Source organism: Chenopodium album, chromosome 3 (genome assembly GCF_948465745.1).
Source record: "Chenopodium album chromosome 3, dcCheAlbu1.1, whole genome shotgun sequence".
NCBI lineage: Eukaryota > Viridiplantae > Streptophyta > Magnoliopsida > Caryophyllales > Amaranthaceae > Chenopodium > Chenopodium album.
In genome coordinates, this window is record NC_137836.1 from 1,557,059 (window position 1) to 1,686,400 (window position 129,342).

A 129,342-nucleotide genomic window follows, 5' to 3' on the forward strand; every position below is an offset into this window, starting at 1 on the left:
TTAATAATATCGACAAAAGACGAGGTAGTAATTGTATTATTAGTACTTTTGTTGGGATGAATTATGGATTTATGGATATAATGTTGCCAAGTTTTCAACCCATTTAAGGGTAGCAGAAAATTTTGGTACGAGAAGAAGAAAATGGAGGAAATTAGCCACTTAGATATAAGAGAAAGAGATAGATAGATATAGAGAGGGGAAAACTTTGTTAAAAGAATTTTTAGGGTGGGACTAAACACTTGATACTACTAGTATGTGTTGCGGCAAACAAAGGTTTCAATGTATATATATTAATGTATAGAGTGCTTTTATATAAAGTTTATATACTATGATTCCACTCTTTGTTTTTTTTTTTTAAATGTAAATAAATGATTTGAGGTAGGTTTTGATACTAGCTTCTGCTATAATATATCCTTTACCAAGAATACTTAAAAATTTACCAAACGATAAATTATTTTAATGTTTATATCGGCCATTTCATTCAATAATATCTATCAATAAACAATAATATATCGAGTACTTTTACTATTCGAGCTATAATGTTTTTATATTAGGTCAATTTAGTCAATATAAATTCATCATAAATTGCTAAATCATTATTGATCTAGCTTAAGAAAATATTTTGTAACTTGTATACAACTTTTTTTTTTCCTTTCTAAAAAGACATATAATAAGGAGCAATACAATAAATGAGAGAAAACAATTTGGTTTATTCAATTGTTGTAATGTATTTCCTCAAAAACAATTTATAAAAATTTATTATATGGAGAAAAGTATTAAAAAAAATTATTCTAATTCATAGAAAAGAGAATTGTCATATATAAATTTGGGTTTATATATGAGATTTTATGTTAAAGATAAACAAAAAATTAATAAAATTAAACAGATAAATAATAAATGGGTTTTTAGAGGGAAAAATTCCCTCCAAATAAATTTCACTTTGGTAATTGTTATAGATAGTTAACTAGTCAATTCAATATTACAATCATCTAATTAGAAAAAACAATACAACTTGTGAACTAGCTACATCCTCTGCTTTTTTTAAGTGTCTCGGCTTGACTTTTGCACTATTCACATACAACACTTTAACCAATGTTAATATTTATAAATAAACATACTAGTAATTATTGACATATTCAATTTAATTGGGGCACTTAAAAAAACAGAGAAAGTAAAAATTATCGAATAATTGTCAATCAGGATCTATTGGTCTATTATTGAGTTGTCTAGCCTACTTTGTGTCCCTCTTCCATCCTTTCTCTCAACTAACCCCACGATAAACAAATGTATATGTCTTGAGCTTTAATAGAAAGAAGAAGTGTTAAAATTGGGGGGGGGGGGGGGGGGGGGGGGGGGGGGAGAGAGGTAAGAGGATAAATATTGAACCTCTGCTTGTACGTAATTAGCTATTTTCAGTGGCTATATTCAAATAGTTTGAGAGGAGTTACTGTTAATAGCAAAAAACTTTGTAATATTACTTTAAATATAAAATATATATATATATATATATATATATATATATATATATATATATATATATATATATATATATATATATATATATATATATATATATATATTTCTTTATCATGTTGTGTGTGAATGTGTCATTCTCCATACCTCAAATTATATTTGAACCACGTTGATTTTGAAAATTTTGACAACTGTAATTGATAAAATGTGAATTTACTAATTGTGGATGAAATCAAAAGACCATGAAAGATGGTTTGTTACATTAAACATATAGTGTTGCATACATTCATTCCAATATTATAATAAGAGCTCATCAAGTTCAAACAAAAACAAGTACTCGTATGAGTAATATACTTCTAAATATTTGTTTGCTGATCAGCTTACTAAACAAGTAATATACTTCTATATTGAAAAAAAATATATGTATGTATTTTTGCTGATCAGCTTACTAAACAATACCATCCATGAGCATAGATATATACGAATTAATATACTATTCATGTGAATTTTATGTCATCAGTTGATTATGTATTGTACAATATTGGAATTTGAGGCCATTTCCTAGATAACTTAGACAATTCAAACACCTAACTTGGGAGCTTGAAATGGAATCTCAATACTCACCTAAAAGGCTAAAACCAACACAACCATGATACAATTAACATCATGGATAGCTACATTTAATAGATATAACTAAAACTAAGCGGGGAGGTCATGATCAACCTCCAACCTCCGTGATTCTGCCACTGTAAATCAAAAGTATAAGCCACTAACATTGATCAAAGTAGAGTTACTAGAATACATAGGGCCTGTTTACTTCAGCTTAATTTCAGTTCGGTTTAGTTTAGTTCAGTTCAGCTCCAATCAGTTCAGTTCAGCTTTTAATTTCCTTCTCTCATAAGATATTCATTTCAGTTTAGTTCAGTTCAGTTCAGCTCCAATCAGTTCAGTTCAATTCAGCTTCCAATTTCCTTCTTTCATAAAATATTCATTTCAGCTTAGTTTAGTTCGATTCAGCTCCAACCAGTTCAGTTCAATTCAGGTTTTAATTTCCTTCTCTCATAAAATATTCATTTCAGCTCAGTTCAGTAAATGTGAACATGCCCATAATTTTGATAAATATCATAGTAATAAAAGATGTTTTTTAAAGGTGGGGTTTGAAAGTCTTTTTGGCAAGGCTAAAATAAGCTAGAGGGAGATTTTTACCATTCATAAACACACGGGCACACATGTACACAATTTGATATGCACACTTTTGGGCATTCTCCAATCCGCATCTTCTCATAGTTGCCTTTTCTTTTTTGCTTTGCCCACGTGAGTTCCATGCCCCAATAGTATCACTTAAGGCCATGTTTAGTTGATTTTAATTTTACTTATTTCAGGGAAAAAAAAAATTCATATCAGATTAGATAAAGAAAAAATAAGTTCAGATCTGTAAAAATAAATTTAAATCAGATCATCATTTTATGTGCGGTTTTTTATCGCTAAATATCTTTAATTTTATAATGAAAAAATTATGAAAAATATTAATAAAATATACATTATTACGAATCTAACATGACCCCACTTGATATATTTTTCCTACATCGATTATCATACACATAAGGTCTAAGTTGCTCAAATCAGACAATCAGATCATATCAGACCAGTTCAGATCAAATCATACTAGATCAAATAAGCAAAAACAAGGTGAACTGAACAAGCTTTAAATGGGAGAAACAACGTCCACTCTTTCAAAACAAGTAATATAAGAAGTTTAAGTGCAAAAGACTTATTTTTAGAAAATTATATACGTATAATAATATTTGTTTAGGAAAACGAAATACTTGTAGTTTTAATGAAATGGTTTAGAAATTTTGATAATTTCTTTTTTGCAAATTCATTTGTTACAATTAAATTACATGACATGAACTTATGTCCAAGGATTACCGCTACTTTCTCTTCCTCTCTTTCACTTTTAACAACTTCATTGTTACATATAATTGATGATAAGTTGATAACAATTAAGAGAGAATAGTGAAAGATATGCAAAAGTTTTAACAAGCTTACATGGACATAAGTTCACATTTAAAAGATTCATATGTTACATATGTTATTTATGGTATTAAAGAGAGAACAGTGAACGTTTTAATAAGCTTACATGACACATATGTATATAAGTTCACATTTAACATGTGATGATGTGAATGTTTTACCAATTTCAACATGTAAAAGTTTTATATATAATCTGAATTCATATGCATATAAGTTCACACTTAACATTTAAATGCAAACTAAGAAATGAACACACATCAAATAACTACTCCCAGTTATATTATTCCTTGATTAACTTTAGTCGTAGTCTTAGTGTTAAAGGACCAACAATTCAACAAAAAATTTTAACTAATGGTTGAAAAACTTTAGTCGTAGTCTTAGTGATTTATATAGTCTATCATGCTCCATCACATAAAAGTCAATGAGTTTGAAGAGTGGATGCGACTTGAGCCTCCCCATGTCAAAGAGCCAACACAACAAAAAGATTAAACTGATGGTTAAAGTTTAGGATTGATTTATGCACCCTATCACTTAACTTAGTTTTAATTTTAACTTATGTTAAATCTTGAACTTACTAAACTAGGAGCACGAAGTTCAACTATTATCTCATAATCTACAGCATACATGATTTGCATGGAACAAGTTAACGGGCACTAACATATAGTAGCTAGTGTACTACTCTGTAGTATTAAGGGCCTGTTCCGATTAACTGAACTCAGCTGGACTGAACTGAACTGAACTGAACTTATTAATTAGTGATTTTTAACTACGGATTAGTGATCTTTGATTATTTATTGATTATTTATTACTATACATATGTGTATATACAAATGTACATATTATTATTATTATTATTATTATTATTATTATTAATTATTGATGATTATTATTATTATTTATTGATTATTATTATTATTATTATTATTATTATTATTATTATTATTATTATTATTATTATTATTATTATTTATTGATTATTATTATTAGTATTATTATTTCAATTATTATTGTTATTATTATTATTATTTATTGATGATTATTATTATTATTATTATTATTGTTGTTGTTGTTGTTGTTGTTGTTGTTGTTGTTGTTGTTGTTGTTGTTGTTGTTGTTGTTGTTGTTGTTGTTGTTGTTGTTGTTGTTGTTGTTGTTGTTGTTGTTGTTGTTGTTGTTGTTGTTGTTGTTGTTGTTGTTGTTGTTGTTGTTGTTGTTGTTGTTGTTGTCATTGTAATAAGAACTTAAAAGAATGAAATTTGGCTTTATATCATTAGCAATAGCAATATCATTAGACGTAAATTAAGAGCTGAACTGAACTGAACTGAACTGAATTTCAACGGAAGAGAACAGGCCCTAAGGTTCCTTCATTGTTTCAGACACCAGAAATATGTTTCTGTTTTTTTTTTTAATATTTTTTTCCCCTTGAATTCAACTCTTTTATTTGTGGCAATTGACTAATGTACCACTTAGCATTAGGCTTTTGTAGATAGACAAGATAGTATTAGATACCAACATGAAATGTCATTTTCTAGTCTTGATGATGGCAAATAGCAATAGCAATATGGAAAAGTCAACATCATCTATATATGGTTAATTCTCTATTTGAGAATACTTCATCCATTTAATTTTTGACACGTTTTGCATTTTACTCTATTCAAATAATTTATTTGACTAGTTTTGATGATCTATAATCTAGGGATAAAAAATATTAAGTGATGAGATCATATTAAACTCGCCTAAAATTAATTTGAGTGATTCTGGTCAACTTCTAGGGTTGTAGATTAAATACGTGATTCCGCCCCCTTATTATTCAAAATTAAAATTGCAATGCAAATTTCATATTATTCTAATAAATGAATTGTTTTCTTTCCATCAATCAGTTAATCGTATCATATCATACAACAATTTTAATCAAGCTTTATCATGATTAATTAATGATAACATCTAAGTATAATTATTCACATAAATTAATTAGCAAAGCTAGGAGTACAAATATGTAATTTTAAAATCAATTATGTTGTAGACAAGCTAATAAACACGATATATATATAACTCTCATAATAAGGAGAGTAGCTAAATCCATCTTGACTATGGAAGAAAAAACCATTGCAAAATGAGCTAAGAGATATTATTGCAATATAAATTTATAAAAAAGGAAAAATGGAAAAGAAAAATCCAACCTTTCAACTTTTTCTTTACAAAAATCCAACCTTTTGATTATTCCTCAAAAATCCAACCTTTATACCCCTCCTTCTTCAACAGGTCCATTACCTGTTGATGACCCATTTTTGTAAGTCATATTCCACGTGTCAGCTATTAATAGGTTAATTATTTTTTTAATTATTAAAAAACAAAAATAATTAAAAGAAAAAGGAAAAAAAAATCAGAAAACCAGCCCCACCCTCTCCCTTCCCTGACCACCCCAACCCACCGCCACCGAAACCCAACGCACAGCCACCAACACTCACACCCAGCTACCAACTCCACCGCCCAGCCACCAACACACACGCCCAGCCACTCCAAAAATTTTTTAAAAAAAACTCACTCATCTCCTCCACCAGCCACCAGCACCACCAGCGCAGCCTTCCTCCCAACCCCCGGCGCCGGCCGCGCCCAGATCCCCCTCCCCTGGCGCCGTCGCCGACCCCTCTCCCTCACCGCCATCCCCTTCCCTCTTCCTCGGCAACCAGCGCGAACCCCCTTCCCCAAAACCATCCCTCCCACGCAAAACCACCAAAAACCCATCTCCCACGCTCGATCTGCCCTAATCAGCCCCGCAACTCCAAACGCTCAGCCACCACCTTCCATCACTCTAACTGCATTCTCCGGCGCGACAACGGGGCATTTCGCGGTTTTCATCTTCCTCAATTGCTCTCCTCATTGCACTATCCAAGTCCACCCCATCCTCTGTTCATCGCTGTCTTCGTTGTCGTCGAGGGTTGGTAGAAATCGGCGATTTCTGCGGTGTTGAGTGGTGGTGACGGAGGTGGGGTTGGTGGTTGAGGTGAGAGGAGTGAGAAAGAATAGGAGTGAAAAGGGAAAATGCAAAAAATAAAAAAATAATAAAAAAAATAAAAAACTTTTTTAACCTGTTTATCAGGTTATAGGTAAAATGGACCTGTTGGAGAAGGAGGGGTATAAAGGTTGGATTTTTGAGGAATAATCAAAATGTTGGATTTTTGTAAAGAAAAAGTTGAAAGGTTGGATTTTTCTTTTCCATTTTTCCTATAAAAAAAACTTATAAAATTATAACTTTATCAATAAAAGTAACAACAATTGGGACTTATTACTAACTAATTAAATCCGTAAAACCCCAACAAAAACATTCAACGGAGGATTATACGTATATGTTAGATTTTGTAAAACTTCTCAACCTCAAATGTTTTCCATTGATTTATATATACAGGGTTACAAAGATGAGTCTTAATCGTGTTAGAAATTTCACAAGATAATTATACAATATTCACAAAATATATATTTCTGAATATCTATCATATATTCTATCCCACCTCCGCAGTCATAGCGGGAGGAGGAGTAACGCTAAGACTGGATATGCATGAAATCCAAGAATGGTTGTCTAAGTAGACCTTTCATGAAGATGTCTGCAAATTGATATCGAGTAGGAACGTGCAAGACTCGGATATGACCCAGTGCCACCTTCTCTCGGACAGAATGAATATCCACATCGACGTGCTTGATGCGTTGGTGTTGTATAGACAAATAAAGTGCACCGACATTATCACAATAAACAATAGTAGCCTACCAACAAGCAGGCAATGTAATTCTAGAAGTAGATTACGAAGCCAACAAGCCTCCGCAACAACATTTGCGATGCCCCTATATTCTGCCTCTGCACTTGATCTAGATAGAGTAGGTTGACGCTTAAAAGACCAGGAAATGAGATTGTCTCCTAGAAATAAAGCAACAATATTTAAAAGTTGAATGACGAGTGTTAGGACACCCGCCCCAGTTTGTGACAATATAAGTGATCAAGTTCATAGGAGCTGAACGATATAAATGTAGACCTTGATCAATGGAGCCCTAAATGTACCACATGATGCATTTCAATGCATCGTAATGTGCCTCTCTAGAGTCATGCATGAATAAACAAATCTACTGAACGACATAAGCAATATCAGCGCGAGTAAAGGTGAGGTTTATAGCTGGACCTACTCAACTAAAACTTAAGCTAATGATTGAAGCATAGGAATATGTTTTATACTCTATGATGCCCTCTCACAAGAGCGCCCGTTAGGCTTGAATTGTAGTGCAACATGGGCCCTCCATATGCCCTGCACTTTTTTTATTCAACTTTGAAAGGATGAAGGGTGGATGAAATTTAATTGGAACCCGAGATCGTTGTGTCACATGGCTGATTTGATACATATTAATGGATCAACTCAACTAAAAGTTTAAGCTGATGGTTAAGGTCAAGGAATATCTATTATATATTCTATGAATATACATACATTAGGTAGTAGGGTTTGAATACATAAAAGAGAGGAACATATCAAAAGAAGTGATATGTTCTCCATTACAAATCTCGTCTACATCTATCACAGTCTTTTACAGTAATTAATTATTAATGTCCTTTACATTCTATGCACCAAAAAAAAAGACTACCAACATAAATGGTATGTAGATAAGTTTTATACCATATAAAAATAAGGGTTGAGGGGCCTTTCCTCTTTGACTTGGAGTAGAATACTTAATGCCCATTAAATTTTGTCAAGTAAAAAATCTATTAGGATTTCACTAGCATGTTACTTTTTCTTTATTAATGCCTTCGATTCTCCATAACCAAACTTTTGAGGGTCCATTATCAATTGTTCATGCATTATCTTGCTCTTATTTTGTGTGGAATCGCACACATACTAAGTAAGAAGAGAATAAATCATCACCAAAATACTAAATTTACCGATATTTTATTTTTAATAAACTTTAGTTATTTTTTATTAATTATATTATGTTTATTATTTTTGAGAGAATTAAGGCGCAATCTCATATTGTCTTTAGGAGTTCATTATGAGTTGTGGAATGTGGTCAATGCATTATATAATGCAAGGTTTGTTCATTGTGTTGTCTTCTCAAAGATTTCTCGTATGAATTCTTTAAGATTACGTACCTTCATTTCATTTTAATTTTCTTGGTTTTAATTATTCATATTTATATTATTTATACTTCTAGAGTTCTAGGTGTTCTCATATTTGTTTTTAAGAAGGTAACATTAAGATTGCATTCTACGTTTGATCATGTTGTCCCGTGATACATTGCCATCGTGGCATAGTTGGTTGAGCATAGCATTTTCAAACAACACACGACAATGTTCTATGATGGAAAAAAAAAAAAAAAAGTTAAACACTTATTAAAATTAAGAGGCTAATTCTCTTGTTGTTATTTGAGTTTAGAATTTTAAAATGTAACTTCATTTGGTGTTATAAAGTGGAATCTCTTTATATGACAAGTGTGACCCAAATTTATATTTAACATTATTAGATGATATAAATAACTAGAAGTATAAGAAAATGCATGTGCTAATAATGCAAGAGGATATATCACCTGAGAAAGATACTCTGAATTCTTTGGGAAGTTAGTGGGTGCATATTAAAAATTTTAAGAATAAACCTTCTACTACTACTATATATATATTGTACAAAGTAATAGATAAATGCATGTATATATATATTTTTTTCTTCTTTTTTTAACATTCAACTCATAGTGTGTAGATAAAAGAAATAACTACTTTATATCCCATCTTAAATGAAAATTATACAAAGTATTAATCTACGCCTTACTTAATAATATCTATTTTATATCTACTGATCTAGGAAATATACTTAATTCTGTATAGTATAATCATTCCATTTTTTTTTCTCCATTCTAACAAATCCCACTTTGAACTATGATGCAAAGAATTATACTACATTTACAAATAGAATTAAAAGTTATCAAATACAAAGTACTTATAATTTGGATATATAAAAAAATATTATAGTTTAACGAGGGAGCTCTAGTTTATCTTCATGATAAACAAAAATCGTTTATCTAGTGGCATTTTTGTAAATCAATCAACAAAATATCCCAGTCAGTATGACATTTTCGTCAATAAATCAACATTAGTAGGACTCTCGCATTTAATAAAAGTTGTTGATTTATTTATAGAATTGCCAATAGATAAACACTTTTTTGTTTATTAAGAAGATATATAAACTTGTATTTTCTCTAGTTTGACTAAGGGTCTGTTTTCATTAACTGAACTGAACTGAACTGAATTGAGCTGAACTGAACTGAACTGAACTGAATTGAGCTGAACTGAACTGAACTGAATTGAGCTGAACTGAACTGAACTGAATTGAACTAAACTGAACTAAACTAAACTGAAATGAATATTTTATAAGAGAAGGAAATTAGAAGCTGAACTGAAGTGAACTGAATTTCAACGTAAGAGAACAGACCCTAAGTCACAATTACTGTAAATGCAATCAAACAATTCAATAAGGAGGCATTCCTTGTCTCCGTGAAATGTTTTCAACTTGTCATTGTAAACTTCCTCAATTTTTTTTAGTTGCAAATTTGCAATGCTTTGACTTAATTACATTTTTGCTGATTTATAACAATTCAGTCATAAATATATACGTGTAATCTATCAATGAGTAACAATCATATAAGTTATAATTTATTAAATAACATTAAAACGAATCTAACAAAATATCCCAGGTGGTACAATATGTCAATAGCTTAGTTTAAAACATTACAACTATAAAACAAGAAAAGTGTTCCATTTCATATGTACTTTTCCCCCTTTGTTTAAGTTTAACGATAAGCATCATATCAAAAATTGATTTACCATTTGGCCCAACATCACACTAGTGATATATACATGTAGTTTTCATAAATTTCATCTCTTAACTGCTTGGCCAAAAGCAAGTTGACTAATGTAAGAAGGCCCATTGGTACTATCTTTAGTTCTTTTATCTTATCTTGTCTATTTTTTGACAACACTTTACTTGGCAGTTGGCTCTTAATAATATTTTTATGGCCTTTTAGACCACCTTTTCATCTTTTTCAGTAAAAAAATGTGGGTGATATAGTGATACTTATGATTTGAACTTCTTCTCCAATAGAAAAATTGCACTTTATATACAAAGTTGGTGTTTAGGGGAGGAGGAGACATTAATGAACTATGAATGGATAGGAAACTAGTAACATGATATCTTCTCCATTTTCTCCATTTCCTTTAGAAAATGGATGGTTAGTTTTCTAATGAAGGGTTTGAATGGACATGATGAAATGCAAAAGTAAGGGTTTTTTATACCTCAGGTGTCATAATATGAATAAAGACAGGTAAAAAAACCGGCAAAAAAAATGAAGTTAAATAAAGCAATAAAATATCGACTATATAGAAAATTAAAAAAAGAAATCAAGGTTAGTATGAGAACATGTCAAGATCATGTAAAATCCACACGAAGAAATTAAAGAGGTCACTACAAAGTATCACCATTCTTTCACGAACCCTTTTGAATAAACCCTTGCACCTTAAGAATAATGTCACATAATACGTGACATACTTGTCAATTTGTTTGTTAGTTTTACTTTCTTTTCAAAAGAAAATAGAATTAGTTACCATTCCTCAAGCGAGCAATAAATCTCCAAACTCACAAAATATTTTGATCCCTTACCCAATTGGTGATGCTTTTATTTGGAGTATATCAACATCAATAAGTACATTACAACCAACATAAAAAGTACACAAATGTTGTGAAAGAGAACAAAAGTCTTAATCTAGACATTGTTCCTTCTAGTCTTTTACAACTAATACGAGTCTTGAACATATTTTAAAAAGCCCTATCTTTGAATTACCTAACCTTCAATTTTACCTCCTCTCTCTGTTCATTTTAATCCTTAATATGTACACATACAAAATGTTAAATAATGATAATTTAAATTAAATTTATGAGAGTAGATCACAATGGCATTCATTTTGAGGAAGCTTTCAATGTAACATAATTAATAAATTCAATGTATTTCATCATTTTATTATAAGGAAATGTGTCTAACTGGTCTAGAATCTGTTAAGATTATTCAACCCACCTCAGTTTAGTAGGCAACACCTCTTGTGAGTTAGGATTGATAAGGAAAGAGCAAGTAAGACATTTCTCAGTTTCTCACCCCCAAAGTATCGACAGATCCTGTATGAAGTTTGATTCTATAACTTATTTTTAAGGCTGTTTTTGTCTGGATCCGATTACCCGAGAACCTGAGTCCGAGATCCTGATACTCTTATCGGCAAGCTGAGAACCTACACAATGAACAGAGGTTAGCTAGCCCCGGGGTGATCCGGGGATAACCACTCCGATGATAAAGTTAGAATGTGTTTAAGAAGAGAAGTAAGAGAGAGAAAGTTGAAGAGAGAGAGAGAGAGAGAGAGAGAGAGAGAGTAATAAATGCTAACCTCATTAATGAAGCTTAACCTACTATTTATAATAATCCTCGTGACAGGTGGCTGCATGGCATGCAGACCACCTTGCGCCAAGTGTCAAATTACTGATGACACGTGCCACTTGCTGACAAGCTGATATGTATGCCGATTTCACAAATACCAGTATGTCCAAGAGTAGCTAATAATCCGAACCCGGCTAAGAAACCGGCCCATAAACCCCTTATCGGCCTAATATCAGTATCCTCCCATACAAAGGCTATGAGATACAAATCTTACCGTTAATTAGACCAAGTAATTCTTGGTATATATTCATTAAAATGATAAGATCAAAGTGCTTATCTTATCTTTGCCAACCTAAACGTTATTGTATGCATTGTGGTTACAATTATGGGCACATTTGAGACACTGTAGTAAAAGTATATTAGCTGAATTTATTTATTAGTTAGTGGGCAAACTTTTCTTGCTTGTACAATCAATAGTAAAGTAAAAGCTACTGATGGATCAAAGTTAAATTATTTGTTAGTATTTGTTAATACAATCTCATATTCTCTTTGTCACAAAAAGAAGCTAAATATATTTATTACACTTGTTAATACTAAATAATTTAATATACAACCACATGAGATGTACGTGTCTTAACTCCTTGTGACGAATATAGTTTATAATCCTGGCCTTTGGAGTATTTCAGCTTAGGGTTGGTTACACAGGATTGTCCGGAGCTCCGGATCGGACTAGGTTCATATGAGGTCCGATCAAACGATGAACAACAAAGGCACATAACAATCGGACTAGGTTCATATGATGTCCAATCAAACGATGAACAACAAAGGCGTATAACAAAAATTTGCTTGAATTGAGAAACATACATACACCGCGTATATGAATAGTTGTGAGGTTATTTGAGTGCGTGACAAAATCATTGGTGTATTCACCGTTTTATTTTATCGCTCTCTTTCTAAATTTTGTGAGACCATCTTACCCTAGAATTGGAATTTCTTATCTAAGGCTTCATTTGTTTTGAAGGAAAACAATTGTCATGGAAAATCACTTTTCAAGGAAAACAATTTTCAATAGAAACCATGATTTTGAAGAAAGTTTTTCTTTGTTTGTTTGATTAGAGGAAACCTTATTAGGTGATTTTAAGATGATAAGACAGTCTTATTTATAAATTTGTACGTTTGGAGAAACGTGTTTCATCACGAGTATTGGAATCTTTATCTTCTTATTATGAGTAATGTTGTCTCAAAATAGGAGATTGCATTGTGCGGAAGTTAGGAGACCAGCTTATATATAACGCTATTGTGCTATCATATTGATACGGATTATATATAAGATATGCTAAGGATGTTATAATTTCCAAATATGTCACAGTCACAAGCATTATATGTATATAGTTACATACTGTTAATTCATGCTCTTCATATCAAAAATGCTTCCAGATTTTCTTCACTGTTGTTGATAATGGCGGACCAAATTAGTGAGTACCATGATATTTGATTAGTATCTCCAATATCTATCTCACTATGACGGACATTATTCGACATTGACTCGATCTGTTGTAAATTTCCTAATTTGTGCATGTCGTTTGTACCTATTTTTAAGTAGTCGCATCCTTGTGGGTACATTAGATCGTGGTTTTTATCTATATCACTCAAACGCCTTTAAAATGACCTATATTGATTACCTTATTTGAATTACACCATTTAAATTTTAAGAATATCGGGAATTATAAGGTGATTAATGGCTTTATTATATTATGAATTTAACTAACAAACTCATCCTAGAAATTACTTCTACATGTCAACTACGTACACCAACAATTGCATTATGCCATTATTTACTCCTGGAACAATTATAAGTCAATAGAGTATGGACTACTTGCTCGATTATGTGTGATCCAAACTAACACGAAACCAAATTGAGCAACATACTAAGCTACTCAAATATGAAGTATGAGTCAATGTCTAAAATACATGACCCAATTTATAAGACATGTTTTCAACCTTCTACACCTATTGTCAAGCATAGTATGAAAAGCCTTAGCTTCTCACCCTTTTTATACTTGAAACCAAAATCTTACGCGTACTATTTTTACCATTAATATCTTCTAATTGTATTTTAATTTTTAGATTATGTGTTTGATAAGGGCATTATATAGACAACATCATATAAAATGTAAAATTGAGAAACAGCGTATAAAAATAGATGAGATGGATACTCAGATATATACGTGATTCGGTCAACATGACTTATGTCCACAGAGTAAGGGATAATATTTTCTTAATAACTTTCATGGAGGATAAACAAGAGAGATAACAAAGGAGATACTACACTCTCCATCTCACAAAATCTTTAAAGTGGAGTTACATATAGGTTTAAATTGGCTAAACTAATATATATGAGCACTTAAGCGCTTAATAATTGTCCACCTAGTGGTTGCTTATATAATATAAGGAAACCCTAAATTATTTCCCAATGCTATTGTCATAAGATACCTAAAAATATTTTGTAAAAATGTCTTTAATTTACTCAACTAGGCACGGACGTGCTATGTAGGGCACGTCCATGTCCCTTCCCCATGCAGCTTCGACAATCTTTCGTAAAACGGTTATAACTTTCTCGTATCTTATCAAAATTGGGCATATGACCTACCGTTGAAAAGCTCTTGAAACAAGCTATCACCTCCAACTAGAATCATCTTAAGATTACTTTTGGATTAAGAGATATGTGCATTTGAGTTGGCCTTTTGCCATTTCACTAGATTTCAAGTACAATTAACACATATCATACATAACTTTGAAAATAAAGTTTGTAATAATCAAATTAAATTCTGAAATGTAATTCTATCACTTAATTAAGATCAATATAATTTTTATAAATTATCGCCATTTAATCAAAAACACCTATTTTCCCCTCTTCTAAATCAAAGTTAGCAAATGTTGTACTCCTATCCACTACTAGAAAACATGCAAATAACGACGGAATTTTTCCGTCAGAAACACCCTAAATTCCGTCGGAAATAGGGTTTACGACGGAATTTTCGTCGTAACGGGTCGTCGGAATACATGTTGTAGGAAAATCGGCTTTTCCGACGGAATTTCCGCCGAAAACACTATTCCGACGGAAATTCCGACGGAATTCAATCTGTCGGCAACAAACGATTTTCAGAGAAAATCCGTCGGAATAATGTAATTCGCCGGAATTTTTCGACGGAAATTCCGTCGAAAAATTCTTTAAAAAAAACAAAAAAAAGCCTCCCACCACCCCACACCACTAGTCCCCCCCCCATCCAGACCCAACCACAACCACACACCACCAGCCCCCCCCCCATCTAGACCCAACCACAACCACACACCACCATCGACCCTATCCCACCACCATACACCACCACCAACACCAACACAACAAAAAATTAGCCCAAAAAACCGTAAATTAACCCCAAAAAACCATAAATTAACCTAAAAAACAAAAATTTACACGACAAAAGCAAGAAATAACACACAAAAACTCAAAACCAGTAGATCTACATATTTAATCAAAATTTCATAAAATAAAACGATGATAAATCAACAAAAATTAAATCAAATATATAAATATACAATTATCTATTTAAATTTACAATATATCATTACAATTACATATAAAATTAACTAGATCTACGAATCTACCCTAAATTAAAACAAGATCTACCAAAAAAAGACGGTGGTTGTTGGGTTTGATGTTGATGCCCGGTTGTTGGTGGTGTTGCGTCGCTGTTGCGGTTGATGTTGGTGGTGGTTGAAGGAGCTTCATGTTGCGGTTGGTGTTGTAACGCTGTTGTTGTCGGTGTTTGATATAGGTGAAGAGAAAAGAAACGAAGGAGAGAGAAAGGGCGGTGAAGAGAAGAAGAAAGGAAAGAGAAGGAGAAGAGAACGAAGAGGGGAGAACGGAGGAGAAGAGGGAAGGAGGAGAAGGAGAACGAAGGAGGAAGGAGGAATGAGAAAGGGAGAACGAAGGAGGGGAGAGAGAGAAAGAGAGAGCAGAAACATAAGAGAGAGAAAGATAGGCGGAAATAAGAAAGGGGGAAGGGGCTGCTTTAGGGTTTAGGAAATTTATTTTAATTTTTTTTAATTACTTTCCGACGGATATAAATTCCGTTGGAAATTTCCGACGGATATAAATTCCGTCGGAAATATTAAATTCGTCGGAAATTTTCGACGGAATTTATATCCGTCGGAAATTTCACTTTTTTCGACGGAATTTCGGGTCCATCGGAACCAGTCCGTCGTAATTTGCTTGTTTTCTAGTAGTAATATTTTTACACAAGGATAGAACTCTGAATTTAATTTGAGACCTATCATCATAGCCTTAAGATAACTAACTAACTACACGATTACTCATATACGTGTATTACATAATTAATTTTATTTTTTCATTATTTAATTTGTCATGTTAAAGAAAGAATATACTCTTAAGTATATTACATTACAAAAACACCTAAAAATAAACCTGAAGGTACCATATATGTACGGCGTGCAAATTAAAAACAAAATTGGAGCTTTCCACTCTAAGTGTGCATGTCCAATAAATAGCTCTTAACATGATAAAACAAGAACAATAGGACAAGAATTTATTCTTTTTTTTTGGAATTTATTTTTTTTCAAAAGTGAACAGTAGAAAGTAATTTTCTTTATTTATATTCTTTTATTTATTTATATTCTTTTATTTATTTATATAGTTATTTATTGTTAAAACAGTACAAATTACTATTGTGGTTTATGAAGAAAAGGAAAATGAATCACATAATATGAATTTGATGTGATCGTTTAACGATATGATGCAAAGTGATCAAAGCTACACTAATACTAATAGAAACTAGCTAGGCCACTATTTAAGAACAATTTAGCTCTCCCTTTTAGAGCTTATTCTGCCATGTACATGAATTATTGTACGTCCATGCAATGCGTGCATCTTGACCAGTAATAAGGGTATGTTTATCCCAGGACCGAGACTCTTAACTCAGGCTCTACCACGTCAGCTTTTCACTAAAGTTAAATTATTTTTTTAATTATAAGACTCATACCAGACTTTCTCTACTTTTAACACATTATCCCAAGACTCACTCCAGATTCACTATTTACATATCTATTTCTTTTATAAAAAGCAACAACTTTTTTGAGCTGATGAGTTGGCAGCTCTTTATTGGCCAACAAAAAAAATCAGATTGCTTTTTGTAAATTTGTAGAGTCTTAAGATGAGTTTTAGAATCCAAAACTCATCTCAAGACTCCCTATAGTCTTGCACCACTTTATTGCAAAAATTATATAGTCTTGTATGTGAGTCTTGAGTTTAGACTCTACTCAAGACTCACCAATAAACTCACCCTAAGCATTGTAAAATTTGAATAATAAACTATATATGATGTATACGGTACGGATTTACATTAGTTTAAAATGGATTTTCAATTCTGTACACTTAGGATTTGTTCTGATTTACTGAATTGAGTTGAACTGAATTAAACTGATTGGAGCTGAACTGAACTGAATTGAAATCCATATCTTGGTTCTGCATTTAACATATACTTGTATTATACAAAATATTTCAATGATTATGAACAATACACAACACATAGCTAGATTTTATTTATTTATCTATTTTAAAATTCATTCAACTACAAAAATGACCTTACATTAATGTATGATTGGAGGTATGCTTGCAATCTTATACTACGTATTTTACATAAGTTTTGATCTATTTATAATTCTATATATATTCAAGGTCAGGATTTGCATTATGCATGATGCCCAATATCTTGGGGGGGGGGGGGGGGGGGAATGTGTAGGAATAAAAAAGATATATAGGACTAAAAAAAATAACCCCTCCGTCCGATGTTATAGTTCTTGTTTTCCTATTTTGGACTTTGGAAACCTAAAATATTATTCTTGTTTCTATTTATGCATGGATAGTAGGTAAAGACTATTATACCTTCATTTTTTTTTTTTTTTAACTTTATTCATTGTAATTCTTAAATTACCCTTAAATTTTCCACATGCTTTGTACTTTTTTCCATTTTCTATTTTTCTCTTTCTAAGTTTTGTCTATAATTGTACTTTTCACCTATTTATGAAATTCATTCACTTTCCCCTATCTAACTTTTGTCTATAATTATACTTTTCACCTTTTTTTTTTTAAATACTTCATTTACTTTCGGAAAATTTGTGAAGAAGAACCTTTTAAGTAGACCTTTTTGCGACAAAGGCTCTTTTATAAAAACGTGGCACAAAAGGTCCTTATATCATGTTTGGGTTGTGAGGAAGGTCCTTTGACCATTTTCCAGCGTTGACTTTTTTATTTTTTGGCCAAAAAAAGCCACGTGTAAAGCACGTGACTTATTAAGTTCCCTTTTTTCTTTCATTGTGGGGAGAATTAGCCTTGAATTACTTTCAATAGCCTTCAATTTTAATTTATGGGATTACAATTGAAGTTTTAGTGTAATTGTTTTCAGAAATTAGGGTTTAATAGGCGAATAAAAAGGGAAAAACAAGGGGAAAAAGGAGGGAGAAAAAGGGAACTTAGACGTGACTTTTTTTGGCCGGAAAATAAAAAAAGTCAACGTCGGAAAATGGTCAAAGGACCTTCCTCACAACCTAAACATGATATAAGGACCTTTTGTGCCACATTTTTTTAATAAAAGGGTCTTTGTCACAAAAAGGTCTACTTAAAAGGACCTTCCTCACAAATTTTCCTTTACTTTTTCCTCCCGTTTCTTAAATACCAGTGAGAAAACATACTAAAGAGGAACTATATAACTGTATATTATTCTTAAAAAAAAAAACTATACTTCCTCCGTTTTTATTTTATTGCACTATTAGGACTTTTACACTATTCACTTAATCTTCTTTTACCATCATTTGTGATTTATACATTAGGAAAAATATAATCATGTGGGATCTAGATAGATTCGTATCGAACTCTACTTTTCAAATATCAAATTTTTATAATTTTTACAAAAGTATAATTGAAGATATTAATAGCTAAAGTAATACATTGACAAGCATAAAATCCCTTATGATGCAATAAAAAAAAGAAATATATTGGGAATATGGCACTGAGGGAGTATATTGATTTTTTGTGTAAATGCGATTTTGTGTAGCATATAGGATATACAACTGTTATACACAATCCGAAATTTATTACTTCGTAATAATTTATGTCCTAGAAAATGGTATACTACTTGCCACATATATAATATATTACATGATTGTCAACTTCAGTATGGGCAGTTCACTTCACGTGGATGAAAATATTATATAGTCTACAAAAAACTTTATAACTTGTGTAATGAAAAGTAGAAATTTTGAATGATATAGTTCGTATATAGGATGTCACTTGCTACCTTTTTAAGTGCTTCCTATAGAGGTGCAAGTGTGTTTTTGGGTCAATTTCATGCTCATCACCCATCGTGGCTTTGACATGTTTATTTGGTTGTCCAGAATCTCGGCGAAAAGGTGAGGCTTCAAAGAAGAGATAATCCCCATTTCTAAAAGTTTTCTTTATTTTAATATTTTTTAATGACAAGCGACAATAATATACGGTTTTAATACAGTAAAATACTTCTTCCTTTTTAAATTTACTTGCAACACACCACTTCGCCATGAATTTTAAGGAGACCTATTTCCATTCTCTTATTGAATGGCAATACCATTTCCATTCTCTTATTGAATGGCTTAGCTCACCTATTTTGCAATAATAATGCATGTTTGGGTCATTTTGAAATTTGCTACAGTATAATATATACAGTAACTAACCGTAGTTAACAAGCGTTATATGGCAACTAACGACTATTCTACTTGGCACAAACTTGGCGTCCAAAATTTTGGTCTAACAGAGCAATTGCAAGTTGTAGTGAGCTGTCAAAATACTTGAACTAAGGGGCACGCTCTTCTCACTATTTTACAATTCATGCCATCAAATAAACGAACTTCGCAAATCTAGGGCATGAACCTGTATTTCTCACTTTAAGGAAGATATAAGATCAGGTAACGGATAAATTAATTGATATAGTTTGGCACATAATAATTAATAAAGTGTTAAGCTCTTATATTATATATAATTTTATTTAAGTTTTATACAATAGCTTAATTCGTCCATTTACCTTTTCAAATTACTTTTTTAAATAGTGCATTAAAAAGGTGTGTTGTAAATATAAGAAATAGAGGAAGTATTTCACTTTTTATTTTGACTTTAGCTAAAAACTCATTGTCAATGATATAATATTATTTAATTAGGAATGAGCTGAGGAATTTATAGTCATTGCAAAAAAAGCTAAGTGTGTTTGTTACATTCTTGATTTTCTTAGGGAAAAGTGGTCGCCATTATTATTGCTAGCTAATTAAGAAATTCAACTTTTCATCCAACATAATAGAGGCACTTGTTTACTTAGCCTCTTTCATATTAGTGGAGATTTGCTCGTGGAAGTTCTACTTAATTAACGTGATCAACAAATTATGATTAACATTTCCATTATCGTGAAAGCTCTAGAAATTACTACTTCATAAGTTATAAATGTGATACTATAAGTTCCAATTTATGACTAATGGAGTAATGGGTGCGTACTATGAATGTTTTCGTGCGTGTTTGTTCATAGTGTTTCAAATGACAATTACACATACAAAAAATTCGATCAACTTTTCATATTCATTATGCTCCGTAATATTTTTCTTCTAGACGAAAATTGATTACCAAATCTCCTTCGAAATCTTAATAATAATAATAAGTGGGTAGAAGTTTCTACACATACAAAAAAAATGTATTTTTTTGTTGATTTTAAAAAGGGTTTTACCTTGTAACTTCAAATGAAATCAAGGTTCAATCCCTACCAATTATGATTTCAAGGAGCGGAAAAAAAAAATTAGGATTCTTTTATCCTCCCCTCTAATTCCCACCAGACAAAGACTACTTAGGGCATGTTCACATTTACTTAATTTCAGTTCAGCTCCAATCAGTTCAGTTCAGTTCAGTTCAGCTCCAATCAGTTCAGTTCAGTTCAATTTAGCTTCTAATTTTCCTCTCTCATAAAATATTCATTTCAATTCAGTTCAGTTCTATTCAATTCAGTCCAGCTCCAATCAGTTCAGTTCAGTTCAGTAAATATGAACAGACCCTTAGTATAAAACACCAAGAGGCCGGATTTATAATACAGTATCAGTAGATTCGACAAATCAAGCTTCCACCATTAGTTGTTTTTGTCGTGATCCATGATTACGTTATTAATTTTGATTAATTAAGTAATTAAAGTCTATTTTTAGAGGAATCTGCAGGAAAAAGTCCGTACATACAGTTACATATACACTAGAGCTCTAAAGTCTAAAGAGTCACCAGCAAATAATACGATGATTAAAAGGGTTGGATCGTCTGTAAGCTCATGGAGAGTATGAAGAGTCAAGTAATTAATTATTTCTTGACCTCAAAATTAAGAACAATGAAGATCCACTATTCCACCCTTCCATTTTTAATTCATGGAATTGAAGGTAATATAATTATTATCATAATTGAATAACTACCTACACTTTAATAATTAAAGATACCATGATATAAATGTTTTTAAATTTAAATCAATTAAGTATAATACTGTTATACCAAGTACATTTGTTGCTCTATTAGTGGACTGGCTAGTAACCAAGACCTTAAATTGAATTCCGTCTGATACAATTTCCCTACATGTCAATCTATATACCAAATAAAAACAATACTATAAATATACATGTCATACCTAAATACAATACAATTTTGCTCAACATTATAATCATCCTTACAACAGTTATATAGCTATTCCAATCCATCATCATCAATCATTCAATCTTAGTAATGTAACTAGTACTACGTACGAAGTATGTTATATACTTATATATGCTTATACTTTCACGGATAAATGAAAAGATGATTAAGGAAGACATGATATATGGTACGTGTATGTGTTTGATTCAATTTATATTTTGCCTTTGCCCCATGAAAAATGTTGTTGCAGTTTCACATGTTTCTGCTCACCTATAGCTAAAACGGACAAGTAACTCATTTCGACCATGTCAATTCGATCTGGTATTGTTGTTGAGTCAATCAAGTTAAGTTCCCATCTAATTCTAATCAGATACAAACTATTGTTCATTCATATGTTTATGAAAACAACTACGAAGTACAAATCTCAGTCTTACAATTTTCAAACGAGGTTGATTTAACCTTAGTCTTACAAATTTCAATCGAGGTTCCCACAAGTCGTGTCAATTTTGTTAATTCTACCTATTTCTTACGAGTAGGGCTGTACATCAGTTCGAAACCAGATTAGACCGGGATCAGAATCTTTGAGGAGCGGAAATCAGACCAAAATTGTCCACTCCGGTTCCGGTCTAAACCTAAAAAGTAGGTCTGGTTCGGTTTTGGACTGAACAAACAGGATCTGAAACTAGAAATCCCCTACTTTTAAAAATCGGGAGCTGCACCTGAATCTACGGGACCGGTCTGGTCCAGTTCAAACAAGTTCGGTTTAAGTCGGGTTTCAGGTCCGGGTCTAGAGGTGAACACCCCTACGAAATAACGAAACCATAAATGCAAAAGCTAATCCAATTTTTACCACTACTCTCACAAATTTACAAACTGGGCTTAATTAGCCCAGCCCAAAACATTCGTAACCCAATCTCCAAAATCCAATCCACCACTTCATCATAAAACACAACCTCTTCCCATATTCCTTCTTCATTCAAAAACCCTAAATAAATTTGCTCAGCCGTTGAGTATTCAGATCGCCATTGTTAGGGTTTTGAAGCTTTCATCGCCATGGTTCGTCATTTTTCCATTTTCTCTCTCCTAATTTTCTGTTGATTTTAATCGTCGTTTGTATTTTCATTGATTTCTTTCTCAATTGTTTTTTCTGTGATTCAGACGTTCAAGAGGAGAAATGGAGGTCGCAACAAACACGGCCGTGGTCATGTCAATTTCATTCGCTGCTCCAACTGCGGCAAATGCTGCCCTAAGGTCTTCTTCTTTTATAATTTCACTAATTTTGTTCTTAATTTTGATGTTAATTATACTACTTTCAGTTGTTATTTTATTTTTATTTTTTTGTATAAAAGCTCTCCAATTTTATGTGTTATTATATAATGCTGAGATTTAGTTCGATATTGTGCTTTTTTAGATGATTTAATTATTGAAATTTTGGCTTGTTTGATCCAAAGATTATATTTTTTGGGCATGTTAATTTAATTTTATTCATGTTAGTAAGTTGCATTAGTTATGAAACTGTTTCGATTTCATTGATAATATTTTGAGATTTTATAATGATTATATGGACATCTTGAACTAGTTAAGCAATTTTTTATTTTAGTTTTTACATTCTTGCGGATGTTTCCTTGTGACGATTCATGTTAGCCGACCCCAAATCATGTTAGCCGACCCCAAATCATGTTAGGACTAAGTCTCTGTTGTTGTTGTATTGCGAATTTAAGTAATGGTCATGATTTTGAAGTTAATGTCTTTTTGAAATTCTGTTTTTTGTTGTTAAAGGACAAGGCAATCAAGAGATTCCTTGTGAGGAACATTGTGGAGCAAGCTGCTGTTAGGGATGTCCAGGAAGCTTGTGTTTATGATGGTAATAATTTTGTGTTGATGTCGTACATATGTGCCGGTTTTTCATCTTTTTGCTGGTACTTCCCCTTCTGAGGAATGGACTAAATGTGAATTTTGATGTATGTATTTTAGGTTACACTCTTCCTAAGCTCTACACCAAGATGCAATACTGTGTCTCCTGTGCTATTCACTCACATGTTGTCAGAGTTCGATCACGTGAGAAGAGAAGAGTCCGTGAGCCACCACAGCGTTACAGACGCAAGGTATTGTCTCTAGTCGACTGAGTATTTAACCCTGAATAGTTTAGTCACTGCAAACTGCTTGAATCTTGTTGATGTACTGAATTGTTCTACACTACATGACCCTATTCTGAAATTCCTTGTTCATAGTGTTTATGTTAGTGCTTGAATCCTAATTCTTACATGTTCGGTCATATTTTGCGCCCTGCATGTAAGATATGACTGTTCTAATTTGACTGTATTAATCAAGTCCTGAACCATCACTTGCTCTTCTTTAGGCTGTATAGCTTGTGTTGATGTGGCTGTTAGAATTTAGATAAATAGGTTTAATGCTTCCTTGCTTTCCTAGTGCAGTCGCAGTCCAATTTTATACGAATATTGTTTTAGGAGCTAGGAGGGTTGATATGTTTGTGTAACTTTTCAGTTTGTTATATTGGTTTTATCCCCCTATCTGATGGGTGCTGGGCAATTGTAGAAACAGGATGGATTATATGTTTTTTTTTTTTTAAAAAAAAACCTTAAATCTGTTCTTTAATAAACATGCCTTAGCTGGTGAACTCCTGTTTTATTACTGTATAACGTAAATTGATATAACTTGAAACCTCATTCCCCTGCGGTCTGCCGCCAAAGTTTTATGGTGGTGTTTGCCCATGTCTTTTTTTAATGGTAGTAGTTTTGTAGAATTTGGAAGATGAATAACATATGTTTCTTTTCATTGATCAGGAGGATACACCTAAGCCTGGTCAAGCACCAGCTCGCCCTGGTGCACCACCTGCTAGAACTTGAGCAATGTTTGTCTCATGAGGTCTTGTGTGAACAGTTGATTCTAGAAATTCATGTCTAATGCTTTCAGCTGACAGTTTTGCAATGAGTTCAGCATTACGTTACTTGTTTTGTTGTTAGTTTTAAACTAGTTCCCGGTTTTGGGCTTTTTTTGTACTTCTGAAAGACTAATTTTCATTCATAATTTTTGCTGGCTCTTTGGCCTATTTTGTTTATCATTCCTTTTTAGAAACTTACATCAAATATAGAGGCCTATTGGCGTATTTCATTGCAGTAGTCTTATGAAAACAATGCCTATCTTTGACAAATACAGAGGCCTATATAGAGCTAATGTGAAATTCATAATTGAAACTTTAAGCTCTCAATTATCGGAAATGACCTCAATTAATTATTGTCTACTATTTAGAAAACATATAGTTATACTACATGAACGTGTAATGCTTATGCATAAGTACATTTATTCGGCTATTCCTTGACGCAGTGATGAAATGATAATTCATATTAGCAAGGCTGTTAGGGATAGTGGCGTTCTTCTAATTCGACGCTTTAAGCTTCTAATGCTATAACCCTCCTAATTCGGCCTTTTTATAAGATTTCCGAATTTCAGGTAAAATTCTAATTAGGATTATTAACCCTCCTGCAATTTAACCTTATTTCTCCATTGTTCCTAGTCAAGGGGTTGATATTGCCCATCTTGATCATTGAGCGGACGAATTGGTCGAAGAACATGCTTAGGTTACGACTATAATTATTGACAAGATCTACAGTAGTGGGTGATCCAGAAGTTGAATATAGATCTTGATCTGTGATTAGGAGGCCTACATTAATCTGAAGATTGACGAAATAGCTATTGTCAAATATTCTAGGGCTTCCAAGATCAAGATCTGTCTCAGGATCCCTATCTCCATTTTGGGGACAAGTTTCTTGCAACTTCGCCAAGTACGATGGATTTAAACCTGGGTTTCCTGGAGGAGCTGATTTATATAGCCAAGGATTTCATTATCGAGCAGTGAACACGTCCAATCGTATGAGCACCTACACACTCAATACTAGTTAATGACCTTACTAAAAAATGTTGATGTATAACTTAGACCGGAATATATATTGGTGCAAGTGTGCAATAAGCAACACAACCTCTTATAAGATGTCTTAAGACGATGATAAAAGTTCTACGTATAACAAATAGCATAAGGGGGAAGTCATAAAATTTACACAAATTATAGGTCTGATGTAACGAGTAACAAAGACTTGTACGCGCTATGATCCTTGTCAGAAGGCTAATATTAGCAGAGGTGCATACAGTGACAAACTTACCAGATAATGCAACAAGGTCAGTGAGATCGAGGCCAAATTGTTATGGAATTGAATGATCTCATTTTTATTGACCTATATCTTAGATTGTGTATATGTTGATATATTTTTAGGACATTGAATAATTCTGGCTGTTCATGCAAATATTAACAATTTAAGTGCAACACAATGCTTGGTTTGGTGTTTCAATTGGCATGTTGATGTTGGACCCAAAACAAGTGTATGTCCAAATGTCCAATGTATTAGGCATGTTAATGAAATGGCATGAGTTGATATCTAGGTGAGGATTTTGGCTTTATTTGTTAGAACAGTAAACTTGTACGAGTACATAGATGGAAGAATTTGTTTTTTGTTTGTTTGTCGTTAAGCAAAACAAGTGAATTTCCATTGTACAAAGTATTCGTAGAACTACCTCCGTTTCATATTAGTTGTAATTTTGGGGTATTATTTTATTTGTGAAATATATAAAATATTTCATTTTGCAACTAATTTAAAACGAAGGTAGTATTATAGATAATACTCCGTACAAGAGAAATTTCTACTACTCGATACTAATTATCTAATTTCTCAACACACGATCACGTTTTAAATACGTCCCATCAAATACCATAGATATCTCTCAAAATTTAAAATAAAGGAAAAATCAATCAATAGGATTTAGGAATATTAGTGGTCATTTTTAGGATGACCATGATTGAAACATCCCACTAATTGTATATTAGGAAAAAATAAATAAAAAAAGACCTTGATACTCTGTACTATTCAGTTATTCACCCATTTTTATTTAACCATCATTTGATGATTATGCATAATGATAACATATTAGAGTTATTAGCTATCAGTCTATCACCGAGGTAAAACTTCAAGTCTAAGTACGTTTATTTCAAAAGATCAAGTACAAATTTGCTTGATTAATGATTAATATCAATTAGTTGACTTTTGGCCATTATAATATTCTTTGTGCCATTATCTATATATTGCTACTTTTTTTTTTTAGCTTAGCCGTTTGCTTCTTGATTAAAAGCTAAATTAATCTTATTTTGATTGATTCTTTTGCACATCATATATGATATATGTTTGTACTTTGTATGCAAAATCAAGCCTCCTCCTCTTCATTGTCACACAGATACACAAAATACAGTTCTTCCTCTTCATCTCCAAAAATATTACACAAAAAAATACAGTCTCTTGTTTTTGGACATTGATCAACGTGTTTTCAATTGGTCTCTTTATACTACACCAACGAGACAATAGTCGTGTTATGTAACCATAAAGGTTGGTTACCAATAGGTCGTGTGTATTAAAAATACATATAACTTTTTTTAAATTGGAATCTAAGAAATTTATGATTTATTAATTATTGTTTTGTATTAAATATTCCTCATATATTATTAGGGCCTGTTCATATTTACTGAACTGAACTGAACTGAACTGATTGGAGCTGAACTGAACTGAACTGAACTGAAAATAAGTAAATATGAACAGGCCCTTAGTAATTTAGTAGTGATAAAATGGACAAAGAATAAATTTTAAAGATATAAAGCCGAAACCCAACAAAAAAAGGTAATATTATATGTTCATTATTATTTAGTATTAAAATTACTCGGTATTTATCAAGACTAGCTTTTCTAGCTTTAGAATTACAAATTTTCTCAAAATCTAATTTAATAAGAACCCATATTAAATATGCCACTATAGGTTGAAATAATATCTTCTTTGACTGTGTAATTGACAAAGGTGAAGACATCACCGAACCTATAGAGAGCCTTTGCTACACGAGCTAAACTAAGGATCCAATTGTAGACAAGCTTGGACAAGTGATCATAGTTGTTAGGGCATGGGTTGATTAGCGGCCCTTCATTTACAATATCCTTCCCATTCATCATCAATAATTTTTTTAAATACTTGCAACACTTCTTCTTTACTCATATTATAATCCTTCATGAAGCATTCCACCCTTGTCACAAGGCACACTCTTCTAGCTACCTCTGCCTATTATTAGTGCATGTTAAAGGTAACCAAAGTTAGTAGAAACACCTCTGCCTCTTATCAGGTGTTGGTTAATGGAGATCCGTCGTCCACTTTTCATCCACAATGTGGGCTTAGGCAGGGTGATCCACTTTCTTCGTATTTGTTTGTTCTTTGCCTGGAGGTTCTTTCAGCCATGTTGCGTAAAGCAGAAGAGAGCGATATTTATTTAAAGGAGTCAGGTTTCTCTCGGGGAACCCTTTCGATTTCGCATATGTTCTTTGCTGATGATTCTCTCCTGTTCTTCCAGGTCTTTCCTTCTGCTTATGATTATTTGATGAGTTTGTTGTCGGAAATCTGTAGCATGTCTGGTTAGATGTTTAATTTACAGAAATCCTTTGTTAAGTTTAGCCCAAATACACCTTCATATTATCGAGATTATCTGGCCAATTCCCTCCGCCTTTAGTGTAGAGACTCTTTGGACTCTTATTTAGGTCTGTCGATTGACTTGGGAAGAAGTAAAGTTTCGACCTTCCGTTTCTTAATTGATAAAGTTTCGAAACGTTTCTCCGATCTTGTCTCTCTCCGGCTCTCTTCTGCTGCCAAATTAGTAATAATCAACTCGGTCCTTGTTGCTTCTTTCAATCATATTTTATCTGTTTTCAAGGTCCTAGTTTCCATTTGTCAATAGGTGGATAGGATGTTGGCTCGCTTTTGGTGGCGTTCCTCTCCCTCTTCTCGAGGAATAGCTTTTCGCTCCTCTTCCTTACTTCAGCTTCCTAAGGGGTTAGGCAGTTTGGGGCTTAGAAGTTTACAATGTTTTAATTCCTCCCTGTTGGCTAAACAACGTTGGCGACTCTTCACACATCCTCAGCTTTTGGTCTCTAGGGTTTTATCTGCAAAATACCATGTGTTTCGGTCTTTTCACTTAGCTCGGGTTTCTCGGCCTTCTTGGGGTTGTCGGGGTCTGTTAGAAGCTCAGGCTACCTTGGAGCGGGGAATTGGCTGGAAAGTGGGATCGGGGTCTCAAGTTTATATTCTCGACGATGTTTTGGGCTCCTGGGGGCCTGTGTCTTTTAGGCCAGATTTAAGTGAGTCGGAGGTCTCGACTCATGTTTCTTCTATCGTTAATCTGCGTTCTTACGCGTGGGACACTCTTAAGATTCATTAGTTTTTTTTTTTATAATGTCACTGCTACTAGGATTTTATCGACTGATCGTCCGCAAAAAATGATGGATGATTTTGTTTATTGGAAGTTTACGCGCGATGGTCGATTCTCTACCAAATCAGCTTATGCTTTGTTAATCCGCTAATCAATGCACTCTATAATCAGTGCTCCAGCTCCTACTCTTTGGTGGAAGCACATTTGGGGCATGCCTCTCCTTCCCAAGTTCCGGATGTTTTGCTGGAAGTTGCTTCATGATGCGTTACCTCTTTGCGGTATTTTGCATGCTCGGGAAATCCCGGTTAATCCAGTAATAAGTGTCTTTTGTCGGTATCAGTTGGAAACTACTTCTCATCTATTTTGAGACTACTGTACGATTGTTTCTCAGCTTTTGACTTCTTCTTCTCTGGGTCTCCAGCCTTTTCTCTTACAAGATCAATCGTTTGCTCTTTGGTTTACTACGTTGGTTTTTTATATGGGAGGTCTCGAAGTTGGAATTCTCTTGGTAAGTTGGTTTCCTTTCTCTAGGCTATTTGGTTAACTCGCAATGCAATTATTTTCAGACAGGCAGTCTGCTCTCCAGCTTCAATTCTGCAGATTTTCACTGAATGGGTTGTGAGGCACTCTGATGCTCTTGCGTCGGAAATTCCACTTCTTGTTCCCAGCATCTCAGTTTACCTCCTTTTCCTCCAGTTTTGTTTAGTCATTTACAGGTCTTGGATTCTGCTCCTGCCAATTCGGATTGTTATATTATTTTTTATGGTGCTTGGCTTAGGGCTGATCAAATGGCAGGTGCAGGTTGGGTATTTTGACAGTTCTTTTCTCCCTTGGTTCTAGGTGGAGGAGCCAGAGCTTGTCGAACTTCTTCAGCTTTGCATTCGGAATTACAGCCTTGTCTTTGGGTTCTTCAGGCTGCTAGGCGGAGGGTTTTTTAAAATCCTATCCTTTACCCTGACAGTGCAGTCCTTGCTTCCGTGCAGCGTCGCTCTTATTCTGATGATATTTCCTATTTTTGGTTGATTGATGTGATCAGGGACATATTTCTTGCTTTAGTTCATGTTAGATTCACAAGGTTTCTCGCCTTGAGGTAGCCCCTGTCCACTGGTTGGCTGTCCGTGCTCGTCGTCGTCAGCTCCTTTTATCGTCTTTTTAGCGAGTATTTTCCTTTTGTCTTGTCTTCTTTAGTTCCTTTTGATTGTTTTTTTTGGTTATAAGAAGTCTTTGTCAAAAAAAAAGAGAAAAGGTTAGTAGACAGAAAACAAAGGACACAATATTTCATCAATACTCTATACTAGTTGTGTGTAATGAGTTGTGTATTAGAAAAAAAAAGGTAAAATTAGCCTTAATTTACATCAAATTGTCAAATTATTACTAAGCCTATCTGGACCGGTTACTTTGGCGGTTCTTCAATGAATGAGAATTAAAAAAAAAAAAAAAAAAAAAGACTCAACAAAGCTACCATCATTCCTACGTGGACAATATAATAGAAATTAGTTTTAAAATCGACGCAAATAGGGAATTATTTATTCTTTAAGCAATTTTGAGGGAAATTATTCATTTATAAGGATATAATTTTATATTCATTGACTAAGACCATTAGTCTGATTTCTTTAAATTGTACAGATCTTTCATTTTAAATCAAAATTAGGTAGGCTTAATAACTCTTTAAAAAGTTTTTCTGTAGTTTGATTATATTCCATGATTGTTCTCTTCAACTTAATTTCAGTTCAGTTCAGTTCATTTCCTGATTTCAATCTCTCATAAACAATTCAGTTTAGCTTATTTTAGTAAATCAAAATAGCTAGACCCTTAGGCTATTAGTCTGAAGTTTGATTATATATATTTAAATTTTTTTTGGCAGCATCAAATCTCAATTTGATTTTTTTTTTTGGTTTTTTTTGGTAACTTCAAATCTTAAGTTTGATTATATTTAAAAGTTTGAAAAGTTTGGCAATTTCAAATTTTAATGTGATTTGAAAAGTTTGGCAACATCAAATCTAAAGTTTGAAGTTTGAAGTTTCAAATTTGAAGTTTATTGAAAAGTTTGAATTCAACTTTAAAGTCTGAAGTTTGAAATGTTAGGCAACTTCAAAATTGAAGTTTGATTATATTTAAAAGTTTGAAAAGCTTTTTCTAAGTTTGATTATATTTAAATTTGTCTGAAGTTTAATTTGATCAACTTCAATTTTTTTTTGACAACTTCAAATCTTAATGTAATTTTTTTTCCTTTTCTTTTCGTTTTTGTATGACAACATATTTCCGACATTGAACAACATATTTCCGATGTTCACGCGTAACAGGATATGGAGTAAAAAAAAAAATGCAAGCAATAGCAATCAAAGTTCTTATGGTTACAATTATAGTGACGGGGGACTAAGTATCAAAAAAATCGATGCAATGTTTGATGTGGAGCCATTGATTACAATTACCTAAATAAAGAAATGTCAAATTAAACAAATCTTTGATGTGGAGTCATTGATATCTTGAAGATTGCTCATTGTGAGTCTGTAACAATATGTCAAAAAGTCTTCATTGACACATTATTCTAATTATCTGTGCTTTGATCAATTTTTTGACATAGATAGATTGGAAAAATATCATTTCACGATTCATGATTCATGTTGTCAATTATTATTAGTTGGATATCTAACGCAAGAAAAAAATATCTCACCTCCCCACACCTCTTCTCTCCTCCTCTCTTCTAGGATTTCTCCCAAATCTTGGTCGTTTAGGTCGAAAATAGTTTAATTTCTTCGGAATTAAGACTTTTTCTGACCATTTTCCCTTATTTTTTTTAGCTTTGCAATTTAGGTCTCAATAAATCTACATGAGTAATGTAGATATTCGTCTGCCTCCCTATGGTGGAGTCTTTAGTTCATTTTTGTTAGTTTAGTTGTTTGTTTATGTTTAAGGTTTATTTATATGTAAGAGTTTATAAAAAAAGGTAACATCTTTTTCTCTATTGTTAATTCGTTGGTAAAGATTTGTTCGAGATCCCAACGGTTGTCAAATTTATTTTCAAATACGTTCAAGCGAATCAAATGAAAGTCATCCTTACGGCAACAACAAATCATTAGACCGTCTCTCCAAAATGGAGGTATATTGTAGCGAAGTGTGCGAAGAGATGTACTACATTGCAAGATCTTTTCAACGATCGTAGCTTTGATGAAGGAAACCCTAATTTGATTCAATTTTTTTATTTGCTAATTTATATTTCACCTGTAGGTGTCGTATGGGTTTTTATCAATGAATTGATTTGTTTAAAAAAAAAAGTTATCATTATTATCTGTAGCTACATAATTTTACTAATATTTTTAACATTTTCATATAAAATACTACCTCCGATTGTTATTATTTGCAACTTTGGAGTATTTTATATCTCACAAATAATACCCCATAGTTGCAAATAATTAAAAAAAAAAGAGGCAGTACAAAAATTTAATTTAAAAATATAATCTTTTGTCTATTTTTTTTTATTATTAATCCAACTTTTTGATTAATTTTTTTTTTAATAATCCAACCTTATACACCCATGTCTTCAAACGATCCCAAGTAAGCGTTCCACAATCAAGTTTCGACTAATGAACCTCATGGATATAAAATCACATTTCTTACCATCTTAGCCAATAACAAGTTAGGTTAATTATATACACATAATTAAATATATCTTTGAGTAAGCATAGCCTGAAAAAAAAAAAAAAAAGAGGAATAATAGTCTCTTTATTATTAAATATATCTTTGGTCAAGACACTAGAAAGTGATATTATTAAAATTCTCTTTATTTTTATACTAACATTGTGTCATTGTGTCTTAAAGTAGCAATTCAGTATAGGCCACACACTAGTTTAATTTTAAATACTTTAGTCACCTGAGATTGAGGGATAGCTCAAGTTGTTAGAGATCCCCTCTCGGTTTCAAGAGATCTTGGGATCAATTCTCATTATCCGCTCTTGTGGCTAAAAAAAAAAAAGAAAAAAAAACCTTAGTCAATTAAATAGCTTATAAATCTATTAATTATTACTAAAAAAAAACATGGCTTGCATATCTTTCCTCAAAACTGTATACATGTCGCTTCCTTATAAATTAAAATTCCCGTCTAGAACCATTGATGATGTCAATTTTGTGATACTTTTTGTGTGTGTATGAGAGAGAGAGAGATACTTTGTAAACAAGCTAAGTAATTATTTCAACAACTCCAATCTAGAAAATTAGAGTACACTAAGGACGTGTTCGGCACTAGCTTTTGAGTAGCTTTTAGGTAAAATTAAATAGCAACTGCATTCCTTCCAATAAATTTATGACAAAATTATAAGATTCATTTTATATACAAGTTCTACGCTATAACTTTTTTTTGTTAAAATCGTGCATCGCACGGGATACTCTAGTGTTCTCTATTTTAGACTCTTTTTCTCAAACTCACTACCTTCCAACATCGGAGGCCACACACTAGATTATTACTTAGTCAACTAAATAGCTTATAAATGTTCTCTATTTTAGACTCTGTCTCAAACTCTCTACTTACCTTAGCTTCGTTCTAGTGCAAATTCACCCGGCCCCTGAGCTTCACAAATTTTCATAGCCAAGTCTTTCCCTCTTGCACTACTCACACCACCGTGCTCATACCATTGTGCGACACCCCTTGCCGCCCCTCAATGCTATGGTGCTCCCTTACTAAAATACCAGACTTTTGTGGCCAAATGTGATTACCGACGACAAAGTTCTTACTCCTCAACCTACACGTCGAATGGAGAAACATCTTCTCAAGAAGAGGCAGATATGCATAGACCTCTTGCTCATTTCCCCCCAGACATATGGGGTGATCGCTTCGACAACTTCACTCTTGAACACTTATCGGTATTACTTAACTTTTTACGGTATCAGTAGTAATTGAGTAATATGGGTAACTTTTTAAGAATAAAAGTAACTGAGTAATATGGGTAACTTTTTAAGAATAAAAGTAACTGAATAACTAATATGGGTAATTTTTTAAGAATAAAAGTAACTGAGTAACTAATATGGGTAATTTTTTAAGAATAAAAGTAACTGAGTAATTAATATGGGTAATTTTTTGAGAATAAAAGTAACTAGTATTTTGATAGGTTAAAGGTAATTATGTGAGAATAAAAGTAATTGTGTAATAAGGGTAATTTTTGTTGGACTAAGGATCTATTCACATTTACTTAATTTCAGTTCAATTTAGTTCAGTTCAGCTCCAATCAGTTCAGTTCAGCTCTTAATTTCGCTCTCTTATAAAATATTCATTTCAGCTCCTATCAGTTCAGTTCAGCTCTTAATTTCCCTCTCTCATAAAACATTCATTTCAGCTCACTTCAGTTCAGTTCAGCTCCAATCAATTCAGTACAGCTCCAATCAATTGAGTTCAGTTCAGTCCAGATCAATTTAGTAAATATAAACAAGCCTGAAGGGTAACTTTTATGATAAAATGGACAACTTTTGATTTACAATAACCTAATGTATATTAAATTTATTATTGTACATCCGATGCATACAAAAAATTTTGATCATTGATTATTTGATTAGGCACCCTCCATGCCCTACGCGTAAGTAGGGTACACGAGTATCTTATTACATAATAGTTTTTCTTAAAATATGGAGCACATAGTCAATATGATTCTAACGATTTTTTAATTTTTTTCATACGTATTTTAAGAGGATGGATGAATATGCAAAAGAAATCAAGCCGCTGAAGAATGAAGTGCGGTTAATGCTAATGGATGATTCTACGGATTTGCGCCAGAAGATGCGTTTGATTGATGTCGTGGAACGTTCAGGGTTTCCTTATTACTTTGAGAACGAAATAAAAGAATTATTAGAAAAGTTTTATACAAAACTTAAGAAAAGTAATTTTGTTATGGACTATGATTTATCTGATACCTCATCGTTTTTTCGAATATTCAGGCAACATGGATATAATATGCCTTGTGGTAAGTCTACGTTGTTTTTACCTTAATGTAAAATTAATTGTTTTTATCATCTTATCTAATAATGCTTTTTTTTTTTTTTTTTTTTTTTTTTTTTTTTTTTTTTTTGACAAGATCTAATAACAAAAAATACTAGTTAATCAATTCAATTTGATAAACAAAATTTGTTTTATGTACCATTTTACCATTTGATAAACAAATTTTATTTATTAAATTGATTAACTGGGACTATCTCGTTAGAATAATATATACATTAGATTAAATAGGAACATATGGTTACTTAGCTAATAAATTCACAATCTAACAATTAAACTTATGCATGCATGCATATCTGGAATAAACTTCTAAGAGTTAAATTTATTTATTTTTATTCTTCTTAAATGAACAAATAATGTATCAGCAAACTAAAAGAATTATTGCAACATAAATCCAGATGTATTCATTGCAAAACTGTCCATTTTTTAAAGAGGAAATATTATATCATCCAACTAAAAGAATTGGAACATTGCAGATGTATTCTACAAGTTTACAAATAATAAAGGCAAGTTTAAAGAATCATCAAGGAGCGATGAAAGGGGCATGCTAAGCTTGTATGAGGCTGCCCATTTAAGGATACATGATGAACACATTCTTGAGGAAGCCCTTACTTTCACCACCGATTTTCTTAACTCCATTTCAACATTCTCTGAGCAAGCTCGCCTCGCATTGAAGCAGCCCTTGCACCGTGGAAATCAAAGGTTACAATCACAACGATTCATTAACTTTTACGAGCAAGATTTTGAGTCTTGCGATGAAAAGCTTCTTCAACTCGCAAAGCTTGAATTCAACCGATTGCAATTGTTACATTGCCAAGAGTTGAGCCAAATCCAGGAGTTAGTAGCTAATCCATTTGAATTAAAACACTTTAGGGGTGTTTAGTAAAAAGATTGAGTTTTTGAAAAAAAAAATAAAAATTGAGTGCTTATTAAAACATTTGATCAAAAATAGATGGTTAATTGGACTACTTAGAATTTATCTTTTTCGGTTTTTTTTTTTTTTTTTTTTTTTGTCAGAAACTACCTAATTAAACCTAATTTTAATGAAAAACTACCTAATAAAAAGTAACATGTTGTAAACTACTACCTTTGACCGAATTGCCACCGTTAACCTAATTTTATGGCGTTGACCACCTCAAAACACCATCGAAACCGCCGCGAGGTTGGTTTTTAACGTGGTAAGGTTATTTTCGAGGTGAGTTGGTGAGGGTATCGTTTCGAGAGGGTGCTTTTTGGGTTTATAAGTGGTGGTTTTGGGGTTAGAGGGTAGTTTCGGCATGGTGGAGGCTATTTCAAGTAGGTTGTATGGGTTTTGGGGATGAGAGCAGTAGTTTTGGGAGGTGTTTAAGATTGGTCAACGGTGGAAATCCAACATATGTAGTATTGTACAACATTCGACCTTTTATTAGGTAATTTCTTACAAAACTTTACTTTTTATTAGACAATTTATTACAATTTTTTTATTAGGTCGTTTCTCACAAAATCTGAGTTTTATTAGCTAATATCTCACAAAATATTCTTTTTAAATTTTTTTTTTTTTTTTCAAAAGAGCTTCTTTTAAGCTCATAATTTATTATAACTTGTTCTATTAATCTCCAAAAAGCTAAGTTTGTGAGCTAAGCTATTTCAAAGAGACGATTCTAAAAGTTATTGATATTTATATCCTTGTTGGATAGTCTATTCTAATATCTAGACTTTCTCAAATCCTAACTATTTTGATGCTTTTGCCTATTTCACAGGTGGTGCAAAAACTTAGAATTGGCAAGGAAATTTCCTCATTTAAGGCAGAGACAAGTTGAATATCACTACTTGTCAATTATTATGTATTATGTACCTCAATATTCTTTTGCTAGAATATTATTTTCCAAACTTTTAGTTCTTCTATCGTTTTTAGATGATACATATGATGCATATGGAACTTTTGAGGAACTCGAGTGTCTCGCCAATGCATTTGAGAGGTACTATATGTCTATATGTGATATATATACTCCATCTATTTGCAATTAATTGTATTGTTTGTCAATTCCTAACTAAATTTAATACAACTTTAATTAATTACATGTGTCATTCCAGGTGGGACTTAAGTTCAATGGAGAAGTTTTCGGCTAATTATATGAAAATCTTGTACGAATTTGTCATTACAACTCTTGACGATGTTGCCAAGGAGATGACAAAAATCGGAAAGCCATATGCTGGTTTTTTTGCAAAAGAACAAGTAAGGCCTTGAAGTTTTATATATAAACTCATTTTGGCACGCCTTTGATTAATATTGACACACCTCTATGTGAAAAAAGAGCTTAGAAAATTGTATATGTTGTCATAAACAGATGTGTCAAAATCAATTTTTGGTATGCCAAAATCATTTCCACGTTATTGTAAATGTGAAAATATTGTCCAATATAGATCCATTTCCGGGATTGTAAATGTGAAAATGTTGTTGTCCTGGCCTATAGGTGAAAAGATCAATAAGAAACTACTATACTGAGATAAAGTGGGTGAAATCAAAATATGTGCCAACATTTGAGGAATACATGTTCAATGGAAGAAATACAGCCGGTATGCAAATCATAGGGACTATATTGTTGATGGGTATGGAAGAGATTGCAGAAGCAAAACCATATATCCAGTTGATGCAATACACTACGGCGATTACAGCTAGCTCGAACATTTGCCGGCTCATGGATGACATGACTACCGGCAAGGTAAGACCACAAGATCTAGCAAATTAAATGTTCCTTTTTTTTTGGGCAACTAGCATATGTAGGGCATGTTCTCGTTGACTGAACTCAGCTGAACTGAACTGATCTGAACTGAGCTGAGCTGAACTGAACTGAAGTGAAATAAATATTTTATAAGAGAAGGAAATTAGGAGATGAACTGAACTGAACTGAGTTGAACTGAACTGAGCTGAACTGAATTTCAACGTATGAGAACAGGCCCGTAGTAAATTGATGAAAATTTCTTTTATGTTTTCTTCTAATATATGATCGTTGTGTTTAATAAATGTATGTGACAATATTTGATGTCGCGTTCACATTGATTATATAGGCCGAGCTAGCAAGAGGTGTACGCCTTGCTTCAAGTGTGGAATGCTACATGAATGATTATAGTATGAGTCACGAAGAAGTGTTGCAAGTATTTAAAAAAATTATTGACGATGCATGGAAGGATCTCGTAAATGAGGGGTTGCTAATCAACCCATGTCCTCATGACTATGATCACTTGTCCAAGCCTGTTTATGATCGGATGCTTAACCTTGCTCGTGCAGCGGAGTCCTTCTATAAGTTTGGAGATGGCCTCACTTTTGTGAAAACCACAATCAAAGAAGATATTGTTGCAATTTATGCTCAACCCTTTTCTATTTGAGTTTTTGATTTTCTCCACATTTCATACTTGTGTTTTTTTGTTTAGGCCTACATTCGTGGCCTGTATTTTTTTTTTTGGTTTTAAAAGTACTTTTTAAAGTCCTTACATGATACCCCTACTGTTTTTTTAATTTAAAATGATTTGATGTACTCTATATATAAACTAGTTGTGTGCGCGCTATCCCAAGTTATCGTAATTTCTTTATAGCAATTAATAATAAAGTTGATTAAATTTAAATATCTTGATTATAGTAAGATAGATTCAAGACTTTGTATTTGTAACATATGTTTATTTCAATCTCCTTTCCTTCATCTCCCTTTCCCTTAGCTTCGTAGAGTTATGGAAAGTTGGGGTGAAAACTTATGACTTACATGGTCGATCACCAAAACTTGAAAAATAAATTGTATCATCTCAAAGACTGATAAAAGGGAAACTGTAACAAATCACCAAAGGTCATCACTCATCACAAGTAATAATGAAATTAGTACAATTATCATAACTCTTAATAATACTCCTTCTGTCCCTTATTTTTTGCCTCAATTTCCTTTTTAGTCCATCCCTTTTATTTTGCCCCGGCCCATTCTATTTTAAGATATATATGGGACCATACCTTTACTCTCACAATCACCCCATTAACCCCCACTACTTTTCTCTCTCTTCAATATTTTCCAACCAAATATTAATAAAGCAACATTACCCTTATGGAGCAAAAATTAAGGGACAGAAGGAATATATATAGAGGTTTAAAATCTCCAAAAAATCAAGATATAATAAAATAAAAAAGATAATGGAATAATATTCGATTACTGATATTAAACATGAATTTAGAAAACTGTTTTCTCACCCAACCGGGCTAAGCATGGAGGAGCACCCAGGCAATCAGGTTGATGTGCTTCATTTTGTCAATCAGTCAGTTTAGTGGGCCATACCTTGTACCAGATATTATTATCATATTCATGTGTACGGCTATTATTAACTGATGGAATTTTGCCGTTGTGGTGGGCCTGTTGGTAAAATACCTGTTGATTCCAATGAAAAAATAGAGAAGATGAAAGGAAAAAAAAAAACTTGATCGAAGATCTCAAACTCACAGTCGCGCCGTGGAACATAATCCACTGCCTTAGAAGCGAAATACGCCACCACCGGTACAGGTTTCCTGATGACGCACGCCCCCCAAGTTTAACGCAACTCTCCTTCGTAATTCGTGTACCCGAACCCGAAGCGTGGAATTACTCAAGAACTGTTCAGATCTCAAGGGTAGGTTTTTGTTTTTGTGTTTAGGTTTCCAGAGATAACAAAACTATATATCACTCTTTGAGGGCTTAGGAGAGTATATATATATGTGTACAAGGAAAGGATATGAATGAAGCAAACAAGGCCTCCACGATAAGCCCACGAGCGGCCGAGCTCTCGCTCTTATATGAGCGAGCTATCGCTCGGCCCTGCCGCAAGCAACAATCCTAGTGAGCTAGCACGCGAGCTATAGCTCGCACCTACCGCAAGCAACAAGCGCAGCGAGCTAGCACGCGAGCTATAGCTCGCACCTGCCATAAGCAAAGCGACCATACGAGCTACCATCCGAGCTATAGCTCGGACTTGCAGTAGCTCATATGCCATGTGAGCTACAGCTCTAACGCTAGCTCGACCTTGCGTAGTCTACTTGCCATGCCATCTATAGCTCTCTCGCTAGCTCCATTGCTAGCTCGGTCTCGCGCAACTCACTAACTTGCTTGACACACTACTCCATCATCAACTCCTTGCACACTCACTTGGTAAATCTCCGATTTGCATTACTTGAATTGTAAACTCTAACAATCCCCCACTAATGCAAAACGGACATGAGATCATGAAATCTGAACAGTAAAATGAAAGGTTAGGTACTTAAGCACTAGTATCCATAAGGTTTGAACTAATGCCTTAGTAACACAAGTATTCAACACTCTTCTGATGAGTATCCAAAGGTTTGAACTCCCAGGAGCGAGGAAGGAACATGTATCACATACTTCACCTTTTGAACTTGAGCAACTCCGCCACTCTTGGCCAACACCTTGGGCTCTCATGAGTACTTCAGGAAAATTACACCACAATTTTCCCTTGAAGGAGGCCACCCCTTGTACTCACGTAGGTGTTCGGTCTGTGCAATACTTACACATTCCCAGCATATCTAGGGTCTTTCCCTGCAGGCTTAAAACACATTCAAGCACCTTGCAAACCCAAGATTATCTATGCAATGGAATAAGAACATTAAGAACGTAAAGTTCAACCCTATCAACTCGACGGTGCATCTATCAATCCACTGCTCAATGAGCTCTTAGGCTAGATGCATTAAGGGATACTCCCAACCTCAGTAATTCGGTACCACTATCGTTCCCTACTCGAGTAGTAACTGGGCTAGTAGTATTAAGAGCAAGCAATGCTCAACCTTCCACCTTCGGTGTCATTTTCAATCCTACTCTAAGAGCCACTGGGCTAACGGCCTTAAATTCACTTAAGAACCATTATCAATCCCTGCTCAAAGAATAACTGGACAAATGACATTAAGAGCCACGCTCAACCTTACTGAATCTATCTACCTGGTCAACAAACCGCAAAAAGGAGTTATAGATTCAATAAACATATATGGTGTAAATCCAGCAATGAGTCAACCAAAACAAGGCTCCAGACCCATTCAGAACAAGAGTTCAAGAAATTAAAACATTTTGGTGTGTCCATGTAAGCTGTCTCAATTGACCACCCAACCTGGGTTATGGACATATTAAGAACACTTAAAGCTCAACCTGCAAACGTCAAGCAACAAGTCTACCAAAGCATCTCATAACCATATAAATTAGAGGGTTATCAAACCAGATCACTTCAGGACGTAGACTCAATTTTTAAACTTCGTCACTAGAATAATTTGAAATACCCCACAGGATCTTAAATATATTCTCTTAGACAATCAAGCACTTACCTGTGCTTCATCCTTGTATAAGGACCTGCTTGATTCTTTTTTGCTTTCACGTACTCTAACATGAGTATCACCTCCACAAGATTTGTCTAAATTTGTCACTACATCTGTAGTTCCTGACAACATACATAGACAATTGTGAAAAATAATGTAGAGAACATGAGGATTAATTTACCCCCACAATGGAAAAAAATTCTAGAGATTAATTTTTTCAACAATCATCATCTTGACCACGTCATCCAATCTAATGAACCTTTGCTTCATAATGGATAGTGTACAACAATTTGTTTTGCAGCGCACTCGAAATAGAGCACCACCCTTCATCATGTAAAAACCATACACTGAAGAGGTTCAACTAATCATCGTTGTTCATTCAATCATTGTCTCTTAGAATTTACTGGATAGGTACTTGAGAAACTTTCTCACTTTAACCTTCATCCCTGTACTATATGAAACTCAAACAATAATTGAGTAATTCTCTCTTGACAAACAGAATGAACAATATAATTCACAACAAAACCACTACACGTCAAGAATAGTTTTTCATCATTTAGATTGCGAAACATTAGCACATTTGAATCAAACATCAAGGCCAAATTATAAAAATAACTCTGGCTCAAGCATGATAAATATAATTTACCAAACCATTTTCTCTACATCACAATAATGAGATTGATGCGTACCTTCATTAGTTCATTGGCATACTGCCTAAAACTATTTTGCTTATCTCATTATCTTGTACTTGTTTCTTAGTTTAGAGACACATATACATCTTTATCTCAATAAACAACATGCATGTGAAGTTAACAACTTATGATCATTATAGCATATGAACTCTATCAATGCGAACCATAGTAACATCACACATACATCAAGAAGTTCAACACACATGCCAAGGAAAAACTTAACATAACAAGTTAGGGTACTCAAATCTAACCCCCACTCACCATACATATCACAAAGGATATAACCTCATGAGCAAAAATACCTCATCTTCTAAGTTGTCATCTGTGCATGCGTTTTAAATACACACCCTTGATTTACAATCAAACATGCTAGGAAGCTTAAGCAACCATACTGCAAAACAGACAAACTTAGAACAAACCAGGTGAGTAAAAAAAGTGGGTCAGCACCAAACTTACAGAATAAATCCTGACATCACAATATCTCACCTTCAGCTCATTTCCAATCAACCTTCTTTCAACTCACCTTGAAAGTTACTTACAACAGATGGATTTTTAATAGCAAGGCAAGATATACTCTTCTCAAACATATCAGACTCAAAGGAGCGCACACTCGCATTAACATGCTTCTTTCCACAACTAGTTAATCAAGGTTTATCCATATGGTTCAGGATTTTTTCATCCACCACTACTTGAATACATACCACACAACAAACCATCTACATACAACTTTCGATCAAGAAAGTAAAATCAAGATAATACACAACTAGTTCAAGCTTTAATCAAATACACCTTAGCTGATGAACTCATCAATTTCAGAATAAAGCTTAGGAAACAGGAACAAATTCTATGAACGTGCAAAACTAACATGCTATGTCATAGGAAATCATATACTTGAGACATTTCACAGGATTTAGCATATCCAGGTCATGCATGATAAACGTAGCAGATATTCAGTATACATATCACCACAGTCCCACAAGCCTTCATGCTTTACGTGAAACATAAATATAGAAATCAATTCTTCATTATTGGAAACCCCCACATCACAGATACCACTTGAAAATAATCATGAATCAGGTAACAAATAAATTAGGGAGTATCAACCAAATTCTTGGGTGAAATACTTACTAAACAAGTAAACAACTGATACACATCTGCAACCCCCACAATACTAACATTCACAGAATATTAATAGTTTTTTTTTTTTTTTAAAGACATATGGAATGTTAATCCTCATCCTTACCTCATGTGGGGCACTACACTTCAAACTTGCACGACCATTCTAGCTTTGTTAAGTCAAGCCTTTTTATTCTGCTAATAAGCACGAAAATCAACCCGGTCTCATCTAGACCATCAACAAAAAAAATAATTGCTACACCTCTAGCCAATTACACACATTTCAAGTTCGTGAACAAAGCTGATTAAGATCACAAGAATTAAAGAAACAATAATTCTAAATCCCTTTTTAATCTATAAAAAGGGACACTTACAAGCTTATCACATACTCCGTGCTCAACAAAACATTGTCCATAATTAGGAAAAATAACAATAAAAACACTATCATAAGATAGAACACGTATATATATCATCCCTAATCTACTAGGACAAATCACATTAAAGTCCATGAACATAAATAAATTACCATTGGACGAAACATACATTAGCAGAAATAAATTACTTGCCAACCAACAAATAAATAGCCACATATAAACGTCTCTTACGGAGACCTTCCTCCTCAATACCACTCATCAACAAGAGTACAACTAACTTACTAGTTAGTCAAAAATCTAACTCAACTTACCCCCACATTGCAAAGCAATACTTCATAAGTATAAATTATGCATACTTGGGACTCATATAATAAACATATTATATAAAGTAGAGTTAGAAATAACTTAAATAAATTGAGAAGGGACTTATCTGGAATCGTGCAAATATTTTGGTCAAGATTGGCAACATATGTCAATAATCAACGTGATTTCCTCGGCTTGATCATCACTGACTACTTTTTAGGGACTTTAAGCTAAAAGGCACTATTGATCTCCATAAAATAACTTCCTTTGCCTTGCATTGGTTGTTATCTATAATAAATTTCACACCAACTTGTAGAATATCCGACTTGACAAAGGAACCTCCAACACACAATACGGATCACTCGTCAATCTTGGAGTACAATTTTGACGCCCATCGTCAAACAATAAGAACCCAGTTGATCGCACTCCATGACCGTTAATATAATTGCATTACTCAAAAAATTGCAGCAAGCCTTTATACACAATAAAGTTCCCCAATATTGATGTAGGATTTCACTATGAAATTCCACTAGATGTGATCATAGGAGTTGAATGCTTGCAATATTAGTTTCCAGCAAGTGGAATACTCACAAAACCAAATTAAAGTCACCGACTTCAATCCAATTAATAAAGTCCAACACATATGGAAAAATCGAATTCGATCGTGCAAGAAACTCACAAAGGCTCTAACAATCAAACCCTCAAAATAAAAATAAAGGGATCACAGCATGACCGATCTTGATTTCCGAAAAAGATTATTGATCGATTTATTCAACATTATTCCATCAAATATACAGAACCCAATAAATCTCCAAAGTGTTTTGGGTGTTTTTGTCCCTCAGGAGAGTTACAACACGAAGTCTGATCCGGCTGAGCTGTACCTGCAAAATAACAGAGACTCCGGGTGGTTGGAGCTCCGCCTCCGACGGTCAAGTTAGTAACTTGAAACGGAATAAAGAGAACGGAAATTAAGGTGGGTATCTGCTCGGATTCCAAGCTTAGGTGTTTCTCTGATGTAAGAGAATGCAAGTGTAATAAATGGTAAAACGTGCCCTCAAAATGAGGGACATCTCCCTATTTATAGGGTCTTTGGAAATTGTGCCCTTGATTAGGTCACTGAACCCTAATCATTGGTGGGCTGTGCGCTTTGCGGCGTTCTCGGGATTTGGGCCTGAAGGCCGCCTTTTTCCCTTTATTTCTGGAGTGACACGTGTCAAGCAGGGATTGGTCCACTCTGGACCATTCTGAGGCTGACACGTGTCATCCTCTGATTGGGCCACGTGGCAGGGTAAAATTACCCTAAACATTTGCCCCTCACAGATGTGACGTGGCACGCCACGTGGCATCTGTGACACATGTCACGCTCTTGTTGGCGGTAATTTTACCGTAAAGAAGTAACCGTTCACCTTTCGAGTAAATTACGGAGATGCCCTCATATTTACCCTCTATATATAGCCGTTTTACCCTCATAATTTTGTACGTTTACAAAAATTTTCTAGAGAGAAAAACTTTGAGAGAGCAGAAGTCATCCGTTTGAGTCAGACGCGAGTAAGAAAGTTTGTTCTTCAACGACCCAGCCGGACCCGCCTACCTTCAGATATCAAATCCAAAGGTACCGTCTCTGTCTCTCTCAGCTCTTTTTCTTTTTTCATCGCTTGTACGTATTTCTTGCAATAAATGGATGCATCACCAACACACACGACACAGCCTAGGTTAGAGTCCAGCCGGTCACCAGGGACGGCTGAGTCTAGGACTGGGAGTGCCGTCTCGGGGTGTTGGGAACACCCTTTGCCTTGGATTCCGACCAGTTATGTGTCTATGCAGGACACCATGGCTCGGACAATGTAGACGGCAACTGACCCAAATTACAAGAGCGAAGGCTCAGGCGGCCAAACGCCTGAGAGAGAAACGTCCGGTCAGGGTGACCAGACGGCTCTGGAGAGATCCCCTCCGTGCGCCCCTTCAACCCCTGCTGACTCTTTTTTGGAAGAGTGCGACCAAGGCGGCGACGAGGCCGTCTCTGCCCCCTTGGGTCAAAGTGAGGAGGAGACGGAGAGCGACAGCTCCGCCTCTACCTCTGAGAGTAGTGACGATTTACCCCCGCTTCCGGATAGCGAGGAGGAAGAAAGGAAGAAGTGGAACGAGAAGGATGATCCCTTCAGCATCCACGTCTCCTCCAAGGACCGGATCCAAATGGAGGAGAACTTAAAGAATTTTACCCAACTACACCCGCTAGGAGACGGGTATAGAATCAGGGTGCCGCCTGAGAATGGCACCATCGCCTGGGGGAACGATCAACAGAACGCCAACAGCTATTTCGGCTGTTATGAGGCGGCATTCAAAGCTGGCCTTCGCTTTCCCCTTCACCAGGCGGTGAATGCAATTTTAAGAGGCTACGACCTTGGAGTCTGGCAACTTACCCCCAACTCTTGGACAAACATTCTGGGGTATGTTGCCGCCTGCGAGTTCCAGGGGCTTAACCCCGGATGGGAGGCTTTTGCTAGTATGCACTATCTTAGCAGAAGCCCAGGCGGCTGGAGGGCGTGGTACACTCTAACCACGCAGCCTCAGTATATGATGACCTTGGACAAGGTCTCAAAGTTCGATGGCTGGAAGCACAGGTTCTACCTGATGTCAGCCCCAACCAGACGGGAGAATTATGAATTCCTTCTGTACAATAAGAAGCCCGACTTGTTGGGCAGGAAGTGCGCTCTTCCCCGGATCCCAGAGGAAGATTTTGACAAGATAATTGAGGCAGACTTTTTCGGCCTCACAGACACAACTCTGTCAACCGGGGAAACAATAAAAGTCCCCAAGAACTGGATCCCCAAGAGCGCCTGGTTCAGGGATGAGTGTTTCCTAGCCGCTTGCGGGCTAAGGCACATGTTTACAAAACGTATGCGCCTGAGTTTATATCCGTCTGTAGTAGTTTTCTATCGAAATTGATTTATGATATTGACCAATTTCTTTCTTTTTGCAGAAGAAGCTTTAAACATGTTGCAGTCAGAGAAAACTCCCAAGCGGTCTTCTGCAACCATCCGCAAAGATCTTGCGGAGAAAGCTGCGGCTGAGGTCAAGGCCAAGGTATCAAACGCCTGACCCTTTCATAAGTTGATCCTTTAAAATCATTTTTCCCGGATGCTAACCTTAACTTCGGTTATTTTTGCAGGGAGGAGAGGTTGGAAAGTCGTTTGAGAAACAACTCAAACGGGCTAGGGAGGAGAACCCCGCCGTTCTCAACAAGATCAAAAAGTCCACCTCTGCGTCAACTCCTGGCGCCTTAGCCGGGCATCAAAAGATGCGGATAGCGGGGCGTAACGAGAAGATAGGCGGCAGCTTGTGCCTTGATCTCGTCAACCCCTTATCAGCAGCCGCGGGGTTTACCACGCCCGCAAGAAGTTCCCGCTTGGCCGGCTCTGAAGGTAAGAACCCTTTTGAATCCCCGCTTGAGTTGGGGTGGCCTTTACGGGTGAAATCCTACTCTCAACAGACGTCATCTTCAGACGACCGACAACAAATAGGTGCTGCCTTAGTTTTGCACTCATCACGTATTGATTGTGGTGCAGATCAATCTCCCCGCTGGCCAGACGTCCAGAAGCATGCCAAGGCCATGCTGGAAGCCGTCCGGAAGAGGGATAAGGACAATATCCCTGGGATAGAGACGTTCAATCTTGAACGCATTCTATCCCTTCTGGCTGAGGTAAGAAACTTGTCAATTCAATTTTATTTTTTCCAAGTGTTTTATCCCGCCTGCAATACTTATGCCGCCTGACTTTTTGCAGGCCATGCTGCGGGTGGACGGGCTCAAACGTCCTTATTCCCGCAAACGGGAAGAGGTAAAAAGGGCCAAGAAGTCCGCCATAGACGCTGATAATATTGCTTTACACTCGACTATCGTAAATGAACTTGAAACTAAAGCAATAATTATGACACAGGCGTCTAGAATCCAGCAGCTGGAGTCAGATCTGGAGACGACCAAACAGCGGGCGACGGATGCTGAGACGGCTAAGAAGGCGGCGGAGGAGGCCTAGAAGAAGTCGGATGAGAGCGCCAAAAAGGCTGATGAGGCGCTCAAGAAGGCCCAGACAGACCTTGGGACACTTAAAGGTGTTTTCGAAGAGAACACCAAACTGAAGACCAAGGTTCAAAGGCTGGAGAAGGAGGTTGCTCAGGCTCAGACAAACTTTGCAGCAACCTTGGAGGCGAAGCAAAACCGCCTTGTTGCTGAGAGTGACGCTGACAATGACGCCCGTATGAAGATTGCCTGGGCTGCCTTGTACCCAGACGCGGATTATAGCATCTGGGCATTGGCGCACAGCTATGCCGAGTACGTGGTGTACTTGAGAGAACAAGGCGAGCCAGAGCCTGCCTCTTTCAAAGCCTGGGTCAACTCCAACAACGAGCCGTCCGCGCCTGAGCTTCCTGGTCCTGGTGAAGCACAGGAGATACCCTCAGATGACGAGGAGAAGGAGGACCAGGGGGCACCGTCTGCAGGCCAGAAGTGACCCTTCAGCGGCAGTATGCCAATCTCAGCTTTTTATTTTTTCTCTTATTCAGCGGCTGTATGCCAAGACTTGCTTTTTCCGGCCTGCGTGCCGAGTATCCTTGTATTTATCGGCTAAGGAGCCGAGTTAATTAACAATTTCTTTCTCCCGGACGGGGTCCGGTTAACATTTGATCCACTACAACCGTTTGGTTGGGTGGACTTTTATGAAGTGCACCGACTGAGTCGGTTTTTATCATTTTGCATTTGAATTTTCATTTTGTGCAAATTTTAATTTTTCATTTTTGCCTAACTTATCAAAAGCATGCGGCGATTTTTTTCCTAACTAACCAATGGTCTAGCTGTCCTTGCCCCTGGACGGCTGTGTGATTGGTTTCAAGTGGAGTTGGTTGATTGACTTGAAAACGTCTGATGCTGCAAAGAGCATGATATGTTTGTAACTCAATCAATCACAGTAGTGATTTCCCCAAACCAAGTGCATAGCCGTACACTAACAGGCATTCCAGTCACTACCCAGACGGCGTTTGTCCGTCTAGGTAGAGATTTCATAGCCATTGAACAACTCTTTTGCCCCAATTGGGGTGGGAAGTGCAATTTTGGAATAGATAACCTAAGTGAGACCTTCAGCCGGTGACCGACTGATGCCCCATGGCATCCAGTATTCGGCAACTTGATCATTTTTCACAGGTCATTGTGGTCAGACGGCTATGAGTTGACCAATTAGGTCGTTCAATCTTTGCCGTCTGCATGGGTACGTAGAACTGACAAATAGTCTGTTCTCTGCGACGATTGCACCCGGAGGGGTGTCGTCGGACGCCTTTGTCCATGTTGGGACAGGCGATTTTATAAAAGGAGCAACCATCCGACCATTTTAGCCTCTGGTCTTGTTTGAGACCGGTTATATAGCCACTAAACGTTTTTGTGCTTAGTTTTTAGTCGAAGTATTGAATTTACACTAAGTATCGAACTTAGTTGTTTAAACGAACGAGTCTGTCTGGGTATTACCCAGACGGACAGGCAATTATTTAATCTTACCAGGTATCAAACTTGGTTAGGTAAAAGAAAAATCCGTCTGAGTATTACCCAGGCGGATAATCAGACTTAGTTAAAACAAAGTATCAAACTTAAATAAACAAGAGATCCGAATATCCGAGTATTACCCAGGCGGTCAAACAAAGGTAACCTTTACTAAGTATTGAACTTAGTGAGGTAAATGAAAAATCCGTCTGGGTATTACCCGGATGGGTAATCAAACAATAGCTCAATTTTGCAAACAAAGTCTGAATCTTCATTAATTGACTCATTGTTTACAAAAAGTTTACATTCTCAGAAGTAGTACTTTTTTAGATTGTCTACATTCCAAGTTCTAGGAAGACGCCTGCCGTCTGGAGTTTCCAAGCGGTAGTTGTCATCCCTCACTTCCTCATAGATCCGGTATGGGCCTTCCCAATTTGGGGTTAGCTTTCCCAGCTCATTTGCCCTACCGGTTGCCTCCATTTTTCGTAACACTAAGTCGTCAACTTTCAAGGGACGCTTGTGTACTTTTTGTTGTAGGCTCTAGTCATTCTCAGACGGTAAATCTCATGACGCAAGGCGGCATTGCCCCTGCGTTCTGGGAGTGAATCCAATGTCAGGCGCATTGCTTCCCATTTTGCCTCTTCATCATATAGCATGACTCTGAGAGTCGGCTCGTAATGTTCGATGGGTAAGACAAATTCAGCACCGTAAACCATGAGAAATGGGGTTTCACCGGTTGCCCCTTTTATTGTTGTCCGGATGACCCATAGGACATGGATTAGTTCTTCTGCCCATAAGCCACCGGCTCTTTCTATTTTCTTCTTAATGCCGTCTGAGATGAGTTTATTGAAGGCTTCAACTTGGCCGTTTGCTTGGGGCCGGCCAACAGATGCAAAATAGCTTGAGATCCCCTGATCTCCCAACCAAGTTTTTAGATGAGGCGTCTCAAACTGAGGACCATTATCAAACACCATAGACATAGGTACCCCATACCGGGTGATAATGTTCTTCCAAATAAAGGAATTTACGTCTGAGGTCTTGATGTTTTTAACCGCCTCAGCCTCCACCCACTTGGTGAAATAATCCACAGCCACCAAGATGTAGCGCTTTCCGCCTGGAGCAGGCGTGTAAGGACCTAGAATGTCCATGCCCCATTTTGCAAACGGAATTGGGATGTGGATGGCCGTCAGATCAGTAGCCGGACGGTGAATAAGCTTGCAAATTTTTTGGCATTTGTCACATTTCTTCACCAATTCCTTGGCGTCTGCCTCAAGAGTGGGCCAAAAATAATGTCGTCTGGCTCTGACGGCTAGGGACCTGCTGCCTATATGAGAGGCGCAGAATCCCGAGTGCAAGTCTTCGAGAACTTCTTTCCCCTTTTCTGGGGTGACACACTTCAACAAGGCTTCAGAAACCCCGCCTTGAAAAGTTCTCCATTTTTCAACTCGAAGCTTGCAGCTCGCTTTTTCAGGACGGGTGCTTCCTGTGGCGAATCAGGAAGTGTGCCGTCTGAAAGGTAGGCCCGGATGTCATCCATCCAGGTAGAGCTTCGGTCCAGAATTCCAATGGGATCCTCATAGATGCTTCTCTTTTCAAGAACTTCCCAAAAGACTGAGCGAGGCGTATCATGGCAGGCGGAAGACGCCAGCTTTGACAATGCATCCGCCTGGTTGTTTTCCGACCTAGGCACTTGACTCAGACGGAATTCCTCAAGTGCCTTGGTCTCTTCTTTGACTGCCTGAAGATATTTAATCATAGCCGGATGAGTAGCCTCGTAGCTTCCCTCATACTGGCTAACAACCAATTGAGAATCAGATTAGGCGTCAATTTTCATGGCCCCTGCCGCCTTACACATGCAAATGCCGGCTAGCAGGGCTTCATATTCCGCCTCATTGTTAGAGGCTTGAAATTTGAAGCGTAGTGCATACTCAAATCTGTCCCCCTCAGGAGACTCGTAAATTACGCCTGCACCACAGCCGTTCTTAGTAGAGCTTCCGTCTACATACACTTTCCAAACCTGATCAAGATTATCCGGAGCCACCGGACGGGTCATTTCAACAATGAAGTCGGCAAACGCCTGACCTTTCACTGCCTTTCTTGGTTCGTAAGTGATTTCAAGACTTTGCATTTCAATAGCCCATTTCAACATTCTCCCGGATGAGTCCAAGGTAGACATTGGCCGCTTGAGTGGCTGGTCGGTGTAAATCACCACCGGGTGTGCCAGAAAGTAGGGCTTCAATTTTTTAAAAGCCATATACAGAGCAAGGTCAAACTTTTCTACCATGGAATACCGGAGTTCAGCATTTTTAAGAACATGGCTAATGAAGTAAACCGGGAGCTGCACGCCGTCTCGCTCAGCAAGGAGAACGGCACTGAGGGCATGATCTGAGACGGCTAAGTACATGTACAACGTCTCCCTAGGTAAAGGACTGACCAACCTAGGTAGAGAATGTAAATGCTCTTTCAACCTCTGGAATGCCGCCTCAGCATCCTCCCCCCATTCAAATCTAGTCTTCTTCCTTATTGCTTGGAAGAAGTAGAGGCACTTGTCGCCTGACCGGCTGAGGAACCTCCCCAGGGCGGCCAGACAGCCGGTGAGTCTCTGCACTTCCTTGACAGAACGGGGTGACTTCATGTCTATCACCGCCTGTATCTTTTCAGGGTTAGCCTCTATCCCCCTTTGATCAATCAGGAATCCGAGAAACTTCCCAGACTCAACACCAAAGACGCATTTCTTAGGATTTAACATAACCCTATGCCGCCTGAGGGTGGTGAACGTTTCTCGGAGATCAGCAAGGTGATCCGTCTGTAGCTTGGATTTGACTATCATGTCATCAATGTACGCCTCCACATTCCTCCCAATTTGATTAATGAAGACCGTATTAATCATCCGTTGGAAAGTGGCAGGCGCATTTTTCAAGCCAAACGACATCACAGTATAACAGAATAACCCCTTATGAGTGACGAAGGTCGTCTTCTCTTGATCTTTCTTCCACAGGGGTATCTGATGGAAGCCGGAGTAGGCATCCATAAAGCTCATCAAGGCGTGACCGGCTGTAGAGTCGACCAGACTGTCGATCTTTAGAAGCGGGTAACTGTCCTTTGGACACGCCTTGTTAAGGTCTGTGTAATCAACACACATGCGCCAGGTCCCATTCGGTTTCTTAACAAGGACCATATTGGCCACCCAGTCGGGAAAATTACAGGGCCGGATGAACCTGGCGTCTAGCAGCTTTTTGACTTCGGCAGCTACCGCCTGACTTCTTTCCTCGCCGTGGTTTCTTTTCTTTTGCCGGATGGGCTTCTTTTTGGGGTCCACGGCGAGTTTAAGGACAGCGAGATCCGGGCTAACGCCTGGCATCTCTTCCACTTCAACGGCAAAAATGTCTTTGAATTCCTTCAGCAGAAGGTGCAAGCTTGCACCCAAAGTAGCATGAGCAACCGTCCCAACCTTCACAGTACGTTCTGGACGGCTTTCATCCAGAACGAGATCAATACTTTCACCAGCCGGTTGAGGGCGGAGCTCCTCTGACCGTTCACCGGTCAGTGATTGCTATTTTTTCTCTTTCTTCACCTCCACCCGCAGAGGTGCCTTTCTTTTCTTCCCGGCTGCTGGTCGGACAGGCGCAGGGTCGGCATCCTTGACATTGTCAAGGTCTATTGGTTCCTGGCCGTCTGGGGCCACAGTGTCTCTGATGGCTGAGAGATAACACTCTCGGGCCGTCTTCTGATCCCTATTCAGGGAACCCACAGTGCCGTCATCCCTCTCATACTTGATGAGCATGAGAGATGAGATGATTACTGCCTTGGCTACGTTGAGGGTCGGCCGGTCAAGGATAATGTTGTAGGCGGTCAACTCCTCAACGACCAAGAATCTGACGACAATATGTCGTCCTTGGCCCTTCTCTCCCAGCCGGATGGGTAAGTCAATTCTTCCGGCTGAGTAGACCATCCCACCCCCGAAACCAACCAAGGGGTGGGTGACCGGATGCATGCTGATGACGTTATATTTCAGCTTTTGCAAGCACCGGAGGCTGATGATGTCTGAAGAGCTGCCGGTGTCAATAAGGATTCTTCCAACCAGTTGGTTGGCAACCTTACATTCAATGACAACCGGGTCATCATGCGGACGGCAGACGCTGCCCCTATCCTTCTCAGTAATCAGGACGTCTGGGAAGGAGGTGCTTGCAGACGCCTACTCGTCATCATCCTTGTCCATCTTTCGAAGATGGCTCTTGGTGCCCCGGATGGTAGGGCCACCACAGGAGAACCCGCCTGCTATTGTGTAGACTGGCTCCTTATCGGTATCCGAGATACTAGCAGGATGGGGGGTAGTCTTGAAGGACTGACCCTTGTTTTTCTTTTTTGCCCCGGCTGGGGACTTAGAAATGTAGGACTTCAACAACCCTTTGTCAGCCAGACGGTCCAACGCCTGCTGAAGACTGAAGCAGTCGTTGGTGTCATGGCCGACCTCCTCATGAAACTGACAGAATTTATTTTTGTTCCGTGACTGGACAAAACTCTTCATAGGATTCGGCTTCTCAATGGACAGCCGGTCCTTTACCTCCATGAGGATGGAGTTGCAGTCTTTGTTAAACTCGTACTTGGGGATGTACGGTTTAAACTCTTTCTTTTTCTTCTGGGACGGCTGGTCAGAGTCAGTAACCGCCCAGACTTCTTTTCTTTTCTTGCTCTCTTCTTTGTTTTTGGCCGGCTGAGCAGACCGGCTGTCTTTCTGTTTGTCGGACTTCTTAGAGTCCGACTGGTTACCAGGCGAGCAGAGGTCGATAGCTTGGATGTAGCTTTCCGCCTCCCTCAGGGCCGCCTGTAAGGTGAAAGCCCCTTTTCTGACTAGGTCGAACTTAAAGGTCGAACCATCTCTCAGACCCTTGAAAAAGTCTGTAAAAGCTACCTAGTCAGACAGTCCTTGAATCTGAATTCTTATCAGATTGAACCGTCTGACATATGAGCGCAACCCTTCTCTCTCTCCCTGCTTAACAGTGCTCAAATCAAGGCTTGTTTTCTTAGCAGGGATGTTCATTGAGAAGTTGGAAGCAAACAGGAAGGCGAGCTTCCTGAAGCTATCGATGGACCCGGCCGGCAAGTTGCCAAACCATTGTTGGGCAATGCCCTTCAATGTAGCCGGGAAGCACCGACACCAAGTGGCATCATCCAACCCCTGCAGATACATGAGGTTGGTGTAAGCCATAAGGTGGTCTTCCAGGTTGGTGGTACCATCATACGTACCAACCAACACATTCTTAACCTTGGCCGGCTGGGCCGCCTCGGTTATCTCCTGGGTGAACGCAGAAGGCTGTTCACCCAGGCGCAGCAGACGGAGCTGCCAGTCCAATGGCTGGACATTTGGATAAGCCGCCTGACCTCCGAAGAAGGCCGACTGCATGAAGTGAGGAGGATACTGTCCGTAAGCCTGAGTAGGCACATACGGTACAGCTCCAATCATGTGAGGGCCAGAATGGACGGTATTACCGCCTGTCTGGCTCTCATGCAAGGAGGGTGCACTCCCTGTAGAAATATTGTTGAAGCTGTCTGGAAAGTTCGACGTTGAAGCCGACTCAGACAGCGATTGGTTTCTCTTCCGGTTAATGATCTCCCGGGCATCAAGAGTCGATTTTTTACTTCTCACCGGCTGGTGAGTCCGGCGAGGGTTATTGGTGTTCTTCCCATGAAGGAGAATTTTTGACCAATCAATGGTCCCGGCTGCCTTCTCCTTTGGATGAGGAGTGGGCTGCCGATTTCTGACTGACTTCCCCTTCTCTAGAGGAGTCTTCTTCGCCGACTGACCTTTACTTGGGCCAGCCCGGCTTTTGGTGATCAGCTCTTTAATTTCACCCTTGAAACTTGTCATGAATCTCATGAGTTCGTCTCGGGTGACAGGGGCTGATCCAGCGGCCGTTTGGGTTTCCCCTTCCGGCTGTCCAGTGGGTCTGCTCGGACCCGCCTGGGAGGCACCCCGCTCCAGAGTCTCTCTGGGCCGAATGCGCTTGATTATGAGAGAGCCGTCTTCGGCTGTAAAGGTTTCGACCTGAGGATCTTCATCCTCCTGGTCTGTAAAAACTTCTGGGTCATCGTCTAGACGGTTAGGGGGTGGTACAGACTCTTGAACCATCTTCGAGGTACTCTCCCCACAGACGGCGCCAAATGTTTTGGGTGTTTTTGTCCCTCGGGAGAGTTACAACACGAAGTCTGATCCGGCTGAGTTGTACCTGCAAAATAACGGAGACTCCGGGTGGTTGGAGCTCCGCCTCCGACGGTCAAGTTAGTAACTTGAAACGGAATAAAGAGAACGGAAATTAAGGTGGGTATATGCTCGGATTCCAAGCTCAGGTGTTTCTCTGATGTAAGAGAATGCAAGTGTAATAAATGGTAAAACGTGCCCTCAAAATGAGGGACATCTCCCTATTTAATGGGTCTTTGGAAATTGTGCCCCTGATTAGGTCACTGAACCCTAATCATTGGTGGGCTGTGCGCTTTGCGGCGTTCTCGGGATTTGGGCCTGAAGGCCGCCTTTTTTCCCTTTATTTCTGGAGTGACACGTGTCAAGCAGGGATTGGTCCACTCTGGACCATTCTGAGGCTGACACGTGTCATCCTCTTACTGGGCCACGTGGCAGGGTAAAATTACCCTAAACACAAAGTACAAAATATAATTTCTTAATATTAATCCTTCTTTGGAATAATCCTTTTTCCCAAATCAAATAATTCAGGAATCAACAGTATAATAAAATAATACTATTTCGCTTCTAAATTGTTGGTAAAATACCTGTTGATTCCAATGACAAAATAGAGAAGATGAAAGGGAAAAAAAATACTTGATCGAAGATCTCAAACTCACAGTCGCGCCGTGGAACATAATCCACTGCCTTAGAAGCGAAATACGCCACCACCGGTACAGGTTTCCTGATGACGCACGCCCCCAAGTTTAACGCAACTCTCCTTCGTAATTCGTGTACCCGAACCCGAAGCGTGGAATTACTCAAGAACTGTTCAGATCTCAAGGGTAGGTTTTTGTTTTTGTGTTTAGGTTTCCAGAGATAACAAAACTATATATCACTCTTTGAGGGCTTAGGAGAGTATATATATGTGTACAAGGAAAGGATATGAATGAAGCAAACAAGGCCTCCACGATAAGCCCACGAGCGGCCGAGCTCTCGCTCTTATATGAGCGAGCTATCGCTCGGCCCTGCCGCAAGCAACAATCCTAGTGAGCTAGCAAGCGAGCTATAGCTCGCACCTACCGCAAGCAACAAGCGCAGCGAGCTAGCACGCGAGCTATAGCTCGCACCTGCCATAAGCAGAGCGACCATACGAGCTACCATCCGAGCTATAGCTCGGACTTGCAATAGCTCATATGCCATGTGAGCTACAGCTCTAACGCTAGCTCGACCTTGCTTAGTCTACTTGCCATGCCATCTATAGCTCTCTCGCTAGCTCCATTGCTAGCTCGGTCTCGCGCAACTCACTAACTTGCTTGACACACCACTCCATCATCAACTCCTTGCACACTCACTTGGTAAATCTCCGATTTGCATTACTAGAATTGTAAAAACTCCAACAGGGCCCACCATCTAGCAATTAACGTCGTTAGGATCATAAAGTAACGGCAAATTGGCTACTTTTTCTTTATTGTTTAGCTGAATAGTGATTGCCATTGTCATCTCATGGCCGATCCATTTTAGTTTTGGATGATGAAATAGGGGATCTTCTCACTTCAAATGTTATCCCATTTCCCATTTCATTCAGATCTGAGGTTCATCGAGCAAACATAGATTACTTTATCTCGTAATACCAGGTATTTCTATTCGGAATTGTAACAATTATTCACCACAACAATGCATTGCAATCATAAAGTTGTACTTACAGTGATTCCACCTGGGTAGATTATTTCGTCATTCGATATTGAAGTGTTATGATCCCAATTGCAATTTGAATGCGAAATTTAATTAATAACTTCCTCCAGTCTGCGAACCCAAATGCATGAAACGGCAGCTTAATTGATCATGTACAATCAATATTGGAAATTTTTTATTTTGATATCGTCGGAGAAGATGAAGATAGGTCAAAATGCAAATGGGGGAATTTCAGATTAGGAAAGTGAATTACAAAAACGACAGGACTTCACGTTACTGGTTTGACTAAGTTCACCGTTAGTCAACAAATTTCTTTATACAACTATCGTGTGAGACCCATCCCCGTATAATTACAAATATCCCCCAACCCGTGTCAAGTATTCACATAAAATGCCACCTGATGTGCATCACAAGTCGATCAGGCTGATCGTCTTGTATTTCCTCCTAGGCATGCTCTCCTAGTACACAAACCGAGCAAACATAAATTAATTGATTGAGTTCCCTTCTGATGCGTAATCTAATGAGTTTATTTCCAATGTATCGAAATAAGAACAGATGTTAATCAAATAAAGAAAATCCACCAGAAACTAGCTAAGGTTTAATTGGTTAACCTTGATTTGTTTACAGGAAATACTGATAGAGTATAAAACATATTCCTGGGCCTCAACCATAAGCTTAATCCACCAACTTTTTTTTTTTTTCTTTTTTTTTTTTTTACAGTGAGAACAAAGAAAAGAAAACATAAGCAACAGACTAAAAAGACCAAAAAAGACACTCCCGAGCACGAGCCTTTCTAGCCAACCAGTGTGCAGGAGACACCCATTCCCTAGGAACCTTAAGAATTTTACAAGCCGCACAGGTAGACAAAAGAACCCGAGTATCCCGAAGTAACCAGTATAAAGAAACCTTACTTTCTGTTGTTGGGCTAACATCCGACACAGAGGCTCACAATCCGAGTAAATAAGAATCCTACGAAAACCATGAGAAAATGCATTGCGTAACCCCCAAAAACAAGCCTGTAACTCAGACTGTAAGGCTGAAGAAGAGAGAGAAGCACGGGCCCCTCCTCCTCGGACTGAAGGAGAACCACAATCACGAAGAACCCAACCAGCACCTGCCGAATTATCCGAGGATGACCAAGACCCATCGCAAATCAAACAAATATCAAACCCCGATGTAGGGTCCCCAGCAAGAGTGGCAGCAAATCCCGAACCAACAGGCCTAGGGCTAGGACCCAAAGTAGAGGAAGGAAGGTGAGAATCCTGAGCCTGCCTCCCCCGCACATTCCACTGAGAAGCAAGAAGCAAAACATCATCGGGAGAGACAGCTTGTTGCCGAAAACGTACATTATTACGGGACAACCATATAGCCCAAAGAAGGGAGAAAAATTGCACCAAGTTCTCCCAATCCTTAGCAGTCGCTAACAACGAGACCATAACAGAAAACCATTGGAGAAAGGGAAGATGAAGAAGACCCTGACTATTGAAATGAAACGAGCTGCGAACCCATAAAGGAGTAACGAAATCACAGTCTCGAAACAAATGGTTGATCGTCTCCTGCTCCCTTCGACAAAAGCAGCAAGTCGAATCCACGGAAACGCCGCGAACAGCTAGAGCTGAGGCAACCGGAATACCAGCATGAATTATTTTCCAGCCAAAGATCTTCCATTTAGGAAGAAGGGGGAGCGCCCAAAATTTCTTCTACCAGGGAGTAGGCAAGGACCCCAAAGGAGGACACCTGATAGTCTGCTGAAGTAAGAGAGCATAGGCAGACTTCGTAGAAAAGGAGTCATCCTTGGTAAATTTCCAATATACAAAATCATCCATAAGCTCCTGTGGACGATCCAAACTAAGGATCCTAACGGCAGTTGGACTATCAAAAAACCGATGGACTCTCGAGGAGTCCCACGCGTTAGAACGCGGATCAATTATACCAGACACATGAGTCAGAAGATCCGACTGAGATAAACCATCCTTGAATAACACTGGACCCCCAGGAGCCCAGTTGTTGGCTGTTATGTGTACCTTGTCACCTCTACCCACTTTCCAACGTACACCAGAAGAAACAGCCGAAAGAGCCATCTGCAACCCACGACAGCCCCAAGAGGGGCGAGAAATCCGAGCTTCCGGATTGACTGGCAGAGAGGGGTACTTCGAAAACATGAGTCTAGAAACCAAAAGTTGAGGATTTCGAATCATCCTCCACCCTGTACCAGCAAGGATAGCTGAATTAAAGCAAGCAATGTTGCGCACACCAAAACCCCCCAAACCTTTTGGTAAATGAAGAAGAGACGCTGAGCGCAACGCCAAACCCTTCCGAGAACCAGACGATCTCCACCAAAAGTTGGCAAGCATGCTATCAAGTTGAGAAGCTACAGAAGACGGAATCTTGAAAACCGACAAGATATGATTAAACGATGCTATCAAAACCGAATTTATGATAACCAGTTTCGCTGCTGCTGACAAGCGAAGAGAAGCAAAAGCAGACAACCGGCTAGCAACCTTGTCAATTAGAAACCTGAATTCCGCGACTTTACTCCTTCCAAGGTCAACAGGAAGACCTAGATAAGTACCAAAAGAAGCCTTCGATTGTAGTCGAAGACTACGAGCTAAAAAATCACGGTAGTCTTGAGGCGTATTCGGGCTGAACTTGACAAAGGACTTCTGAAGATTAATCATCTGACCCGAAGCAGAGCAAAAATCCGAAAGAATGGCCATGACATTGTCACACGCTTGGGGCGAAACTTGGAAAAATAACAGCGAATCATCTGCAAAGAACATATGGGAAATCGAAGGTCCGCCCCTAGACACACGAATACCAGAAAACAAAGCCTGTTCTTCCGCCCGCCTAAGAGAGGTCGACAACACCTCCATACACAAAACAAATAGATATGGTGACAGAGGATCACCTTGTCTAAGACCACATTGTGGTCGAAAGGAGGGTGTAAGACTCCCATTCACAAGAACCTGGTACGAGACAGTTGTTTGGATAAAAAGGAAATGGAGGGAAAAGAAGGGAAGAGAAAGATAGGAGAACAAACTCTATTGTTTGGGTAAAGGATTGGGGGAACGAAGGGAAAGGATATGGAGGGATCCATTTTCCCTCTCTTTTTAATAAGCATAATCCCTCCAAATTTGGAGGGAAAATGGAGCTCACCTCCCCCTCCCTTTCATTTCTTTTCCCTTCCTCCTCATTCCCTTCCCTTCCATCGTCAAGTGTTTTACTTAACACACAAAAGGCTGGAATACTGTTTTTCCTCTTTCTATTCAATGAATGATAAAATGAGTACAACATTCAGCTTAAATACTGGCCTAACAACATAACAACCCAAACTCGATCAATACTAGCTAAATATTATCTTGGAATAAAGATAATATTTACAACTGCTATTTGCTAGATATTATCTTAGAAGATAAGATAATATTTATAACTTTTATTTCCTACCTAGCTAACTCCCTAACAACTCACACTTATGCGTAACAAGGGTTGACAAAATCCAACCTCACAAGTACACAATTAATTGAAATTAAAATACCAAAGAAATAATAACATGTAACTCCATCAGCTACATACGTTGCCAAGTAACCATGCAAACATCCCCTACACAAAAGCCCTTGATGAACTAGAGGCACAACAAACTCTCGAAGTCTTCATCATCAATACCTGGATTACCTTCTTTCAATTTAAACTTTACTACAATGTAGCCTATTGTGCGTGTAATTGTTACGAGGATGCCCCAATTTCTCATGGTGAGAAACATTTTCGTAAATAAACCAACAACTTTATTCAATTGTGGAGCCCACAAATAAAATAGTTGTTCATTTATTCACGAAAATGTCATTATGAGAAACCATGAGAAACAGGGAATTTCCCAATTGTTATAGTAAATCAGTAAATAGATTTTTTTTTTTCCCAGAATTATAATGGATTATTCTCAAAATCCAATAGGGAACTAACTCATCATATTGGATTTGCCACTTTATGGAACGTAGGTTGAGACGATATCTTGTTTGATTGTGGTTTTAACAAAAGTGAGGCCATCTCCAAACTTGTAGAAAGACTCCGCTGCACGAGCAAGGTTAAGTATTCGATCATAGACAGGCTTGGACAAGTGATCATAGTCGTCGTCGTTACGGCATTGGTTGATTAGCAACCCCTCATTTACGAGATCCTTCCATGCATCATCAATAATTTTCTGGAATATTTGTAACACTTCTTCCTTACTCATGTTATAATCCTTCATGTAACATTCCACACTTGTCGCTAGGCGCACACCTCTAGCAAGCTCTGCCTGTTATGAGTAAATGTTAAATGGAACCAAAGTCAGCAATGTAAGAAGAAATTCCATCAATACTCCATGCTAACCACAATGCACCTTTATGCCAAAAATGACCTAAATAAATTTAAAGAAAATTTGGATGTTTTTTGTTTAAAGGTAGTGCTAACAACACAAATTGTATATATATACAAGGCAGTTATATTCAAAATAAAGTTAATGAGGTAGTTATTTGCAAAATTTGTATTATATAAGGTAATTACTCACAAAAAATAATCCTAAAAAGAATATGAGAATAATGAGATACATTCTCTTATTTTAATTTTAAAATTTGCTATATAAATCAAAAACATACCCATGCTATTTTTTTTTCCATAAAAAGTCATGTATTTTAACACAAAACGCTTGTGTTTTTTGAATGGAATTTATTGCTCACTATACACTCTTAGGGCCTGTTCTTATTGACTGAACTCAACTCAACCAGCTGAACTTAACTGAACTGAACTGAAATGAATATTTTATAAAAGAAAATATTTTATAAGGTAAATGAATTTGGATGTTTTTTGTTTAAAGGTAGTGCTAACAACACAAATTGTATATATATACAAGGCAGTTATATTCAAAATAAAGTTAATGAGGTAGTTATTTGCAAAATTTGTATTATATAAGGTAATTACTCACAAAAAATAATCCTAAAAAGAATATGAGAATAATGAGATACATTCTCTTATTTTAATTTTAAAATTTGCTATATAAATCAAAAACATACCCATGCTATTTTTTTTTCCATAAAAAGTCATGTATTTTAACACAAAACGCTTGTGTTTTTTGAATGGAATTTATTGCTCACTATACACTCTTAGGGCCTGTTCTTATTGACTGAACTCAACTCAACCAGCTGAACTGAACTGAACTGAAATGAATATTTTATAAAAGAAAATATTTTATAAGGTAAATGAATTTGGATGTTTTTTGTTTAAAGGTAGTGCTAACAACACAAATTGTATATATATACAAGGCAGTTATATTCAAAATAAAGTTAATGAGGTAGTTATTTGCAAAATTTGTATTATATAAGGTAATTACTCACAAAAAATAATCCTAAAAAGAATATGAGAATAATGAGATACATTCTCTTATTTTAATTTTAAAATTTGCTATATAAATCAAAAACATACCCATGCTATTTTTTTTTCCATAAAAAGTCATGTATTTTAACACAAAACGCTTGTGTTTTTTGAATGGAATTTATTGCTCACTATACACTCTTAGGGCCTGTTCTTATTGACTGAACTCAACTCAACCAGCTGAACTGAACTGAACTGAAATGAATATTTTATAAAAGAAAATATTTTATAAGGTAAATGAATTTGGATGTTTTTTGTTTAAAGGTAGTGCTAACAACACAAATTGTATATATATACAAGGCAGTTATATTCAAAATAAAGTTAATGAGGTAGTTATTTGCAAAATTTGTATTATATAAGGTAATTACTCACAAAAAATAATCCTAAAAAGAATATGAGAATAATGAGATACATTCTCTTATTTTAATTTTAAAATTTGCTATATAAATCAAAAACATACCCATGCTATTTTTTTTTCCATAAAAAGTCATGTATTTTAACACAAAACGCTTGTGTTTTTTGAATGGAATTTATTGCTCACTATACACTCTTAGGGCCTGTTCTTATTGACTGAACTCAACTCAACCAGCTGAACTGAACTGAACTGAAATGAATATTTTATAAAAGAAGAAAATTAGGAGCTAAACTGAACTGAACTGAATTTCAACGTATGAGAACAGACGCTTATCCACCATCAAAATTGCGATGAATTGATGCCTTACCTCGCCGGTTGCCATGTCATCCATGACTCGGCCAATGTTTGAGGAAGCTATGGTCACCTTGTTATATTGCAGTAACTGTATATATGGTTTTGTTTCCGTGACCTCTTCCATACCCATCAAGGAAAGAGTACCGAGTATTTGCATACAACACGTATTTCTCCCGTTAAACATGTATTCCTCAAATGTTGGCACATACCTTGATTTCATCCATTTGATCTCAGTATAGTAGTTTCTTATCAATCTTTGCACCTGAATCGCGGTACATATATACAATACAAAGGTTGAGAACTAACCTTATGACATGAACACAACAAAAAAAAAAAAAAAACAAAAAAAAAAGTGTCAAAATGATAGACAAAATAGTAAGGCATTGCGTTATATTACGTGTTCTTTTGCGAAATAAATCGCATATGGCTTTCCGATGCTAGTCATCTCCTTGGCAACATCGTCCAAAGTATTAATGACAAACTCGTACATGTTATTCATATAATCTTGCGAAAACTTTTCCATTGAATTCAAGTCCCACCTGCATATATAGGTACTTAAATTTAGGGTCAAATGAAAAGTTCATTAAAATATATGTACTTAAATTGAACTGTACTTTTTTATTAGCTCAAAAATCAAATTTGCACATTAGTTGAATTAGTTTAAAATATATGTACATTCATCTCTTCTCATCCTTCTCATTTTAAGAAACTTCTCATTGGATCCTATCCCTAGACACTTAAATGCGTGTAAATAAATCAAACATAATTTTCATCCCTTCTTTAGATCGAAATATATTCTACTCATCTCAATCACATACATGAAGTATAGATGTAAAGTACCTTTCGAATGCATCGGTGAGACACTCGAGTTCCTCAAAAGTTCCATATGCATCATATGTGTCATCCAATACTCCGAGAAGAACATAAAATTTGGCGAATAATACTCTAGCAAAAGAATATTGAGGTTCATAATACACAATAGTTGACATGTAGTGAGATTCAACATATCTCTGCCTTATGTAAGGAAATTTTCTTGCTAAATCTAAGTTTGTACACCACCTGTGAAATAGGCAAAATCATCAAAATAATTAGACTTTAAGGCACTTCAGATTATAGCCTTAATTGTCTTTTCCTTTTGTTATACTCCCTCCGTTTTTAAATACTTGCTCCATTTCTCCATGCGCGGAATTTTAGGAGAAATTGGATAAAGTAATAAATTAAAGGCATGCCAAGATTTGGGGTTAATTAAGTGGTCGTATGTAAAGATGGATTAGCTACTAACTCCTGGATTTGGCTCAACTCTTGGCAATGTAACAATTGCAATCGGTTGAATTCAAGCTTTGCGAGTTGAAGAAGCTTTTCATCGCAAGACTCAAAATCTTGCTCGTAAAAGTTAATGAATCGTTGTGATTGTAACCTTTGATTTCCACGGTGCAAGGGCTGCTTCAATGCGAGGCGAGCTTGCTCAGAGAATGTTGAAATGGAGTTAAGAAAATCGGTGGTGAAAGTAAGGGCTTCCTCAAGAATGTGTTCATCATGTATCCTTAAATGGGCAGCCTCATACAAGCTTAGCATGCCCCTTTCATCGCTCCTTGATGATTCTTTAAACTTGCCTTTATTATTTGTAAACTTGTAGAATACATCTGCAATGTTCCAATTCTTTTAGTTGGATGATATAATATTTCCTCTTTAAAAAATGGACAGTTTTGCAATGGCTACAATAATTTTGTAGCTATTGTAACTTTTAAATATGCACCATTGATATGCAATATTAAATCATGGCCATTCATTTATTTGACTATACAATTCTATTAGTAATAAAATAAAATTTTAAAAAAATACAGATCATCTTCCCTCAGTTGCATCAAAAATACTAGTATCCTCAATTTGAACGTTGCGCTGAAACTTCAATAACAATGGAGATTCGATTGTAACAAGCAGTTTTTGTTTTTATTTTTTTTTTTAATTAAAAAAATTAACTGCAAAACAGTTTTTTTTTTTTCCTTGCTTATTTTATATTTAAATAATTTTTAAAGTCAATTGAATGGATGGACAACATTGATTTTTGTAAATAAAGGGTCTAGATTGAAAATAATTACAATGGCTACAAATTAAAAAAAATACAGTAAATAAAAATTAAAAAAAAAATTGATTTTTTTTGTCAAAAAAAAAAAAAAAAAAAAAAAAAAAAAAAAAAATGATTTTTAACACCTCAAAAACACTAAAATGGTTTTTAACATTACCAAAAAAAAAAAGTTTTATTTTATTTTAACACCGTCAAAAATTAAAAAAATTTGATTATACCACCACTTATTATTTGCCATCCAAAATTCCGGTAAGTAGGGTCCATTGTGCCACGTGTTGCCATATTATTAGTTTAGGAAAAAAAAAAACAAAAACCCTTAAACTAAACCCAACCCCACCGCCGACAGCTCGCCGCCACCAAAGCCCCATCCTGACACTTCTGTTCCCAGCCACCGAAAACTCCCGATCCTCCCCCTCCTTTTCCCCCTCCCCAAAACCGACAGCTCTCCCCGGCCGTTGGGGAGAGCTGCCGGTTTTGGGGAGGGGGAAAGGGAGGGGGCGAAGTTTTCGGTGGTTGGGGCTGGGAACGGGGGTTCAGGGTGAGGCAATGGCGGTGGCGGTTGCGCGCGGCCGGCGTTGGGCTGACGGTGGGGGGTGGGTGACTAGGTTAGCTTTAGGGTTTTTGTTTTTTTTATATATATATAATTTTTTTATCAGTTAAGGGGTGGTAAAAGCCAATTTTTTAAAATTTTGGTGGTATTAAATTAAACTTTTTTATTTGTAGGGTTGAAAATTAATTTAGTGTTTTTTTGTGTTGTTAAAATTCAAAATTTCTTTAAAAAAAAAAAATTAACTCGATCTTATAGAAGTTTATTTCTAAATTAATTTTTTTTTTTTTTTTTTTTTGTGTTTAGAGAACCACAATCTTTTTTTTTTTTTTCTAACATGGCATTGACCACATTATTTAACAATGTGTGCTTGTTTCAAAAAAAAAAAAAAAATTAACACTGTGTGCTCATTTATTCGTTTTATTGCCCAGTTGTAAATTTTTAAGTAACCATATACTCCGATTTTAGAAAAACTTGTGTGGACCTAGTTCAGAATAATATATTATTGTGGATCCGAAGTACTAAACATGTGCAGCGCAACTGGCATTGTATTGAACATAATGACCCTAATATTAAATACGATCTTGCTAACGAGCGCCTCGGGGCGTTAGATAAGGATAAATTATATTGGTTGAAATGGTATTAAGTTAGGAATTCATGACAAAATCACGCGTCATTCGGTGTAATTAATGTTAATTTTACTCTAATATTTGCACTTTAATTCTATTATCTAACGCCCCGGGGGCGCTCATTAGCTTTTGTCTTTTAACATAGTGATTTTTTTTTTTTATTAATAAAATGACCATAGTAATTCTACCATTAGTGGTCCACAATAAATTAATGTATACCATGTCTATTTAAGAGTTTGTACTCCGATTAAATCTAACATACTATGTATGTAATATCATCCAATTTTAACAACCACCATTAAATAAGACGATAAAAACAGTTAATATTAAATCGGGGAGAAAAAATAAGCGCAGACTTACCACAAGGCATACTATATCCATGTTGCCTGAAAATTCGAAAAAACGATGCGGTATCAGATAAATCATAGTCCATAACAAAATTACTTTTCTTAAGTTGTGTATAAAACTTTTTTAATAATTCTTTGATTTCATTCTCAAAGTAATAGGGAAACCCTAAACGTTCCACAACATCAATCAAACGCATCTTCTGGGGCAGATCGGTAGAATTATCCATTAGTATTAATCGCACTTCATCCTTCAGTGGCTTGATTTCTTTTGCATATTCATCCATCCTCTAAAAAAAATTAAAAAATTAAAATCGTTAGAATCACATCAATTTGTAAAATATCTTTTAAAAAATTATGGTAAAATTATATCAATTGAAAATTTATACTTCGTAAATTAATTACTTATTGACACAGATCAAGTAAGACCCTCCATAACTTATAAATAATGTCAATCATTCAAATGAAAAGAGTAAAAAAGAACGGAGGGAATAGTATAAGATTTTAATAGGTGTTTTTTTAAGTATAATACTATCTCCGGTTCAAATTACTCGCAACTTTGGAATATTTTATATCTCACAAATAATACCCCAAAGTTGCTAGTAATTTGGACCGGAGGTAGTATAATATTTAGATGCTCAAAAATATGTATATATATCGTGTAGGATCAAGTGTTGGACACAAAGAGTAATACCGATAAGTGTTCAAGAGTGAAGTTGTCGAAGCGGTCACCCCATATGTCCGGGGGAAAATGACCAAGAGGTCTATGCTTATCTGCCTTTACATCTACAATTTCTTGAGAAGATGTTGCTCCTTTGGATGTGTTGGTCGGGGAGTAAGAACTTTGTCGTCGGTAATCACATTTGGCCACAAAACTCTGGTATTTTAGGAAGGGAGCACCATAGCATCGAGGGGCGGCGAAGGGTGTCGCACACTGGTATGAGCGCGGCGGTGTGAGTAGTGCAAGAGGGAAAGACATGGCTATGAAAATTAGTGAACCTCAGGGGTGAAGTTGCACTCGAACGAGGGTAGAGAGTTTGAGACAAAGAGTCTAAGATATAGAATATTTATGAACTATTAATTTACCAATATGTGTAGACATTATTTATGTGTGGCTGGCCACACCATGCGGCCGAGATTACTTATTTAAAGGTTATACGGTCGGTCAAAGGTTACTTATTCTGTGGTTACTTAGTCGGTTAGCGCGTTTTCTGTGTGAGAGTAACCCCTGACCGACCGAGTAACCCCTAACCGACCGAGTAACCCCTACCGATCGAGTAGTCCCATAATAAATAACCCCTAAATAAGTAACCCCAACCACACGGTGTGGCTTCATGAAATTTTTGACTCAACTATAAATCTATAATTAATATTCGCGTTGGTTTCTATGCTATGATAAATAAATAAAAAATTATAATATAAGTTAATAAGTTATTAATTTTGTTGGAATAAGGGGGACACCTTTTGTTATACCAAATGAAATCTGACTCTATTGAAACTTGAACCCAACTTAGAGGCTATATATATCGAATGAATGAATCATGATCCTATTTTAATACCAGTATCTAAATGTACAGCTCAATAGGGGTGTCCATAATTCGAATAAAACTCGAAATTCAATTCAATCCAAACCGAATTATCAATTTGGATCGAATCCGAACTTTAAATCGGATCGGATTGAGATTTTATGGAAATTCGGATTTTCAGATTGGATCGGATTGACCCTAATTGGATCCAATCCAAACCGAAAACCGAATTGTAAAATTAAGCTTGTATAAATATGGATTTCTGTATATTTTGAAGTTTTGCTCAAATACTTACTACTACATAAAATAAATTAGAGAGACTTTGTATTACTCCGTAATTAATTAATGACTTGACGTTGAACTATTTATTTTAATCATGATTTTGAAGACTTTTATCTATAGTAAATCTTTTTTTATATATAATTGTATTAGGCGCTAAAAAATAATATATTATAATTCGGATTTTCGGATCGGATCCAAATAACCGAATTTTAATTCGGATTGGATCAAGATAGAAATTCGGATCGGATCAGATTGAAAAATTGAAAATCGAATTATATTTCGAATTGGATCAGATTTGGACTAAATCCAAACCGTTAACCGAATGGACACCCCTACAGCTCAAACATGATAATGATAAAAATAACGTTGATCCTATTAATAACAAACCCTTTTTTAATATCCAAATGGACAGCTCAAACATGATAATGATAAATTAATACTCCTGTAACAACAATAATTACGATGATGGGTGATACTTTGTAGTTGTTGGGTTAACTTAACTTTACTTGATGTCCCAATTCCCAAATTCAATCTTTCCCAATATCATTTATTAAATCGAACACATGTAAGTCAAATTTGGCAAATCTCGCTTCCACGTTTAGCTACCTGTACTGTTTGTCTGTATTGTAAAAATTGTATGAGTAGTGGTGCTAATCGAGCGAGTCGATTGGTGCTCGACTCGACTCAATTCGAAAACTTTTTTCATGTGCTCAACTCGTGCTCGTTAAAGTTTCGAGCCAATAAAATTTGCTCGACTCGTGCTCGTTAAAATTTCGAGTCGAGTCAAGTAGCTCACGATTTGCTCGTTAAAGTTTTAGCCCTTTTAAAATTAAAGCCCTTTATTGTTTTTTTTTCACTTTATATAGTTTTCTTTTATTTATTATTAAAGATTTACTCTTTTTTTTTTATAATATATATTAACTCTTATTAAGTTTCAAACTTGTTCATGGTAACAATTTTGTTTGTAAATTCTATATTAATAAAATATATTATTGAGTTGCTCACGAGTTTATCGAGTCGAGTTAGAGCTTGCTCAACTCGTGCTCGTTAACGTCTCGAGTCGAGCCAACTCGAGCCGAGCTTTGACCGAGTTGAGTCCGAGTTGCTCACGAGCTGCTCAACTCAATTAGCAGCCCTACGTATGAGTAAGTCATTTATCTCGTGGATACAAAACGCGGAGCAACGGTACTGGCGGTACTCTCTCTGCTTTTTTAAGTAATTGGTACTCTTTATGTATTTTATTACTTGTTCCACTTTTATTTTACGGTCTTATTTTATTATTTGTTACATTTTCTTTTTTGAAAACCTTTAACTAATTTCTTCTAATATATTTCTTATGTTTTTTTTAGTTGTAACATTTTTAAATTCACGTTCTCCTAAGCAATTTTTTAAGAAGAGATAGATAGAGAGAAAAATAAAAGGGACTCATGTGGGTAAGAGAGAGATAAGGAGAAAGAAATGTCAAAAATGAAAAGTGTTGCAAGTAATTAAAATTTTCCAAAATAAAAAAGTGTTGCAAGTAATTAAAATTTTCCAAAATAAAAAAGTGTTGCAACTAAAAAGAAACGAAGGGAGTACGAGTGTCTACATTCTCTTTCCTCTCAACTATCAAACTTTATTCTTCCACCAGCTCCACTTTCTTCATATTTTATTATTTTCTACTATTTCTTTTAAAACTCCGCAAATACAAAATGAAGCAAGTACATTAATAAAATACAAAAAGAGTATATTAAATAAGTACTTTATCTTTTTGGAAACATATTACGAAGTACTACAGTATTTTTTAACTAACTTCTTTGTTATAATGATCCACACTTATAATTTTGAGAAGACAAGATTGGAGGTTTTTATTAAAGCCTTGTTCAGCAGTATCGTTTAAAGTAGTGGTAAATGTTTGGATCAGGTCAAAACATTATTTAAAAAAAAAAAAAAAAATTGCCAATTATTACCGCAAGTTAATACTACTTTGTAAATTACTATCGCAAATTAAAAAGGTTGTGAATTACTACCGCAAAAAATTTTAAGATGTTGCAATTACTACCAAACGCCCATTAAATCCAATTATGACGTCATTATATCACTTTAACCCATGGTTAAAGCCCTTAACCATGACGTCATTATATCCCTAAACCATTTTCTTTTTTAGGGGGGCTGGTTAAAGCCCTTAACCATGGTCAAACACAGGTTAAAGGGATATAATAACGTCATAGTTGGGTTTAATGGGGGTTTGGTAATAATCGCAACATCTTAAAAATTTTTGCGGTAGTAATTCACAACTTTTTTAATTTACGGTAGCAATTTACAAAGTGGTGTTAACTTACGGTAGTAATTGGCAAATTATCCTAAAAAAAATAAGAGGGTTTGGCAAGGTATTGGTTTGAGTAATGTGTTGAGGTAGGGTTTCTTAATTTGGGTGTTCTAATTTACTTGCTCCATTTTACATTAATCCAAATGTAGTAGAAAAAAAAAATTTCTGTATTTTTTTTTTTTTACACTTGCATAGAATCAGTGAAATTAGTGCTAATGACTCGGATTAGCTTGCATACAATTTGAGTAATTGTCAATCAGACTTTTTGGGCGACAGATTTTGTTCAAATGATACTAAGGAGACCTGAAAATTAAGTAAATTTATCTCAGCTACTATACTTTTATACATATCCCTGTAAAGTGCGACATCTTTTAAGCATAACCATGTCGAAGATTTACAACCACAGGAATTGCTAACAACAGATAAAACTACAGCTATGAAGTATAATTCTTTGAGATTTCCATTATTCGACTTTCTCCACTCCACCTGCCATATTGTTATCTGCAACAGTTTCTCTCACAAACCTGGAACATCATAACAGATATCAAACTACAACGTGAGGACATCGTTTTAGAGATGATGAATAAATTTTGAAGCATTTATAATCTCAGTGACTGTAAATCAAAACGAAGCAGGATATTGTACCTTGCTATCTTCTCTTTAGAAGATTGCAGAATATAGATCGATAAAACAACTGTTAGCATAAGACCTGTTAAAAAGCACCAAAGTCAAAATAATGATTGTATGGCAAGATACAACCTCCCAATAGAATAGGCCACTTTGTATTTCCCTTATTGATACCTTAGAGTAGTAAATTAAAACTATATTGGTGTAAAAAAATATGATGCATTATTTACGCAGAGGTGGGTACTTAGTTTGATGAGTCAAACAGATTGCCAATAAACTGCGTATAATTGCAACAACGTATAAGAACTTTTACAGAGTGTCTACTGATTATGCAGCCTACTAAAGAAAAAGAAACCAAATCTATTCTACTTCACATGAAGGGGACTAGGCCACCCCTGATATGCCTTAAATCAAATTGGGATCCTTGATTCATTGCTAAAAGAATTCTAAGAGTTGAATATTAACTCCACAGAAATGCACAAATTTCAATGAACATGCTGCAAAGTTGTACAATCTCCGGATCATATTATATGCAACTTTAGAATTTTTTATACCTCACAAATAATACCCCAAAGTTGCATATAATACGATCCTGAGGTAGTATATAACTTTACAATGTTTGGTGTCAATTTTCTTGTTGTGTTCTAATTTAAGGATTGGAGACCGGAGCTTTTACTTAATTCACTTTGAGAATGCACAAAAAGTAGTTCAAAGAATCCAACATAAATACCTGAACCAAAGAGGACAAAAAATCCAGAACTGACATCTATCTCAGAGTGTTCTTCCCTGTAATGCATCACAAAACACATAAATCGATCAAAAGGGAAACTTAAGACAGATTAGGGAGGGATCCAACATTAAGCTAAACAAGATAGATCATCTGGAATAACAAATCAAAATAATGCATTGGAAACAGCTAGAATGATAAGCACAATTAAAATCAATTGACCAAAAGGAAAAAACGAATGGGGAATAAGTTATTTATTTAGGGAAAAAAAAAAATTAGAAGGGGCCTACATCATGGAGCCTTCAAGAAAAACGTAGGTAGGCCATTTATGTAAGGTAAAACCCAGATGAATACATCCAAATTATACAGTTGGAACCATCAAGCATCAATTGTGGGTTTCATAACAGATAATGGCATCATTTATTCGAAAGGGGAATAATCAACTGTAATTCATATTGTTGTAGTTTATAACTGCAGCAGTTATTTACTTAGATGGCTGCGTATCTTCTTGCAGGTTCCCAACAAATATATCTCTGAAGATCAAAACGAAATCTGAAGTGCATGTCTGTAAGGGATAGTTAGAGGACATTTCAAGCTATGTTCTCTCAAGAAGAGCAAAGCTTCTAATGAAGTAATGACTTTAATACCTCTTCTTCAAAAAGAAAATAAAAAAGGGCTGTGATAGTAGATGTATTGGATGCTATTGTTTCCATTTCTCATTATAGCAGCTTGCTTGGGGAGGTTTACCGTAAAAAGAATTATTGAAAATGGCAAGAGGTGTCTAACCAACTAAAAGCAGCTTCAAATTTTTCATTTTAATAACAAAAATAATGAGGCCACAAAGGAAAGCAATATCAGACTCATTTCACAGTACAACAACAATAATAAGTGCCACAAGCTCAAAGCAAATAAGGATCTAAGAAGCTTCTGATAAGTAGATCTCGATTTATCACCATCAAAAACAGTATTTCCTCCAAATGGGCAACATTACATCAAGAGACAAAAGTAACCCAGGAAATGAGGAATTATTATGAGGTGCTTCCCAACCCTATATTACCCGACAAAGTGGAATTTGTGAAAGCCAATGATTTTATGTTATAATGGGAACTTCATTTTGGATATATTCTTTTGCTTTTTAGAGGATCATTTAGTACAGAACACTTAAGCCTTCTGCAACAAAGGCACAATGGTATCCTTCTATAAGAGAGTAAAAGCACAAAAACAATCCCTCAAATTTGGTACAAATAGGCATTTTAGTCCCTCATCTTTCAAGTGTGGCAAAAAGGTCCCTCTACGACTAATCAAAGTTATGGGACTTCCCTGATGACTAAACAAAGTTTAGGGATGTAAATGCTGACTTGGACAAATAAAACAATACACATTGTTAGAAACTCTAGGCTTAATGGAAAAAATAAAAAGTAAATAAGAAAGTTCATGGACTTATAAACTGATGGGCAGAAAACATCATTTGTTGATGGGTGGAGGACTAATGTCTGGCCAACACCTTCCACTCTCTCTCCTCTGACAACTGTAAACAGTGCTCCCTCGTTTGTAAATGGTGGTTCCTATTCAAAGGTCAAAGTCGTTGCCGCCTCTCCCTCAATGACAACCCAGGGATCTCAACTTACCTCCCCTCCTAATTCGACTTGGTTACGAAGCTTGCTCTTCGATGCAACCATAAATCCATCAATATAAGCGACGACACTTTCGTTCTAGTCTCTCTCCGGTACATGGAACCTGACTTACTTGAAACTCCAGGGTTGCCCCAACCTCAACAACCTCGCAATCGCCGCGTTTGTCATTGTGGGTCAAGCATCTTTAGTGCTGAAGGCATAAACTTTGTCTTTAAACACTGCGTTTCGCTGGAGGAGATTTCGATTAAGCGTCTCTGTGGGATTAATAACGACGGTGATTCAAAGGCCGACACCGAACCCATCCTGCAGTTGCATCTAAATTTTTAAAGAGTATTGTCTCATTGAGATTCAGTCTCTTCCTAATCCTCTTAATTAGTTTCCTTGATAATTAAGAGATAATAACAAAGATTTTGTAGCAAAAGAAACGAATTTCATTTCAACTTTAAGATAATAAGTAAATAATTTTAAAATTAAGAAAATATGTTTTAGAATTGATGGAAATCTAGCAAATCCAAGTCTCATTTTTCACTTTGATGTAAGGAGCCAAATTTGCTATTAGCCTATTAGGTAATTTAATTATGAATTCTCCTAAAAATGGATATTTTTTTCTAACAAAATTAATTTTGGACTTTCATTTCTCTACGTGTGAAGCTAGTCCCCTTGAGTTTCCTTTGTAATGGTTTTTTTGCCACGTCAGCCTATAAGTCCCCCAAGTCTTATTTAATTTCTATCCCTTACCACGTAAGCCTACAGATTCCTAAAATTTAAATTTTATATCAATATATTTGTCTAAGTCAACATTTACATCCTTATACTTTGCTTAGTCATCAAGAAAGCCCCTCAACTTTGCTTAGCCATCTCTTTTCAGCAGAGGGACCTTTATGCCACACTTGAAAGATGAGCGACTAAAATGCTACTAATACCAAAGTTGAGGGATTGTATTTGTGCTTTACCCTTTTATAAGAGGTCAAAGTTCTAAACAATACCTTCGTTTCGTATAATGTGCAACATTTAGTAAAAATTGTTGAATTATATACAACAAATATTTCTTTCCTTTTTAAGTTGACATTTCTGTCTATCTCTCTCCTTATGACATGCATGTCTATCTTTCTCTCTACATTTAATACTTACAAACAAATTTTGCCTAGGAGGCCATGCAACTCATTTGTTGCAAATAATATGAAACAAATATAGTAAATGAATTATAAAAAGGTGGGGAATACATTACTTGGAAAGTAGATAAGTGGAGAAACTAAAACTGACATGTGTGGATATACACTCAAAATATTACTACAAGGTGATGAAACAAGTTAATTTTCATACTAAAGAGTGAGATGTCATATGAATTGAATTATACCTTGGAAAGGTCTGTCAAGTTTCTAAAGCCTCCAAACACATACAATTAAAAAACAAAACAAACTCTTAAACAAATAGGGGAAAAGATTTGAAACTCAGAAGGAGAAATGATCTTCCTAAGTTTAGAAGCCAATACTAACCAAGTATATCTGACAAGCACATGCTTTGGCCAATGCTGAGGATCCCAGAATTGCTTACGTATGTCTGGATGAATTTCAACATCTGTGGGGCAAAAAGGTCAGAAATATAAAATATTAACAGAAACCCACACAGAGCTTAATTTCATTCTTCCGCCATTTAGCAAAAACATTTTTACTCTAGTAAGGAAAGTTGCAAGACATTACTATGACATTCCATTATTCCAGGCAGTCATCACTAGATGTACAAATTAGGGTCACTTCCAAAAACAATTAATAGTAAATTAGAATTGTATTCTAAAGCTTTATTCTACCAAATACAATTCATATTTCCATGCGATTGACGACAATGTGAGTGGAAGATTTGCCTCGTGCTTTGGGAGCCAACAACGCAGAAGTGCATTGCATTTTATTGATATTTTATCAAAAAAATAGTTAAATATAAATAAATGTGATAGACTGAGAATACTGCTAACTTAGTCATACAGATAACAGGAAAAATAGAGAGAAAAAAGATTGATTCTTTGATTAAACTAGATAATCTGATTTTTGTAAATTGAGTGAATAAGAATTAATAATAAAGATGAAAGCTTGATGATAGATTGATAATGGCAAAAGAGGTTACAAATGACATATAGGTTTGATAGCTTTAGGCTATTACTCTTAAAATAGCTTGAGACTTTAACTCCCAGTAATGGCTTTAGGCCATAACTCTCTAAGGTTTCCTTAATACAAATCTCTGTCTACTCCTTTCCTCATCTCTCTATCTATAATAAATCTAAAGACTTAACCGAAAGAATAAAGATACTAGACAACCAATAGTGCCCTTCCTTGGATTAGTTTATTACAATAAATGAAAACAAGCTCACTGAAGCACGATGCCAGTTTGAACTACTTACAGATTCCTGTCCTTTAGAAATTCAAACTTGAAATTACCACAGTGGCAATAAATGCTCATCAGAATACTTTAAGTATGAGAACAGCAAGCTCTCTTGCATAGATTCTCTTAATTTTATGAAGCATTTATATTGGGGTTCTATTCTAAATATTTAACTATCTAGCAAGGTTTCAAGTGGATGGCTGGTCTTCTTCAAATTCACAAGACATTCCCTTATTTCTCTTCCATCAAACAAGAGATTTTGTCTTGCTAATAACTTGAAACCAATCTCTTACGAAGTTTCAGATAAGTATTTTAAAGATGCTTGATTGCTAATGTCAAATCCTGTCCTTTAAACAAATTTTTTTATAAGGCATCGCTCTCAATGATTTCATTTTAAAGTCATATATCCATTCATAAGGCAAGCTACAGCTAAAACCACCAAAGTCATATCTCTGCCTAGAACAGTTTTACAAACCACAGTCTGAAACCCAAGCATCCTCTTCTTTTGCCGATAAATAAGTCTCAGGCTCTTAGTTCACAAAATGATTTTACCGCACATACATCACAACTTGACATAACAAGGAATGCTGGACAAGCAACTACAAAAGAGTAACACTTAAAACCCCCTCTAAAGAAAGATAAATTTCCATCAAACTTTAAGACTCTACCTTGATTTTATGCCTAAAAGAGGAAGAAAAAAAAAACCTCTCAAGTTCGCACCAAATGATACCCTAAAACTCAGGAAGCTTCGACAAATGTCTTAATACGGGGAGAGGGGGAAAAAAACCTACAAAAGATTCTTAAACGAGGTATCGACATTGATCAATGACACAAGATATAATGAGCTCAAATATCAAGCAAAATGTGCGACTCCTACCTCTAAGCCATCCAAAGTCTTGAAATTAAAAAATGTATCACATGTATTGTTAATTTGTAATGACACTTCATCTCATCACACCATGTGAAAAGAGCAATGTACAGCAATACGATCATACTCTTCTCCCCTAATAATAAAATCCTAAAGCCAATTGAAAAAGAGGTTTATAGACCTATAACCGTTAATCACAACAGAACAGACATCCCCTAGAAACAACCAGACAGAAGCAAAATGTACAATCTATTACATTACCCCATAATTATCTATAAGCAACTGTGTAATGTGTCATGTGTCGTGTCTAGAAGACCTAAAGACCCATTTATCTCACAATCAAAAACATGTGTCAGTGTATATGATCTACTTTTCAAAAGCTTCCCACTTCAATCCCTATAACACCTAACTAGGGCTCAAGTCATACCGTCTCAACATATGTCAATTATCAACTTCCTCTAACAAAAGATTCTGTTATGGAATGGGTCAATGGGACCAAACGGTCAGGTCAACCACCACTTTTGGTGTATTCAAGGCGCACAAAACAGGGGCAGCAAGAGTCAAAGGTGGCCAGAGACAATGTGCAACAAGCCAACAAGACAAAGTTAATTAAGAGAATTCAAGGAAAGAAGGCAAGCTGCTCCAACAATGTCATTTGATGGTTTTTCAATTCTTAGCTTAATTAGTCACATGTATCCCTTAAGCTTGAGTATATGTAAGGTAGTCAATTCCATTAGCAAGGTATCCAGAAAATTGTGAAGAAACAACATAGAGATTGGTAGCCTAAAGTTACTAGGAGACTCATAACCTCAAGTTATGCTTATCATCTTGTAATCCTTCCAACTTTCAATTCAATCAATCAAATACTCAAGCATTCTAGTAATTGTTCTTAAGTTACATTGCTCAGCCGCTTAATATATAACAACTTGGTATCAGAGCGGTGGTCCTGCGGCCGCCGGTACCGGAAACCACCACCCCATTTTATAAAATAAAATAAAAAAATAAAAAAAAAAAAGAGAAAAATGGGAGACTGTACGTTGCCGCGATTAGCATCCGTGGAAGAGTCCCTCGCTGGTTTAAAAACTCAGTTATCCGCCATTGAACAGAAGTTGTAGCCGCCAGAAGAGGACACCATCACAAGGGTGGTGGCAGCAGCGGGGCCGACGAGAGAAAGAAGACGGAGGAAATGTTGGAGGCCGCTAGACGTAGGGTGGAGGATCGTATAGATCGCTTTCGGGAGGATGTCAACACTCAAGGGGCCATCGATCGCGGCAAGGTGGCCAGGTTACGGGAGGAACTGGAGAAGGCGAAGAAGACGACTCCGCAAGTAAACATACCCATAGTGGGAGAAAATAGCCCACGACAGGAGGAAGAGCATCCTCTGTCTCCCGTCTTGGAGGTGGCCTTTGAAGAACAGAATTGGCACCCACCTGACGAAGGTGGATGGCGCGGAGGTGGGTGGCGCGGCGGCGAAGAGGGCACTGGTGGTGAGGGGCATTGGAAGCATCGGAAACTGGAGATGCCATTGTTTGACGGAACCGAGCCAGATAATTGGACAGCAAGGGCAGAAATGTACTTCGATTTCTACAAATTGACGGAACGGGAGAAGATGGAAGCCACGGTGGTGGCCATGGATGGGGCTGCCCTGAAATGGTTCCAATGGGAACAAAAGCGACACCCTTTCTACGGGTGGCCGGATCTCAAGCAACGAGCCCTAAACGAGTTCCGCCCCTCGCACTCGGGAACTCTTCATGAGCAATGGCTCACGGTGTCTCAAGAAGGGACCGTGGCGGAGTACCGCCGGCGATTCATTGAGCTGGCGGCGCCCTTGGAGGATGTGCCAGAGAGCATCATGCTCGGCTAGTTCATCAACAGCATGAGTAAAGAAATCAAGACGGAGTTGAGATTGCTCAGTCCACCAAACCTCGAAAGAGCCATGGAAATGGCAGGACGAATAGAGGAGAAAAATCGAGTTCAACAAGGAAAAAGGAGTGTGAGCAACTGGAAAGGGGGACTAACGGTTGGGCCTTCAGGGTCTGCCAGGTCAAAGTCAATGAACAAAGGGGGCCTAATTGCTTCCTACGGGCTGCCAGCAACAACGGGCCTCCTAAAACTTGGCCCAAAGCTCCTGAGTCACAAGGCTCCGTTAACTTGGGCCGTTCCACTTCAGGCCCAAGTCAAACTACTGCTGGGGGAACGAGACGGTTGTCGGAATTTGAACCGGCGGAAAGGAGGGCGAAAGGGTTGTGCTTTAGGTGTGACGAGCGGTGGGGCGGGGGACATCAATGTAAAAGAAAAGAGCTTAGTGTTTTAATAGCCGCGGAAGAGGACGTTGAGTTAGAGGAGTCGGAGATAGAGAAGGAAGCACCACCAGAGGAGGACGGAGGAATGTCTTTGTGCTCGGTGATTGGGATACATAACCCTAAAACCATGAAGTTGAAGGGACGAGTTAAGGGACATGAGGTGGTTGTCATGATTGATCCGGGAGCTACCCACAATATCCTAGCAAATTCGGTGGTGTTGTGGGCGGCCATTCCGGTCGACCAAGGCGGAGAATTTGTCGTATCCTTAGGAAACGGGGATACTATTCGTGGAAATGGGGTGTGCAAGGGGGTCAAGGTGGAGTTACGTGGGGGTCTCACCATAACCGAGGACTTCTTTCCACTCTCGTTGGGAAGTGCCGCGTTGATTCTAGGAGTGCAATGGCTTGAGAAGTTGGGGGTCGTGGTCACTAATTGGTGGACCCACGTGATGAAGTTCTCCGTGGGAGGATTTCCGGTTACCCTCGCCGGAGATCCGACTCTCGAGAAATCAAAGATCTCACTCAAGGCTATGGTGAAAGTATAAAAAAAGGAAAAGCAAGGCCTCTGGGTGCAGCAAGTTGGCAGTAGGCGAATTGGGCCCAAGTCCAAACAGCCCACCTTCATTTTTGGTGGAGGTTCTGGACCAATTTGAGGAGGTCTTTCAAATGCCCAATGGGCTACCTCCTAATAGAGGCCATGAGCACTCTATTGTATTAAGAGATGGGGCCAACCCAATTAGTGTGAGGCCCAATAGGTATCCACAAATTCAGAAAGATGAGATTGAAAGGCTTATGCGTGAAATGTTAGAATCCGGCATCATCAAACCATCCACAAGCCCGTTTTTGAGTCCGGTTTTGTTAGTCAAGAAGAAGGATGGCTCGTGGCGATTTTGCGTAGACTACCGGGCCCTCAACAAGGAAACCGTTCCGGATAAATATCCGATTCCGGTGATTGATGAGCTATTGGATGAATTACATGGGGCGACAATTTTTTCTAAACTCGATTTGAAATCGAGGTACCATCAAATTCGGGTGAAACCGGAAGACACCCATAAGACGGCTTTCCGGACCCATGAAGGCCACTATGAGTTCCTAGTCATGCCGTTTGGGCTCACCAACGCCCCGACGACTTTTCAATCTCTTATGAATGAGGTATTCCGACCCTACTTGAGAAAATTTGTGCTCGTATTTTTTGACGACATATTGGTGTATAGTAAAGTCGTGAGTGAGCACAAATGTCATTTAGAATTGGTTTTGCAAAAATTGGTAGAAAGTCAATTATACGCCAATTTTAAAAAATGTGAATTTGGGAGGAGGGAGATTGCTTATTTGGGTCACGTCATCTCCGAGCAAGGTGTTGCGATGGATGACGAGAAAATCCGCTCCATTCTCGAGTGGGAAATACCGTGGAATCTTAGAGAATTACCTGGGTTCTTGGGATTAACCAGTTATTACCGGAAATTCATCTCCCATTATGCCCACATTGCTAATCCCCTTACCTCACAGTTAAAGAAAGATAGTTTCGGGTGGTCGGCGGAGGCGACATCGGCGTTTAGGAAGCTCAAGACCGCTATCACCACTGCTCCGGTGTTAACCGTTCCTAATTTTCGAGAGCCCTTTGTGGTTGAAACTCACGCGTCTGGGTTCGGGCTCGGGGCGGTATTGATGCAACATGGCCGACCAATCGCTTTTTACAGCAAAATGTTGGGAATTCCGGCTAGAGGGAGATCGATTTATGAGAAAGAATTGATGGCTATAGCGCTGTCAGTCACGAGGTGGCGCCACTATCTACTCGGTCGGCCATTCGAAGTGCGCACCGACCAGCAGAGCCATAAGTACCTCACCGAGCAGCGGGAGGTTGGCGGAGAATATCAGCGTTGGTTGAGGAAATTAGTGGGATTTGATTTCACCATTCATTACAAACCCGGCGCCGCCAACAAGGTAGCTGACGCCCTTTCGCGTCGGGATGAAGCTCTGTTAGATCGCACAGTAAAGGGGACTGAAAGGAGGAATGAAGGAGACGGGTTAACAGTAAGTAAATGCTGAACTTGGGGCTTTGGTCCACTCTTGCTATGTGGACTGGGCCGAGCTGGAGAAAGAATTGGAGGAGGATAAATTCTTGGGCCTGTGTTGGGCCTGAAGGAAAGGCTGGGCCAAAGGGCTTCCATGTGGAAGGCTCCAGGCTATTTTATAAAAATCGAATTGTTTTGCCTAACCACTCCAAGTTTGTTTCTATGCTTTTGCAGGAATATCACAACACTGCCACGGGAGGCCATGACGGCGAGGTGAAAACTTACCTTCGCCTCGCCGCCGATTGGTTTTGGTCGGGAATGCGGAAGGACGTCGGAAAATTTGTTCGGGAATGCGACGTTTGCCAAAGAAATAAAACCGTCACTAAGCGTTCTCTCGGCCTACTCCAACCATTGCCGATACCCGAGGCTGTGTGGGAAGATATCTCCATGGATTTCGTGGAGGGTTTGCCATTATCCCGCGGCTTAGACGCGGTGCTGGTAGTCGTGGATCGCCTCTCGAAATACGCCCACTTTATAGGGCTAAAACACCCTTTCAACGCCCTTAAAGTGGCGGATGTCTTTGTGAAGGAGATAGTCCGCCTTCATGGATTTCCAGCATCCATTATTTCTGATCGCGATCGAGTTTTCATGAGTATATTTTGGAGAGAGCTCTTTCAATTACAAAAGACTCACTTGCGACGAAGTACGGCATACCACCCACAGACCGACGGTCAGACAAAGATTGTCAACAAAAGTTTGGAGACCTACCTACGGTGTTTCGTTGCTGAACAACCGAAAAGCTGGGCCCGTTGGCTGCCTTGGGCGGAGTATTCCTACAACACGTCACCATACACCTCTACCAAGATCATACCGTTCCGGATCGTTTATGGCAAAGATCCCCCAAAATTGTGGCGACTAGGGGCAGGACAAACAATGGTCAGCTTGGAGGAGAATTTGCAAGAGAGAGATGGAATTTTGGAGGAGTTGCGCATGAATCTGAATCGTGCACAGCAAGTGATGAAACTCAATGCGGATAAAAGCAGACGGGACGATACATTCAACATTGGGGAGAAGGTATTTCTCAAGCTCCAACCATATAGACAAAGGTCACTTGCCAGAAGACCATTTGAGAAGTTAGCAGCTAGATTTTATGGGCCTTTTGAAATTCTGGAACACATTGGCAGAGTTGCCTACAAGCTAAAATTGCCTGATGATTGCAAACTTCACCCTGTATTTCACATCTCCCAACTTAAGCGAGCCCTTGGCAACCTCCCCTGTCAACCCACTATTCCGAAACAACTTTCCTCCGACTTGGAACTAGTGGTGGAACCAAAGGAACTCCTCGATGTGAGAAGGGTGAGGAAAAATTCTGAGTTCATACTGGAAGTCCTACTTACTTGGCACGGGTTGTCCGATTATGAAGCCACTTGGGAAGAGTTCGACACGGTCAACATGCGTTTTCCTTCCTTCCACCTTGAGGACAAGGTGAAACTCAAAGGGGGGAGTGATGTTATGGAATGGGTCAATGGGACCAAACGGTCAGGTCAACCACCACTTTTGGTGTATTCAAGGTGCACAAAACAGGGGCAGCAAGAGTCAAAGGTGGCCAGAGACAATGTGCAACAAGACAAAGTTAATTAAGAGAATTCAAGGAAAGAAGGCAAGCTGCTCCAACAATGTCATTTGATGGTTTTTCCATTCTTAGCTTAATTAGTCACATGTATCCCTTAAGCTTGAGTATATGTAAGGTAGTCAATTCCATTAGCAAGGTATCCAGAAAATTGTGAAGAAAAAACATAGAGATTGGTAGCCTAAAGTTACTAGGAGACTCATAACCTCAAGTTATGCTTATCATCTTGTAATCCTTCCAACTTTCAATTCAATCAATCAAATACTCAAGCATTCTAGTAATTGTTCTTAAGTTACATTGCTCAGCCGCTTAATATATAACAGATTCTTACATGAATAGGTGATTTGGCCAACATTAGCCTTTGGCATCTAAGTCAAACGATTATCTTTTAACCTATCGTCATCCAAGAATTGACTAAAAAAACCTTTATCATCAAATTTTATTAGAATACAATAGCAGTATCGCATATATAGCTGAAGCGCCTTCTTCCATCTCTTGCTAAATGTTGCTGCTTCACATCAAAAGTAACTCCACCAGAATATTTTTCAAGCAAGGCACTTTCTCTCAAACTCATCATATAATAATCCATCATCCATATGAACTATCATCGACATTCATAGTCTCTCCTTTTTGGATTCTGATATCAATAACGATTCCACAGTCCTATGTTACTCGGACTCTTCATTTCACCTCACATACCCATGTCGGACCCTCGACACTCGGACATGGGTATGACACCCGGACACTTTACTTTTATTTCAAAATCATGGAATTTTTTCACAAAGTAGCGAGTCGGACGCTTGGACACGTACCCGTGTCGGACATGGGTACCCAAGTCCAAGTAACATATCTGCGGCTTCTCCTAAACATATTCCAACTTCCTAATGCCAACCAGAAATCTCACAATCACTCCACCATTTTCCAAACCAAAATTCCTTTTACTCAGCGCTGAAGCTGAGATGCTATTTAAGTTCTAGAACACCAAATATTACAGCACTGAGCTTAGCTACACACCTGACTTGCAACAAAGTCCTAGTTAGAGCTACACATTGTCGCACATATAGGAGAACTAATACTAAGTCAAAGATATTTCAAAAAACAACAAATTATTTCCAAAGGGAAAGCAATGTTGAGCAAAATGATTTCTTTTACCATGTTGGTGACAGGAAGGGGGGAAAAGTATTGTAATGTCTTATGCTAATTTCACGTATCCAATTATACTACCTCTTTCTTTATATTTGTAACACAACTTGGCACGAAGAATGAGCAATCGAACAATGACACATAGGCATCAGGCAGCAGCTGATGTGCGAAATTGTAAAGGAACCGTAAGATTTCCACATATTAAAAAGAGTTCATATTCTAGTCCATCCGTCACATAACACTTTCTCACATCAAACAGATCTCATGCTACTTCATCCACATATATTTTAAAGAGAATACAAACAAGGTCAATATAAGATTTAAACTCGTGACCCCCCTTGGCACACCTTGAAAATTATGAGAAAAGGTAAATGAACAAATTAAGTTATAAAAATTTAACCATATCAACTTAAAACTTTCTTCTTGTCGGTGGTAAAATCATTTCAATTAAATAATCCGTTTACATCTAATATTCTTCTTAATGTCCATTCCAAAGTGGTGTGTTGAAAGTAAATATACATAGAGGTCTCAGCTATTGAAAATTAACAAGAATCTGGGGCAGTTTGCATGTACCTAATGAGACTTATGAAAGTAATGACGGCAATGTTGAGATCATTGAGAGAAGTTAATCATGTAGGACTGAGAGAAGGCTATAAGCGTTGCAAAGAATGAGCAATGAAACAATGACACATAGGCAGCAGCTGATGCCCCTGGTTGAAATTTTAAAGGAACCATAAGATTTCCACATATTAAAAAGAGTTCATATTCTAGTCCATCCGTCACACAACACTTTCTCACATTAAACAGATCTCATGCTACTTCATCCACATGTATTTTAAAGAGAATACAAACAAGGTCAATACAAGATTTGAACTCGTGACCCCCCCCCCCTCTCCTCCCCACCCATGTTAAACAATAAAGACCTATTCATTAAGCTATGATTTTTACATATTCTCATCTCAAAAGAAAATATAAAATGATAGAATAGGAAAGAAGTCAGTCATGGATTTCACACATAATGTCACAAACCCACAAATATTGTCCATATAATGAAATTAGACTCAAATAACCTAGCTATTCCAGCATCTAGATGTGGAGCAACTTTGTCGCTTAATTGGCTTACTATAGTGTCATTTACTTTACATACAAGAACATAAAGGAAACACCAGTAAGCAATTCATTGAATATGTACTTTCCAATTGTAAAAGAGCTAAATATATAGATACAAGATACATTTTATAAGAGTTGAAAGTGACATCGTAATTACGGGGTATATCGGACCACCTTTTTTAAAAAGTTATTAAATATATACAAAATATAGATATAAATCCAGAATTAATAAAAAGGATCATTTTTCATGCTCAATAACTCAACATGAACCACTGTTTAATAGACATATTGAGCATCTAAGGCATGCAAACACCTATTAATGTCTAATTAGAAGATATACAGAGGCAGAACCAATTGAACCAAGAATGAGGGTAAGGACTTGAGTCCATGAAACTATGTGTGAAAAATCTGCTAAAATTAACTGGTAAACCATTCAAAACAAGATAGAGTGATACAATCAGCACAAAACAATTATACGGGTATAGATGAAAGGAAAATGTAACATACAATGATGAGGCATATCAACAACTTTTGCAGTTATGCCAAGCAAATCACCTCCTGAATACCTCTGCATGAGAAAACATCAGAAAGACAAGGGTCAAAGGTTTCTCCTACTAGAATCAGCTCCATCATAGAAACTTGAAATTGCAACTCCACTCATAATGCCAATCACCAAGCCTTTCTTTCACCAATAATTCAACTCCTTAAGTATTAGCTTCACAAATAACAAGCCAACTTACAGCTTAAGAAGTGCTGATGAAGAAAGTGAATGTGAAAGTTGGCCACCATGAGTCCATGACAATTGTACCAAACAGCACAATAATTAACAGGTTCAGGTTGAGTTTACAACCCAATTAATCAAGTGACTTCACACACCGAAAGAAGCATTAAAACATCTATTTAAATGGATTAAATTAGCATTAGCCTAAACATAAGTAGCATCAACCAATTACCCTTTAATTAAAAATAGAAAAGAGGCCCCCAAAGAAAGAATAAAGGTGAATGCGGAAGTTGGCTAAGTAACAAAAGAAATGCTAAAGCTGGACCATGCTTTACAAGATACTATAAATACATATGTGCCTTTTACATTCAGCTAGATCATTATAATTTCCATACAAATAATAATATATTCACACGGCTTTGTTAGGATTGAGGGGTGCCAACCCATTTGTTATCAAAAGAGCACAAACTGTTTAATGCAATCTCTTTGCTAGCTTTAAGTAGGGATGTCAACGGGGCGGGGCGGGGCGGGGATTGGCATTTCCATCCCCATCCCCACCTGACATTTCCATCCCCATCCCCACCCCCATCCCCGCGGCGGGTATGAAATATATCCCAAAATAAAGTACAAAATAAAGTATTTAATGTTACACTCCAAACTAATAAAAATCAAACTCCAAAGTACACAAATTAACAATACTACAAGTATTGAAATACATAAGTAGGAACCATTGAACCCATGAATTATTCATTGAAAACTCCACTTGTTCCGGAATCGATCTCAAATGATTCAAAATCTTCCTCTAATTCTCCTACTATTTTAGCAAATTCATCCTCTTTGAATTGTCCATTATCTGCAAATACAATGTGATTTAATTAATATATATATATATATTTTCATTACTAATAATTAAATAAAATGTTATTCAAGCAATTACCTTTAAGAGCAGCCCATATCCAATTTTGGGAACACATCAAAGCTTCAACAGCTTCTGGTAGTAGACGACTACGATAAGGATTAAGGACCCGACCACTTGTGCTAAATGCAGACTCTGATGCGACTGTAGAAACAGGAATGCTCAATATATCTCGTGCTACTTGCTGAAGAATGGGATATGTGCCTCCATTTGTCTTCCACCAATTAAGGATATCAAATTCTTGGACTAGAGGAATATTAGGAGCAGCCAAGTATTTATCCAGTTCAGATTGTTCATGATTTGGGTCCTTATTATGTTGCAAAAATGCTGCAAATTCTTGCATAAAGACCCCTTCTTTGGTTTTGCTACCACTACCCAAATTAGAAGCTTGTTGGCTACTACTACCTTGACTTTTACCAATCTTAGACCCATATTCATCAACCAATTTGCGGAGAAGATCACTAATTCTACTAACCTCAGTTTCAAAATCAAGATCATCAAAAATTTTTGCAAAATAAAAATGAATCAAAGCCATTTTGTATCTAGGATCTAGTATTGTCGCTACTCCCATCAAACCATTCACACTAGCCCAATATTTGTTGTATTTCTCTAACATAATGTCTGCCATTTTTCTTACATAATCATACGGAGATAAAAGCCAACCAGAAATAGCAACTCTAAGTTCACAAATTTTAGGAAAATAAACATTGGCAGTGGGGTATTTTGTTGCTGAAAATTCGAGGGTAATCACATTAAACACTTCCAATTGTTCACATATTCTCTCAACTTTTTCCCAATCTTCAGGGGTCGGTGGATTCTTATACAAATTATTTCGAGCACTTAAAACAACAAATACTTCTCTATACTTAGTAGCAATAGAAAGCATTTCATAAGTAGAATTCCACCGGGTTTTGCAATCAAGTGCTAACTTTCTACTACACTCCGGAGCTATTTGCTTAGCCACTTGTTCAAACCTTTGTACTCTCTTATCAGAAGCAGTCCAAAACACAACACTATCCCTAATTCTTTGAACACCATTTGATACCACAGCACTCAAACCATCTTGAACAATCAAATTTAATATATGAGCACAACAACGCATATGAAAAAATTCACCTTGCAATAAAAGTGAGCCATATGGAAATGATCCTTTCAAAATTTCCATCATTGCATCATTAGTTGAACAATTATCCACAGTTATAGATGACAATCTAAGATCAAGATTCCATGATTGAATGCATTCTTTCAAGGCATTAGCAAGAACCTCGGCAGTATGAGGGGCAGGGACATATAAAAACCTACCAAAAGCAATTCAATATCTTTTTTATTTTTTTGAAATAGGTAAAAATTTATTTCATCCTGAAACCAATAGCCAGCAGGCTGCAAAGAACAAATCCCAAGAAACACAACATACAACACTGCCCATGTGCCAAAAAAAACAGAAATAACAGAGCTATACAAGGCGTCCTACTAGCAGGAATGACAACATCAGCCAGCAACAGGCAAAAACAATACAACAACAAAACAATAACACAGCAGCCAACAGAAAAAAGCTTCAGCAGACAGAAGACCAGAGCTCAGCAAACAGCAGACCAGAACTCAGAACCATCAGTGACTAACATATCACAACATCAAAATCTTGCTGACAACAATATTTTTTTGACTAAAGCATTACAACTCTTATTCAATATCAGCTAGATTTAACTATATAATCCATCAAGAGACAAACTAATTAACTAAGCATCTAATATCATTGACTAACAATATTAAGGAATCATTTTAATTTATAAGTAAGGAAAGATGGTATAAACACAATAAATAAAGCACTACAAAGACAACCAAAAAATGAAAGAAGTTACAAGTAACCAGAAAAATATACCTTATGATTCGACTTTGCAACTTCCATGTATTATCAATAAAATGTGCGGTGACTGCCATGTAACCCTTTCTTTGGTTGTCAGCAGTCCACATGTCAGTAGTTAAGGCAATCTTTCCTTTTGCTTTCCTCAACAATAATGCAACATTCTCCTTCTCAAGCTCATATCTTTTCATAATATCTTTTCTAGTTGTGTTGCGAGATGGCACTTTAAATCCAGGTTGGAGTGTGTTGCTATATTTTCTAAAACCCTCATGCTCAACCATGCTAATTGGATACTCATGCAAAATAATCATCTCTGCCAAGGCTCTTCTTCCATCTTCTTGGTGGAATTCATAAGGAGCCAATGTCAATGTCTCACTCTGATCGGTAACGCTTTTTTTTGTACCAAATAATCTTGTTTGTCGAAGATCTTGACATACTCTCTTTGGACATATTTTTAAATGATCTTTCAAATGAGTAGTTCCTGCTTTCGACCCACCAGCAAGTTGCTTAGAGCAATGGTTGCACTCAGCTTTAATAACATCACCAAATCTCTTTCTCTTAAAATCAGACCATACTGCTGAAGTATGCCTACTAGTAATTGGTAGGACAGAAGGGTCGGAATTAGTTTCATCAACAGGACTTTCATCAACAGGACTTTCATCATCATCTACTGAAAGTGGAGTATTACTAGCTGAAGTGGGAATACTACTAGCATTATTGTCATTCTTTGATGTCATTCTCCTCTCCTAAAAAAATTGTAATGCCATATTGGTTAATTCATGAAATACTAGATCTCAACAAGTAAACATATCATTATTTAGTATACTAAAATGGATAACCTACTATTTATTGTTTGACCACACATTAACAAAGAGAACATGGCTAAATTAATTTCCTAATGTGAGCTTGTCTGCTTGACTTAGCATAAGAATGAATGAATAATTTCCAGTAATTGAGTTCAGCAATATTATCAACTAATTATATTGTACAAGCTCCAAAAAAAGAAGGCAAAAGCACTTAAGCTAACCAACAATCATATAACAAATACATTCATCAATAAATCAAATCTCAGTTAACGTCCAATGTCATAATATAAATACACACAGCTCCAACACCTTTCTCAATACGGCATGCAATTAACCACCCAAACCATAAGTCCATAACCAATTAACCACCCAAACCCACACCGTAATCCCTCCATAACCACCCAAACAAACCAGAAAATCAAATGCATATAACAAATCGAACAAAATCTAATGAAAAAAAAAAATTGGGGAAAACAAAATTAGATCAAAAATATAAAAGAGAAAGTTAGAAAGAGTACCGGATAATCGAAGATTAAAGATCAGAGTTCCTCAGTTCGAGTGAGGGAGTCCTTGTTCCTTTGAGAGTTTGAGAGAGGCTATGAGAGGTGAGAGAAACAACAGAGTGTTGGCTAATGGCTAGGGTTTTTTTTTTGAAAGCAGTGTTGCCGTGTTGGGCACTTGGGCTAGAGATTTTGTTCTTTTTTTTTTTAAGTATAATTTTTTTAAAATAAATAAATCTGATGGGTTGCTTAAAAAAATATGGTGGGTGGCCAGGTGGGGTGAATTATGGGTATGGGGCGGGTAGGCGGGTATGGGGCGGGGCGGGTAGGCGGGTATGGGGCGGGGCGGGTATGGGGCGGGGCGGGTAGACGGGTATGGGGCGGGGCGGGTCTGGCGGGGATGGGGCGGGGCGGGGATGGGGCGGGTATAACGTAAAATCCACCCCCGCCCCGCCACCCATGGCGGGTATGGATTTTAGACCCATCCCCGCCCCGCCACCCGCCAAAGCTAGACCCATCCCCGCCCCATCGGGGCGGGGATGGGGCGGGTCTCCTACTAGACCCGCCCCACTGACATCCCTAGCTTTAAGTCTATTCTGAGAGACAGGCTACATCAAATGCAAGTAAAACTAAGTGACAGAAACATCTAGAAATAGTTAAAGACAATATTTGGCACAAGCTTAGACACAAACGCATTGTGTGCAATTTAAGTGGGAATTGTGCTCCATAAGACTATGTGCTTGTAAAAAAAAATAATAATAATAATAATAATAAAAATAATAATAATAATAAAAATGTTTAGGATAATTGTGGATAAGCTTTACATTTTTTGGTGGTGTTACACATAAATCTTAAATTTAATGTAAAAGCTTGAAAGATATTATCTTAAAATTGATTACATATGTTATTTTTCAAAATTATGCGTCCCCATAAGGACTAATGATTTGATATTGATGTCAAAAAATTTAGCATAAAGCAGTAGAGTCAATACAGGGGAAAGGGCATAAAACAATTCCATGAAATAACTTGTTGGGAGAAAAGCAAATGTATTGAGGGCTTAAATTTTTTATTTATTTTGGATAATTATGAGAAGAATCATTTTCAATCTCCCTTTCCCGTCAAAAAATAAAAAACAATTCCCTTTGTATTTTTCAAGGATATTAATGAGGTATTCTGGGGAGTAAAAATAATAGTACCAAAAAGATCTTTTGGCTTTACATCTAACACATAGACATAAATTTACTCACACAAGCCAACTAAGTATCAGAAAAAGATTAATGCAATTGTCTCACTGAGCTTTACGATTTCTCTTCCTTTTATTATATGGGAACCTAGCTATGCCTTGGCAATCCAATTCTAAAAAAAAACATCATCTCTATGAATACAAGGTATGGCCACAGAAACTGCACCTGCCACCTTCTCAAACTCCAAAAATGGAAGCCTCATCCAAGGCACTAGTAATAATCGGTACGTACCAAATGCATGTCAATCATTGGAACCTCAGAACTCTTCCGATTTATGATGTAAAGCCAGGGCAGCTGAAATTTTTCTTTCCCAACTTGGAACGTTCTACAGAAAGCAATAAGAAATCAGAGTGGGTAACACCCCAAGTAGTAATAACAGTTAAAAATTCAGGAGCTCAATTGAAGGACAGTCAATCAACAAGAAAATACAATTTAGAACAATAGATGACAGACAGCCTAATGAATTACTAGCCAACCAACAATCTTGACAAGTATTGGAGCACCCAGAAAATCCAGTATTATAAAGGCATGATGTCCACTGAGGAGGCAGATCATGAACTCTAGATCTAAAGTATATGAAGTGAGGATGTGTACCAGCCAAAGCAAGTTGCACAGCTCAAATGTTGAAGGACATTCATCATGCACATGATATATATTGAGTAAACAAGCTATACAATCATAAAACATTTCAAATAGACCATCACCATAGGAAGTGTGCTCGCAATAGTTGTCAAGTTTAGAGCAAAGAGCCATCGCGTCATGCTGTGAATGTTTTAACACTCAAACCATGTGGTGCACACTTGTCTTCGGATGACAAGGATGCAACCTTGATGCAGGAAAGGGCTTGTGAATGTGTAGGCACATGCGGAGCTCTGAAATGAGAAGAGGAACTCTTGCCAATTGGTGTGTTGGGTAATGAACAAGAGCTAGCAGGCACAACTAGGCTGAGATGGCAAGAGGACTTTGCTTAAGCACAAATTGTATATTGGTCTAGCAACACTCAGGTAAATAAAGCAAGTGGTGTGAACTATTCATAAATCCCACAAAAAGAGGCTTGTCCGCAAGATAACTTCACAGCGGTAACGTTATGGAATATTAAGCTTAGGAAACTTCAAAGAACACAAGGCATAAAGTAAAGTATATACACACAAAATTGAGATGGGTTCTAACACATCCCCTCTTAGTACGCCTAACAGCCTAAGTGCCCCTCAATTACATTACTTAATTAAAATTGGGACCCAAGAAAATGATTGGTTCAAAATTGCCTTCAAATGCTATACTACATACCTAAGTACCTAACACAAGAATACTGAACATTCTAGAATATCTCAGAATTCTCAACCAGCTATAGGCTTACACTGTTATACCTTCAGCTAACACCAAATTCCACCCAATTGAGCCCAAAAAACTTCTCTTTTTGTCCGGCTAAAAATCTACTTCTTTTAGGGATGTCCAAAATTTCTTGTCACTTTATAAATTAAAAACTTAACCCACCCAATTCATGTGATGTGGAACCTCAACCCCCCCCCCCCCCCCTTCCCCCAAGGGCATGATTTCTTTACTTCAATAACTTTTTACATATAATTGTCAAAATCAAATAGACCGGAATATTTTATTATATGTATAGTTTATTACTTATTACTAATTATTATGACATACATATGTCAAAATCAGATCAGACTAGACTATAGTGCCAAGCATTTGGTCTTCAGAAAAACAACATAAAAATAACAATTTTTGAACATCTGAATCACATAAAGCTTTGCCATCTTGCTGCCTTCTGCCTACTAACCAGGCCATTTACTAAATCTCTGAAGCTGATTGTTAAATTTCTTGGTGCTAAATTACAATACATTTCATTAATTTGGCCTCACCCAAAACCTCATTAGCCATTTATCTACCCGATTTCGCTCATAGAATCCAAATCTACAGCTTTGCAGGAAAAGGTCTTAATTGCACTTAAACAACACAAATCAATCTAACAAGAATTCCACTTTCTACAAAATTACTCAATAATTAGAATAGTAAGCCTTCAAACTCGATATGCGAAATTTGAGAATAGGAATACAGAGTTGCTACTTAAACAAGTATTGAAGGTGAAATTAAGCTTACATTTTATAAGGATCAGCACCAGTGTATCCAGTTGGTTTCGGAATAGGAATCAAAACCTATGCAACATTCAAATCAGTGAAATTACAAAATCAGTAACAAAATTCATCACCCAAACATTCAAAGCAAGAAATTAAATTCAATAATCAAACAAAAATCAGGAAAAAAATTAAAAAAAAAAATAATAAAAAGGGCATGAAATTACCTCTCGATTAACAGCAAAAATGGGACAATGACGACCAACAATATCATGCCAAACAGTCCTCGACTACAATCAATAATCAATCAAGAAATTCGAAGAAAAAATCAGAAATCATCGACAAAAATTGCAGTAATTTTGACAGAGAAAAGGAGAGAGAAAACAGACGGAGTGGTATTGACCCATCCTACTCAAAGGGACGATGTCGCCAGGTCTATATGCGGCAGAAAGAGTAGCCATTGATAGCAACATCACTGAGATTGCAGCAAAGATTGCTGCTCCATCTTCCGCCATTGTTGCGATTTTCAGAGCTCGCTACTTCAACTTGGCTCTCTTCTCCTACGCTTCAAAATTAAAGAGAGACCTTCTCTGCTTTTTTTTTTTTTTTTTTTTTTTTTTTTTGGTTTGAGCCTGAATTTACATTTGTTTGCGAGCCTTCGGCTTGGTTCGAGTTTTGAGGTTCGTGGTCGAATTTGTGTGGTTCGGATAATACCTTCATACCGTGTTTTGTTCGCCTAAGAAAATTTGTCAAGAATAAGCAATTTTTAAGCGGTTATATCAAAATAAGTCAACCTTTTAATTAAAAACCCTAGCATCTCTTTCCTCTCTTCTCTCTCTAAAACTCTAGCCTCCATTGTTAAATTTTGGAGGGGCTTCCATCGATTTTTATCGGTGGAAAACCCCAATTGTTTGTTTTTGTGTGCTTTTTCTATTGTTTTAGGTTCATAATTTCTAGGAGGAATATTTCTCCCTCGAAAAACAGGGTTTTTCTTCTTCTATAAGAAGATTTGGCTCCTTCGAAAGACCGGGTTTTTCTTCTCTCTTTTGAGGAAGGATTTGCATTTTTATTTCATGGATTGCTATAGAGTTGTTTCATGGGTAAAATTTTGAGCGGGATCGAAAAACAGGCTAATATTTCGATTACAATCTAGCGAATCAGACAGAAATTTTCCACACGGCTACAACAAATCGATAGACCCCTTCGCCGATGAAGGCTGTAAATCACAACGATATGAAATAGGGTATGAAGAATGTACGATTTGCAACAACGATCGTAGCTTTGCTTACGGAATGTTTTTATTTGATTCAATTATTATGTATTCATTAGATCTAAATCTCTTTGTAGATGTCGTATGACTTTATTTATGAATCAATTTTATTTCAAAAAAATAAGTCAACCTTTTAATTAACTAAGAATAAGTCGACTTTTATAGGGTATTTTCTCAAAATGAGTCATAACTGGTTGATTTGAAAATTAACCGATTCTATGGGTTAATATTAGCACGTGTCATAATGTGATTGATTTATTTTTACCTTTTTAATTAAAATTACTTATTTTAATTAATTTCAAAAAATTAAAATATTCTTAAAATTGAAATACTCTCCCCACCGCAAACCAGCCTCCACCTCCACCCCTACATGTCCTGTGGCCGACCACTGCCCTAGTGCCCTTATAGAACAACAAAACGCCATAAACAACAACCGTTGCACCCCATTACCGACCTTTGCCTTGACCCCTTTTTCTTTCTCCCATCCTATTGTAGACCCTCGTTCTCACCCGCCCGAACCCCTTTTTCACTCTCCCATCCCACCATCGACTAACCCACCTCCGCCGACCTCCTTTGTCCCTCCATCACCGAACACAATCCCCCTCCTTAGCGGTGATGAAACCCACCTTTGCACCCTTTAGCCCGCCCTCAGTATACGGCAGAAATAAAGCCACTAGCCTCTCTTGAACAATCAAAAAACACCCCCTACCGTCCAACTATTCATGAGCAGGTGGAGTTGAGTTGGTAGTTGAGTGGTTGGGGGATGAGAGTGGGCTAGTGGACATGGATGGGTTGGTGGCTAAGGGGAAATGAAATGAGGGTGGCCAGATAGAGGTTAGGACTTGTGAATAATAATAATAATAATAATTGTCAAGCCCGGTGGTGGTATCCGTCCTATTGATGTGGGTACGGTTTGGCGGCGTCTCGTTTCGAAGGTGGGTGCTGTTATGGTTGGTCAGTCTTTAGGGAGTTACTTTGATGGCCTTCAATTTGGTGTTGGGGTTTCTTCAGGTGGTGAGGAAATTCTTCATGCGGTGAATCGGTTGATTGAGGACCGTGGTTCTGATGTTGGTCTATCTATGTTGTTGGTGGATTTTCAAAATGCTTTCAATCTGGTTGATCGTTCGGTCATGTTACGTGAGGTACGTCGTCGATGTCCGGGCATTTCGCGATGGGTAGAATTCTGCTATTCTAATCCAGCCAGGTTGTACTATGGGGACCATACCTTATGGTCATCTCAAGGGGTGCAGCAGGGTGATCCCCTTGGTCCTTTGCTTTTTTCTTTGGTTTTACAACCCCTGGTGTGTAAAATCAGAGAGACTTTTAATGTATGTCTTCAGGCTTGGTATTTGGATGATGGCACGATTATTGGTGACACTTTGGTGGTGGGGCAAGTTCTGCAGTTGATTATGGAGGAAGGACCTCGTTTTGGGTTATGTCTTAATGTGGAAAAAACAGAAGTTTTCTGGCCTACAGAAGACCCTCGAAGCAGGTTGGTGGGTGTCTTTCCACCTAATATTGCTCGACCTTTGCGTGGTGTAAGGTTGCTTGGAGGTCCCGCTAGTTCCGATTCTGGTTTTGGTGGTGAGCTTGTGATGCAGAGGGTGTCCAAGACCATTGCCCTTATGGATAAGGTCGCTATGCTCGATGATCCTCAGTGTGAGCTGTTGTTACTTAGGGCATGTACTGGAGTTTCAAAACTCTACTTTGCGTTACGTACTTGTCCTCCTAGTACTTTTGAGGTGGCTCAGCGCACTTTTGATACTGCTCTTCGATCTTCCTTGGAGCGTATTGTTACTGCTTCGGGGCCTGGGTTTGGTGATTGGCAGTGGCGACTTGCCACCTTACCATTTGCGTTTGGAGGGCTTAGTGTTTATTATGCAGGTGATGTTCGTCACTATGCTTTTCTTGCTTCTCGGTTACAGTCAGCTGGGTTGCAGACACAACTTCTTCGGCATGCTGGCATTGTTGGTCTTGGACAAGCCTTTGAGGATGCGTTGAGTCTGTTTAATGGAACAGTGGAGTCTGACATTTTGAGTAACCCTAGTGAGGTCGCTGCCCCTAAACTCATGAAGAAATTGGCAGATATATATTTCACAAAGGTTATCGCTTCTGCAGAATCTGCTTATTCTTTAACTCCTCGACAATCAGCATTATGGAAATCACAGCAGGGTGATCACACCTCTGCTTGGCTTCGGGCGGTTCCTATTTCAGGGTTGGGTCAGACGATGAATGCCAAGACTTATCGCTGTGTGTTGTATTATCGGTTGGGTGTTCCATTGTTCTCTATCTCGACGTTGTGCTCTGCTTGTTCGAGGGTTTTTGCTGGAGATATTTTTGGTGATCACGCGGTGTCTTGTGCTGGTATTGTGGGTATTAAACATCGGCATAATATTGTTCGGGATACCCTTGTTGATGTTTGCTATCGTTTTGGGATTTCAGCGAGAAAAGAGGTTGACATTGGGTTGGCCGGAGGGAACGACGAGGCCCTCAGACCCGCGGATGTGTTACTTTATTCATGGGATCGTGGTCGTGATGTCTGTGTTGATTTGACAGGGTCTTCTCCTTTGACTCAGTCAGGGCTATCTGACTTCTTTCCTGGGCGGGTTGTTGCTGATGCAGCTCATCGGAAACGGGTTAAGTATGAAGCTCGATGTCAAGCGATTGGATATGGTTTCATTCCCTTCTCCTTTTCTTCGCTTGGGGAATTGGAGAAAGAGGCTGTTGCGTTACTGAAGCGGATTCAGAGGTTCTCGACGACGCAAGACATTGGGGCTCGTGCTGCAGCTCATATCTTCACTAGGGTAGGATTTGCAATAGCTAGAGGAGTGGGGGCCCAGATTGTATCTCGGCTTCCCACTAATTTATTGTAGGTTGTATGACTTTTGTTTTTGAGATAATAATAATAATAATAATAATAATAATAATAATAATAAGACCTGTTTAGTAAGTTAGAGGTCATTAGACCCATGTTTAAAAAATACCCTATAAAAGTTGTAATACCCCAATAATTCTCCCTTTTCCAAACCACTTACTTTAACTAAAAATAGAGGAGAACCATTGGCATGTTACCGCCACGTGTTAAAACGTTAAGACTTTATCAAAGTATTGCAGCGGAAATCCAACTTAAATATTAAAATAATATAATTTAGAAAACCAATAAGTCAAAGCTTACAAATTGGAACCATAAAGACCCTTATTTAAAACCAAACCAATAATCAAATTCCCAAAACATAATTAAAGTAGTAAAACATAAATAAGTTCAACACAAAGAACGAATACTCTCAATCACACCAATCCCTTGACAATGCGTATGTCAAATCACCGAACTTCACATCATCAAGCTAACCTGTGCAATACTGCTCCCCAATAATACAAGTGTAATAATTGGATCATCACAGGGTCATTGAAAGGCGAAGGCCATGACCAAAAGAAAACACACAAAAGCACGCAATCAGCAAAGCTGAGTACATACAAGCTACAACGCACAAAATCTAGCATGCTCAACTAGTTAAAGTAAATAAATATACAACTCGAATTCATTAATCAAGACTCCACACTTAAACAATTCAATCGACTCAACATACTTGCTAATCAATTCCAAAAACTTGACTCTTTATATTTAATTTAATTAATTTAATTTGGAGTAAGCAATAGACGAGGTTGTCGAATCCACCAAATCATTTTGGTCCCAAATGACCATTTAAAATAAAAGTTTAGCGCGATGCAAGAATGGGCGCGACTCCATTCTCACAAAGTTAGTCTAGGATCCCATCAAACTTTCATTATAAAATAAAAATGTAAATACCAAAAGAGAAGAGGACATGTTGATCAAACAAGCCTCGGAAAGCCACGGGCTGCCACTGATATGTCCATTTTTTATAATGTTTTACCCCCGTCCCTTGGTCGTTATTAGTAATGTTTTTGGCTCTTTCGGGCCACTTTTATTACTAATTTGTGTTTTCTAGTGTTTTCGTAGTTTCAGTTGTATTTTACAGGAAATTGCACTCTTGAAGCATTTTCCCGAGCTTTATGGATTAACTACGGAAGCTAGAAGGACACGACCACTTTTGGAGCCCGGGATCGGTGAGAGCCGGTGATTAAGGGCTCGGTAATTGGGATCCCGAGGTATTCAGACCGAGTGTTCAAGACCCGAAGAGGAAATCCGGATTGGGCCGAGAAATCAAGCCCAATCAAAGTCCGAGCCTCAAAATGGAGCAAGGGCCCGATCGGGCAACCTCTAGCACGATCGGGCGCGGCGCTCTAAGTGCTGTGCGTGGCTTATGGCGCGCCCGATCGTGCGAGCCTCTAGCACGATCGGGCGACGCTGATGGGAAGGAACGCGAAGAAAAGGCGGGCCCGATCGGGCGGCCCTTCGCGCGTTTTCAAAAGACCTGATTAGTTTAGCCTTTATTTTTGTTTTAGGAAAACGTTTAAGTATGATTTTTGTACGAATTTTTAGATTACCTTCTTTCTTAGACTTTCTCTCTCTACTTAGAATTTTTCTCTCTCTTAAATTCTCTCTCAACTTTTGTTCTTAATTCTTCCATTAATTCCAGATTTCTTTTTGGTAACAATTTCTTCTCTTTTAATTTCAACTATTTTATTTACTTCTTTGATTATGCTATTATTTATTTATTTGATTAGTTTAGTTATTATGATGCGTGAGTAGTTTAATTTCTAGGGTTTATGGGGATCTAATAAATGATATGAAGGGGTAATTTTGTGATTGTTAATTATCAGTGCTTGGTTGATTTCCTATTGATTGTTTTAATGCTATGCAATTAGGTTTGGCCAGATTTAATTGTATGAGTTTAGCAATATTAATTCGAGATTCGACAGATGAGAATTGATATTTAGGCTTAGTTTCAATAGGCGGATTAATTTATAAATGGTTAAGTCGAGATTCGACAGATGAGATTTAATACCAGTAAATTAACTCTGTGATTATAATACGTAGCGAAAGCCCTTTATAATCTGATTAACCAATGCTTGATGATTGCTTATTATGAATTGCCCTGGAATATTGTTTATTAGTGAACCTATGCCCTAGGCCTTTTAATATTTGATTTTCTCCCTACTTTATTCTTTTCGACTTTATTCTCCATAGTCTAGATTTTATTCACAAAAATATTGGTTACTTAGATAATTTAGATTATAATAATTAATTAGGAGTAAAAAGACCTATTTCCCTGTGGAGTTCGACCCTACTTCCCTATCTACTTTAGTTAGAGGACTTAGGTAACTATTTTTGATTAGGGGATACGACTTTACCCTGTCAATCACCGTGTACCCCAACCCATAATTGTCAATACTCTAGAAGTGCACGCTTTCTAGTGTTTTATTGCTCATCCATGTTTCACTTTACGTGATTACAATTTTAATTAATAGCCGACTCAATCCAATAGACCATACATAAAAATCATACATCAATTTACTTTTAATCTTATTTAGGACAATGGTGATCACATCACAAATTGACCTTTAATTTCATTAAACTTCCAAATTATCCAAATTGTTGAACATAGTTAACTCACTAGCCATTTCGGCTTAATCCACCTTTACTCAACATACTAACAATTCATGATTGAGTAATAAAATAAATAACAACCTTGTGGAATAATTAATAAATTCATTCCACTTAAAACCATTCAATTTCAATCCTTTAATAATCCAAATGTGGTTAACAAACCGATCCAATAAAAATATGCTTGTATCAACATTCCATACAAACAATTAATCCAATATAATTCAACATGTTTGCATCCATAATTCCATACAAACATAATTAATTCACCAAAACATGTCTCATAAATATAAGCACATGAATTAATTAAATGTATAATTAAACAATTTTCATCCAATTGTTCTCTAATCATGAAACTAAGTTCTTTTCTTTGGTACCTAAACATGATACTACTTACAACGAAGTAGACATGTACGTACCTCGTGTAAACAATCCTTTGTGCCACTTTTAATCACTTAAAAGTCTCCTAAGAAATAATCACTTCCTAGAAAACAAGCAACAACAATAAATTAATACTTAACCAAATTTCCAGCATTATAATTTAGATTAAAGCTCCTTAAAACTTCATCAAAAACATGTTTTTATGCTTAATTAATCATTAGAAATTCAATAGGAACAAAAGCCCCAAATTAATTGATCATAAGAACCCTAAAATCCCAATTTAAACAAATTGAAACCCTAGGTTTTAAAATTATAAAATCTAAAAATTTATAACACAATTATAATCTGAAATTATTAGTTTAAAACATCAAAGACATGATTTTGATACTAAAAATATAATCTTTATACTGCAAAAATCAAAACCCAAAACTAATACATTTATAATAAAACAAGTAGTAAAAACAAAGGAGGAATAAGGGGAAGGAAGGCCACGGCTGGGTCGCCGCCGCTGGCGGCGGCAGGGGGGTGCGCCGGAGGTGGCTGGGCGGCAGTGGTGGTGAGTAGTGAAACTCTCGTAGGAAAAGAGAAAGAAGAAAGAAAATAAAATAAAAGAAAATAAAAGGAAAAAGAAAAATAAGAGGAAAAAGAAAAATAAAAGGAAAATAAGAAAATAAAATAAAGAGGAGAGAAAATAAGACTAACCTTTTTGTGTGGGAAAAAATTTGGGGATGTATAGGGTATTTATAGGAGAGAGAGTGGTGTAGGGCAAGTTGTAAGATTGGGCCTCATAAAATTAATGGGCCAATTAAGTAAGTAAGATGAGTTTGGCTTTGTTTATTTGGACATGAATTATAGAATGAAGGTATGTATAAAAATTTGTACCAAAATAATTTTCGACCCAAATTAAAAATTGAAACCTTTGAAATTAAATTATGGAAAAATACAAATAAATATTATAAATAATATATAATTTCATTTATAATATATTTTTAAAATATGGGGGATTACAAAAGTCCAGTGCGTTTCTGGTGCGGCCAGCCGCACGGTGCGGCAAGGTACCACATCATTAACCCTTTTAGTAACAACCCCTCAAGTAATCTCACTTAAGTAACCCCTCAAGTAATCTCACTTAAGTAACCCCTCAAGTAACTCCCAGTCAAAGTAACCCCTGACTGACTTAGTAACCCCTTACCAAGTAACCCTTGAATGGCCTAGTAACCCTTAACCGACCTAGTAACCCCTGACCGACCAAGTAACCCCCGACCTAGTAACCTCTGACCAACTTAGTAACCCCTAATAGCCCCTGACCAACTTAGTAACGCTGGACCAAGTAACCTCTCCAACCTAGTAACCCCCAACCAACCTACACCACCTGCTGCACATTCACTCTCGTATTCACGGCGCCAACAACCACGCCCCCACCAACTGTCATACCCGCTGCCCCACGCCACCACCAAAATTCACCGAACCCACAACCAAATCACATCCAACCAGACCCACACCTCGACAACACCCAAACCACACCCAAACTCTAGATCCAATCGAAAAAATTAAAAATCGTTTAAAAAAAAATTTAATGAACAAATTCCTTAAAAATTAATAGTGACTTCAAATTTCACTTCGAATATGGTTAAAAAGGCCAAATTCGACCATGAAAACTCTAGATCTATCTTAGAGTTTTCATGGATGAATTTGACCTTGAAAACCTGTAGCTTATTTTATGGCGACGGAGTACGAGGAGCTCCCTCCACCACTACTACTGCACCAAATAGCTTTGTTTGGGTGGGCTAACTAGAGAAAAGAGGAGAGAGAAAGGAGAGAGAAGAAGAATTTTAAAAAAAAAAATAAAAAATTGTGGGTGGCTGCACCGTGCGGTCAGCCGCATATGAAACTTTGTGTTATCTATACTCTATATTGTTTAATAATAATAATAATAATAATAATAAAAACAAACCGAGTCTACTCCATTAAACTATGTCATAATAAATGTCATTGTAGGGAATAGATTTCAAGCGTTAAACCCCTAGCTTGAACCCCACTGTGATCATATACTAAAGTACGGTGGCGTCCAAAAGGGAAGAAGATAGAGCAAAAGAGTCGCCAACAAGTTTTACGAACTTGTAAACCGTTCACAGGGTGAAGGTTACACCCCTTAACGATCCAAGAGATCGTCAACTCCATAAGGTCTAGAACCAAATAAGGGTTCGGGGATGAAGGTGCAAATCCAACCTAAAAGAGATTGAACCTGCCCTAATAATAGGCCTCTACTTTATTCTGATCGTATTCATGTGCGCTTTTTAATTAACATGCAATCAATAGGATTAACCCTAAACCTGTTTATCTATGTTGGTTGAACATTAATGCACAAATAAATCTATTATTGGCGATCACTTGAATTTATAATCAAAATTAACCCTAAACAAGATTATTAAATATCTTATTAAGCGTGATTACAAGTACCAATTCCCTTTAAGCATGCATAAAAAGGTGTGATCAAGCAATAACAATAAATAACAAGCAACATAAATAATCAATATCATGAATAATAAAAACAATAATATCATCATAAATAAAATAATCATCATCAAAATAATAATAATAATAATAATAATAATAATAATAATAATCATAATCATAATCATAACCATCATAAATTACAACAATTATAATCATAATCATGTTCATGTTAATATTAAAGCATAAAAATAATAGCAAGATCCTAGGCATGATACTAACAAGATTAATAACAAACCCTAGCATGTCACTAAACAATAAAAATCAAATATTTAACCCTAACATGATACTAACAATCATAAATTTTAGGAAGAGAGTAGGAAACATCACAGGAATCATAATAAGCATATTTGATATTAAAAAAAACCCTAGACATGATACTAGGAATATCATAATAACAATATAAACATGATTTCTACATCATAACATCAATAAATCAATTAAAGCACTTACTTTGATGCCTCGTACCTCTTTCTAATAACAAAATACACTCGTTAGTAACTTCAAGGAAAATAACAAACAACAATTAAATTAAATTAAATAATTGAAAGAGAGATTTAGGACCAAACCCTCAAAAATTAAACCTTTCACGTCTAGGGCGAAGGCAACTTCGAATATGGCTAGGTGTTTCTAGATCTTGTGAATGCGGAATTTTGTATGTAAAAGCAAGGTTTGAAAAAAAAAGAGAAAGATGAATTAATGAATTAAAGAAGAAAACTTGATGAGAATTGGTGAATGATTAAAGAGAGAATTAGAGAATTAATGATTGCGAATGAAAACTGATTGTAGGTGAATCAAAACGGAGTTTTTAATACGTTATTTATAGAGAAATAAGCCAAAAAGATAAAATATCAAAATAGAGCACTTGGCGCACGTAAAACAGAGCTGGCGCAAACCCTGGCTAACTGGCGCCAGGCGCCAATGCCTGGAGTCAGGCGCCAAGCCTGTTTTTAACGCGTTTTCGAAAATCAGATAAGTTTGCCGTACTGGAGGATAAAATCATATAATTTCCTCGAAAATACTATTTGATTTTAATTAAAACTCTGAAACGTCAACAAAAGTCAATTTATCAATGCTAATTGAATTAGGAATGAAAAGAACCTTCTAGAAGAATCTAGAAGACTAAAACCATTCCTAATTGCATTAGGAATGATAAATCATATTAGGCCCTCCCCTAGATCATTGGGCCGCATATAAAGTTGAAACCGGGCCCAGTTTAGTAATTTGGCCATAACTTCCTCAATATTCATCGGAATTGGGCTTATAATATATCGTTGGAAAGCTCTTGTCAAGCCCCATCCAACTACACTATTATTGGACCCATATCATGGACCAACCAAATTGGATTGGCTGTTCTCGTAAAAATAAGTTTTCAAAAACAGATAGAAGAGAAAAGAAATAAAAACTGTCCGCAACACTAAACTTTCCACACTTTCACTTCATTCGATTATGATTCGACGTGAAAGGTACTCATCACTGGGTTTGGTTTTGGGGAGACACAAATGGGTGTTTACAGTCATTAATTGCAAACAAAAAAAAAACGTAGTAAATAACAACAAATAATACATTTTGTGTGCGGCTGGCCATATCATGTAAAAAGTAGCCAATAACATTGACCAAGTAACCTATGAAATATTGACCAAGTAACTCCTATAACACTAACCGAGTAACCCCCATAGCACTAACGAATGGACTCCTATAATGGTTAGTCACACGGTATGACCAACCACATATAAAAGTAAGTTTAATATGTGTTCGGGGTTACTTGTTTAGGGATTACTTAGTTAGACAGGGGTTACTCGCCAAGAATTATTCGATAAGTCGGGGTTACTTGGTCAGCCAGGCCAGGAGTTACTCGGTTAGTCAGAGGTTACTCGGTCAAGGGTTACTCGGTTAATTAGTCAAAGGTTACTCGGTCAAGGGTTACTCGGTTAGAAATTACTCGATCGGTTAGGGGTTACTTGGTTAGTTAGGGGTTACTCATTCAAGGGTTATTCTCAGTCAGGGGTTACTTAATCAAGGGTTACCTGGTTAGTATTTTGGTGTGTGTCAGCCAGCCACATGGTGTGATAGGTACATTGAAAACGCGCTAAAATGCAAATGATGCTCAATTTATTATTGAAAGAAACTATTATTCGAACAATTAAACGTTTAAAGGTTTGGATAATAATTTGAAAGAGAGTTTTATCCGAATAATTGAAGGTATGAAGATTCAAATACTAGAGCCATATAAAAAAAGTAGTTTGTAGTCCGTCACATAGTATGGCAAGCCACATATAACAGAAAGTATATAGATAATTATCCAGAAAAATGAAATTCCAAATATATATGTCTCTGAATTACTTATTCGAAAATGAGAATAGTATAATTTCATTATTAGAAAAAGATGATGGGTATGAAATTTAAGAATAAACACATCGCCTAAATTATTAGAATAAATCAAGTTATGAACTTACTAATTTTATTTTTATTGAATAGTTTGTAATATCGGAGTAATAAATTAGATAGAAATGATGTAGCTCCTAAAAGAGAACAATAAGATGACAAATTCATTAAAAAAAAGTCAAAAAAAATATATATAGTAGTTGAGAAATTTCAATAATCATTATTTTATGAGTTTCTAAATAAAATAATAAAGTATCAAAGGATGTTATTCACATTTTAAAAAAATTATTTTTATTATAAATGTAACTAGATGAAGCTCGTGCGATGCACGGTTTGTTTAAATTTTTTATAAAAATAATCTAATATATATATAAAAAGGGGAGTTTTTCCCCGAGATTTTAGAGAGCCACGTAGGATTTAATTTTCTTAGTGCGCCATGTAGGATTATAAATTTGAGTTGTAGCCAATTAAATAAAAGATTATTAATTTCTTTTACAATTAAATAATTCAATTGACACGTAAGCAAAATTAACTAATGAGATTTTAAAGTTAAAAATAATTAAATACAAAATATTATCTTTTGGGATTAGAAATTTTATCTAATATTTTAAAATAATATAATAACAATTTTAATCGCATAAATATGAAAAATATTTTTTAAAAAAATACTAACAAACCGTGCATCGCACGGGCTTCATCTAGTTATATATATATTTATGTGCTAAAATTTGTTATATATTTAGATAAAATTCCTCATATCAAAAGATAATATTTTATATTTAATTAATTTTGATTGGGAAACCTCATTCGCCAATTTTGCTTACGGGTCATTTGAATTATTTAATTTTAAAAGAAATTAATACCTCGTATTTAATTGGCTACCATTAATATTTATTATCTTACATGGCGCACTAAAAAAATTAAATCATACGTGATTTTCTAAAAACTCGGGAAAAAACTCCCCTTTATATATATATACTAGAGTGTACCCGTGCAAAATGCACGGGATATATAAGAAAAAATATATTTAAAATATGGAAAGTTGATCTTAATGTTATAACTTATACTTGGGCTGCAATGGTCGGTTTTGGACTGGTCGACTCTGTTGAACCCTATTTAGCTTTGCTCTAGTGAGTATTAATAATCGTATTAACAATATGCTGATACTTGTTCTGTCATGCTGACACCTGCTCTGCATATGATATTCCCTGCTTTGCTTAGAAGCTCAAAAAATAGGGTCTTACTCTTTTATGTCGGTGGCCACACAATGTAGCTAGATATTATGGGGTTTACTTTGTCAAATTTATAGAGGTTACCCGTTTAGTGTTATAGGGGTTACTCGGGTTACTCGGTTAGTGACATATGGGTTAGTGCATGTCTTGCTCTAAGAGTTATATACTTTAATCTGTTGCAAATAGTTATTCGGTGAGGCCAGTTGCGCAAAAACGTGTTGTATTTTTTTTTTATGATAAGAGAAGTGGAAATTGTTTAGAGGGTAGTGCTTAAAAAATGCATATAATTGAAGGGTTGGGGATTTAGAGTACTGCAGTAAATTGTTGATAAATGAATTGTATACTCGTGCTAATGCATGACATATATTATACTATGTACCAAAAAATACTCGTAAAACAAAGTGAAATGTTAGTACATATTGTTTTTAAAAAAGTGAAATGTTGGGGATTTTGAGTGTTATAGTGAATTGTTGATAAAGAAAATGTATACTCGTGCTAATATATGTCATATATTATACTACGTACCAAAAAAAGTTAAATGTTAATAGTAGTTTTTTGAAAAAACAAAAAGAAAATATTGGATGGGTAGTTATTGTTTTTTTTGTAAAAAAAAAAATGATAAAAAATAAATCTATATTATAATTGTAGAGTGGTTTTTCCAACTTTTAACCACAACACTCCAAAACCCAATCTCTCAATTCTCATTCACTCTTTTTTTTTTTTTTTGGGGAAATTCTCTTTGGTAACACTATAGTTTTAAGTTTTCTCAGTGGTAAATTGCAAAAAAACTTATTATCTTTGGTAAACTCCAATTTCTTATATTAAACTAACGGTAACATTAATGACTAATTTTAACTAAATATTTTACTACAGTTAATTTTTTTTTTGACATTTAAATGATTTAAAAAATAATTTTAAAACTAATTTATTTATTTTTTAAAAAAATTCACCTCCCTCCCCGACCAGCATCCACCACGCCGGCGCCCACTCCCCTGCCCCAACCCACGTCGACGCCTAGCCACCTTTCTCGCCGGCGCAGCATCGGCGTCTCCAGCCCCGAAAATCACCTCCCTTCCCCATGAAAATCCAGCCCTCCTTCCCCGACCAGCATCCACCACGCCGCACCTTTCCCCCTTCCCCGAAACCCACCTCCCTTCCCCACGAAAATCCCAGAAACCACCCCCGAAAATCTGAAATTCCTTAGCCGCCCAATACCCCACCATCAAAATCCCTAATTGGCTTCAAATTCCCCCACCTTCGAAACCAAACGGTTTTTAGAACCATGACCTTCAACCTGAAGCGACGCCGCTCATTTTCGCCATTGAAATTGATTGATTTCATCCTTATTTGCGCCGCTAATTTTCGCCGGTGGTTTGGGTCATGGGTTTGGGTTCGATCTGGCGCAGGAAAGGGAGGTTGCGTGAAAGGAGGAGATAGATTGAGAGGATGGTTGTACTGTAGTTGCGGTGGGAGGAGGATCGTGGGTGGTGGTGTAAGGTTTTGGGTTGGTGGTGGTTGAGGAAAGGGAGGGGGATAGGGTCGCCGACTAGGAGGGGATGTGCGCCGGCAAGGGGAGAGGGGGGTTGGGATGCCGACGGTGGTTGCTGGTTGTGGCAGTAGTTAGCTGGTGGTGGAAGGGGAGATTGTTTTTTTTTTTAATATATTTCTAAATTTAATTAATTGTTAGAAAATTAATTAAATTAATCATGGTTAAGGAAAATTGGTTAAAATAGTTATTCTCTTTGGTATCAAAAATTCAAGTTTACCAATGATAATAAGTTTTTTTGCAATTTACCACTGAGAAAACTTAAAACTACAGTGTTACCAAAGAGAATTTCCCTTTTTTTTTTTCCTTTTTTTTTTGCCCTATAAATAACTTCCACATGTCTTTTTTTAAAAAAATAAAAACCCTCCAAAAAAAATTTCACTATTATTTTTCCTAATAACACACACTACCCCAAAAAACTACTTACGTTGTCCAATTTTTTTTAGAAACACCAATATTACAATAATTGCACATTTTTTTCCAAAATTACGTGCACTTTTTTAAAATAATATCGCCACCATAAGTTCCACTATTTTTCTTTTTAAAAATTCTTCTAATTTTTTATTTATATATTTTTAAATCAGCTAACTACCTTATTATTAATTCAATAATCATCGGAAAAAAAATATATACATAATGTTTTTTGTGCGACAACACTTTTTTTTTTTTCCGACAAGCCAGCAGTGGCACTGGAATAAGTATAACCCATTATAATATTGACGGAGTAACCCCCTATAACACAAAACGCACAACCCTTATAACACTGGCGGGATAACAACTATAACGCTAAACGAGTAACCCTTAAAATATTGACCGAATAATCCCTATAACATTAACAAAATAACTTCCATAATAGCTAGCTACACGGTGTATTCAGCCACATAAAGGAGCAAGTTACTATATCACAAACAACTTCACGTATTTAAAATATATTTTTGTTATTAAATCTTTGTAATATCTTTCTATAAAATATATATCCCGTGCATTTTGCACGGGTACACTCTAGTAAAAATAAAGTTGTTAGATAGGTAGTTATTTTTATTTTTTAAAAAAAAAAACCTTAAATGCATGAGAGTTGAGCATTTGGGTTTTGGAGGATCACAAACTTTTAAATAAAACGGATGTTCAGTAAATTACTGAACATCCGTTATAAAGTGACTATAAAAGGCGCAAAAGTTACACTAAAACGCACAAAGGTTACTGTAACATATATAAGAGTTATTTATGCTTCATTGATAAATTTGACAAAAGTGATACTAAATTTGACAAAAGTGACACTAAATTTGACAAAAGTGAACTCGATGTACAGTAAATTACTGAAAACCGGGTGTATACAAAAGTAATTGTTGGAGGATTTTGGTGAAAAGTGTCTCTACAATTATAATATAGATTTAATTGTATTGCATTTTTTATTTGTGTCACTAAAATGTGCTAATCTAAAAAAAAAAAAAAAAATTTTAAGTTTTCTCTTCAAACCTATTCCTATAGATTCACTATATCAATCTATTTAGGGTTGTAGAGTTGAATGTTGATTCTGAACCTCATTTATGAACTTTTGTAACTATACATTCATGGAGCTCCATAACGATACAAAAACATCTAAAATTATTCAAATTAGTTCAGAAGTGATGCCATATCATTAATTTAGAAGTGTTAAATACTTTCAAGTATATATTGATATTTTAAATTTCGTAAGGAATAAGTGTAATTAAAGTATGACTTTTGTTATATAATAAAAAAATAATTCCATCGAACCCATTAGAACAACCCGACGGGGTTGATTCAAGTGCCCTTTACCCTTAGATTGTATTTTGTGTAATGATGTAATAGGAGTGGCTTTGTCACGTTTTATTTCCCATTATTATTTTTGTCTTGTTTAGCTATCTCAGTAAGACACATAGACCAGTTGTTCTATAATTATGTTGGATTATATTCTAGTCACTTGTGTGCCATTAATCATTTGACTATTACTCATGAGAAAGTTATACAATATTTTGTGCTATTTACAAATGCAAAGCTTCATGCATGCCATGCCTATTTATAGGAAAACAACTAATTTTTAGAGCTTTTTAATCTTCTCATCATTAGACTTCATTAGGATGCCACTCATGCCACCATCTATAATATCCTACACTCGTACAAACATCAAGTATGTGCTAGATAGTTCAACTATTTCCCTATAATTGTATATCTTCAACTCTTCAAGGCATCCTTCAAGGCTTGTAAGTTTGGATCCCATATTTGAACAACCATTTATTCCAAGTCCACGACTAAATTAGAAATTATTAGGGGACTTGGATTAGTTTCTTTGGCACCAGTTTACAGATTTGACACCATATTACCATCATTAGGGTTAGTCCCTTCCATCTCCCCAAGGACTTGGGGTTGGATTCCTCATTGTTAAACTCAAGAAATATTCAACATAAATCTAACTTTTAAACATAAATACAATAATAACATAAATATAACCAAACCGACTCTAATACTCATCCTTCCCATTCACGTGATAAGGTAGGTAGTTCTTCTCGTATCTTAACTTTTTTCTAAAAAAAAAAAAAAAGTTTATTGACAAATGTATCTAGTCTTTTTCTATTACATTGTCTGCATGATGAAGCTTATTTTATAATAATTTAGTGTTTTAAGGGAAGTAAAATATAACCCAATTGACACAAATACATAATATTAATACTATAGATCTTATTTGAATTGTGACACTTTGCTACATCAACACAATTTTATTTTTTTTGACACAACATAAACACATTTTATAGGATCAAAGTATTATTATCATATTATATTTGTATCGAGATAGTTTTTAACATGCTGTTTACACGGAACATGGTGTATTTAGACGAATGCCGACATGGATTGATTAGATATACTCACATACGTTATACTACGTGGTTATATTGGAGTAAATAGAATTGGACCCAACCCAGGTTGAATATATGATCATTGATTCAAGATTTATAGAAGCCCAATAAAGACACGTCAAAATTCCACAAAATTTGACCAAAAACGGTGGGTGTCATAACAAATCAGAAGAACCCATGAAAGCCCCAAAATTAAAAATTGGAGAGATAGGATCATAGGAATGGGGCTAGGTAGGTGGGAGGACAAAACAAAATTTGTATTGTTATATCATTATGATATTCATCAAATAACCATAGTTTTTAAAATCACTGAAATTTTCATCAAACTACCACATTAATAACAAATTAACAAGTACTCCGTATTTGGACTCTGGTTCTCACTTCTCAGTGGCTGTTACTAGTACGATAGTATATTAGACTTTTTTTTTTTGAAGGAACCGCAGTACTACGTGTATTAGACTTAAAACTCATTTTCATATTAACCAATTTATTCATTATTTGGGAGTAGGTTTTTTTTTTTTTTTTTTTAATTTTTTTTTATTTTTATATATATATATATATATATATATATATATATATATATATATATATATATATATACTTTTATATATATATATATACTTTTATCATTTTAGTTAGGAAAAATTTGTAAAAATAATTCAAAATTTCACGTATTAGCGTTAAATAATGTCAACTTTATATTATTTATTTTTAGATAATTTGAATTTTGGCACATATTCATTTTCATTGGTCCCAACCAGTCATCAATTAGTTATATTATACTACTATACTTATAGTCTTATACGAGTACCATGCAAAATATAGCTACTCGTAATATTAATTTTTTTTTATTTTTATTTTTCCACAAATGTATTCACAAGGTGCAAACGTATAGAGTAAAAACAAGGTTAGTGTAAAGGGTGCACGACTCATATTATTAAATTAGTCAACACGATACGACATGTCGAGATTTCCAGCATGAAACTAACACGAATCAACTTGTTTAAGAAAAATAGTTATTTTATCAAATTAAAGATAAATATTCTAAACAAAATTAAGTTATTAACGTATAACACGACAATACGATATAAATCAGATAAAAAAAATTGTTAGAATTTTTTGTCACTTTTAACTAAACGATTAAAAATGATACATATTGTTTAATCATAAATTTAGCTTGAGTTAGGGTTAAGGTTTTCAAGTTGATTAATAATTTAGTATAAGCATGAGCATGAGCACAAATACAAGCCGATACGACACGTTTAGACATATTACGGAGTATAAATTTACCAATTAAGCGATTACGCGATATGAAGACCTAATTTACGGTAGGCCTAATGATAAATAAAGAAGAATTAAAAAAACCAGAAAAACGAAAAGGGTCAAGGTGTGAAAATTAGACAAAGAGGAAAAGAAGAAGGTTAAACACTAAACAGGGACAAAGACAAGGACACAGACAACAACGGAGGAAATTAAAGAGGGCAAAAATTTTATACCCAAAAAATTAAAAAAAAAAATTAAAAAAATTCGAGGAGAGAGAAAAAGATCGAGAAAGATAGAGAGAGAAGAGGAGAATCGAGACAGATTGATGGGATTTGTATGCTGCTTCTGCTGATGATAAGTTTGAATACAACAACAAAAAAAAATTTAATTCCCCCTTTTTTTTTTATTTGGATTCGACATTCGATCTTTTCTTTTTTTAATTTTTGTATGATTAATTTTAGGTAAATAATTCGACATTTTGAGCTAGTGCCCAGATTCGATTCCGTTGATAATTCCCTCTTTTGCATCAAACCCTTATCCAAAAATCCGATTTTTAATTGACCCATTTGCAAGAATTTGATTATATAGTTTTGGTGGGTTGATGAATTTTTCTGGGTTTGTGTTATTTTGGGGGGTTTGAGGTTGTAGGTTTTTTTTCCTTGATTTTTTGGGGAAAATAAGGTTATTCTACTGAATGGGTGATTTTCGAGAACCAAACGGTGTCGTTTTGGAAGAATCTCCGGTACCATCATCTTCTTCTTCTCTTTCTCTCTCCTCTTTTAGCCCGGAAGTGTGGGCCCGGGCCGAGCAGGCGACCCATGAAATAATATTGCAGGTTCAACCCACTGTTGTTTCTGAGGAGAGGAGACGAGATGTTGTTGATTATGTTCAAAGGCTTCTTAGAAATTGTCTTGGTTGTGAGGTTAGATATTTTCTGCATTTTATTTCTTTGCTTGATTAATTAATTGTTTGATTGATTAATCCCTACTATTTATGTTTTTTATATAGTGTATGTAAATTGATTGTACTTGTGTTTTTGTTATTTTTGGTGATTGTGTATCTTTTGTTCAATTTGTGGGATGTTTGTGAATGCTGGAAAAAGGGTTGAGTGATGAATATGAGTAGGATTTTAGATAAGAAATTAGTTGTTTATAAAAAGTTCGAGGAAGGAATTCGATGATTGGCAGCTGAGGGTGGATTTATTTCGAATAGCTATTGTTGTTACAGTAGGTTATCATTGGGTGAGTGATTTGTTGAGATGCTTTATGAATGTAATTATTCGCGTGTGTGTGTTAAGTGCGTGGTAATCTGTTGAAAGGATGGTTCTGGCTGTCCCTTGGGGTTCTTCAGCTTGTTTTGTCAAATTATCCTGCATGATTTTACGAGGACCATGACACAAGTGTGATTTGTGTATGGTTCTTACAAATAGATGGTTGTTGGCTAGATCCTTCATGAGAATATGGTTCTTAAGCATAGATATATGCTTTTGAAGTCTTGCATGGTGATGATTATGGCTGGATTCGTAACGTGTTTGACGATGAACGAGGGAATTAATCTGGGATTGATTGAATCAGTGTCCATGACATGCTATCCTGTACTAGATATGTGTGTTCTTGACTGATTGTTCTATGGAAGGGAAAAGGGTTTATGAACGAGTGTACTATTGAAAGGGAAAATGGTTTTTTTCTTTTGCGTATTAAAGATGGTTATTAAAGGTCCTTGGTTGGGATAATTTTCTGTCAGAATGAAGCTTCTGAGGTATTCCTTTTTCATATGATATCCTCCCCTCCCAAGATTCTTGTTGATTAATTTTGGATCAATGGGACAATGGCTGAATACAATGTATGAATCTTCTGATAATGCTCATTTTTGGTGAGTTTGGTTGGATAATTTTTTGTCAAATCCTTTCGTCCATTGGCTCGATATGAACTGTACTGTAGGCCTCATGTTTCCTGATAGAAATGGGTTTTGTAGAGGATTTAGATGGGTTTGCAAGGAAACCTGAGCCTCTCCATTGGGACTTATGATTGATTGTTTTTTTTTTTTTTAATATAAAATAATTCTAGAATTGTGGCTTTATGTCGAAAGTGCCGCATTGGAACCTACTTAAGAGAAGCTCTACATATTAAAACTATTAACTTGTTGATACATTATTCAAAAAAAAAAAAAAAAAAAAACACTGAACTTGTTGATTCAGTGGTTAGATGGCTGCGCTCTCAATACTTGCGGGCATTGTTTGGGATTTTTTTTTTTTTTTAGTCTTCATGCATTGTATTCTGTTGTTAACTCTTGCATTATTCTAATGGTTCCTATATTCTAACCAAGTAAAACTCTATTTCACTTGTAGTCCTACACACAGAAAAATCTAAGTCATCTTCCCTTGGATTGCTTCCTGTAATACATGTTTGAGAGCACCTTTATATAATATGGATTTTCATGGCTGTAGTGTTTGTGGGTTTTTGGTAGCAAGGGATATCTATCTATGTCCTAATGAGCCAGTTTTCGATGGGAGTCATTATACTATATTTTAGTTCAATAGTTTTTTTTTTTTTTTTAAATAAAATTGGTTAAATGGTCCTTGTCTAATCACATCGCTTACAAGTCAGAAGCTTAAAAATCATTGACAGATTGCTTCGAAGATAACATAATTAATGGTGAAATGAATAACAGTGGAACATTGGATGAATTAGACACTATGCTGGAGGGATGTGGTGGAATTACTTGGGTTAATATTAGGGGTAAGCAGGAGCTTGGAGTAAATATACAGTGAAGTAGAGGTCATTCACTCAGTGAAACTCATAGCTATTGCTTGTTGAGGCTGATCCATGGATTTTATAGAACACAATGGTGCTAAAATTTCACTGAAAAGTATATGTTTTGTAGCCTTTTAACCAATTTTATGTTATCATCATGGTATGCTAAAGGAGTTGTTGTCCATATAAAATTAAGAAGCGGTGTAAAGCTAGTAAATGTGCCAATTCTGTGACGTTTCAGCTTTTTTTTCTTAAGACACTTTCATGTACTAATTCCATCCTCTATGTCCTTGACAATTACTATTCTCATAAGAACTAAGACAAAAAGAAGAGAATTAAATAGTGGGCAACATGTGGCAAATGCATGGAATCGGGGCAATTCATGATAAGCTATTGAATAAGTGGGGTGGTTGTGTGGGGTAAGGGAGGATAGAATAATAGTAGGGTGATTGTGTAGGGTATGGGAAGATAAAATAATAAACAATCATTGCCAAAAAAGGAATAAATTTAAAGTTTAAAGAACAAAAAGGAATTGACTTGTGTGGAAAGCATAAAGAACAAAAAGGGACAGAGGTAGTATAAAACTGCGAATTCCGCCCAATGGAATCCCTAATTTTTTTGCCCCTGTAAAATTGAAGGAGTATCCTCTCCCCTTTTAATGTTGAGATCTAATCTTACTCTTGAAATGCAGTAATTCTCTTCCTTCTCATTACTGACCACCATTATCTCATAATTTGCCTTACTCTTTCCTAATCTATATTAATATCAAACTTTCACTCGCAACTTTAGCAAATGAGAAGGGAGACAAAAGGGTTCTCTACGGCAAGGAAGTTTGTGCAACTGCTAATGTCTATGGTTTCACAGATTATAATATTGAATTCATTAATTGAGAGAGAGTGATTATGGTTGTTTTAGCCAAGGTAGTGTTAAAATGTATAAATGAATTAGCTGGCAGGTTTGTAGCTTATATTTTCAGAATATTGTAAGTCACAATATTCCGTATTAGAAAAGTAGTAATTGGCAAATATGAAAAATCATGTCCCTTTGATTAGATGTCAAATTACCAGGTTCTCTAAACAATGATTATATTTTCAGAAGATTGTAAGTCACAATATTCCGTATTAGAAAAGTAGTAATTGGCAAATATGAAAAATCATGTCCCTTTGATTAGATGTCAAATTACCAGGTTCTCTAAACAATGATTCTATGTGAAGGCTTTTAGCATTTATGGAAACAGGTTCAATGGGTCAAGTGCCCATGAAGATTTTTTTACTTTCTACTTGGAGTCATCAAACCACCCATCCTATCTTCTCCATCTTCTTTCACATATCAGAGTGTATCTGATGTGGTAGAACTTAGAAGTGTGTCCCAAAGCATGTGCATAACGTTCAATGTTTTTGCAGGAAAACATGTTATAGTAATATTGTTGGAAAAAAGTGTCATAAGAAGCACTTGTTCCTTTACAAGCTTAGGTGGATATAATTATATCTGAACATGGATAGATCTGCTCCCTCAGTTGTACCATTTGGCTGGATGAGGTTAAGTATATATCTTTGAATATCGAATTATATTCCTTAAAGGTTTATATCTTGAATCTACTTGAGGCATTACCAACTAGGTGGTTCAGCTATAGAATCATTGCTAGGAAACTTTATCATTGATGGTTTATGAAGGAAGCACTGTATTTTTCTTGCTTTGGCGACATAGATAGCCTGAAAGAATTATCTCTTGAATCTACTTGAGGCTCTACCAACTAAGTGGGTCGGCTACAAAATCATTGTTAGGAAGGAAGCACCGTATTTTTTCTTGCTTTGGTGATATTGCTAGCTTTCACTCTTTTATTTTATAATTCCTTACTCTCCCCCCTTCTGCAGTTCCGCCTTTGTTTTGGCCGGGGCGGGGGAGCTGGTAATTAGACAAAATCAGCTTTTTTAATTTTTATTTTTTTTTATATATATTTTTTTATTGTTGTTGTTGCCCTACATCTAATGAAGAGAATTGTTTTCTTCAATCCTTCTCCGTATTGGGAAATTCCTGCATTCTGTAGTTATGGTGTTATGGTGATTGTTAATTGCTGTGACTTGAACATTACGCCGATTAGGGCAAAAGGCTTGTTACTGTGTACGTTAGATTGGGAAGGACAGCATAATAAAAGAGGATGAAGTACAGACTGCAGTGCTAGTTGTAAGTAAAGTCATAGTGAAATTAAAGATTTAATAATCAATATATTATGTGTAGGAGGACACAATTTTTGTGTATTTAATACAATTAAGTTGTATGTATTAATTGGGAAATCAAGAAGCTAATTGCTTCCAGTACAATTGGTTTATTATTTTTTCAAGAAAATAGGGATTACTCTTGCTCTAGATGTGCAAAGATGCAGATACTGACATGACATACTCATAACTATGCTTTAACATTGACTTGAGTATTGATCATATTTTTCTTACTGTCATGCGAAAGGATGATACATAAGTTGGAGCTATTGTATAGGCTCAACTTAACTCTTAGCATAATTGGAGCTATTCAAGAAGCTTTATGTTTATTGCACATTTATAATTTTAATTTTAATTTTTTTTCAATTTTTTTTTTCCCCATTAACTGGACATCATGTGTAATGTTTCTATAGCTGCAACAGGTCTTACATACGTGATGATATTTAGCTGTCTAAAGCTGACTTCTATTTTTGATGTTGTCAGATTTTCCCTTTCGGATCAGTACCATTGAAGACATATCTTCCTGATGGGGACATTGATCTTACTGCATTTTGTGGTTTTAATTTTGAGGAAGCGTTTGCAAATGATGTGTACACTGTTCTAGTAGAAGAAGATCGTAACCCTGCCTCCGAATTTGTTGTAAAGGATGTGCAGTATATTCGTGCAGAGGTCTATCTTTTAACTTAATATTTAATTGGTGGCCATTTCTTTGTCCATAAGATTGATCTTTTTAATGCTGCTTTAGGAATAGATACAATGATTGTACAATGCTGTGAGTTAAACTATACTCTTTGGTCTTTCCCCCCTATTGGAATCAATTATACTGTTCATTCATACTCTTTACATTCCATATCTATTCCCTTGCTGGTTACTTTCAATCACTTTGTTATATGCATATTGTGCTCCACTAAGATTTTATAGTTTTCATGCTTTGTCTCTTTTCTGTATTTTTATGCCCAATCCATTGTTTTTAACCAAGTGTTTGCTCTTAACCAAGCGTGAATGATTAGTTACCAATCTAACTTGGTGGAGATGGTGGTAAATTTACCTTGTGACTTTTGGGTCACAAATTTGAGCCTCACCTTCTACTTGTTCTTAGTAGTGGAGATTCCCTCACCTTCCCTCCCTACTCTCAAGCGTTGACTCGTGTAGCTAGGTTCGTTGACCCTTGAGAGGTACTGGTTCACTATAAAGCGTGAAGGATTGTTTGTTAATATAAAACAAAAGAAAAATAGAAAAGTGAAATGAGTTGAAAAGCCTATTTAGTCCTCGTTTGTTTTCATTATGTATATGCAATTCCACGCACACACACACACACACACACACACACACACACACACACACACACACACACACAATCACTCACACTCACGCGTGCGCGTACACACTCACTCACACTCACGCGCGCGCGTACACATGCACAATATATGTCATGTCATTTCTGATTATTGTAACAATACCTAATAATTAAAGGTTATCTTTACTTTGTTGCTATGTTTTCTTTAACTGTAGTTGGATCATGGTAAATGAATTGTAATTAACGGAACAAACATGTTTAGATAAAATGATGTTATCTGATTGAACATAGGGGTTCTAATTCTAAATCATTTCATTGATGAAGGTTAAGAAAGACAAGTTTATCTAGTTTTGAGAGAATAAATAGGTGTGGTTGTTCTGAAGGATCTTTAAAAAGGAAGTTTGCAGCTGGCAAGTGAACACTTTTATGTCTAAAACAAAGCCTTAGTCCCAAAATGAATTGGGGCCTGCTAACATGAATCGTCTGAAGGAACTGTATGAAAGGGATCAAGAGCATAACAAGATAATCATTGAATAAAAGCTTTTTAAAAACAGGTGTTTAAAGTGAGAAACAGAAAGAGTATACAAATAAATTTTAAGAGAGTTTTATTAGAGTGGTAAGGGGATAAAAAGGAGAAGAGAAACATGCGAGTAAAAAACATAAAGGTTTGAGAAACGTTAGCAGAGGAAATATGTAAAATTCGCAAAACACGAATTGGGTCAATAATAGAAGTAAGTACTAAAATAAAGTAAACCAAAGTGTACGTGTATATATGTTAAATTATTACACAACCTGGATGTGAATTTTCTTCCTCCACTACGCCCTATCCAACACCATATTTTCCCCAATCCTTAAAGCACTCATATCACTCTCAATCACCCTCTTCTAAGTTTTCTTAGGTTTCCCCTACTCCTCGTGATCCACTGATCCCAACTCTTTGCCACTCTTCAATCCTCCTTACCAGTGCTTCACTTGGTCTGCTTTTTACAAGTCAACATGTTTACAGAGTTAAAATTGGATTGCTGTTTTTGGTTTGGCATGGTCAATTAATTCCCCAGTGTGATGTGTCTCTTTTCTGAAGATGGATATCCAAGGACTTTTCATAGTTTTGTTGTCTAGAGACTATTGAGCCTAGACACTCCATGTTTTAGCATGACTAAAAGGATCGAGAGCTTACATATCCTTATTTTCCCTCTTTGCCGTTATGCTGTGAATTGAGTTCTTTCCGTAGTTATTACCTTATATATGCATCATTATCGTCGTGAAGTTATTATAATGTGACTATTGTATAAACAGAAAGTAATTTCATAATGTGATGTTGTGGTTAAGGTTTTGTCTTTGATTTGTGATGCTGTTAGTTTAGCTTCCTTTTGAAAGAGTAGTAGTTTAGGCAGTTTCAAAGGCAATACTGATGTGATGTAGAAAATTGGAAAAAAAAAAAGAAAAAGAAAAAGAAAAGAAATTTTTGTTAATGTTGATTTTTTTTTTTGTTTTAAAAAATATGGATGTTAGCTTTACTTCAGCAACATGTGACACACATTTTAGAAAATTCCTTCATCTTCAATCTCAAAATTTAGTTCCTGCTGTCCTAGAATATCTAATACCCTTTGCTTACCCTTTTTTCCCCCCCTAGAAAAATACGTGATCTGTTTATGGTTTGGAATTTCTGTTTGCAGGTTAAGCTTGTAAAATGCCTGGTACAGAATATTGTTGTAGACATATCGTTTAATCAAATAGGAGGGTTGTGCGCGCTATGTTTTCTTGAGGAGGTCCGTTCTTCTTAACCTTTGAGATTTCTAATGTCTTATGAGTCTGGAATGCAAATTTCTGTGAAAAGAGTATATGTTGTGAAAAGAGTATACAATCTTTCAAGCCATTTTATTATATCCAATTGAAGTGCACAATTCATTTTTGGGGTTCCTTGGACATGGATGCTTATGAAGCATGGAGATTCCCATGAAGGTCATGTTTCCAGTTTCCCAAACTTGGAACTCAAGGAAACTGTGGGGGTAAACATTTTCTTTGAATGAGTAGAATCGTTCAAGGATATTCAGTCGCCCAAAATGATGATTTATTTCTGAAGTCTTTTTAAATTAGATTAGCTTTCATGCCCTTTGTCTCACAATATTTGTGAAAATTATACAAACCATTTTGGATTTTTAATCAATTTTTATTTTGATTTAATGCTTTAGTTTTTGCATTTCCACGTTTATAATTGTAAGGAAATCTCGTTTCCATGTTTCTACGTTATTATTTTCATTAACTCGTCTCTGAAGTACATACCACTGGGCTGCTTAGCTCATTCTTGGGTGAAGAGCATAAGTTTGCATACGTCTTAGTATCCCACTATCAATCTATCATAAAAGGTTGCTTTGATTGGAACCTCAATGTGATGGTAGTTGGCGATACAAAATTTATGGTATCATTAGATGTATTTTGGTTCCCTTTTCTGCCAAGAAACTATAACAAATGATTATCATTTTGTTGGTTAAATCTTGAAAGATTACTTTTAAAAATCTAGAATCCTCCATTTTCTGCCAAGAAACTATAACAAATGATTATCATTTTCTGCTTTTTATACTAGAGTTGCTATTATTTTTGCATACTTCTCTGAGGACATGTCAATTAGTTATATTTAACTCAAATGTAAGGTGCTCACTTACTTGTAGGATAGTTCAACTTTTTTGTGTCGTGATTTTTATTGACATAAATTGACTTCTTGATTCGTTGTGACATTGTTTACTTCATATAAATTTATATTGATATCATTGCAGGTGGATCGATTAATTGGCAAAGATCATCTATTTAAGCGCAGTATCATTTTGATTAAGGCCTGGTGTTATTATGAGAGCCGTATACTGGGTGCACATCATGGTTTGATATCTACATATGCCTTGGAGACGCTGGTTTTGTACATTTTCCATCTCTTCCATTCATCTTTGAACGGTCCTTTGGCAGTAAGTCAATCATGGATTAAAAGTTATTTCAGGGCATTGCCTTGTGGTGCATACTAAATTAATTTGACTATTTTAGGTTCTACATAAATTCCTAGACTACTTCAGCAAATTTGACTGGGAAAACTTTTGTGTGAGCTTAAATGGTCCAGTACATGTATCCTCGTTGCCGGAAATAGTGGGTAAGAAGCTACAAATGGGTATTCTGCTAACCGTAAATGTCTTAGGTCATTAGAATGCTCATTCTTGTAGTATATTGGACTTTGCAGCTGAGAGTCCAAAAAGCAGCGGGGATGATTTATTGCTGAGTGATGATTTTTTGAAGGAGTGTGTGAAGAAATTCTCTGTCCCCTCCAGAGGAAATGAGACAAATTACAGGACATTTATGCAGAAGCATCTTAATATAGTTGACCCTCTTAAAGAAAATAACAACCTTGGCCGCAGTGTCAGTAAAGGTATATGACTTTTTTTTTTATCAGTTCATTATTTTATTTCATTCTGCTGAATAATATGAAAATCAGTCCATTCTCTACAGAACCTCAACTAGAATTCATATGCTTCTGCTGATAAATTTTGCATATAGAAATTCATGGCATCTAAAATCAGCATTTCACTTAATTTTACAATTAAAGAATTAAATCTTCTTTTGTTTTTACCTCTTCTATTTTGACTGAATTGCCTGTATTGTTTGTTTGACAAGCTCTGGAACATAAGTAGCGTTAAACTGTTGGATTCCTGGCTACTACATATTAATATGAGAAGAATATCTGTAAAACTATAGGACATTTGAGACACTTTTGGTGCATGCATGGAAGTGAAAGTGATGACTTCATATTGAGGGGCTGCCTTGACAATTCAATATATCTGGAGCTGTTGGGATACAGATTCTGAAATTGCTCTATATTGGTGTGTCTGAATTTCCTATTATGATTTTCTATAATTTGACATTGCCTGCTCAATTTGTGCAGGGAACTTCTTCCGCATAAGGAGTGCTTTCACATATGGAGCTCGTAAACTTGGTCAAATTCTGTTGCAGCCTCAGGAAAGCATAGCTGAAGAAGTCCGTAAGTTTTTTACTAACACACTGGATAGACATGGAAAAGGACAGAGACCTGATGTTCAGGATCTTGTGTTAACACCTGGGTGCAATGGGTTTGCCCCGGAGGTTTTCATATCTGTTGCCGAGTCCAGGTTAGATGATACTTGTGCTCTTGAAGAAGTACCTGTCGATTTCAATGACCAGTCCACTGGATATTGTATAGGATCTTGGGATACACGACATGGTGTAGTCAGTAAATTTAGAAGGCCTGGAACCTATATGGAGAGGATTGAAATTGAAAATCGTAGGGGTGTAAATGGAGCAGATCCTTGTAGAACTCTGCCAGCATCTCAGTCATCTGAGAATGAACTTTCTGCTTCTGCAAGCCGTCATTCTGGTGATGCCATTGATCTTGCAACATATGGGATTCAGGATCTTAGAATAGCTGATCATAGTCATAAACCTTCCCCATATACAGAAGAGGATAAAAAATCTCCTTTACCTAACATAGATCATGCATCTAATTCTAACCTAATTCCTTCACAGCCCTTTGAGAATGGAATGATGGAAAATGGATATTTAGATGATGAGCGGCCCACAGATTCTTCTCTTTCAACTATCAGTAAGAAATTTACTGGACGACCACACACATGCCATGATGGTAGAAACTTAGCATCTGGGGAGCAGGAAAATATTCATTTATGCAATAACCTGGTGTCAGACTCTAGTTATTCATCTATGAACGTGAGTGCTCACTGCTTGGGAGATTCACATTATGTTTATCGGAATAAATTTTCCTCTAAGCCTGCTGGAAGCCATGAAGCAACGATACTCCACCCTGACCTGTCAGGGGACGTTGACAGTCATCTTGAAAATCTGGGATATGGACGGTGGTGGTTCGATCATGGGTTGCAAATGACCATGCAGCCCATTCATTTGACCCTGCCTCCTGTGTTCCCACCCAAAATTCCGTGGGATGTAATTCGGCATTCGGTGCATTTCAGGCGGGATGTTGTCCCACAAATGAATGCCTCCAGACCTGCCTTCTTTCCCATGAATTCTCAAGCAGTACATGGTACTTATAATGTGGATGAGATGCCAAAGGCTCGAGGGACTGGAACATATTTTCCCATAACGGTATACACAGTTTAGCTGCTGGATTATTATACTTCATATTTGTTAGTTTATTTGCTACACGGGGACATATTTCCACCGATATCAATGTCATTGTCTACTCTTTTCTCTGTTTGTCGAAACTGATTCTTGCTTCATCATTTTGCAGAACCATCACTCATACAGAGAAAAGCCCTTTGTAAAGGGAAGGTCTCAGGGACAATTGAAGTCTCCTAGGACCAATGGCCGTGGTCCAGCATCTCTAGATAGAAGCTCACAGGTACAATCTCCCGGTCGTTCTGGCGTTGGGAGGCCGAAGTCTTCGGATTACTTTGAAAGTTCACCTAGGGGTAAGGTCTACAAAGAAGTCAATGGATTTGTTCATACTTCTGAGAAGGCTGTTGAATCTCTTGCTCCTGGGCACCCGCCATTGGAAGCCGCCTTCCAAGATACAGAGAGTTGTGAGCCACTCGATTCAGTCCCCTCTCCTGGAAGCCAAAATGGAGAGAGTGTGTTTATTGTGAATGGTGACAGGTACTTGAATCTCTTCCAACAAAATCAACAAACTTAGGGTGTGTTCCTTATCAATTCCCCTATTTCTATTCTTAAAACTTTTTTTTTTTCTTTTTTGGAAAAGAAAAAGGTTGATTTTAGATTTTGTCATCAGTTTGTCAAGTTAACATTATAGACTAATTTCCAGCCTGTTACACAGCTAATATCATACAGCTTTTGAAATACTTAAAATCAGCAGTTATATCAAACTAGTTTGGCAAGAAAGCTCGCTGTTAATAATATTATTTTTCCTGTGTTGGAACTTGTAGGCTCACTCTGCAGTCTTACCACCTTAAAGACGATGAGGACTTCCCCCCTTTGTCTGTTTGACAGTGGCGTAGCTGAAAGCTTGAAACCACATAGCAGAAACTAGAGGTTTTTCAGCCAGGGGTTTAATTAGAGGCATTTTTGTACATTTTACGAAATTGTGTTGCATTATGTTGAGTTTTCGTAGCTCACAGTTAAAGAGCTATATTACAGTTAGGAACCTAGTTGATGATTCTAACGCGTTTTTGGTAATCCTTGTTGCATTTGTAGATAAATTTTGAAATGCAAATCTTGTAGATGTTTAGTGTATAACTTCATATACGAGTATCGAAGGAGTGTATTCTTTCTGAAGCTGGAATACTGCTTACAAACCCTTTGATCAATGTGCTGATAATAGTGAGTTTGGGTGCCACTTCCCTGGCTTTTACCAAAGTTTCCTTACAATTTAGATTTGAGACACTTCTATTCCAAATAAATCCCACAATTGCATTATTGTTTTTTTTATCAAAGAGCATTTTCAGTAGATTTGTGACACTTCTGCTCAGATTCATGACTGAATTATAATGCTCGTGTCGCGAAAACATTGGTCGAACACTATATTAAATGCTGATCATTAATCCTTTGTATTACATACATTTTATTAAGGACTGTCAATGAATTATTGGACCAACATTATAAAATAAAATGCTTAGTAAACAGATCTTCCTTCACACAACAATTCTTTTATAGTGAAATAAAAATAATTTTTTGAGTACACATCTTCCTTCACACTACAATTCTTTTATAGAGAAATCAAAATTATTTATAAAAAACACTAATAATATACTACATTAACTTTTGAAATGTTGGGCTGAAATTCATATATTTGACCTTTGAGAATTATAATGTTTTCTCAAAAATTATTAGGAGTCTTTTTCTGGTAGAAAATATTCCTCTATTTTAATTTTAATGACATGCTTATGATCATCAATTAAAAATAGCAGGATATACTAAAAAGTCCAATCAATATAATTATAAGTTATAAAACGGCTCTTCCATAAGATATAGGACCTCTGTATGGATCGTTTTAAAGTATTCTTACTCCCATAATTGGGGGATAATTAGTATTATAATGTACAGAATATATAATATCATTATGACTAATACAAAGCTGCCATGTATATTAGTATATATACTTTCCTTGGATTAAATTAGGGTAATCATACTTACGAATATGAATTTTTCCTTATTTTTATTTTTTTGAAAACAGGTTGGTTTTTTTATTTTTTTTTATTTTATGTTTAAACAACTTCGATTGATAATAGAAGAGTAATAGACCAAATTTCACCTCTACCATCAATTCTATGAAAGAAGTTTAATTTTAGGGAAATACAAGTTAATCTGCCAGATAAACAAATTTTTCTTAATATATTGAAAAAGCAAGGTCATTTATTCAGTACTTTTGGTGAGTTGTTCAATCACTGTTTGCAACTTGATTTTACTGTTTGGTGAGGAAATTACACATGTACCCCTCAACTAGTACATGAAAAGACGCATATACCCCTCCACTTGTACTTGAAAAGACAATTATACCCCTAGATAAACAAATTTTGTTTATCTGGGGAATTAACTGGGTATAGCTCCTAATTTTAAGATCAAATAAATATTTTAAATGATTGGCACAGCCAATGAGGTTTTTTTTTTTTTTTTTTTTTTGACAAGAGCAAAATCCTAAATTAAGGGCTTGTTCCGATTGACTGAACTCAGCTGAGCTGAACTGAACTGAATTGAACTGAACTGAACTTATTAATTAGTGATTTTTAACTACGGATTAGTGATCTTTGATTATTTATTGATTATTTATTACTATACATATGTGTATATACAAATGTACATATTATTATTAATATTATTATTATTATTATTAATTATTGATTATTATTATTATTATTTATTGATTATTATTATTATTATTATTATTATTATTATTATTATTGTTATTATTATTATTATCATTATTTATTGATTATTATTATTATTTATTGATTATTATTATTAGTATTATTATTTCAATTATTATTGTTATTATTATTATTATTATTATTATTATTATTTATTGATTATTATTATTATTATTATTATTTATTACTTATTGATTATTATTATTATTATTATTATTATTATTATTGTTGTTGTTGTTGTTAATATTATTATTATTATTATTATTGTTGTTGTTGTTGTTGTTGTTGTTGTTGTCGTCGTCGTTGTAATAAGAGCTTAAAAGAATGAAATTTGGCTTTATATCATTAGCAATATCATTAGACGTAAATTAAGAGCTGAACTGAACTGAACTGAACTAAACTGAATTGAATTTCAACGAAAGAGAACATGCCCTAATTATAAACTAAATTACACATTAGAACATTAGGGGTAGAAAATGAGGGATTATTTTTGTTGTTGATGTATCTTCTTGGTTGAAAGTTGAAACTAATAAATTATTTTCTTAAAAAAATTCAAATACGTTCTTTATTCTATCTCAAACTATAATTACAGACTCTACACTTTTATTAAAGTACTCCATATATACTTTGTATGACAATTCTATCAGCATAATTATTATAGTAAAAAATATACACTTTTAAAAAAATTTACACCTTTTTTTCACGCTTGCTCACATAAAATTGTTAGTTTTAACGTCTACAAATATATATTTGTAGAAATTTGGTGTTTAGAAAGTATACACCTAGAGACAAAACTAACAAGATTTTATATGATTATATTATTTATTTTTATATAAAATATATGTTAATATGTATCACAAACGACTTGACGAGGGTAGAGTTTGTGACCGATACAAATTACAAAATCTCAAGTGTACTACTCCGTATTTGTGAAGAATAACGATTTTGTTTCTTGTATTAAAAAATAAGCCGTGAGTAAAGAAAATTTATAAGCCAAATTTTATACTCTACTTTTGCGCAAGGCCTCAAAAAAAATTGGGACAAACTTGTAATATGTATCACAAACAACTTGACGAGGATACAAATTACAAAATCTCAAGTGTACTACAGTATTGTTTTGATTTTGAAACAAATAGATAAACGCTAAAATTGAATCTCTAAAAGTAAAAGGATTTTGTATTATAGGTAGAGCAATAATCCAACATGACAAATTTCACTTAGTTTTTAGATTCTCCAACCCTTAAAATCAAAAAGTTTGAAGTATTATTGGTGGTTGTCAATTTATCAAGACAAATGGGTCCAAACACAATTAAAGTAAACCAATAAATAAGTCAAAAACATTAAGAGAATACTTTTGAAAAAAAAAATATATATAGATTTTTATAAAATGTGAAGGTTCACCTACCAAATGTATTGCAAAATTAGATGTAGGCCATATTTGGCAAATGTCACAAACAACTCGAGTGGAGAATACTATTTTTAAGTCACTTACTACGTGTTTATTCATAGTAGCATCCATGTTTATGTTCATAGATTCTTTTCAATAAAAAACATTAATTAGAAATATACCACCTGCCGGCAATTTATGCGTATAATTTATATCTATTTGTTTATTTTCGATAAGATAATGTGTATAATTTATTGCTAATGAAAGAAATTTTTTTTTTTTTTTTGAAAGAGTTAATGAAAGAAATTATAATTTTGATTTAGTGATTTTGACAATTACTATTAATTTTCACAATTTTTTTAGATACCATCCTTTTCATTTAATTGAATACTAAATTGGTATGGTAATAGTGTCCAAGTGTCCAATTTTATTTTTTAAAAAATATTTTGATTTAAAAAAAAAAAAATCATCAAATACCCCTTAGACTTTAATTTGAAATATTATACCACCAACATTTTTTAAATCCACCATATAACCATCAGTTTAACAAGAATTTCATCACATGCCATAAGTGACTAACGACGTTAGTTTCGCTAGTAATTAAGTTTAGTTATGCCATGTAGCAGTCTATGATTGGTTGTCATTAAATTATTTAACTAATTAATTATTTATTTTTTTAAGAAAAACCCCACCATCGTGCCTAGCCCTCTTCCCCACTCCGGCAGCCGACCACCGCCCCGCTCCCACACCTCCAACTCTCAGCATGCCCCTCCCCCACTTCGGCGACCGGCCACACCAGCTTTTCACCGTTGGTTCACCCCCTGCCTTTCCTCCTTATGTCGACCCTCCCTTTCCCTCGTCGCGCCACAAGCCAAACCCTAACCTGTCACCCACGCACCCTAAAAACCACCAACTCTCCCTCCAAAAACCCTCCTCTAGAATTGGCCGACGCCTAAACCCCCCTCACCAGCGTCAGCGAACATAATTTACCCCTGCTCGTGCCATCTCCACCCCACTGAACCACCACGTATGCCAAAACCCTAAAACCGAAATCTTGGGTTTCTATTTCAATGTTTTAGGGTTTCGGGGTGATGGTTTATACTAAGTAGGCGGCGATGACGTGTGGGGGGGGGGGGGGGGTATGGGCTACCGACGCAGGGATTTCGGCTAAGGTGGAAAGGTGAGGAGGGGTTTTTTGGGTTTAAGGGGGGAGGGAATTTAAGGGGAGGTGTGGTGGGGAGGGGGAAGGGAGAGGGCTAGGGTTCGC

The 129,342-nt window shown here is 36.2% G+C and overlaps 6 protein-coding genes and 1 long non-coding RNA gene across 9 annotated transcripts; 4 read left to right on the forward strand and 3 right to left on the reverse strand.

Moving 5' to 3' along the window:
• The first annotated feature begins 22,621 nt into the window (after positions 1-22,621).
• Positions 22,622-24,782, forward strand: LOC145623684 (small ribosomal subunit protein eS26y-like). The gene is made up of 5 exons (XM_081676537.1): positions 22,622-22,759; positions 22,862-22,954; positions 23,483-23,567; positions 23,678-23,808; positions 24,508-24,782. The coding sequence occupies exons 1-5, from the start codon at positions 22,757-22,759 to the stop codon at positions 24,568-24,570; spliced, it is 375 nt and encodes a 124-aa protein (XP_081532663.1). The 5' UTR covers positions 22,622-22,756; the 3' UTR covers positions 24,571-24,782.
• Positions 24,783-33,547: 8,765 nt separating this feature from the next.
• LOC145610153 (uncharacterized) lies at positions 33,548-35,059 on the forward strand. Its single transcript, XR_014106222.1, has 2 exons — positions 33,548-33,865; positions 34,683-35,059. It is a non-coding gene; the product is annotated as an uncharacterized LOC145610153 (long non-coding RNA).
• Positions 35,060-35,532: 473 nt separating this feature from the next.
• On the forward strand, positions 35,533-37,717 carry LOC145622059 (casbene synthase, chloroplastic-like). Its single transcript, XM_081676383.1, has 4 exons — positions 35,533-35,825; positions 36,728-36,946; positions 37,062-37,203; positions 37,442-37,717. The coding sequence occupies exons 1-4, from the start codon at positions 35,533-35,535 to the stop codon at positions 37,715-37,717; spliced, it is 930 nt and encodes a 309-aa protein (XP_081532509.1).
• Positions 37,718-40,891: 3,174 nt separating this feature from the next.
• Positions 40,892-60,044, reverse strand: LOC145622075 (uncharacterized). Its single transcript, XM_081676384.1, has 5 exons — positions 58,876-60,044; positions 58,078-58,668; positions 42,511-42,623; positions 41,305-41,417; positions 40,892-40,927 (listed from the first exon to the last, which is right to left on the reverse strand). Exons 1-5 carry the CDS (start codon positions 60,042-60,044, stop codon positions 40,892-40,894), a joined length of 2,022 nt encoding a protein of 673 aa, XP_081532510.1.
• An 852-nt stretch (positions 60,045-60,896) lies between these two features.
• On the reverse strand, positions 60,897-67,868 carry LOC145622092 (valerianol synthase TPS8-like). Its single transcript, XM_081676385.1, has 7 exons — positions 67,584-67,868; positions 66,906-67,179; positions 64,566-64,926; positions 64,124-64,342; positions 63,681-63,822; positions 63,297-63,545; positions 60,897-61,462 (listed from the first exon to the last, which is right to left on the reverse strand). The coding sequence occupies exons 1-7, from the start codon at positions 67,866-67,868 to the stop codon at positions 61,151-61,153; spliced, it is 1,842 nt and encodes a 613-aa protein (XP_081532511.1). The 3' UTR covers positions 60,897-61,150.
• Positions 67,869-71,315: 3,447 nt separating this feature from the next.
• On the reverse strand, positions 71,316-94,163 carry LOC145610166 (uncharacterized). Its single transcript, XM_081665441.1, has 9 exons — positions 93,956-94,163; positions 93,794-93,856; positions 93,592-93,647; positions 91,711-91,804; positions 85,939-85,999; positions 75,490-75,571; positions 72,363-72,418; positions 71,651-71,714; positions 71,316-71,529 (listed from the first exon to the last, which is right to left on the reverse strand). The coding sequence occupies exons 1-9, from the start codon at positions 94,079-94,081 to the stop codon at positions 71,469-71,471; spliced, it is 663 nt and encodes a 220-aa protein (XP_081521567.1). The 5' UTR covers positions 94,082-94,163; the 3' UTR covers positions 71,316-71,468.
• An 18,434-nt stretch (positions 94,164-112,597) lies between these two features.
• On the forward strand, positions 112,598-125,180 carry LOC145623685 (uncharacterized). Of its 3 annotated transcripts, none has more exons than XM_081676539.1 (9): positions 112,598-113,479; positions 118,010-118,195; positions 120,500-120,592; positions 121,598-121,780; positions 121,857-121,959; positions 122,047-122,232; positions 122,746-123,953; positions 124,099-124,501; positions 124,751-125,180. In XM_081676539.1, the coding sequence occupies exons 1-8, from the start codon at positions 113,252-113,254 to the stop codon at positions 124,498-124,500; spliced, it is 2,589 nt and encodes an 862-aa protein (XP_081532665.1). In that variant the 5' UTR covers positions 112,598-113,251; the 3' UTR covers position 124,501; positions 124,751-125,180. The 3 variants fall into 3 exon arrangements, with proteins under 3 accessions (XP_081532665.1, XP_081532664.1, XP_081532666.1); XM_081676538.1 differs by having other exon boundaries at positions 112,601-113,479; positions 124,099-124,463; XM_081676540.1 differs by lacking the exon at positions 112,598-113,479 and adding an exon at positions 115,861-116,230 and having other exon boundaries at positions 124,099-124,463.
• Positions 125,181-129,342: the final 4,162 nt, after the last annotated feature.

Excerpts from the sequence above, each read along its gene's own strand:
- LOC145623684 (XM_081676537.1), top strand. Across the intron at positions 22,955-23,482 it reads GCGGCAAATGCTGCCCTAAG|GACAAGGCAATCAAGAGATT; the intron begins GTCTTCTTCTTT and ends TTGTTGTTAAAG. Across the intron at positions 23,809-24,507 it reads CACAGCGTTACAGACGCAAG|GAGGATACACCTAAGCCTGG; the intron begins GTATTGTCTCTA and ends TTCATTGATCAG.
- LOC145622059 (XM_081676383.1), top strand. The coding sequence starts at position 35,533 with ATGCTAAGCTTGTATGAGGCTGCCCATTTAAGGATACATGATGAACAC. Across the intron at positions 35,826-36,727 it reads GAGTTGAGCCAAATCCAGGA|GTGGTGCAAAAACTTAGAAT; the intron begins GTTAGTAGCTAA and ends CCTATTTCACAG. Across the intron at positions 36,947-37,061 it reads CTCGCCAATGCATTTGAGAG|GTGGGACTTAAGTTCAATGG; the intron begins GTACTATATGTC and ends GTGTCATTCCAG.
- LOC145622075 (XM_081676384.1), bottom strand. The coding sequence starts at position 60,044 with ATGGAGGTGTTGTCGACCTCTCTTAGGCGGGCGGAAGAACAGGCTTTG. Across the intron at positions 58,669-58,875 it reads GGGTCCTTGCCTACTCCCTG|CTCGTTTCATTTCAATAGTC; the intron begins GTAGAAGAAATT and ends ATGGGTTCGCAG. Across the intron at positions 41,418-42,510 it reads TGTTGTAAGTAACTTTCAAG|GAACTACAGATGTAGTGACA; the intron begins GTGAGTTGAAAG and ends GTATGTTGTCAG.
- LOC145622092 (XM_081676385.1), bottom strand. The coding sequence starts at position 67,868 with ATGTCTTTCCCTCTTGCACTACTCACACCGCCGCGCTCATACCAGTGT. Across the intron at positions 64,927-66,905 it reads TGGATATAGTATGCCTTGTG|ATGTATTCTACAAGTTTACA; the intron begins GTAAGTCTGCGC and ends GGAACATTGCAG. Across the intron at positions 63,823-64,123 it reads CTCACCGATGCATTCGAAAG|GTGGGACTTGAATTCAATGG; the intron begins GTACTTTACATC and ends CTATATATGCAG.
- LOC145610166 (XM_081665441.1), bottom strand. The coding sequence starts at position 94,081 with ATGGCGGAAGATGGAGCAGCAATCTTTGCTGCAATCTCAGTGATGTTG. Across the intron at positions 93,857-93,955 it reads GGATGGGTCAATACCACTCC|TCGAGGACTGTTTGGCATGA; the intron begins GTCTGTTTTCTC and ends TATTGATTGTAG. Across the intron at positions 72,419-75,489 it reads GTGCTTGTCAGATATACTTG|GGAAGAACACTCTGAGATAG; the intron begins GTTAGTATTGGC and ends GATGCATTACAG.
- LOC145623685 (XM_081676538.1), top strand. The coding sequence starts at position 113,252 with ATGGGTGATTTTCGAGAACCAAACGGTGTCGTTTTGGAAGAATCTCCG. Across the intron at positions 120,593-121,597 it reads CGCTATGTTTTCTTGAGGAG|GTGGATCGATTAATTGGCAA; the intron begins GTCCGTTCTTCT and ends ATATCATTGCAG. Across the intron at positions 123,954-124,098 it reads GAACATATTTTCCCATAACG|AACCATCACTCATACAGAGA; the intron begins GTATACACAGTT and ends ATCATTTTGCAG.